Source organism: Sparus aurata, chromosome 12, assembly GCF_900880675.1.
Source record: "Sparus aurata chromosome 12, fSpaAur1.1, whole genome shotgun sequence".
NCBI lineage: Eukaryota > Metazoa > Chordata > Actinopteri > Spariformes > Sparidae > Sparus > Sparus aurata.
Genome location: NC_044198.1, coordinates 23,675,293 through 23,819,471, shown reverse-complemented (window position 1 = coordinate 23,819,471; position 144,179 = coordinate 23,675,293). Strand labels below are relative to the sequence as shown.

The window sequence follows — 144,179 nt, the reverse complement described above, 5'->3', positions numbered from 1 at the left end:
TTATTTAGAAAAGATGACCTATTCCTCGTGTCCTGGCCTTCAGCAGAGAGCCGTCTCGGGCCCACCTGGCTGACACGCATCACTTCTTCCTTCATATTACCGCCTTGTTCTCAGAACCTGACGCCGCCGCCACACCTTTCATGTCTCTCCGAGTGTTTTCTGTCTAAAAAAATTCAGGTTAAAATGCATCTTTTGCATTTTTCCTTTCATTTTTTTTTCTGGCCACCCACTTTCTCCCCCCTCTTTTTCTTGCCATTCAATACCTTTTTCCATCTCTCTGCAGTTTTCATTCCCCTCCTCCCCATCCGCTTCATTCTCCCTCCTCCTCCTCCTCCACCTCCACCCTCCCTTCCTCCTTCCCTGCATGTGTAAACGGCGGGTGGAGGGGGTTCGGGATGGTGGGAAAGCTTTTGCTTGTAGGAAGTTTTTTTCCCCCTCTGTGTTAACGTGTTCACCGGCTGGACAGCACATTCTTTCCACCTCTGTCGGCCTCGCGGGTCAAGCAGAACCATACCTCCTCTCCCCCCCTTCCTTCTCGCTCCCTCTCTCCTGGTTCATACACTGATCTGAGCTGCTGGAGTCGGGTGGTGGCGGCGGCGGCGGCGGGGGGGAAGCTGGGTAGACATTTTCAGTTGAATCACACTTTCCAGCGGTTTCCCCCTGCCTGTGTTTTTCAGGTGCTCTCTCTCTCCTTTCTGCGAAAGAGTTATAAGGAGGAAAAGGTTTTAAATATAAACATATGTGGCACACCAGTAACGTGAGTGTTTCCATTCCAGACACTTGATTTATGTCTGCCAGCTAAAACACAAGACACAGGATGGAGCAGGAGGGAGGGGGTGGAAGAGATAGATGTGGTCAGAGTGGAAAGAGTGAGGACAGGACGGAGGGAAAGGATGGCGAACATTGGATTTCGATAAATGCAGGCCCTCTCTGAAACATGTCTGCTTCTGTTTTTTTTTTTTTTTTTCTCCTGTCACACGTGTACAAACAGCGACACATGCCGCCAAAACGAGCATACAAATCCTTTTTCCGCAGCTGAGACAAGATCTGGAGAGTGTTGACCGTCTCTGTTGTTAACATCTGTGGAGTCTGCGCCGCCGGTTTGTTTACTTTTTGAGAAGTGGGATATCTCCTCCATCGTTCCCCCTCAGCACACACACAACCCGATAGAAACGGCAGAATTAAAGCCACCGTGAGACGGCGAATTGAGACATAATGTCCAGTATGTGCTACAGGGATGACTCATAGGGCGCTTGGGGAGACATTTCCCTCAATGTGGGTTTATCATCCCCAGTAATCACCAATAGCTATGGACCCGAGCACAGACACTGACTAATCCTGATGAGAGGCAATCCAACAGCTGCCATGTAGAACCAATCAGAAGAAATCCAGAGCCTAAAAACTGCGAGTGGAGAAAAAGCACAGCCTCTTGTTCTGCGGTCTCTTATTAGATTTGCGTGAATGGTTCGGATCAGAGCTTTTTGGACGGGGCGAGCCGGTCATGAATCTCTGATGTGGCAAAACTTTATTGTCCCCAGGGAGGCTTGTGAAGAGCAAACAAACTCAATCCCCCAATAAATGTTAGCTAAGGACGTTCTCTTCAAGTTCAATTTGACTTTTCATTTGTTTTAGTGCTTTTCTCATGCTCTGTTTAGGTTTCGGAATTAAAACCACTGGGTTAGGGTTTGGAAAACATTATGTTTTGGTTTTAAAATGCCTGTCTTGGTCACCACAAACACGACTGCAAATTAGCCCGGCATCACCACAAAGGTATCAGGTTTTTGTCACCACAAACAACTAGAAATGTGTGTGAGGTATCGTTAAAAACAATTGGTTCTACTGCCACAAACACACCTACAGATCTCGTTAAATCCCCCCAGATTTGTCTTCACAAACACGGCTGCAAATGGCCCCAAATCAAAGAAAAGAATCTGGTTTCTGTCTCCACAAAGAAGGCTGGATATTGCCTCATGGTCTCGAAAACAGTTGGTTCTATCGCCACAAACACACCTGGAAAGTGCCTGCAGATCTCGTTAAATCCCCCCAGATTTGTCTTCACAAGTGCAGCTGCAGATGGCCAAAATCAAAAAGAGAGAAATCTGGTTTCTGTCTCCACAAAGAAGGCTGGATATTGCCTCATGGTCTCAATGAAAACAGCTGGTGTTGTTGCCACAATCGCGGCTGAAGATGGCCCGAAATCGCAAAGAAAAAATTCTGGTTTCTGTCTCCACAAAGACGGCTGGATATTGACCCAACTCCTCATTAAATACATCTAGTTTTGTCGCCATATTCACAGCTGCAGCGAGCCCGACACCGCGCCAAAACTATCAGGTTTGTATCTCCACAATCACGACTGCAAATTGCCCTGAGATGTCTTTTCTTTCTTGCCACAAACACGACTGCAGTTAGCATGACATTACGGCAAAATCATTAGGCGATTGTCTCCACAAACACGGCTGGAAACTATCCCAAAGTCTCTAGTTTGACATTTACAAATGCAGAAACGCTGGGTCGTATTGCTGTCACCGTATTGGACGCCTTATAGCCTCTGACGTTGCTTCCTCCCTACATGAAAGTCAGGCAATAAATATGTACTCTGAACACGATATGACACGTTTCTGTATGGTACGTAGACTTGCCTAAATTTGAACGAGACTGTGGTTTTTGCAGAAACACTACCTGCTAACATTTTATCCTCGGGACTGGGCTGAGCAAACACACCCCAGTTGAGAACAACATGATCTGAGTGATCACAATAGGTTTTCCAGACTTTAAGGAGCCGTGAGGAAGAGCTGCAGGGCATGGATCACCAGAGGAGGAGGAGGGGTGGAGAAGATGGTCCTTATTGAGATGTAGCGTCGGTCAGATCGCCCTGACTGATATCTGAGGTTACTCAAACCTCTCTTTACACACAAACCTGAGAGAGGGGAGAAAAGGGTGTGCTCATTTGTTTTCGCCCGAGCTCCTGGAAGGCGAGGGGTCAGCAGGGAGAGGGGGGTGAATGACAAGCATTTACCAACAATCAGCAGGTAATGAGAAAGCACCCGGTTCCTCTCTCTGCCTTTCATCTCCGTCACAAGAAAGTGAGCATGCTTCATCTCTCCTGCTTTTTAAGCCCTTTATAATCCACGCTCAGACATAACACACTTCATCATGCGCTGTAATAACACACGCGAGTTGAGTGACACGCATCTAGCTGTTTGAAAGCTTGCGCGGGGTGAGCTGTGATTGTAGGACGACGAGGGAAAACTAAAACAGTAGTTCTCCTTTAAGAGTAGGTATACCGTGCTTTTTGTTTATTTTCAAAAGAAATCGAATCCAACAGAAAAGCCTCGACCAAAAGTGGCGCTTCAAGAGGCTCAAAACACGGGTTCGGATGTCTGCGAGCTGAGCCGAGAGGTCCCACGGATTTGCGGGGGGAGTAGGTATAGAAAAGAAAAACAAAAGTGGTTCAAACACAGGAGATGGGTAATTTTATAAAACTTTGGCTGCCTACGGGATTGTGTTCCCTCCACGTATGGTGACCGTTAATTGCTGCCATCTGTATTTCTATGGCGAAGAGGGCACTAAACAGAGGTGAAGGAAAAACGAAAAATGCAACCAAAAAGGTTCTGCACGGCTCGGAGTCCGTTTACTGCGCACAATCTTTTAACGGCCTTTTAATCGAGAATCTTAACCTCATCAGAGCAACGGCGTTCATATTTCTCGCACTCTGCTTGACGTAAGCACAACACCATCTGTTATCACCACTAAAAATCTACGGCTGACATAAACGGAGGAGTAAACGCTTTAATGATGGAATAATTCACATACCGCCTGCCAATTCCAACAAGATGATCTGTTGGGAAATCCCCTTACGTCTTCCTCTCTGGCGTCCTCATAAAGAGATACTGATTGAGGCGATAAGCTTGATTCTGAGATCCTGCGCAATCAAGCTTCCAATGTTTCCCCTTAAGTCCTGGAAAGAGATGCTATTAAACTGATGATGGTCTTATTGAACTGGGTACAGGTCTCGCCAAAGCATGACACTACATGTTTGTTGTAAAGGAATAGTTTCTTGTTCTGCATTCCAGTTGTTTTTCACTTTTGATCCAGCTTGATCTGAGTACAAATCTTTGAATTCCACTAAAATGTGAAGCACCTCTTTGTTAGACTCCCGTCTGTGTGGATGAATGAAGCATTTCACAGAATATTCACCTGAGAAAACTCCAGGTCCTCCATGGTGTTGTGCACCGTACGCCTAAGTTAACAATCAACCTACGTTCGACCTACGCTCCAGCCCTCACCTGTGGTCATTAGCTTTGGGTGTTGACCAAAAGAATGACATCGCTGATACAAGTGGCTAAAAAAAGGCTTAATTTTACACAAGGGCATTGGACACTTGACCAAAACAGGCGTCCACCTCCTACAGCCATGCAAACACTCAGTGGCTGCACCTGAATGGACAAACACCACTTTTGGGCCGCTGCTCCTGGATTCCAAACTGGACCAACCTGGAGGCTTGTTTGGAAACTTTGGTTTTGGTGAAAAATAAGCCATGCAGTTGTAGAATCTTTCTTCATTTCAACTTGAAAATGTTTCAATGCATGGCTTTCAAAATGGACAATAAATGGGGAGTTTGGAACGAAGGATCCTGTGGACACAGACCGTAAGATATCAACAGACCTGCATTCAAACCCTCACCTACAGTTTTGAGATTTGGGTCTTGACCAAAAGAATGAGATCGCCGATACAAGTGGGCCTTACTGCCAGATAACATCATAACGACACAATGCACATTTGCATATGCCTTAAAACGTAATGTTTCTTTATGTTGCTACTTCACGTTTGTTTGGGTTGTTTTCTATTTCTCTTTCGTCACAAAGCTGTGCTTATGGTCTGCTTAGACTTAGACAACTTTATTCATCCTTTTGGGAGGTTCCCTCAAGAAAATTGATGAGGTTTAGGCACGAAAACCAATTGGTCATTGTTGGGAACACATCACGGTTTGGCTTAAAATAGCCTACCTGTTTAGGCTGCCACAGAAACTTCTGGAAAACAAGCCAGCTAGGAAGTCAGAACCAAACCGGGTCGTAAACGTGAGATTACAGAGAAGTCTTTAGAGATGGAGCGAGGAGTAAAGCCACTGCTCCTTTCTCGACGAAACGAGCCAATTAAAGGTCCAAACATCTGATTAGGATGCCTCCCGGGTGTTGTCTTCGTCCATCTGTTAAACTAACGTCATTCAGTGTTGTCATTCAGATGGACAGAAGGTCTCCTATAAAAAATGGTCCTAACGGATTAATTTAGAGATGACGGGACATTAACGAAAGACTGACAACACCTGAGCAATATCTGGCGCCTGGTGAGCGTGAGGGAGCAGAGACACACACAGAGAACAGTGTTGATTTAAAAATGTTATGACAGCAAAGAATTAGGCTGTTTTCTGTCTTTTCACAGACTGCATCCCTGATGGGTATTTAAAAACATATTTTTCCATTGAAGCCTTAATAAATGACGGCTTGTCTCCAATTCTCACATCAATTTCTTGGACGAAAACTGAAACAATGAGGAGGGAGTGGCGAACCGATAATTGCTGCAGCTTGGACTGGTCAGCCTGCAAGAGGAAAAAATACTTTTTCAAAGTTGATTTCACAGTGTTTTCCAGTTTGTTATGCTGATTTTCTGTCCTTTGTGGATTCAGGGTGATGATTGAGGCAAAACATGATCTTTTTAGTGACTTTAAACATAAAGCAGCCTCTATGTTATGCTAATGCTATGCAGATGCTAATTCAAGTCCGACCTAATAAGACTGCCGTGACTCTGTGGCTTATATGTTGAATTTGAATTTAGTCTAGGTAGAAAGTTCCATGTCTGAAAGGGGCTTATCTACCTGCGACTACTGTAACTTCACTTCTACGCCGATGACACCCACATCTACATACACATTAACACTACTTGAGGTGTGTTTCTTTTAAGCCAAAAGTTAGAAGAATGTTTTATAATTTGTGACAGGATCTAGAGAGATTCATTTCAGTTGGAGAAGAACTACCCACACTTGTTCATAATTTCTATCCTCGCACTCGATTCTTCTCAGTGGAACCGACAACACTTTTCTATCCCTATAGATCCCTGACGTGATGCTTGTCAGGAAACCATTTGGCACTGTAGGAATTTTAGACCCTTTTGGTTTTACTGGTTAAAAAGGTCAGGCCGGAGTCCCTGTGGTCAATGACTGTTGATGCTGACTCAGTCTGTAGGAGGATATCTTACTTAATCAGTGGCAGCAAGTAAGAGCAAGGGAGTTGTTTCCTGAGAAAAGCCGTGTGAAAATGAATTAGATGGTTAGAGCGTTTAATAATTTATGTGGAAAAAGCAGAGTCAGTCAACAAGCTGGCCTTTTAACTTGTTCTGTTTTTTTTTTTCTCTTCAACCGACTTAAATGAACTTTTTGTCCATCAGTGATCCAGAGATGCTCGTCCTTTAAGAGATTCTTTAAAAGCCAACCTCACGTCATTTCTAGCCAATCTTGAAATGTAATGGAAGATATTGGCCTATCACAGATATATATCTGTATCGGTGGTTATGTTGTGAATAACGGCCTTTATGAAACTGTTTTTAAAGAACACAATGGCAGAAAACGATGCTTGGGGTGATTTTACAAGTATTCAATTTCGAGTGAAGTTTACTGTTTCATTTTATAGTTCATCATTGCAAAAAATGGGTGTATAGCTGCCATTATATTAACATTGGAACTTTTTACCCCCTAATATTCATATCAGCCCCAAAAATGCATATCGGTCAGGCTCAAAACGTACGTAATGTGACATGGGTTGCAGAATAATCAGTATCGTACATGTTGCAGTCTGACCGATGCAGTTTTTGGGGCCGATACAAATCTGGCTTTCATGTCAAGAGGTGGACCAAATGATGGTGGACTTGCAGCCATGCACGCAGGCTGCAGAGCCAAGATGGCGTCTCAACGTTTGTTTCGATGAGGGACCAAAATGTCTGACAGCACTGGACATTTTTAAGAAGACCTCAGAACAACAAGGTATTGTAACCAATGGGTTGTTGTATTGAAACCTAAGAAGACAACATCACCACACTGTCACAACACAACAGTGACATCTGAACTTAAAGTAAAGGTACATTTTCAACATATCAATGGTTTTGCAGACACATGTGTTGCCAACATTTATTCCGGTGACTGGGTTGAGAAATCCTCCTCTGTGATTCAGAGGTTCTGTTATTGATCCAAGCAGCAGAGATGGACCCGGGTTGCGTCACCTCTTGAGTCTTAGCAGACCCCCCAACCCCCCCTCTTCTTTCCGAGTGCTTCATCTGAGCATTACTCAACCTTCAACACCAGACAGTCTCTGCTCATTTTCTCCTGCCATCAACAAGAAAATGCCGATTTTACAACTCACAATCCCCCCCTCATATGAATGGAGGAGTGGAAAACAGCAGGAAATGGCAGAAAGTGTGGATTGTGTTGTTTGATTGAAAACAGCTTGTTGGTCTTCATTACTGTGATGTTTTGAGAAGAGATGAAGGCATGGCTGACTTAAGACTGCAGCTGGGACTTATTTTGCTCCACGGGCCCTTTGCTGATATTCTCAGAGATGATTTATAAACTAACAGCTGTGTGTATAACTCGCTCGCCATTGGACGGGTTTCTTTTTGGATGGATGGAGCGCTGTCATGTTCAAGACATTATTTGTTTAATCACTTAGAAAAAGGGGACACTCAAATGCTAGAAACTCTAACTCAACTCATATATTAGACAGTGGAGCTTTCAATAGCAGTCAGAAGTAGAAGTGTTACCTCGAGCCAAGCAACTCGAAGAACTTTGCCCGGGTCTATAGCATGACACGACTGCAGAGGCCAAACTCTGACACAAGTGTTTCAGAGCCTACGAGACGGACTGAACGGCAATAAATCAACAGGAGCAAACTCCAGCAACATGGAAAAAACAAGTCAGTGTTCAAATCTCAAACAGGAGATATTTAAGAAGGGGGGGGGGGGAAAAAAAGCAGGATTCGACATGTCGTCCTGCCAGATCAAACATCTTTGGGCACTAAAAGTACAAAGTTGAGTCAAACTCGAAAAGGTATTATTAGATGACATTTGCTGATTTCAGGAAAAGTGGTTTGAAAGCCAGGTTATTTACTTTTACTCATCAATTCTGGCAACTTGTGGCAACTCATGCTAGTAATGGTTTCCTTGGGGAATCCTTCAACATAGGAAAGGAATTTATCACCCGGTGAGTCAGAACCTTTTTCCACTTTTCCAGACTGAAGGAAGGATAACCCCACCGGGGGTGGAGGGAGGCCTTGTTCTGACTGTTAGCTGGGGGGTGGGAGTTGGCAAACAACCCCACCTCCAGACTACTTCAGCCTTTTTTCCTCCACTCTCCACCACCTCGGGGAGAGAGTCATAACCAAGTGGGGCAGATGCTGGTCACGGAAAAAACGTGAGCATTGTAGACGAGTTTGTCATGATGGTCAGTAGAGAAGTGATCTCATGGTACCCAGAACACGACAGGAAGGAGGAGGAGAAAGAGAAGAGGAGGAGGAGGAGGAAGAGGAGGAGGAGGAGGAGAGACAGACTGGTTATGTGGCATGGCAGTGGATCTGGTGGTAATGCATCCCAACTCAGCAGAGTTCAGGATCAGGGGTTCTGGAGGAGCCGCGCTGGGCTGCGGTCCGCTGTGCTCCACGGGCCCGGCTGGAGACATCACAGGCTCCTGTGGTTGGATTAGTGGGTCACGCTGCACTCAGCTGCAGAGACAAAACGCCTCCATCATCTCCTGAACTTACAGTACACGTGGGCTCTGGAGACTACTGTATATCCAACACACTCCCCCCCCCACCCTCACCCTCAATCTCACTCCCTCCCTCCCTCCCTCCCTCATTTTCTGACCTTCCATTTCATGTTCTCTTGCGTCATGTGTTTGGACTTCATCTTACTGTAAACTCCCCTCCTTCCATGTCGGAGGGGAAATAAAACCAGACTACGGCGGGGGGAAGAGGAATAAGAAATAACGGACGCGAGAGCATTCGGGTTTTTGAGTCGGTCTGGGTGTTGTAAATTAGAGGTTTCGGCCTCGGGTTTTGTTTGCCAGAGCATGTTGCAGCGTCGGAAAACAAACATCTGGCAAACAGCTTTCTCCACATCCTCTTTCGACAAGCTCTCCTCTTCCTCTCTTCTTTCTCACATCTCTGCATTTCTGTACGCACATGAAGTGGAAGTGGAGCTATTGTGTCGTCTTTTATCTGCCTTCATCCTACAGATTTAAATTTGAATGATCCAATAAATGTACGCGCCTGAATCCGGAAGTCCGATTAAGAGTGTCCTCCTCTTCTTTCATGAGGGCAATAAAAGGGTCCAGTTCTCATGATTTGACAGGCAGTCACTTACATGATTTTCAGATCTCACACTGGAACGCACAGTTGGTGAAGTGTCGCCCCCCGGTGGTGAGAACGAGAACAACGCCGCGACGGTGCCAAGTTCTCCTTTCGCTCCTTTTGCCTTATCGGAGAATTTCCAGGAGACGTAAAAAGCAAAAAAAAAAAAAAAAACCTACCTAAGAATGAGAGTGTGGTGTCACTCCGACATGAGCATGAATCTTTAAAACACTTGAATTAAAACTCCGAAGTATTTCCCCGAGGAAGAACATCATATGCTTTTTTTTCCTCCCCCCCCCAAACAAAATCATAATCAGAGTTTTTCTGATTCATTATCTCCCTCGTGGAAATCGATGTGTACACAAACGGCTCGTCCGTCTTATCTTTGTCGTACGTTCTCCAGATAAACTCTCCTTTTTTTTCCTCTTCTTTCTTTCTTTTCCCCCCTTTTTTTTCTCCTCCATTCTGCTGATGTGTCACCAGCCCCCCTATTCTCCTGCAGCTCCCCCCTTCCCACACACACACACACACACACACACACGCTCTAACGGTTCCAGATGTGTGTGGGGATGATGTCATGGCAGCAGACCGGAGGCACTGGACTCGGATCCATTCTCTCTCTCTCTCTCTTTCTCTCTCCAGAAAACATTCATCGCAGACGAGGGGGAGCGCGAGGGCGGAAGAGCGAAGCGTTGATAAGTTCCCAGACAGCATTGTGACTTTACAGCGTCCTTAAAGCTCTCAGCTATCTGCCTCTGATTAGTCAAAGCGCGGGGTCGGTTTTTCTGACTCACGGCCTCCCACCGCGCCGTCATCCACCATCTGACCCCACAGCAGCTGGAGAAGTGTGTCTACATCTTTTTTTTTTTTTTTTTTTTTTTGGTTTTGCTCACATCACACCCACCTGGACTACCGAGGGGTACCTGAACATCCTGAAACATGTGCGCATCCTGAGCAGATGTGTTTAAAAAAAAATGGGGGGTTAACGACGGATGACACACAGAAGGAGGAGGGGCCGCTGAGTGTTGTGGTGGTTGCTACGACGACTGCAGTGTAAATAAAGTGCAACAAAAAAAAAAGGGATGGCCATGTAAACGTCGATCCTCAGCGAGAGGCCCGTCTGGGATCTCCAGGGGGGGGGGGCGGTGAGAACGGGGATGACTGTCCCCCCGCCCGGTTACACTCCACAGCTGTGGACGGGGATCTGGGCCTCAGACGCCAGCTGTGGGAGGAAGGACCTCACCTTCCACCCTGTCAGAGACAAAAAAGTCAAGTCTTAAACAGGGCATCAAAGCAAAAACACTCAAGTTATCCTCTGTTGATCCCCACGAGGAAGAATTTCCCTCTCTGCGTTTGACCCGTCCTAACTATGAGGAGCAGCTCCACGAGGGCCCAAATCAATCTCCAAGCTGGTGACTCACTCGATTGGCACAAACAGGAAAATGAATTGAACATGCAGATCTTTGTGCAGGGGGGGTAAATGAGGAAAACATGCACCGACAGAGGGGTTGACTCAGGACTCCCACGAGGTAGCACTTGTTGTTTTAGCACTTTCTTGTAAGAATATAAAACAGGTCACGCGATGAAACCAACTCTCAGTGCTGCTGGATTAAGCATCTTGTTCAGGGAGGCGACGATCGGCTTGCATATTTATAACGTGCCGCCAAATCAATACTCCCTTTATTTCCTGCCACATTTTTTAAACCTAGGACTCTTGATTGGGAGATTCAAAGGCAACGAGGGCACAAAAATGTGCATGTTTGTTCTAAACGTGGGGCGGAAAAGTTAATATTCGAGCGGGCGTCTAAATTCATTGCGTGTCAATTTAAATGTGTTCAACCTGGACTGAAGTGTTCAACCCACGCTAACATGACACGTTGAGATGAAGGAGACGCTCACAGCTGCAGAGCATTAACAACAAACTGTGTTTGGTGCGACAGCTCTGGGAACACCTCCGAAAACCCCAAAAAATAACTATTAATCCCGTGGAAGAACATGTTGCTTTGTCTTTGTGAAGTTTAATTATCCGTAGCTGTTCGATGAGCACATATTTTTTCCACTTCCTGTTGAGTAAGCAGTTTGATTTTCTCCCGTATTCCAACTGCAGACACTTTTTTACACTGTGACAATGAGCGTATAATCGATAAAAGCCGCTCATGGTCTGAAACTGGGACAGACGTGTTGACCGGACCGCCACAGGTGCAACTAATAACATGAACAAAGGCTGTAAGTCTATTAGTGATGTCATTAGTTCCGCTCATTTCCTCCACATGGCCTCCACGCCGACTCCTCCGTCTCAATAACGGCGTCGAAGTCCTCGTCTCTGAGATTTTTCCGAGGGACGTGTTATCCCGTATCACTTCCCGGCCTTCGGTGTTGACGACGCGACGCAGCGCTGGCACATGACTCCCCCCTCCCCGCATTAGCCCGATGTGTTTAAAACAGCTGAGTGGATCAATTTAGCAGCTAATCGCACGACTTTAATCAGATTACTTCACTTAAGTCATGAAGCTTAGGTTCCCCCCCTCGGCCCACCCACACGTCTGAACCTCTCCTCGCTTTTTTTTTTTTCTCTCTTCTATTCCGAGGACACAAAACCTCGAAGCGAGCGATCCGACGAGCTCGCAGACGATTGCTTTTGATTCTCCGTTGTGATTTTAAAAAAGTAAGACCCCATCTTGGCTTTCTTCCCGTCTAAATCCAAATCCCCGCTCTTGTTTTTTTCCTCCGCTGGGTGGTTTCACTACAAAGGCGGTGTGACAGAATCTCCCAGCTGAGGCTAATCTCTCCTGATCCGCGTGGCACCTTTTTTTTTTTTTTTTTAGGTGCTCTTATTCTCATAATCAAATGGTGTTTTTGGTATTCAATTGATTTTAAGATGTCATCTCTGGATCCCCTCCCCCCCCTCTGACACGACGGCTTCTCCAGCGTCCAAAGAGGATCTCACACCTGGACTCCGAGGCCAGGATCCGTCTCAGAGTCTGGCTGGGAAAATCACAACTGCACCAGCGACTACATCACCACCATCACCATCACTAGCAGCAGCAGCGGGGCGCTTTCACCTTGCTTTTTCTTTTAAGCTTTCATACGAGCGATGGATTGAGAGGCAGTTTGAAATCCGTCCAAACGCTCTCAAGTAGCCGGTCGTGCTCCATTTAACAACACTCGGCTGTATTTTTAGAAGGAAGAAGGATTTGTACAAAAAAAAGAAAAAGAAGAAGAAATCAGAAGCCGGGCCATTTTCAGTCTGCCAGTTCCACGACACGTGCCAATATCAATAGTTCACATATTAACTTTTTCCAATGGAGCCCCCGACCTGCTGGAAGATTACTCACGTTTCACTCCTTTTCGATTACAATGTTGGTGAATTTCAGCTTGAATAAAGTTCACCGCACGTCGTAATTACAGAGTCACAATGGCAGCATTCATGGATGTAACACTCCCGAGCTGGGAATAGTTGTTTCTAACCAGTTCACGTCTTCCGCTGCGCTTTCAGATGATTTAAAAAAAATCATTTTACAGACCCAGAAGCAGTCTGTCAAATCAGATCCTCTGGCGACCAGCTTCAGTTGCTGTTTACATCCACGGCCGAGTCCCATTTCATTAGTTTTACCTCTCCCCCGTCACGGTAATGTACGTACTTTACGCTCACAGCAGAGTTACGAGTTCCCCTACGAAACGAGACAAACCCTCAACACCCCCCGTATGTCATCAGTTGTCATCGATGGTGTTTACGTTACGACCAGACAATTCCAATATGGCGTCAGCGGCTGTGTCGATTTCTCTTGTGTTACGGCTTTGGAGGACAGTTAAGGTGGAACGCTCCTAAAGCTTAGTTCCATATAAATGCGCAGATAATTCGTTGCTCTGTTGTTAGCGAAATACAGTTTTGACCTTGAAGTTGAAGAAGGAGCCTCATATAAGAAACAATACTAAAATCAAAAGCCGGGAAAGTCACGTGAGATATCGCGTGGATCGTTGTTGCCGGAAGACAGTAGTTCCACCTTAACTGTCCTCCAGGTTACGTCACATTCTGAGATCGACACTTCTCCACTGGCAGGACGGCGGCGAGCGGAACAAGCTACTGCTAACGTGAGATGTTCAAAAACCTTCTTTTTAGTAAACTCTGTGTACACAAACAATGTTCTCAATGCTCGTGTTCATGTGTAAAGACCCTGGTGATGCTACGAGCAAAGTTTCATGTTGTGTCGAGACTTCTTAGTGTTTTAAAAATAGAGATTTTGGTGCTAGCGCTAAAAGTGCCCGTAGCACTCCCATTGAAGATGAGTTTAACCAGAAAACAAAAATACAGTAAATCTTAAAAGTGCCTCTTTCATCCTAATTATGCTTTTACACGAAGGTTTGACTCATATACATTCACACAAAAAGCCGAGGTTGCATCTTGGTGAGAGTTTCACTTTAATATGAAGAAAAGGATCAAAATACTGTGGTAAGAACAATATATTATTTAAATAAACAAGCTGCACAGTTTTAGTTTGTCCCCATACTGTTTAAATAAAACAAAGAACACATCGACTGAGCTCCTGAGCTGAGAATAAATGTAATTTCTGGCTGAGTTAAAGACGCCTTGTGGAATTTTGTCCCGTTCTCACACACGAATGCTCGTTCAGACGGCTAACGTGACACAAATTCCTGCCAATGGTTTTTACGCTGTGCCGCTCATTGATAGTTAGCGGCGGTAGCATGCAAAGAAATACAGCATTGTGCCAGTGACAGGAAAGGAAAGGAAGAGGAAGAAGAAGAAGAAGAAGGGCCGCTAGCTAATAAACGTGGATGTAAACAACAACTCATTCAAAATATGTCCACAAAAAGGGCTCTGCAGATGTTTTACGAGGAAAGAAATGCATTCAGCGTGTCGTACAGACCTCAGGAATACAAACAATGTGTTTTGTTGGAGAGCAGTGGATGTAAATATAACTTAATGTGTTGTAGAAGCGTTCACAGGGCGCCTTTAAAGCTGCCATGGACGCAGTAAAAGAGATGTTTCTGTTTTCCCCGGGTCAGCACCGCTGTGTCCGACCACAGTGAATGAGAAAGAAGTTCCGAACTTCCACGAATTAAAGACGTCGTTACCATCATCATTTCTCATATTTGAAGTTTTATAAAGCCACAAAACAACAACACAAGAATCGCTGGGAAACGGAGGAAAAGGGGACGACGCAAGGAAATCATACCCTGGAAACTGAAAGACAAGGTGGATGTTTGTTGCTCATCCGCGGATGAAACGCTTCTCGAGGCTCAGACAGGAAAGAGACGCGTTCATGTTTTTCCTGCTCTGCTGAGTAATTTCACAACGCTGCTAAATCCTGACTAGATCTGACATTTCTGACACAGAGGAGGGCTAAGCCAGAGACGCTGCGCTGCTGGGAGATTCTGGAAGAAACGAGGAAAAAAAAAAAACATGAATCAGTTTTTCTGGGTCACTAAAGGAAGAGGAAGCATGTAATCCAGATGGAAAAAATGTGCTTGTTTTGGATTTTGCCTTCATGTTGTTGTCAAAGAAGAGAAGCCGAATTAAACCTGCAAAAGTCCAGAACACGAGAAGTCGAGTGTCGTCTGCATACGAGTATAAGAGAACACCTTCTTTCTGAATGATTCATGAGATGAACATTTCGGGGTTGAATATTTCAACCAACGCGGGACACAAGTCACATAAATATTTCCACAGGATACTTCTGTAACCGTTCTGTGACACTGCTGATGGATCTTGTCCATGTAGGAAATGATGCATAATTAATCACGCCGGTGCTTTTTTTTCTGTTGACAAGTCAAAACGTCTGCGGAGGCGACTGTCGACTGAACGATGAGCTCACCTTAAAGACGATGTGTTCATCTTGCTATACAATTGTATGATGCGATATATTTGACCCTTTTTGCTGCCGTATAAAGAGCAGCGGGGATGACACATTTTTGTCGGCTAACCCGGAAGTTAGCATCGCTCTGGTTCTATAAACAAAATGTTTGCCACAGACTCTAATTTCTGTAATTATCCCAAAAAACAGGTTTACGATACTTAAATGTTTAAGCAAGATAATCTTTAGTTCAAAATTAGCATGCTAACTAGCTAGGCCCCCAAACGCGCGCTTGGGGAGCTAGCTAGTTAGCATGCTAACTACCAAATAGGTGCTTTCTGAGATGACTAAGGGTTGCTGGGTTGCTAATCAGGCGGGATTAGCATGCTGACTAGCTAGCCCCCCAAACGCGGGAGAGCCACATTTGGGGGGCTAGCTAGTTAGCATGCTAATCCCACCTGAAAACCTCCTCATTCCGGTGGTCCAGAGCCCCTTTTGTTAAACACCAACACTCCCCTGGTGTTCCAAACTTCCACGCGTGAGCTTGAGTTAGCTAATAGCACCGCTACCTGCACTGCTAACTGAGCTAACTAGCTTAAAGCAGCTACAGTTAGCAGCAGTGAGCGGTTACTCTGGTGATATGCAGCCTCCCATTTTCTATAAGTTTAAAATCAACAGGTGGCCGGTATGAGTGATATTTAAAGTATTTTACTGTATAAAGTGTTTTTTATCTTAAAAAGTTCTTGGAAAAGGTCAACAAGGATAACGTTTGGACAGATTTTAAATCATACATCCAACCTTTTCTCCTCTTTGACTCTCAAAGGATGGCGAGTAATAAAAATGAAGTAATCCCTCATTTAAATGCATGTACCGATTCGCTTTCAGCCAGATTTTCATTAGCGGCACCGAGGGAATCTGCTCCGTGATTGGTAATCAGCTCAGAAATGAGACGAACCCCGCGGTAAAGAGTCGTCTCATGAATTAACTGGAGAAGAAATGAGATCTGCTGTCCTACAGGCACCCTGGGATTTCATTTGGTGACAGGGCCTCTTAATTAAAGCGTGTTTTTGGGTCATGCAGGGCGGAGGCCATCTCTCAGCAGCAGACAGAGACTCCCTCAGAAGCCGGACTGGCATCCAACTTTAAGTGCATGATTCATAACAGCAACCCTGAGTCATCTCAGAAAGCACCTATTTGGTCACGTTGACTTCGCCGGTGTTTCGTTACAACAGTGTAATTTCCCACAGGACTCCTGAATATAGGACACTGTCCACCCTAACGACTCGTCAAGCACTTTCTTGGGAAGAAAACGGAATATAATTGGAACGGTGTCGAGCAGAACAACATCAGAAAGAAGTTAAGAGAATGTTTTAAATTAGATGTCATTCAGTTTTCGGTTTACTACAGATGGACGCAATAGAATGAACACTTGTAGAAGCTAAAAACAACCCAGTGAAACTTTAGTTTAAGGTTTATTTTTAGCATTTCATGTAAGAGAAAAACTTTAAGACAATCCTCAGTCTGACTCACCTTAAACACGACCCACGTTAAGATTATTCCCGTAGACAATATCTTCGCAAACAACCTACAACACCAAAAATGCAAAGTATCCGGATATGAACAAGCTAGCAGCTACTTTCTTTTTACTTATCGCGTTTTCAGCTAGCCCAGCTGGCTAACAACATTTTAAAAAAGGCGCCGTCAAGTTTATGAGCGATGAGGTCACTGACAAGACGGCGTACGTCATCGCGCTAAGTTTTAATGTAATGGATTGGATTTGTATGGCGCTTTTCAAGACACCCAAAGCGCCTGACAGGGTTCCAGTTTTGGAAGATCCTCCGAGCACTGAGCGCTTGAACATTAGCTAATGGCGCTAACGGTTATCTAAGACAGAGAGCGGATTATCAAAATGTTGAAACACACTTTTAAACAACAAGGAAAGGTAAATACGATTATCAATGTGTGTGATCGCTAAGGTTAGAGGTGTGCGGAGCTGCATATCCGTGTGTTTGGTTTCAAAGGGTCGGGGGACGATTCATCCATAATCGCCCCCCGGGGTTCGTTGCAGGCTCCACGTGAGTGCGGTCGGACCGCCTCGGGCTGCGAGATGAGCTCCCTCTGGTCTCTTCGGTCTGCTCGGATTGAGTCAGAGGTGGTCAAACGGTCTGGACGTTTGCCACAGCTGCAGTCACACCGGGGCAGAAAAGAGACCTCATGAAATCGTCCAAAGATTACAAAGAACGGCTGGGAGCAACAGACGTCCCTTTGTGCTGCGGTGAAGGCATTCCTCACACTCACGCGCTGTGGTATTTACTGTGAATACGCTCTAACGTGTGTTTTCCAAACGTCATTTTCCATAGCGGTGTGTGTGTGTGTGTGTGGGTATATGTGTGTGTGTGTGATTTACCGTGGGATCTAAAAGAGGACGATGACAGCGAGGGAACAGCGTGCGAACTGTCCTCCTGGTAAAAATGTCACACTGCAATCCGACTCGTGTGGCTCGGAGCCACTGTTGAGACCAAATTACAACTCAAGGTGGAGAGGTCAGCGCAGGAATTTCATTGTCGGAACGGCCTTTTACGAGTGGTGGGGGTTCTTTAAAGGTGACAGCTAGATTATTGTCGCCTTTGTTTTCTCACAGGAGCTCTCAAGCACACTTTTTTTTTTTTCCAAAACCGCACAAAGTGAGAAATATTCTGAAACCCATCAGGGCCAGAAATGTGTTCTGCTTTCGATTGAAAACATACTTTCTGTCGCTTACAAAGAACAGGCCTCTGCTGATCGAGTGCATTCGGATCATTCTGCAGAAATACTTTTTTTTAAATTCGAAAACACAAACGCAGCCGTGCTGAGTTTGCCACTCCGGTACAGGGAGCTCAAGTTTTTTCCCCACTTAGTGGCAGCATATTTTCCACTATTGCGCCAAAGAGTAAATGGGATCCATCACCCAGTTTTTTGCTGATGCCTGAAAAGAACTCACAAAAAAAAGCGAGAGTGAGAGTGAGAGTGTGTCTACAGAGCGGATTGTGAGGTGTTTTACGGTCTCTGACCCGCGGTTGCACAGCGTCGTCTCTAATTAGCAGCAGCTAATTAAAGAGCGTAGTCGGGCGGCGGGCAGCAGCGGCAGGTCGCTGTGGGGAGAGCGAGAAGTATGTGGCGACACCCCTCCAGGCTCAGCGTAAACATATAGAGCACATTTGCGGTGCCGTCACCTCCCACAACGCCATGACCGACTGCTGAACCGAATACAAATCAAGAGCGCGTTCAAACAAACGTGCAGCTTATTTTCTCTTCATGGAACGAAATTGATCCTCTAAGCGTTTTTATATTGTTGGCAGTATTGAGGACTCATTGCCAGATGGAAGTCAACTGTGCTGTTGTGAGTTGGGAGCATAATGTGCAGAATAATATAGAAAACTGAAGTCCAGCTATTATCTCAGCTCAGCTCAGGGCCGCTGACGGCATATCTACTCCAGATGGAGGAGCCAGCGTCCCTCTGACCTCTTTTTCTTCATTTTTCTTGTTTTTCAGAGACCGTCTTTGTTTCAAAAAGCCTGTGCTGTCCATTTTAAGGAGTCGTCATCGCGGATGCCATCGTGTTTGTCTCGAACATGAAAGTCATCATGCGCTCTACCTCCGCGCCGATGAACGGTCGAGTTGAGTTTCGTTGTCCGCAAAAGAGCTTCACAGCGAAAACAGCGTCGCAGGATTCTCCTGAACGACTGAAGTAACTTAGAAAAATACAAATAAAATGGCTACAATGATTGATTGAAAACATTCAAAAATTAAATAAAAATGTCAACTTATTGTGCAAGAAACAGCAGATTTCAGGGTGTTGAAGGTATTGTCTCGGAGTTAGCATGCTAACTAGCTCCTGTGCTAGCAGACCCTTCCCTGATCTGTGAGCTCCCAGGAACTGAGCTGAGCTAACTGGCTAATGGCGGCCACAGTTAGTGGCGAGCGTGAGCAGATAATGCCTGAATTTTACATTTAGGGTGAACACTTCCTTTAAATCACGGCCTGTTAATGTTAAACGCCGCCTGTGACAACTTAAAATGCATCCAGGTAGTTCGAGGAGGCAAAGCGTCGGTGTCCCACTTCCAACACAGTTTGGCTCTGAACATGAAGTTGAGGATGTTCCAGTGACGGAGGCGACGCTCCAGCAGCTGTTCAGGGCCGAGAGATGTTTACCTGTTCCAGGTTTCTGATTTTACAAAGACTGTGACTAACAACCGTCCTCGGGCTGCGCACCTGTACTGTATCTAAGCTGTAACAGTAGACGGAACAGAAGAGGAGGTCCACGAGGCCCTCATGGTGTTTTGGCTGACGCTGAATATAAAGGACACGAACAGTATGGAATCATGCATCAAGATGTATTTTAAAAGAGATGCAGCAAGAGCAAATCTTTACCTCAGTACAAGAACAGAAACAATAAACTGGTTGTGTACGCTGTTTTACCATCACACACACACACACACACACACACACACACACGTACAGGGCACGAGGTGACGGCCTTGATGCGTTTCACAGGCGGACGCCGGCCCCCACCGGCCCCCTTAATGACGGGGCCGACCGGGCTGATCTCCAGAGGTGTGCTTTCCCCATCAAGGCCGCCTGCTCTCACACCAGGCCAGACAGGAACACAGCAGTAATGGAACAGACTGAACCAGCAGGTAGAACACACCGTGCTGACCGGCCAGAAAAGCTTTTACAACCTGAAGACAGAGGAGGAAGAGGAGGAGGAGGAGGAGGGGGGGGGGAACGCCGAGTCTCCAAGTTTTTTTTTATTTTTGATTTGATCGACGAGATTCCGCCTGAAGAAAAGTCAAAGATCAACAACGTCGCTCTGAGAGTCCATCCAAAATATATGTTCCTATCTCGATCGCATTGAGCGACGGCTGTCCATCTCAACACACTCCGCTGTGTTGTATGTAGAAAAATGAAGGTGTTGTCTCATGGTGGAGTAAAGTGTCCTCCACCCTCTGCAGGTTGTTCACGCTCCAACTCAAACCGTCGTCAGCAGTGTGACGTCTCGGCTCTAAATACTCGAGGCCGTTACCTGTGGTCTGGTTTGTACCTGCCTCCAGTAACAAATCATCTTTAATTAAAGCTGCACATCTGGAGCGTGCCTCTGCAGATCCAGTGCTTTAAAAGTTCCTCAACAAAGGTGTGAATGATTCATCGGCCGCTGAACGAGTCTGCAGAGATTGTTCTCTCCACTTATTTGGGGCTAAAGACGGATGGAGGATCCGTCTGAGGCGGCTTCCATCAATCCTCAGAATGAAGTTGGAAGCACTTTCCTCTGTGATAAAAGGCTCTGCTGCTGTGAGATCTGAAGCAGATATCAGAGTGCGACAGTAGCTCCCAGGTACAGCAGACGTGCCCTTGAGCAAGGCACTGACTAACTTCCAACCCTCTGATTACAGGGCAGCCCCCCTCGACTGACACCTCCTGTTTCTGCATATGTGTGTTAAAATTAACAACAGAGTGAAACACTTGTTTTTTTTTTTCAAGCAAAAGGATCTTTGTCCTTCTTTGTCCTCGTTGTTGTAGTCGTTTTCTCCTTCCTCCTCCTCCTCCTCGTCATCATCTTCCTCTTCCTCCTTGTGTTCTTCTTCTTCCTCGTCTTCTTCATCTTCTTCCTCTACTTCTTCTTCTTCGCCGACCTCCTCCTCGTCTTCTTCTTCTTCTTCCATGTCTTCTTCTTCTTCCTCCACCTCCTCGTCATCATCATCATCTTCTTCTTCCTCCTCCTCCTCCTCCTCCTCGTCTTCTTCTTCATCTTCTTCTTCCTCCTCCTCCTCCTCCTCCTCCTCGTCTTCTTCTTCATCTTCTTCTTCCTCCTCCTCCTCCTCCTCCTCGTCTTCTTCTTCATCTTCTTCTTCCTCCTCCTCCTCGTCGTCTTCTTCTTCATCTTCTTCTGCCTCTTATTTGTCGTCATCATCTTCCTCTTCCTCCTTGTGTTCTTCTTCCTCGTCTTCTTCATCTTCTTCCTCTACTTCTTCTTCTTCGCCCACCTCCTCCTCGTCTTCTTCTTCTTCTTCCATGTCTTCTTCTTCTTCCTCCACCTCCTCGTCATCATCATCATCTTCTTCTTCCTCCTCCTCCTCCTCCTCCTCCTCCTCCTCGTCTTCTTCTTCATCTTCTTCTGCCTCTTATTTGTCGTCATCATCTTCCTCTTCCTCCTTGTGTTCTTCTTCTTCCTCGTCTTCTTCATCTTCTTCCTCTACTTCTTCTTCTTCGCCCACCTCCTCCTCGTCTTCTTCTTCTTCTTCCTCCACCTCCGCGTCATCATCATCATCATAATTATCATCTTCTTCTTCCTCCTCCTCCTCATCATAGTCTTCTTTTTCTTCTTCTTCTTTGTTGTCATCGTCTTCTTCCTCCTCCTCGCCATTGTTGTCTTCTTCTTCTTCCTCCTCCTTCTTCCTCATCTTCTTCTTCCTCCACCTCCTCGTCATCATCTTCTTCCTCCTTCTTCTTCTTCCTCCTCCATCTCCTGCTCCTTGTCGTCGTCTTCTTCTTCTTCCATGTCTTCTTCTTCCTCCTCCATCTCCTGCTCCTCGTCTTCTTCTTCTTCTTCTTCCTCCTTCTTCCTCATCTTTTTCTTCTTCTTCTTCTTCCTCCACCTCCTCGTCATCATCTTCTTCCTCCTTCTTCTTCTTCTTCCTCCTCCATCTCCTGCTCCTCGTCTTCTTCTTCTTCTCCTCCTGCTCCTCTCCTTCTTCTTCTTCCTCCTCCATCTCCTGCTCCTCGTCTTCTTCTTCTTCTTCTTCCTCCTCCTGCTGCTCTCCTTCTTCTTCGTCTCATTTGGGTATTCAGGAGGACATTTCAACCATTTGAATCGTTGTCCAGCTTTCAAATACGGTTCAATTTTGTTATCAACCTGGCTGCAACAATATTAAGTTATACAACTGAGCGCTGACCGTCATGATGTTTTAAACCCATTCACATGGATCAACATTCAGTATCACAGCTCTCATGTGGGTTCGATGAGGCCTCATGTTGACCTGCTATCTCCCCCGAAACAGCTCCTGTCCTCCCTCTGAGACACACACAGAGGATCAGTGTACGGTGCGTTTCAATAGTTTTAAATATTAATTCCCCCGTCGCTATTTTTAACACCGGGCCAGATGAAAATACTCCATCCGCGGCTCTCTTCCTAAAATAATGTAAATTGATGAGTGAGACTCTCTTTGCCAAATAATCCAATTAGACGTGCAAAGTGAAAATATCTCCGAGTCGTGTCGGAGAGGAGATCTCACAGGATTCGCCCAGGACATTAATTTGTTTTAGCCATTTTTGAGCGGCGTATCGGCTGGTCCCAGGGAGCAAAAAGCCAATTAGACTGTTTGAAAGCTGCATCTGCCGCACAGCAGGCCGCCCACATGTTTCTGTGGGGCGACTGGGCGCGATCACAGCTGCAGCTCAGCGGGGCCGCCATCGATTTTAGGCCAATCCAGATCTGTCTGTGGGCCGGATCGATACGCGCGAGTCAAACGCAATCCACCGACGGCAGCAGAGCAGTTAGTGAGAGTAATGACAGTGTGTGAGAGAGAGCTGTCTCGGAGGAGACCGTTATTGAGTCTAAGAGACTAAAATAAAGGAGGATGGATCCAAACACAGAGCTCAGAGGCTTTTTCTGAGGTGCAGTTTGCATAATTCAACAGTCACCTCTGTGGTTTTTCTGTTTCTCCCCTGAAGAAGTGCCGCATTGTCAGTGAAAAACAGTGCAATAAAAAAAGAGAAAGAAAGGAAGGAAGGGAGGAAGGGAGGAGAAGCTCCTGGATGATTCTGTTGAGGTACCGGAGGTGGAGCGATTGGTGGAACATGAGCACCATCTGATGGACCACAGAGGGACTGCAAGCTGATGAGCAGCTTCACTCAAACAGCTGATCTTGTCAAAGTGAGGCCTTCAAAATAAAGTCCCCCAGGCTGCCTTTCATGACTGTTTAAACAATAAAATGTCATGCTGCCAAAGCCTTGTAGAGGAATATATTCCCACTACAGCTGATTGATACACTAGACAAGATCATTTGTGACTGTGACAGTGACTTCAGGTGTTTTAACTGGGTGAAACTACATATAACTAGACATTTTCTATATGTTTAGTACTTAGAAAAACTGTTTATTTAGGTCTCCCTTTAATTTACATACACAATTATTGAGTAAACGTATAAATTTGATGTGTTTTTGTACACAAGTGTGTATACAAGCTGTTTGTGCATCAGTTATTTTGACTTTACATTAATGCAAATATCAAAGTTTCATCAAATCTGTGAAATGTGTTCAATCTGTGAAAAACTTGTGTTTTTAACAGGTAGGCCTGTGTATTGATACTGCTAGAGGTGAAATAATTAGCCAATTAATCAATGAGTTGTTAAAACAAACAACATAGGTAAAAATGTCAATATTTGCTGTTTGTTATTTCAAATTGAGAATGAGTTTTGTACAAAAAAAAAAACATTTGAAGACGCCACTTTGGGCTCTCAGGACTTAGACTGACACTGAAAACTAGAATGAGCACGCAGTAGAGTGCATACCTCCGCCAAGGCCCAACAGTCCCGCCTCTGCACTCACTCACAAGATGGCAGCCACATAAATACGCAATTTTTCATCAAGATCCATAAATAATTCTGAGAAATTAAGGAAATGTCCACAAATCTTGCAATTTTAAAGTTCTTTTTCTTCTTTAAACTTTTTGTATAACAATACCAACATCACCTCCTTGGCAGAGCAAAGACTAAATAACTTATTATCATTATTATTATTATTATTATTATTTGTGTTGTTAGGATCAAGAATTATGTCACTTCCTGGTTCCAGCCCTCTTACGTTTGAAGTTCTGCTTCTTCTTTGCGTTATTCTATTTAAGATGAATATCTTTAAGTTTTGGACAAAAGAAAAAGGAGTTACATGTACAGAACACTCCGTAAACACTTTCCTGAAACAGAACCGACAGATTAATGGATAATAAATTAATTTCGCTGTGAGATATACGGTTTGCAAGAGAGACAGAAAGTCTGGCGATTTGTGTCGAGCGTAATCTTCATTTAATTAAGCCGCTTATCTTTATCATCAGACTCCATCGGCCCACACACACACACACACACACACACACACACACACATCTACAGCGTGTTGCGATTAACCACAGAATTAATAATTAAAATGGATTATCATGCTTTCACGTTGCTGCTGGTTGCTTATTAGACACTGTGGGGATTGTGGCTCTTGATTTTTTGCATCTCAAAATCCCAGAGAGGAGGAAAAACAAAGACACAGTGACACATCAACTTTCCAGGCATATTTAATTGGCACAGTAAACACAATACAAAGTATTCAGTGCTCCAAAACCACAAGCAACGGGCTACCAAACGGAACACAAACGAAAAAGTGCAAAACACACCATTTGGTAGACCTCACAAAGGAAAAAGAAGTCTTACTTTGCAAAGCAGATAAAGTAATGGTAAGACTCTCAATAGTTAAAATAGATGTTTTTCCTTTTTAAACTTTTATTTATATATTCATATATATTCTCTCTAATTCCAACGTGCCATTTCCACTGTACAGGCGGGTTATTCTGGGGCTTCGACTAAAAAGGGTTGTGTTTTTTTTTTTTTGAGTGGTCTTGTTGCGGAGAGCTGGCAGGCGGAAGGCTGCAGTAAAGCCCTCGAAGCGGTGGATTTATCTTGTCGTGAAACAGTTGAACAAACAAAAAAGTGGCTTGTTGTCTGAGCTCCTGACGTACGGAGCGACGGGTGGCGACGAGCAAACATGATTTCACTTTCTTTTTTTCAAGGTTTTTGATTTGATCATTCCTTCCATCAGGAGTCCGAATGGGCGAAGACGAGTCAATTTGTATTCATAATCATCAGAAATCATTAATTATATTATATTTTTTACCTCATGGGGCTTTTTTTTTTTTTACAAATCTGTGCTGCATCACTCAGAACATGATGCAGTCAGATGAATATTTTAAAAATGGCTTCACCCCCCCCCAAAAAAACAATGTTATCTTCACTCATATTTGCAGTTAAGGGATTTTTTTTTTTTTTTTTCAGAATAACCTACAACAAAGATTTCCAGCTTTAAAAAAACAAAAACAGAAAAGAAAAGAAAGAAAAAGAATCTCAACATCATCAAATATAAAACAAAAAAAAATGTTAAAATCACGTACGTTATGTGCCGTTGAGCAGGAGTGAAGGGGAAATCAGTGGACATAATTCCTCTTGTCTGACAGTCTCTTGATTATAAAAAAAACTCTCCAATTTTGCCCCCCAAACTTCTTTTTTTCTTTTTGCGATCATCACATCTTAATCACTTAATCCTCTCGCCGTCATCTTTGCCTCTTTAAAAAAACAAAACAGTTAAGGCCCGCGACAGGTGATTCTGGGTCACATTTCAGTCACAAACTCACAGGAAAATGTGGCATCACAGTATATTTTCATATACAGAAGAACAGTTAAAGTGGACCATCCTAAAAAAAAAAAAAAAAGAAGAAAAAAAAAGGTGTAACTCTTCGTAGGTTTATTTGTTTTTCTCGGGTGAACTGTTGCTCGGACCGGTGATTCGACTGCAAACTAACAACAACTTTTTTTTGCGTTAGACACTCTGATCAAAAACATACAATACTAACATTTTTTACATACTGTACTGTGTCCTTACAGTAAAAACAAAAGCACGAGACATCCATGACCTACCTATGCATAAGATCATTTCAGAAAACGAGTCCCTATCGTCCTTTTTACTGACAGTTTAGAGATTAAACTGGGGAACACTGGGAGGAGGAGGAGGAGGAGGAGATCACTCACTCGCTGTTAAAACTCATGCTTTCTGAACCGACAGAAGAAAAGAGATATTATAAAATAAAATAAGATTAAAAAATAGAACCACAGGCACTGAACCCAAACAGTAGCATTCAGGTTAATTCAAACAGTACGACCAGGCAATGAGGGTTAACTGAACAGAGAAGGCTGGAGGCAAAGAGGAGAGAGGAGGGTAAGCTGACCGAACACCACCACCACCACCACCAACACCGCCGCCGCCGCCGCCACCTCCTTTGGATGGCGGCGGCAGGGGGGGGACGAGGCGTGGAGGAAGACAGGGCAAGCATGCAGCAACACCACAACGCTGAGAGGCCCCCGCCCCGAGCAAAAAAAAAAAAAAAAAAAGAGCGCGAAGGGGGGGGAAGTGCTCAAAGCAGCCGAGGGAGAGCCTGAGCCGCCTGAGGAGGGAGGGGCCGTGGGGTGGAGGTGATGGAGGAGGGGAGGTGGTGGTGGTGGTGGTGGGCGGGGTCGGGACAGGTGGAGGGGGGTGTGGTCAGAGAGAGGAACAGACAACCAGTGACAAGACAAGAAGTTGTAGGATGAGTGAAGGTGCAGCGAGCACCCATCATCCACCTCTTCTCCCCTCCAAGCTGGTCCTGGATGTGAGGAGGGGGGGGGGTGACATCACAACACACCTTCAAAATAAGACGCACCTACGAGCATTCAGATCACACACACACACACACATACACACACACGCACTCAAAACACCGACAATAAGTATTTTAATCACATGGGAATTTTCCATAAATTTTATTACCGCAGTTAAATGTCAAGAGTCTCATTTAATGCAAAGTTGAGTCGATGTGTAAAAATGTATTAACTGGATTTATTACAAGAGACTGAATACGTCTTACGTGAGATGCATCATTTTTTCTATAATACTTGAATAATAAAACACTTATAAGTCAAAGCCAGTCAGGTCTGGAGGAGAGATTCAGGTAGAGTTGGACCCACCGGAGGAATAAACACCCAAAGATCACATCAGAGAGATCAGAGATTGAAGATTTTTTACTTTTGGGAAAACAGATTTATCCTCACTCCTATTTATCAGCCTGACTGCAACAGGTTGGAAGCGAGGGAACCAGATTCTCTGTTTAGCGTTGAATTTAGTGGGAGTTAAAAAAACGACTATCTGATGTTACTTAGGCACAAATGCTCTGGAGTGGAAGTAATAATAAAAGCAACAAAATAAACTGTAACTACTCAAATTAGCGTTTAAGAATAATACTTTATACTTTTACTGAAGTATCACTTTAATACCAGCAGCTTTCCTTGTGAGAGAGATTTTCAGTTCTCTTTCCCACAACGCAAAAGTTCAAGGACGAGGTGACGAGTGAACAACTCAACAAAATATACGACAAAGGATTTTAAACATTTCAAAACAAATGATATTCTTACTTTTGTGCGTAATAATTGAATAAAACACAACGTTTATGTGTAAGTCTGCGATTTAATCACACCGACTCAACATGATGGAAAACTTCTGCATTAAATGTGAAACTTTACATTCAACTTCTGTATAAAATAAAATGGTAAATATACATGTTGACAATTTAAAATACTTTTTAGGCATGTTTTTTTTTTTTTTTGAGTGCACACAGCAGAAACCAGAAGCACCTGACATACAGAAAAATGATTAGCACCTTCACTTCTTCCACCTGCAGTTGGATGAAAACATGGAGTTTTAGTAGGAGGGGTGAGCGTGAGGTTTTTAAAGTCCCGCGTGTCGGATGAGTCCTGGATGATTCTCTTTTATAGCTGGATGTCGGCGGCCTTTTTGTCCGTAGGCTCCGGGCTGGTCTCCGTCCTGTTTCTGACCACACCCTCTGTCGTTTGTGTGTGTGTGTGTGCAAGATGGGGGGCAAAGAAAGGGGAAGGGGGTGGGGCGTTCAGAGCGAGGAAGCCAACAGCCACGTTCATGACCGCGCGCGTTGCAAGCGGAGTTAGTCACATTAAGAAAAGCAAAGCTAAAAAACAACAGAGAAGCAAATTGTATACTGTGGTTGTGACTGCTGTATGGGTGTTAAGAATGGAAAAAGGTTATGAGCGCTAAAATTTAGATGGATTTCACTTATCGCTTGCTTGACACCGTCTGCAGAGGAAGCGCAACACCGCTTTGTACGTTGTTTTTTTCTATCTTTTTCTTGCAATGGTTTTGGAAAAATTGAAATAATCGGCCGTCTTTCTCTCTCTCTTTTCTTTTAGATTCTGGTCGTCTTTCGCTTTCTCTCTCTGACTCTGCGAGCGCGGTGGTGGTTTTCATCCCCGAGGCTGCTTGCCCTGCCATTCCTCAGCCAGCCTCGCACTTTTAGGAATCTGCAATTCAAAAAAAAAAGGGGGAAATACAAACAAACAAAAAAAGAAAAAAGTGACAAAAAGAAAAGTTAGATAGCTTTTAAAGGAAGAAAAGACAGAAAACCCAAATATTCAGATATGGAGAGGAGGAAGAGAGAAGTCACAGCATATATCAAACCACTAGAGGTGTCACGATTTTTGATTTATATTGAAAATTGATTGGAATTCAATTTCACTAGACAGAGGATCAACTGATCGGCAGGTGCAGTAAGTGTTGAATCTTTTGGGTTAATTTTCCTTTGTCAGAGATCCTTTATTTAATTATTTGGGTAGAGGGATTACTCTGGACAGACTTGAGAAAACCAACATTCGTAAAGAACTGAATTTCTATCTTTTCTAATCTCCAAAGTTTGGGTGATACTTGACACCAAGAACGATGACAACAACAACAACTCTGAAGAAAGAATCCACACCACAACTATAACGACAGCGACAGTTGGGAACTTCCATATTCAATTAGCTTGATTTTGTGCTCATTATATTAGTTTCCCCTTGTAGCCGACCTCTTTTATGTGAGCAATCGATGGCATTTAGGAAACACTTAAGATGGTCTACTCAAATAACTCAGCCTTGGATGTTTATCCAACTAATTAAAGGTTTATATAACTTATATTAGGCTGCCAATTACACATATAAAAAACATTATTAGACATAATGCCAAACAGTCTGTTTGTTTTGATGTCCTTGAAAACGATCACCAGGATAAGTGATGTTGACGCAGCCAAAAATATGAATAACATTTGCCTTCAAAAGACGAAAACACTCCTAACAGAATGTTGGATTCTCTCTTTGTCTCCTCGTCTTTGGGAGAATTTCGTGAAACCAAATCCCTCTGGAGGTTTTTTCTTTTTTCCGTTTCACTTTGCAGAGCACGGCAGTAGCAGGTCATCAATATCCACGCCAACACAGCTGGAGCACGTAGCGTGTGCTTGGCGCCACCGTTTACAGATCATTATCGTTCATCAGTGTGGACGCTCACGTTGTTATTGTTGAAGTGATTGTTCTGGGCGTGGAGTGACTCAGTCCGTTGCTGAGAAAATAATACTGAAAATGGAATCCAATCATGACCTTAAAATCAAAATCTGATTGGTGCATTTGGAGAATCGTGACACCCCTAGAAACTGACAGACAACAACTGTGGCGTCGGCATGAATGTAATCTGCACTGTACGTGTGACAGACCTTCAGAAACCCAAAGATGTCTCTGTCAAACTAAGAACCTTTCAGTTTATTCCACTTTTCATCTGGCTTGAATGCACGTCAAAATGCAGCCACTTCACTTCGTCACAACATGCTGAAATCACGTCATGATCAAGACTTGAAATCCCGCAAACGCTGCCTCATGCACCACATTTCAACTCGCTCCTCAACAACAATCACAGGAGGCATGAAATGTGTATTTATAGAGACATCCTGCACATAAGAACCTCATGCCGTGCCAGTAACGAGCCATCGAAGCTGATTAAAAAGTGTGAAAGGAAGTTAAACAAAGGCTTATATAATGAGTTATGAAAGAGATGATTTCTGACTCGATGCCAATCTCGTAAAAAGTAGCACAGAATGTCTTATTGTAGCGGTGAAATGGCACAGAGGTCAAACACAGACCATGCTCTTCCAGTGAACAAAAAAAAAAAAAAAAAGCAACATTAGCAAGAAACCACACAGCTTTCAAAGTCACGTCCAGCTCCGTATCTCAGCCCAGTCTCACCATATCGCTTAGAACAGCTAATTCTCAGTCCTTTATTCCTTTTACCACTGGCCTGGAAAAAAGGACCAGAACCGCCCAACACTATCATTATCAAAAAGTTGATCATAAAAGAAAAGAAAACACATCTTAAGGGGGCTATTAGTTACTAATCTGATTAACAATTTTTATAAAATTACCCCAAACCAGGGCAGAGTAATAACTTCTTCGTGTTGTAACAGCACTATGATTAATCTACAGCATGCAACATTTTTAGAGGGGCAATTTTTATTTCCTTGTTTTTCAGGTTTAGCCTACAAAAATATCTTTTTCATATGTATTCATATTTTACAGCAGGTTTTAAATTACATTTGCATGATTGCACATGGAGCATGCTTTTTTTTTTTTTCTTTTGTTGGGGAACAACAAGTGACCAAAACACAATAAGTTGTCACTGTTGTTGGAGTTCATCGTCACTTTGGGTGGTGCGTATACATTCACTCGGCTGATTTATCACCATACTGACTCAAATATCGATTAAAAAGCGCGTTAATTTGAGTGGAATACAGCAATCTGACATTTTAAAATCATTAAAAAGAAATACTTAAAAAAGAATCGAGTACTGCGTGTATGAAATGTCCTGTACATGTGATCACTGTCAGTGGGGAGGATTTGTCCCGGCATGCTAAGCTTTGACTGAGGGTGTTTTAATTTGTACTTCCACTAGGTGGCACTGCAGTGAATGGGAGGTGAGGAACTACACGTCCGCGCAGCTCAGCTTGCATTCAGTGTCATTTCCTAAAACATTTTGCTCAGAGCTCAACAACAGTGTTCAGTGACTCACACTATCGGACACAAACCGTCACAAATGTCATGAGGCACGATGGACAAATCTGAGACAGGAAGTGTGTTGCAGTTTGTTTGTAGGGTGGATTTTTTTCTCTTATCTGAGCCTCCAGTAACAATCTTGTCTCCATAACTTGCCCCACTCTGACAGCAGTGAATGGGAACTTGTACACTCACAGCACGAGAAACACACTTGCTGAGTTAAATGTATGTCATAGCACCTTTGGCATTTGTTTCCAAAAAGACCTCGACGTAGGACGTGGGGACGTATCCCTCCTCGTCCTCGTTCCTGCGCACTCGCGTCCAGCCGTCTCCTTTGTCCTCCTCTATGACGTACAGCAGCTCGCCCTCTGCCACGGCGATGGTGCCCTCGTTATGACCTGCGAGGACAGGGAAAGAGAGGATGAAGCCTGGGGAAACTACCTTGAACTGATGTTATGAAGGTGAAGGCTGATTTGTATATCAAATTTCCTGAAAGTAAAGAGGAAGCAAACAAATAATACCACAGTAGTTTGGATATCAAATTTATCAACCCGCAAAATATGACTGTAGTCAGCTCTGACTGAAGGAAGTCGTAACTGTTTTTAAATATCCTATGACATGCTCACAATCAGTCTCAGTAGTTCATGACACATTTAATCTGTGGAACAACAAAATATTTGTTTACTTGAAGCCTAAAGGTATATTGCCCGCTCATGGAGCAATCAATAGATCGGTGGAATTTCTCAGTGGTTGAAGGTAATGTCCGTTAATGTTGCTCTTGAAAGCTAAGTTGTTTCACTAAAAATAAACTGGATAAGTTTTGGAAAATTTTGCATATTTTTTACAATCATTTGAAACAGAATGAAATCCAAATTGATGCTTGGATATTAAACTGAATTAAGTGCAAATGGCTGTTTTTTGTGTGTCTTTTCTTCTTTTCATTTTTCATTTATTTATATATTTGCTTTTTTTTTTTACTCCATTATGTTTGCCAATGTATTTGCCTTATCTTGAAATACAATGAATAGATGTTTTTATTTTTTTTAATCTGTGAAACAACAGAACAACTGCAGCTAAGCTAATTAATGTCCCTTTTTAAAAACAGAATTGGGTTAGGTTATCAAAGTATCAAGGAAAAAAAAACAGTTGAACAATTTTTTACAACATTTATTTCCTTGTTTTTCTCTTATTTATGCTTCACTGCTTCTTGTGAAATATTGGATGTTTTAACTATTCAGCCTCTTAAAATCCTTTGAATAGGCTGAGTTCAATACTCAATGCCTTTACCTCACACTGTCAAAGGTGTGCCATGTATTCAATCTCTGTCCAGCAACCAGTACAACTAAACGTTCATATGGCAAAACTGAAAACTTTAGTAGTGTCTTCACATGCAGCACTGATTAGTGTTGGATGTCATGACTGAATTCCAGGACTGATTGATCATCTACTCTCCTCCTCCACACATTTCCTGATCAAGGTGACAACACCCTCCTCCTTATTCAGAGTAATCAGGTTCCTACACCCTGCATCCACAGTCAGATCCCTGACAACTTACAGGCATGTGTTCTTTGATATATTCAAAATGTCTGTGCAGGGTTTGATTCTTGCTGTTTACAACACTGGATTTACCTTCAAATGGGTACAAGGCTTTGCAGGTGCCGATGGTGGGCAGGACCTCCTCGTCGTCGAACTCGTCGTCGAACTCCGGCGTGGTGGATGTGGGGTGGGCGGGAGCCTGGGCGGGGGCAGGGGCGATGTTGGCTTTGACCTGAGTCTCTGAATTCTGCTCCTCTGTGTAGCTGCCATCCGGGCTGCTCAAGGGCCAACACACACACAGTAAATATACTGTGAAAACATACATAGTTTTCTTCCGAATGAACGACGTGTGTAGCGGCTCTGTGGTCTAACGTTTGCTCGTTTGTCAGAGTATACCATACCTCTCTCTGTCCTGCGCGCAGTTGTTGCCCACTGTCGTGCTGTTCTGGGTCTCATAGAGTCCACTTCTCCGGTGTGTATCGCTCTTGGATGGCATCCTCTCCTCCACCTCCGCTAACCAGCCCTAAAACACACACATTTATTATGTATGTGTGTGCTGCAGCTCGTCTTTTTTTCTTTTTTACTGTGCGACGACTTGAAATGTATTTTAAGCGTTGAGGAATCAGATGACCTTCACAGGAAAAACTCTTCAGCCTTACACTCCTATTTATTTACGGGGTTAAACCGGGACATTGTTCTGGGACTCCTCACTCCCTGCACAGAGTGCGAATATGCCGCCAGCCGCTGCAGCTGCATCACGTCTTCTCCTAATATGGCCGAGCGGCAGGCCTCTTTGGAAACTACCCCAGCTGGAGACGTGTGTTTGAACTCCTCATTATTTACTGTCTTATATAAACCAAACAGCTTCGCCAACACTAACATTCACACAGACATGAGAGCTCAGACTGGCACCGCAACCAACCTCGAATTTCTGAACTTCAAACTGGAGCTTCTCGATGTTCTGGCCTATTTCTGATAGCCGGGGGTCGACGCTGTTCGGGTCGCCCATCTGAGGGTTCTTCACGTACACGTCTTTCATCTTAGTTAGAGCGTCCCTGTGAGAAAACAGAGCTGAAGTCAGTACAAGTCTTTTGAGTGCATATAAGGGGAAAATTCAGTCATCATCTTCACACGCCCATGTCGATGGAAAGCGCACAAAACATTTCTGGAGCTTCACAGAAAAAACAGGGTTGCAGCATTTTCCTTAACAACTGAAGTAGCTGGGGATGCGTGTTAAAACAGTAAAAAATAACCACAAAAACACAAAATAGCTCCACACAGAAGAATCCTGAAGCCCCGACAACCCAAACTGATTTGAAAAAGACGTTATTAACACCCTTATTTGAGCCAAAACCCTCACTGTAGCGTAATCCAACTCTTCAGAAACCCAAATTGATATCATAATAATATCATAATAAAGTCGTGTAAATTCATTGATTGAACATGTATTCAGTTTCACTGTCGACCAGAGTGATGTTGTGTGAGATCTGTGAAGTGTGGTCGTGTATGCACATATCTTATCACATATAACAGACTAGTATATCATTCTGAACACTTTTATCTCAGCAGCTACGGTGAAGATTTCGGGTTTAAAAAGAGTGTGAATGAATTAAAATCAATTAGCGATCTCGTGGCTCCCACAGACTTTGAATATGCCGGATGTTGTTTTGTTTTTTACGTTTGAAAACAGGCCTCCGGCCACTTCAGTTGTTGTTTTGCTTTTAAGGCTCCTGGAACATTTTGTGGACTACGACAACTATAACCGACTTTCTAACGAGTAAAATGAACCTCAAAAAGATACCTCTGGTCCATTTCTTTCTGAATGTCCTTGTTCAGCTCGTCCAGCTTGCCCTGCAGCTTCTTCCTCCTTTGTTCCGGCGGCAGGTGGCTGAAGTCTTCTGGTCCGGAGCCCTGAGATAGCACAAAGGGGAGAAGAGAGGTAGACAAAAGAAAAAAACGAAAATGAGAACGAGACTCGGAGAAGCCACAAGAAGAAGGGAAGCAACCTCAGTAATTAATTTGTTGTGTTGCTGTTTTAAGAGGGATGTTTTTCTAGGTAGGTGCAGTATCTCCCTGTGACTGAATGGATAACGGCTCCCACAGATGGAGCTCTTGTTTTGCTCTAATTCACCTGAAGGAGGAGATACTGCAGCTGCTCTCTAGCATACACTCAGTAAGAGCTGGGTTGCTTGTCTGCGCGTACACTTGAGGCCTTTTCACCTATTCAGTCTCTGCGGCTAATCTAGTGGTCTCTGTGAAGCCATCGGAAATGTAATAACATACTTGTTACATCCTATTTTTGCTCATATAGTGTTTCAGTGTGAGCTCTCTAATGGGTCTGAAGCAGTCTGACAGTTCTCTAACTGGACTGTGTGTTCTTTGAATTGAGGTTTTTGTGGCCTGCCAAGGGTCGTATTTCCTGATGAGGAAGTTTCCAGTCCGTAGCACTGAGCTGATGAGTCATGCTTCTCGGCAATCTCTCAAACTTTCTGAAGACGTAATGTATCAGCATTCTGAGGCTCGCTACCTGGTCTGCATGGAAGCCCAAAGAGTTCAAAATGACATGCATAATTATACATCTGCATGCCCTTGTGTCACTCCAAGTCCATCATTTTAATATTAAAAGAAAATAACATTTTTGTTTTTACTCAGTGTGCTTTTGCTATTTGGTTAAATTGTTTTATTCTATATTTCTTTAATTTATTTTGTGCACCAACAATGAACGTTTATATCGTATCATTTTCTATTTAATTTCACTTTCAGCCCTTTCAGACAATCACAGGCCCCGACATTCCCTGCAGACTCAACAACTGCTCCTGAATTTAGCCGATTTGCTTCTGTTACCTGGAGAATCAGCAATGACCAAGTTATTCTGAATAACTAACCTCGCTGTTTGATTTCAATGCTGCACATGCTATGAAGCTAACTAGCTGGCTTGCTTTGTGCGTTTAGATTATTTCTCAGCATCTAGATGAAGAACCAGGGTGTGAATGGCGAACCGAGCTATGTGGTTAATTCAGAGAAACAAACGTGTGATTCTAAAAATGTCTTTTCAGAGAAAGACACACAACTTCGTGCAGAGTAAAGAGCTGCAGTCTTTTTCTGTGGTCATCCCAGTCAACAACCTTCAGGCTAGCTGGTGGTCGATGAGGCTGCTAGAGGTTGAAGGGGGTGGAGGCATGTGATTGGCTGAAAGGTGAGGATGCAGGGATTGGTGACAACTGTCATTAAAAGTGTTATTGTATAATAAGACAAAGTCTGTGAGGTTGTACTGAAGCAACAAGGTGTCCTCATGCTAATGTAGAGCAGGTGTGATGTTTACCTTGTTCATCATCTTAGTTTAGCATGTTAGCAGCATGCTAACATTAGCTGATACAACCTACAGCTAAGTCTGATAAGAATGTCTTTAGTTTTATAAAATTTGACCTCAGGGTGGCTGATAAAATAATTTGCGAAGAAGTATTTATTAAATACATACATACATATAACTCATCAGTTCAATAATAAACTCTTTGGGCTCCATAGTGTCTGTCCTTGCCTTTTTAATGAACACAAAAGTTAATATGATTGTCTTATTTCACTGTTTAATTAGTCTTGTCAATTAGGACATAAGCCCTGCGTTGACTGAGTAGGTGAAGGCCTGATTGGATCTCATTGAGATGGGTCACAGCGGCACCATGGGATATGACTGCAGGAGCTACTGTAGGTCAGGATTCACTGCACATGGGCCAGGCCAAACACAGCAACTAGGTTACCATGGCAACCTTACCCTGTTCCCCTGTATCGGCACGCAACACTTACCGGGCATGCAACAAGCAAAAGGCGTATCAATCATCATGCATCATGCTTCATTCTCATTGATTAAGTTACAGTATATAGGTCATGTATTAGTGTTGACGTTCTCTATGTACCCCAAGACAAAAATCACAATTATAATACTATTACACACTAAAACTATGGGTTGCCATTAGGTCATTTGTTGTTTGTACTGTGGTACAATTAGAATAGATATGGATTTACAAATTCGTTGATATTTATATTAGCATTTACATAATAATTATAAAACCTAATAGAGGAGGGAAATACAAAAATCATGCAAAATTCTCATTTAAATGACAATATTCTGGGAAATATGCTTATTTGCTATCTTGCAGAGAACACATCTATGTGCTGAATATGAAGCTACCTGACAGACTGTTGTTAGCTTAGCATAAGACTGGAAGTAGGGGGAAACAGCTAGCCTGGCTCTGCCTGAAGGTAAATCAGAAGCCGCAACTTTCTACTCACTCTTTAAACATTTAGAAATATCACTGACACTTATCAATCATCATTTAGCATTGTTGCTAGCAGGTGTATAGTCTCAAAGCAGTCTTCTTGACATTTTTAAATGCTGATGCATTGCAATGTTGGATTGTTAGCAGAGGTACATGCCTTTAATGCTACATTTCTTTTATAATAGGTCTGTAACTAACAATAATTAGTTGCTTGCTCCATAAAATGTCAGAAAATTGTGAAAAATGTTGATCAGTATTCTACAAAAGCCCAAGATGATGTCATCTAATGTCTTGTATTGTTCACAACCTAAAAGTTGCTGACTTTAATGCTAAGCTAAGCCTCTCCTGGCTGTAGCTTCATATTTAGCACAAAGATTTGTAAGTGGTATCTACCTTCTCATTAAGTCTCCACAAGAAAATAAAGAAGTTTATATCCCAAAATATCACACTCATACTGGGTCGTATTCTGAGTAAATTATAATTCTATTGTTGATATTCATACACGACAGCATTCCATAAAAATAATCAAATCGGCATGCAGTGTGAGGACATGAGTGAGGAACTGCTACATAAGATCAGATTAGTATTTGTTACAAGGACGTAAAATTTGTTTCGAGACAAGGAGGACTACGAGACAAGACTACGAGACGACATACAAAACATAGAGTAAATCTGATCACCTCAATGAGATTCCGGACGTGGGAATTGAGTGTGATCTGCACCATAGAGACCACAGACACAGTTTGGGAGAGACATGACGTGAACACAACCACAACACAAACAACAAAATGACATGTAAATGAGACAACGACATGAGTCTGAGGTCCATCGTTGTGTCACAGCAAATTAAATTAGGAAAAAAAAATCAAATTACAAACTTAAACCCAAGAGCACAACAAAAACAAAAACGGCGTACAGATCGTTATTAACAATGTGTTACTGGGAGGACGTGACATGCGTGCTATGGTCATGCCGCTATGGTCGTGCGGTTATACGGTCATGCTTACCAGCTTGAGAGAAAGCTTCATGGGGGGGAGAGGAGAGAGAAATGGCGAGGAGCGGGAGAGAGAAAGAGACAACAGACAAAAGTCAACATCTGGAGAATATTGCGGCCATTCGTTTCATTTTTCCTTCAAACAGAAAAGGTTGACATGTGTTTTATGATGACGCTTTGCTTTGCCAAACTTCACCATTTAAGGAAAAGAGGGTAAAAACGTCTGAAGGATTTTGGATTTATATGCTGGTCGTGCCATAAAAAAGCTTTCAGCGACAGTTTCAGCTATAAACCCCTTCCGCTCTTTTCTCGCGTGGTGAAGTTTAACATCTCTAACATGATGGATTAATGAAAAAGGAGAAAACAAGTTGGCGTAGAAGGCCAACCTACTGCACAAGCATGGAGTAAAGAATGAGGAAAACATTGAAGGGGAGACAGATGAAAATAAATGTAAAGAGAGAAGTAGAGGGAGAGTGGGCCGCGACAGGGACGGATGTACCCTTTACTTCATGGTCCCTCTCTGCTGCCATTACAATGACACGCAAGTGACAGCAGAGGGCGCCCAAAGCATGTATCACATCAGCAGATCCATACGTTGACATGGAGGCAGATACTGTACACAAGACAAGCTGGAGACACGCGGTGAAAACCAAAACAAAACTCACTTGTTGCACAGAAAATTCAATACAAATTCATCTGAAAGTGGCTAAAGGAAAGTCCAAAACAAATAAGGGCAATCATGAGCTAAAAGGCAAGCGGAGTCAAAATATCAAAAGAAAATGATGCTCAAAAAGCTTATTTGGAAAAAATTAGATGATTGACTTTAGAGAGGACATGGGTATATCTTTAAAAACAAAGAACAGTAGAGAGCAGGTCAACGACCATTGGCTGGCTGGTAGAGCTGGAGCAGATGACTTGTAATCCTGTTAAAGGCTCAGAGGCCGGTGCACTGAGGAGCTCGACTCACTTTAGTCCACTAATCGAGTCATCCACCTGGAATGGCCCGTCAAAGTCCTCGCTATGATGCCTTGTGATCCTCCCTCTCACAAGTGCATAATTCTTACATCTTCTACGTGTGAAGCTTCACGAACAGAGCTCAAAAACACTCATTTAATTTACACTTTTACACTGATGCCACGTGAGAGCCGCACTTGATCTAATGTACCCAATTCAGATTTTATAAAGTTTTTGCTGATCACATCTATTATCTAATGAACAGTAACACTTCGGCACATGTTGTAGCTGTTATAATTTAGGTCCTGGGTTGAAAAGTTTGCCATTACTTCACTCGAGAATCAGCAGCAGCCATTTTCAGCAGGTGCTAGTGGAGAGAAAACGTGGTGGGGACATGTCATCAGTGTCTTAGTGTCCCCAGTGTAAGTGACACCCGGTCAACAGATCTACCTGAACCCTTTCCAACCACCCAGACAGACACAGATATACAGGTATATTACAGCCCTTGACGACAGATAACACTGCTGCAGTATGGCACACTAGCACAAAGAAAGCCCTGGAGGGGTGAATTCTGGGTACTGTAGTCTGAACCCACGCCCAAAGTGTGACAACACCTCATCCAATACTCCATCCAGTTGAGGGTGAGATTTAATTAGCGAGGAGGGTGGGGGTGATTGCTGGGATGAGAAGCATCCTCACGCTCATGATCCCCCACAGCCTCAGGTGCTTGTGACACTTTGTGAATTGACCCCCATTAGATGCTCGGTGGGGAAGCCCTGAATCAGCCGCGAGCAACAACAAAACTTCAAGCCGATAACATGTGATGTGGGATGAAGTCGTCATCCTCTCCGATCATTCGCTCCCGATTCTACACGCGTCAGAGCCATGTGATCAATACCGAGACAGGCACAGACACTAGCCTCCTCTGTGAGGACATTTAGCCTCGTTCGCTGTGACGAACCATTTTCTGTGAATGTGTCACATGGCTGATAATCATTAATGAGGCTACTGTATGTGCTGTACATGGCTTTTACCAATCACACATTCAATATTCATCCGCACCTCGTACCTGCTCACACACACACACACACCGCTGGTACTCACGCCCGTCACACACACACTTACAACATATTGCCTTGCTTCGAAAGCATATGTGGGTCGGCCCAGAGTCCTCTTCATAAGCTCTTTGTGACAACTGAGCGAGCGCGGGGATTGCTGCTGTGGTGGTTGTCAGAGAAAACACAGAAAACAGCACGGACGTCTTTAAGCTCTTATACTGTATACGGCCTTAATTTAACTCCCAAAACACAGACGCTTCCTCTATTTCAGCCCACAAAGAACACATACGCACATACACAGCCTCTGTGGATGGATCAGACAGCTAATGTGCAGCACACAAAGACTCTCCTGCAGGGACAGACATCCCGCCACTGTGCATAGAGACACAACACCCCACCTCCACAGTCACAACTAATCCCTAATGTGATTTTATGTTCTGCTTGCAGGAGGTGGGAGCGGATTAAAACAGTATTTTCTCGATTTAAAGGATAGGTTCACCCAAAAATTTAAGTTTCGGCATTACCAACTCACCTGCATGCCGATGGAAAGTCGGGTAAAGTTTTCATAGTCCACAAAACGTTTCCAACATCACACAGACAGAGTTACGGCGTTCTCCTAAACTACTGAAGTAGGATGGGAATCAAAGAAGAATCCTGAAGCCCAGAGTTCTTTACACTCCTCTAAAAGCTGAAATCTTGACAGTGGCTGCTAAGCTAAAGTGTTAGCTCACAACCTGTCAGCACAAACTGGGAGAAAAAAATATCAAATCAATTTGGAATCGCAAAATTTACAGATTCTTCTTGGGACCTGTTTGGAGCAATTTACTGTGTTTTGCTTGAAAGCTTTAGAAATGTTTTGTTGGCTACAAAACTTAACCTGACTTTCCATCAGCATGAGGTTGAGTAGACAATGACTGAATTTCCATTTTTGGATCACCCAGGTATTACTTACATACTTTAAGTAGGCTTTGCAACTTTTTATCCGATACATGTTAAATTTTGCTAACAGGGTTTCTGCAGGATTAACTGAAGTTGTATGACTTCTTAATACCAGGTAGAATTTAACTGAATACCTGTTTCATGATGAGTTAGATCTGTTGTGTAACTTTGTCCTTCATGAAAGTTTGAAATTTAGTTGACTTTAGTTCTTTCACTCGCCTCATCGTCAATATCTTTCATTTTAACCTGTTTTAATCATGCATTCTTCCTTAAATGCTTCCTCCAAGCATCTTTAATAATTTTAGCTGTATCTCCTTTATTGTATGCCTGCACCTTAGCAGCATGTCAATGAGTGTTGTACCTCGCTGTGTTCTCTGAGGATTTAAATAAATACATGGATGTATACCAGCCAAAATACAAAAGTATAATGGAGTGCACACACCTTTCACCTGTGCATTGACAGGTTTCTTGAAAAGTTTGACGATTCGGTCACAGTGTCCTTTCTCAGGACAAAATTAAGACGTTCTCAATAGAGAAAAATGCACTTCCAAAATGTACTACTGTTGGAAGCTCAGGGAAAGGTTTGAACAACCTACTACGTGAACGATCTGTTTTCGCACAATCTCACTTTTAATTCAATGTGTGCAGCATCTCCTGCAATCGGACACAAACACATTTAATAATGATGGATTTTGTCAATTAAAACCAAGACTCTTCAAGGGAATTAAAAGCTTTCCGTGCCCTGCAGATAACCCGTGAAAAATAAGCCTTTCTGCTCAAAACGATACTGTAGCTCTGGGGATAAAGTGTTGCTAGTTAGCTCTGTTTGAGCAGATGGATGGAGGCCTGTTTGTGCAAGAGCTGAGGAATTGGCCTGACCTTCTACCAGCAGCTGTTTACAGGCATTTGCCCAAACTGTCTGTGTGTCAGTGAGGCAGCGGGTGCTGGTGTCCCTAAAAGACTTGATGTTATTTTACTGGATTAACCATGCACCTTCTGTTTCCTCTGAGTCACCTATCATATATGTGAGACTTACTCCAAAAAGAAGGAAATATAATGAAAAACAACATCTATATACAAGAAAAACATAAACAGGTTACTGCCATGACAAATGAGGTGAAATATACTTAAATGTATTGTCATGAGATATGAGAATGAGTACAGTTTATGGTTTCTACTCTGACAAAGTTTCTAACTTCTCATACATCCAAAAAAACATCATTCTTGTTCTGCAAAATGTTACGGTAAGGTCAAACTTCAATCTTTTTAATCTGTGTAGACTCAAAGACAATGCAACTGATTTAACTCTTTATGTTATTTTTTTATCACTCTTCTCAAACGCTGTTTCAGCACTTCCGCTTTCAGAAACGTGCACTTCCTGCTAGATCTGTGTGGCGCTAGAGAAGACACGCACTTCCCCTTTTTTTCAGCCGACCTTCAGTCATTTCCTCTACGATACGCTCGCACACTGCGCTGCTACACCGCATTGTTATTTCTTCTTTTCAGACGTCATGTTAGCACCAATTCATTTTAATGTTTTTACTTTGAGAAACCGCTGCCCTTTCAAAATATGAGTATAAACAAAAGCTATATTTGCTGGGTCCGGAAGGAAAACGTGAGTTACCGCCCAGTCCTGAGGTCAGGGAGAGCTGGAGGCTGCGAGTGCATTACAGGAAGGCGTGCTATGACCTGCACCGGTCCAGCAACTCCATTACAACACACACACTGGATGCTAGAAAGGGAACTGGTGATGACACCCATCAGCATCCTGAGCTGGTGCTGATAAAACCACCCTCCAGGAAGCCTTTGAAAACATGGAGCGACTCAGTCAGCCTGCTGCCACATCCACGACCCATTACTTTGCTCATATTGTGAGGTTTAACCCTCCTCTTGTGCAAAAAGAAACAAAACAAAAACAATCTGCCTCCAGCAGAGGCTGCAGTGAAGTGCGCAGGGAGCGACTGCAGTCTCCATGCTGCTGCCAAGAGTGCTGTTCCTAATTTCTGTCAAAGTGGGGGAAGGTGGATGAGAGGGGACTGTGGTTGTTGTGAGCACAGAGTTAATATGGAGGATGAAAGTATGAGATGGAGAGACTGCTTGTGAGTCAGACAAGTATCATGGATTCATAGTTATGCGCTACATAAGCATGCTAGAGAAGCAAAAAGGCTGAACACTGTATGAGTGAAGGTTAGAAGCACGTTGTACTGCTGGAGGTGAAAATTTAGCAAATTTTAAATGGAGTTCTGAACAGGAAAATGTCCAAATTAATCAACTGAGTTGTTTTCTAACTGAGGTCACATTGCCTACATGTAAATACATTCAGTTACTGGTAACAGAGGTGTTATTAAATCACCTGCTATATTAGGATACCATGTAGGCATTGTGACCTTTGAGGCCTCTGTATCACTTCGCCCATACAGTGTTGCAGGTACACAGCTCAGACACAGGTGTCGAGACAAACACACACGTGCACAAAGCTTGCCGGGCAACCACACACTTACCCCTCGCCTCAGGCTCCGGAGGCAGTGCATTTTGGGTTTGGAGGTCATGAAGTCGTTGAGGCGGTGGGAGAGGGGCTCCTTGTGCTGCTTGGGAGACTGGGGGTCGTTGGGAACAGCAGAGGGTGAGGGCGGGGATGAGGCTGGGGGGGCAGGTGGGGGCTGGTGGGGGGACGTTAACAGGGACATAAGCTACCAGTAAGAGAAGGGAGCCGTGACGGAGAGGAGGAGGAGGAGGAGGAGGAGGAGGAGGAAGAGGAAAAACATGGAAGTAGAAGTAGAAGAAGGGGGCAAGAAGAATCCAACGAAAAAAGACAAAAGGAGGAAAAGGAGGAGGGAACACAAAACGAAATAAATAAGCCTCCTACAAATATTAAAAAATAAACACACAACAGAAAAACCAAACAGAACATAAAAGACAACCGAAGGAATGTCAAACCTAGTGTATCAGTTGTTATGTTGTAAATAAATAAAATACAAAACATATAAAACATGAGAAAAAACAGTTAAAAAGAAGAAAAAACCAGAGTGAGAAGAAAGCGTGTTATAAGCAAGCGGCTGCGACAAGGCGAACAGCGGAGAGTTTCAGTCAAAGCGCATGCAGGCGACCATTTTGGAAATCCTTTCTCTCTCTTGTCTTTCCCGGCCATGCCAGCTCGGACGAGAAATTCACCACATCCCCAAGGATAGCAGCAGCTGAATTTGAGGTCATCATCAGAGAAATCTAATTGCTTACCGCTGTCCTAAAACTTCTGACTGCATTATTCATCTACCAGTAGTGGAGGAGTTAGAGAGTGAAGCTGGAGTGATGATTCTTAGACATCAGACTGATGCGCATGCATGGCCAAGTGATTCAGAAACCCCTTTTTTTCAAGCGCAAACAGACAGAAATTCCTTAAAAACACCCTGGAACTGTGAGGCAATGATAGTGCTTTGTACTGAATTATAATGCTTTACTTTGGTATGTGTTTCTTTAATGCTCGCATGCTTGTGTGTGAGTGTGCATGTACAGTAGAAATACCTTTCTGTACGGCTGTCTGTGCTCCCAAACACTCACTATAGAAAATAAGCCCGATTACATCAAGCAAATATGATAGAAACATACTGTTCTACAGGCCTCAGCTTTGGGAGTTTGCACACTTCTCTCTCTCTCTCTCACACACACACCCTATTACTCAGTCATGCTCTCATCTAATGCAATATCAAAAGTGCCACCACAGGACAGTCAGAGATCCGTTTTGCCGTTCAGAAGCAGGAAACCCAAGGAGGCTACTCGAGGCTGATCGCCAGTGAATGGAAAACACGGTGAGGGGAGACTGTTATTTCAGATCGAGTTAATATCTGCCAGTTGAGTCCGTCCACAAGATGAAGGTAGAAATGCATTAGTGTGTGTTATGGAAGGAAGGCTCCCATAATCGGTGAGGGTGATCGCCGGGGGGAGGGGGGGGAACGGGTGGCGCATAATAATAACAACAAAAATGGCAAATAGTAACATGAACTAGCAACAAATTCCTTTAGCTTAAAAGAACAGAAAGTCAAAGAATCTACACGAAAATGAAACTAAATTAAACATATAGCCAGTGCTACAAATGAAACAGATACTACAAATGTGACATTGAACACATATGTGTCTGATAGCCACTGTATCACGCAGACAGAGCCGCCATAACAACAGATACCCCTCCAGCCCTCCAACCCACCCAACTAAAATCTCCCCGCAGTGAAAGGTGACCTCCACAAAAAGCAATTAACGCTTGCGTGTGACTGTAGCTCCGTGAGAGCATTCATGTGTTACCTTGTTCTTGTTCTTAATGAAAGGCCACAGTTTGCCCTTGGTCTTGGTAGTAGGCTTCTCTTTGCCCTCTCTGGTGTTGGACAAGCTGGTTTCAGATGCCGTCCTCTTCATGGCCTGGCCGTAGTCCTCAAACTCAACGTCTCCCGGTGGCTCGAACCCGGACTTATAGGACTCCACAACCTGCTGCGAGTCCTAGTGGGTGGGGGACAACATGTTGCAGCAATAAGTGACAGCCTTACCCTTAATACATCTTTTTTATTATTGTTCTTTGGCCATTTTATTAGAGAGGACAGCCTAGAGGGACGAAAAGAAATGGGATGTGAGAGCCAGGGGACGATATGCAACAAATAGCCACTGTTCAAATTCAAACAGCAGGCTGTTGCAACGAGGACACATCTTCTGTACATGAGAGCTATACAAGCTATCTGGGGGAAATACATACAATAGCAAAATATCATCTGTTTTTTCTAATATCATACAGCCCCGATTTAAAAAGTACAGTCTTGAGAAATGAGTAGAATGATTGTTTTTTCTAGCTAAGTTTTCTAATAAGTATAAAGGTTTATTCTCACTCTAATTTTTGTGGATGCTTAATGAGACACATAACTTTCATATCATACATTTTTACTTTTTCAAGCCACATTTCCAGACTTTACACTTTACTGGGAGAATCATAGAAAAGAAGATAGTGACTAAAAGGAAATGTTGTTGTCTGTTTCTTTAGATTGTCCAGCTAATCAGCAGGTCTGGAGATAAGATGCAACACAATAGAGGCCTGGTGACTCTCCTGTTTACAATCATTTTTTCCCTGATAACACCTCATGAAAAGAAAGAGGGAGAGCGACTGACGTTGTTCAGTTTGTGGGCCACAAAAGAAAAAGAGCAAAAGACCCAAATCTGTCAGGCAGGAGTTATGACAAAAACAATGAGGTCAGGGACACCGCCAGTCTCATCAGACACAGGAAGGAGCACATTAATCAAGTCAAGTGTGCATCAGGCTATCTGAACTGATAAGAGCAGAAGGGGTCTGGTTTGAGTTAAGATCAGGGGTCACAAATCTGCTGCTGTGCACTGTATATGCGAGGAAGACTATGAGAGGAAGAGGGAGGAAAGTGGCATGTGATCTGTTGTTTACTGAAGCAGCCAGTCACAGGCTGGAGGTTGGAGTCATCTCCCTGGAGCTGAGCCATACACACGGCTAGACATTCTCACACACACACACACACACACACATGCGATCCCTGGGGAAAGACTTGTTTTTTTGTCGTACGAGCAAACAGCCAACATGTGACATCTCCATATATCCCACTACTCATTTTCTCTTGAACGTAGGCGAAGGCTGCCTTCTATTTCAACATCCAAATAATAAATAAATATGAGCCATGGGACAGATTCTACGCCAGCGCCTGCAGCTTCATGGAAGCGTGTCAACTGAAAATAGAGAGGTTCTTTTCAACAGAAGTTCTAGACTATAGGAAGCACAGTGATTGAACTTCCTCCTATTTCCAGAACAGGTAGAGACGGTATAGAAACCGTTGAGCATTTTGGGGAATTTACCTTATTCACCTTCCCGTGTTACCACTCTTATATCTGTCCATGAAATATAAAGTTACAGCCATCAGTCATTAGCTTAAAGGTGCAATATGTAAGAACTGGCCACCTGTTGCTTTCAAACTCGTGTGCTAATAACTGTAGCCATGGTTAGCTAGTTAGCTAAACCCCTGCAAAAGAAAAGTTAACGGCTGTTGACGTTTTTACGTTCGTATCTATAGCGACCAGGTTAGTTTTAGGGGAACTCAGGGTAATTTTCAGCATGCACGTTGCTAGGTTGGAGGTTGATGTTGTTGTTGTTGTTGTTTCCTGTGGAGACGGGGATTTTGCTAACACTCAGATAACAACAGAGGAGGACAATGCCGCCTGAAAAGCTCTGCCAATTGCGGGCTTTATACCAACAGTCTACATCTGGTGAGTCAGACTATACAGTGAGTAATACATCAAGTCCTTTCATCCTCAGTTGCAACGGTTCCCCTCAGACTTTCAGCATCATAAGGCTGAAAATCAGGCTGTTGCAGCTCTTAGCTCATTTCTGGAACTGGAGGGGAAATCTTTCATGTGTTCATATGGAACTTATTTGTCACTGATTGCTGAGGGGTGACTATGTCCTGTATTTTTTAGGCGACACAAAGTCCTAGTCGCTTTACTACAAAGGGGAGGCCGACACATAAATTGAACTATTGTTGGTTTAGCTATTATTCTCCTCCCACAGCATTTTGTTGTTCACAGGTGGCCTGTTTTTATTTTCAAAAAGCCCCTCAAAGACTTCCAACCCAATGGCACACTTGTTGCTCAGATGAAAGCCTAATTGGTCGTCCGTGGGTTGTGACTGACACCCTGGCTGAGTGAGTAATATGTCCCATATGGTGTGTGTGTGTGTGTGTGTGTGTGTTTGTGTGTCCATATATATCTCAGTCTGCATACTCACAGTCTTGGGCTCGATGGACTCAGCGGCTTTCGTCATGCCGTCTAAACATTTCCCCACGATGGGCAGCACTTGGCGGTCCACGTCTGCGAACGTCTTCATGCACACACCTAGCCTCTCGATTCTTTTCTCCTCCATGTCTTGAAGTTTCTGCGAAAAAAGCAGGCATGTTCTCATTTTAATATGAGTTTTACTAGCTTATACTAAAGAATAAAAGTTGAGTTTTGTTTGATAAAGAGCATCAAAGACTTGTCGTAGCATCTGGGAAATCTCTTATGCAGTTTAAACTGTTTTAAATGTTTGACCTGAAAACTTTTATTTGTATTTCACACTGTAACACACCAAAGCGCTTATACAAAATAACCTCACTCCTCATAATGACGGCTCAGCGTTTCTCACATGTTTAGGATTTATTTTTAGCGGTGGACCCCGAGGGGAGTGGGGGTGGTGGGCTGCAAATTAACTCACTAATGATTGCACATGAATGCACCATTCTGGCATACTTTTCAATCAGTCTGCACTCTTAGCTGCACAGAGCTTTTAAAGGCAGAAAGGATAAACAAAAAACATAAAAATATATATATTTCTTAGTGGAGGAAAACTGGGTGTTGACCTAAATACATTGTAGAGTTGTTCTGATACCATCTTTTCCTTCCTGATACCAATTCTGATGCCTGGAGTAAAACAAATACATACATCATTATTATTTTTCAACAGCTGTATACTACTTACCCTGTATGAGGGATTGATATGATTGCTATAATTGCTACAAATTACAAATGTTAGTTCGCTCGTGCCGTATAAAAATCCTGTGTATAGACTTAGTTGCCGGATTCTGGATCCAGCATTTCATGTAGTACTTGAGGCATTCGCAATACGGGTATCAGTATCAGAGCACCCAAATTTGATGTATGGGAAACACTGGTTAATAATCGGTTTGTGTCACAACAATTATCTGCAACAACAACACAATCGAAATGCGCCATATGTTGTAATATTTACCTGGAATATGTTGGGGATAACTGTAAAGTAATGTTCATTCTGCTCCTGGTTGAACTTCTGCAGGTAGGAGGAGTAATCGCCCTTACTGTCAGCAGCCATCTGGTGCCTCATCTGAGCTTGCTGTCGTGCCTGAAGGGGAAAAAAAACATAAAGCAAATGGGCATATCAGAGACACACTCTCCTCACTAAACCTCAGTGTCTCCTGATTAACAGACATATGGGTTAAACACACACACACACACACACACACACACACACACACACACACACACACACACACACACACACACAGCCAGAGCATCAAAATCTACATGAGTTGACACATTTGTGCATACGAGTGTTCATGCATGCACACACATAAACATAAAGGTTGTGGGCGCGTGGCCACAGGTGCAAATCTAAGTCAGCCGGCAGCAACAGCCATTGGCATCTGACCGCAGAGTATGTGGGCCAGGACAAACACATATCAAGAGAAACAACAGCCTGCACTGATGGAAGGATTTGGATTTTGATTGCCCGCCCAGTCTGGACTATCTCTACAGTTGATAATGTTGATTATTTTAAGCTAGTTCAGTCTGAGGGGGTTAAGGCAGGCAGTCAGAAACGCAGCAGGAGCAGCCTATTACGGATCCAAGGCAAGCAGATGGAGATGAGATTATCTCAGCTAGACAGCATGTGGGGTGTGTGTGTATGTGTGTCTGTATAGCTAAGTACTCATATCTGCTTCCTCTGAAGCCTGTCCACATGTAAAAACTGTTTTAATTGGGTCATTTTTAACAAAGGGTCACCTTTCGAACTCCTGATTACATTTAATCAACTGGATGCAGATGCACAGGAAAAAAACTGAGCAGTAGAGGGAACATAACCCTGATGTTTCATAGTCCTGAGGGAAACATTTAAAGGGCCTCGTCCAGTTCTCACCCACACACCACTCTGAGTCTCTCATACTCACATATGGGTAAGCAATAGATGACATAGTAGAAGAAGAGGAGGACATCGGAGCGGAGACGCTCGTCAGACACAAAGGTACATTATTTCCAGCACAGGAGGAGTGACAGCTAATACTTTGGTGGAAAATGATCGTCACAGCCTTTTAAAAAAAATAAGGAATGTGAAATCCAGACAAAAGCTAAAAAGCACATGTGAAAGACCAGCTGTTTGGGATCTACGTGACGGCCTGTGAGCATGCATTTGTGGGTATGTGCTGCTGTGCTGGTGTAGCCGGTGCATGCACGGTGTTGGGTAATGATGATGGCACACATCATCTCCATGGTAACTTGGCAGATAACGAAACCTTGTAACAAGCTGCTCGGCCTGCAGCCACATCCAGCACATCCTGTTGTCAGTTTCTGGAAATTACCTGTGTTTTTTCTGTTAGTCATACCAATGTGTGACAACACATAAATCTGCATCTATTAGGGATCGACCACTATGTTTTTTTCCCCCCAGTAATGGAATGTAAATACTTTACACACAAGTACTGCACAATTTTGAGGTGTTTAACTTGATGACTTCCACTCTACTGTTTTCACAGGCAAATATTGATAATCTAAGTTAATATTTGCTTTGTAGTTTGCATGTTACATCAGAGTCTAAGTTGAACATTTCGAAAGTGATTTACTTTATTGGCAAAAAAAAAAAAGAAAATCTGATGATCAATAAATGAATCTACCTCATAGTAATTAGTATATACATACATGTAAATATATGTAAAATGTACTTTTACATGGACTTTTGATACTTAAATACATTTATTGCCAAACTTTTACTTTTGTAGTGCATTTAATATAAGATAGTTATATCTTCAGACTTTTACTGAAGTACTATTCATATGAGTGACTCACTTTTACTAAAGTAATATTTAAGCACAATATATTTACTTTTCTCCAAGTATGAACTATTAAAATGTGTACTTGTACTTGAGAACAAGTAATTCCACTACATTTTGGAGGCAACTATTGTACTTTTTACTCCACCACATTTATTCAGTTACTTTAGTTACTGGTTACTTTGCAGGTTCAGACTATGATCTGTTGTTAGGCTACTGCTCAGCACGTGTTACCAATGAGATAATGTTGTGGGCGGGATAATTAGTAAGGACAGACAGTGGGGAAGCAGCTGCATCAGAGCCAAAGTAGTGTCTTCTATCTATCTATCTATCTATCTATCTATCTATCTGTCTATCTGTCTATCTATCTATCTATCTATCTATCTATCTGTCTATCTGTCTATCTGTCTGTCTGTCTGTCTGTCTGTCTGTCTGTCTATATGTCTATATGTCTGTAGGACTGTGGAACAAAGAAGAAACTTGGAATGAAAGTTGGAATGTAAGCTGTCGTGTTACACAACATTTTCAGCATTTCCCTCATTTACATTTCGTTACATCACACATATAAACCTCAGGCTGAGGAAGTGTTCGGCTGCAGACAGCGAGACAAGAAGCCACTGTACGGGGGAGCAGATCACAGTCAGACAGGACAGGGCGTGTTAACAGGGACCCGGTCGAGGAACGTGTGTTAGACTGCACAGGAGAGCGTGTTTGTGTGTTTATCGAGACACGAGTCGAGACAGTGTGTGTTCCCACAGACGTAACGGACTCTCTGCTCGCCGGACCTACCTTGTGGGAACTTCGCTTCAAGGCATTGCATAAAAATAAATATACAAACACACACACACACAAAAAGAGGATTGTTAGCCGTTTCCAGCTAAACAAGAAGTTGCCATAGATGCAGTTCCTGGACCACCAGGCGTGTCGTCATTTAAAAAAGGGAAGTTGGTATCACAGTAAACAAACACAACCACCACTGAATTAAGGGCATTGTGAACCGCTGTAGAGGCGGAACAGAAGTGAGAGTGTGCATGTTATTTTCTAATGCTTTCTGACATCTTTACAAATCTGGGAGTGAGTGTGAGGGCCAGGGGTCCCTCAAAGAACTGTAACAGGCTTTGTGGATATCTGGGCTGTGAATCCCAAACCCCAAATTGAGGGATTTGTTTTCCAGAGGAGGAGAGGGAACACTTAGAGGTTTGCTCCAGCTGCAGAGAAAACCGCAATACCTCAGCCTGAACAAACAGCAGCTTTTCTGCATTACAGAGGGACATCTCATCACAGACAAAACCTCCTGGAGCTTGACAAAGTATCATAAATTATGGCCGATTCTTTTTTATCATTACTGACAGGCAACTTCACTGAGAAAGTTAATATATCATTTGTCACTTATCGAATCCTACAGCGGCCTTTAGCTGCTTAATACTAACACACAGACATATAAACTCCCTATTACTTTGTCCTTTACCATACATAAGTTCTGTCCAACCCAGACCTACTTATACGCAAAGGCTTTAACCAAACAAAGCTGTGTTTGTGACAAGTCGTTGCTTCCGGTGATGAAGCACAGTTGCCTCTGCAAAGACAAAAACATGTTGAGACACGTGTTCTTTTCTGGGGCTTCAATTCATGACCACATTTATTTCCTTACAAACCAAGCACTAAGAAAATGACCCTTTACCTCTTTTTCACTTTCAAAATGATGCAGCCACTGTGTGCCTTTACACTCGACATGCTACTGAGCTAAATAAGTCTTAACACCAAGCTTGTGGAAGAGTGATGTGGCATCGCAGCTCGAGCATCTAAAACCACAGACAGAATCAAGAAACTGACAGACGATATAAACACAGACACTCCCTTCTTTTGTCATACTTCCGCACAATTTATCAAGAATCTAGTTACAAAATCACAGCTGACAGACTTGACGCCACAGATAAAACATGGCAAAAACGTACTCCTGTTAGTAATGCACATGGAAAAGAATAGAAAAAAAAAAAAAACGGGTGGGACGAAAATCCTGTCATCTTCCTCAGTCACTGATCTTCAGGGAATCCAATCCTTTCTATTATAACTTATTCATTTCTGAATAATGGAAACGCGAATAGGTGAAAAAGAGAACTCTTCAGAAAACCCACACAGAAAGAAATAGCGAATGATAAAGTGATTATTTTTGGCGGTGATCTATACATCGGCAAGCAGGGTGAGAAACAAAAAGCCCACATATTCATAATGAATATAAATGTAGCAATGTTTGCCACAGCTTCTTATTGTATGGTCTGCTTAAAGTCCAAAAAGAGAGTGATTTATGAGTTTTAAAGCTGTGTAAAGTGTTTCTTAAATTAAAAAACAGTACAAATTTGTTTCAGCCCATAAACTACAATTCTAATGCTGCGTACCATTGTACCAACACGTAACAAAGGCGTTTGGATTTACTTCCTAATTTCATTGCAGCCACTGGCTTCCTCAAATTTCACTATAGCTTTGAAGTCAACCTGCAGTATTTTTCCTGTGATGATGTATTTAATACATCACTCTCAGGACAAAGTTAGACATTAAGATTAACCCTAAAGGAAAAATACAGTATTGTTAACCTGAGTCTAACTTCAGATTGCATACTGGAGGAAGCAGCATGAGTCTCAAAATAAACTTTGGTTTTACATAAATCATTTCAAACGTTTACATCAGAATACTCTGAGTCTGCTCTTTCCAAATCTCTACAACAATGATGGCAGTGCAAAGTTATTACTACCAATAGTGACAGTGGACACAGTGGTGAGAATAAGGTTGAAAAATATCACCTTTACTCTTCGAAGAACAGAGACAGAAAAAATAAATCAAATAAACATTGCCACAAGCATAATATAGCAGTTACATCTGGCATTTTCTTGCTTACTAGTCTGTATTTCATACAATGTCAGAGAATCTTTAAAGCTGCAACAGGGACCGATCTGAATTTGTTTTCCACTGGCATGAATGATCCATGGAATAACTGTCGGCAGAATGTAAATAAACACATAATGCAGGAAAAACCATCTGCATTTTTAAAAGATCTAACATACTAAGGAGCTGTTTACATTATCACAGATATACTAACTGAATGAGAGCAAGGAAATACAGCAGTGAATAATGTGTATGAGTCTTTCATGCTTGAATAAATGAAATAACTGTAATCAGACACAACACCACTCTTGTTCGGAGACTAGCTTCTTGAGCTGCTGTACCGGGTCTTTCCAGTTGAGTTTGGTGTTAGCCTAAGCCTATTGTAGCTCTTTGGCTGTATTTCCAGAGTGCAGAAAGGCTCTTTATTCCAGCCTATATTTGCATAATAATCGGGTCTGAACTGTGTCAACTCTGAGCCTGAGCTCTGCTCCAACAGCTGATGAAGCAGCAGGAGCACGCGCCGCTGACCCATGATGCCTTGCGGGCGTGGGAGCCGTGTGGGTTAAAGGCTGAGATTTTGAGGGTCTCTTCTAATTGGTTATGACAACAGGAAATGACATCATCTACAGGCCCAAGGGGGCTCTGGTCTGCAAGGCCTGAGAATCGCATGAACACTGCGTGTGATTCATTGGAGATGACGTATAATCACAGAAACACCAAACTGTATATTTAAAAAAGCCAACTGATGTGTATAATCCAGAACACACATAAACACACACACACAAGCACCACCATGAACACATAGTCCTGTCTGTTGCAAAGCCCATTCAGCACAGCAGAGCGTTTGGTGGCTGCTCTACAGTGATAATGAGGACTCAGTGCTGCTATCAGCTTTGTTTTCAGCAGATCACTGTGCTGCTGATACAATGCCAGCTTTTACACGCAGCCACTGGCAACAAACACATGGTCACTCAATCTTTGCTGGGCTCGGTGGCATGAGGAGTCAGGGCAAAGAGGGGGGGAACAAAATGTAAAAGAAAATGGCAAGGGAAAGAGGAGGGTGCATGGTGGGATGGTGAGGAAGTCCAGGCAGTAGTGTTAAGCATGGAGGGTATAGGACAAGCTCGTGTGATTGGTGGCTTCTGCACGGTGCTGAGATGACACATACCTTTTCCACGTCAGCCTTAGTCACGTTAATGTCAGCATCCATCTTCTCAAAGTATTGCTGCGCTCTGTCTGCCTCTTTACAGTCCCTCTCGAACTTTCTTTTACACTTAAAAAAAGAGAATCAAACCTGATCAGTCAATGAATCTGTCATTTTCAGACATGAGACAATATACAACTTGACCTTTAAATAAGCAAAGTAATGAACGTCATAACATGTACATATGCGTCATATGGATTTCAGAGACAGCATTGTGTGCGACAGAGGTCAGTCTGTCACTGACACAGCAGTGAGGCCTGTAGCTTGCAGATTAAACAAATGTTCATAGTGGTCATTTGTGTACAGAAAAACAAGCATTCATCCAACCCTCTTTCGACCCCTCTAGCTGAACAATCAGTGTTTGTTAGGCCAGCGTGCACTCTGAACTATGTCTATCTGCCCCACACACAATGGGATCATTGAACGCAGAGAAGTTTGAGGAGGACAAGGCAGTTATGCTTCTCTCTCACACTCTTTCTCTCCCCCGTCAAAGGGGCCAGGCGGAGATAAGAAGTGGTGTTCTGTGCAATCTCTCCTTTAGCTCCTTCATGAAAACACAACCACTCCTGGATCTCTAAAGTAATCTTAGTCTGGTCTACGTGTTTCATAGACGGTTAAAAGACTCCACAGCTGAAGTGCAAGTGAAACTTAGTTTTGTATTTCTGTTTCTACTTCTACTTATCAGATCCTTCAAATTTTTTGCATTCTTAGCCTTCCACTCAAGGCGAGGATAACGTAAATCATGCAAAAGATTTACTCATTATTTATCTTTCATAACTCCATCCAGACGTAAAAGGCTGTCCTCTATATTCTTCCTGTACTTAAAACACTGCCCTGTTTTCAGTTCGAGCAAAATAAATAGTACATTGTTTGTTTCTGGTAAGGATTGAACAGGAGGTCCCTCAGGGCTCTGTGACCGGCCCACTGTTGATGTTTTCCTCTCCAGTTAGAGGCGCATTGTTTGCCATCTCCTGTATGTGCTCTCACTGATGATATATTCTATAGTCACATGGCCCTTTCTTAAGTGTTGCAGCATGTGCTTTCATATAACGGGGTATTGATGCAGATGACTGATTGTAAAGCCTTGAGCACTTAAGGTCAAAAGACAATCACTGCACAGATTAACATGGATGTTTTTTCCTTTATTCTGCAACGGTAGACTTGGATGTGTGATTTAAGGTACACCAGCAGCAACTTGAAGACTACAGCTAAAATGTAGTTACTGTATTTTTGTGTGTACTGCATTTTATGTAATGACAAAGGTAAGGTTCGGATAAAATTATGAAAAAAAACAACAAAATACTGATATAAAAAAGCAATCAAGCAACGTTAGCAAGCTTCTCATCTTTAGCCGGCACTGACTGTTGCTGACTTGACAATGACTTGTATCCGTTCTCACATTGTTTGTGTGTTAAAAGAACATAGCTCTATAACGACACTGCAAGCGAATTGTGGTTTTACAGCTGCAAAGGATGAAAACAAGTGGCAATTGATTGAACTTTGCTCATCAAAGTCTATCAAAGAGAGTCGCATTCAAACTTTTATGTAAATCAAATCAAAATTTCAGTTAATATACTTTATAGTTATGCATTTGGATCTCCAGTAATAGCTTGTTGGCATATGATGTCCTGCCATTATGTTGAAATGGTGCAAACTGCACAGACTCTACAAATGCCTATGGATTGCGTCATTGACGATTGCCCAAACCCTTGCTGTTGGGAGGAACAGAGTCAGATAATGCTTGTTTGTGCTGTGCATACTTCATCACTGGTAAAAGTGTGGCTACTAGCAAATTATTTCCTCACTTTGTAACATAAAAGTTAATGTTTTTCTCTTTCCTTTGCTGGAGTTTGTACCACTGTCATTATGCATCAACACATAGCAACAACGACAAACTTTCCTCTATCTCGTCCATTCTGCTTTTCACTTCCTCTATCTAAATTTCATCATCGGAATCAGAGAAAGAAGCTCACTAAAGATGGTTTCTGGCTTCTAGGTTAGGATTAGGACCAACAAAAACTGATTAAAGATCTAAATAGAGACTTTGAGTTGCAAAAAAATACAATGATAAACCTAACTGAATTTAATAAGGGACTCGAAAGGATTCAAGTCATGAGATCATTGGTTATGACATGAGGTATTGTGTTCTAGTTTTGTCTCACTTGAGCCAAAACTGTGACCAATGGCAACTGGCACTGCACATTGATGGGGTCACTTACTGATTCCAGCTGTTTCCACGAGCTCTCGATGTGCTGCTGTGCCTTTCTGCCATCATGGAAGTGCTGTCAGAGAAGCAGGGGAAGGAAAAAAAAAACATTAGAAATATCACCAGACTATTCACAAGCTTAGGGGATTTAAAAGTAGGTGAACCTGACCTTGACACTGTCAGGATAATAAATTAGAAGCAGCTGGAATGAGGGTCTCAACCATACCATTAAATACTATGAATATTACTCACACTGTGACAGTATTAATGTGAACTGAGAAAGTAGGGCATGTTCAAATAGACACTATACTGCAGCTACATTAAACATTATGAGCACAGGCTTAGCTCTCAGAGCTTTATACATGCTGGAGCAAATGGCTGTAAGTCTATTTGATTAAAGATCAACCAGATCACAGCCCACTAGTTCAACACAGGTGCACCAACATTGTGTTTAACAGCTCCAAAGAAAAAGTGTTACAATTTCAACATTCATTCGACACCAATACTAAAAAGCATCTGAAGGAAGGCTTTATACTAAGTAGAGATTCCAGGGAAATAAAAAAAGGTCAAACATGCTGCAGATCAAGTAACAATGACAACCAAGGGACTAATAACTGTGTGGTAAAGCCGAACAGACGCTGCTTTTATTAAGCAACAAAGTCACATGTCATGGTGCCAACGGCAAGGTTTGTGTTGGAAAAAAAACTTCTAAGAGAGTGAGAGTGAGTGGAATCTGCACAGCTCTCTCACAAGGGAACTCAAAACAGAAGAGACTCGATACAAGAAAATGTATTTAGTCTAAAAGACAATGAACCAGTTGTCAGTGGGAAGACACCCAATCTTATCTATTTAAAGCAAATCTCAATGTCTCAATTCTTGTCACCTAAATTGAACTTTGTTTTAGTGCTACTTAGCATCTATTGGCATGTAAGCACACAGCTAAAATAAGATGGATGAAAAGCATGGTAAACAATATGTTTGACATCAACATGATAACATTGTAATTGTAAGCATTTAGCTAATTTGTTGAATAAATAACACATGTTGTGACTGTTGTAACCATTGTACTGACAGTGTGATTTGATACTGCCCCTGAGCAAACAGGATATACAGTACCAGTAACACGGCAGTTACAACTCTTAGATGAGAAAGTAGAATGAGAAACAGCAAAAGAAGAATGGATAAAGTCAGAACAAGGGTTGGACATGAAGTGAGAAGCTGACAGGAACAAACCAGGAGATAAAACAAACACGGAGGAGCCAGATATTGTAATCTATGGGGAGACAGGCAGGTCACAATGGATTTTGGCACCGTCAAGTGTGGCACATCAGACAAGGCTAGGTGGCAGCTGCTGGGTCTGAACTCACGCAGCACATACGCTGTGTGTTTTTGTAAAGGCCTGGCTTGGCCTATCTCGCTCAGGGGGACTACAGCACTTGGCCCTAAGGCATAGCTCTCTGTATGGATCACAGCCAACTTCCCTGGAAACATAGAGCACCACTTTTAAACCTTTGTTGTTTGGAAATTAGACTGTGATTACTCATAAAGCATATAAATACTTCCTTTGTTACCTGCCGTCACGTTAATCTGCTAAAGAACCCAAAAAGAATTAAATGAAAATGACTCCAAGACTTGACTGTCAATTAGGTATCCCCTGGCTACAGAGACTGCGGAAGCGAGGGTCAGTAGCTGAGCTGAATATCGATGCTGCCATTCAATAACGGACACAGGCCGTTATAAAGAACAGAAAGCTTTTGCTTGCACTTCTCTTGTGTTTCAGCTCGCTGGAAAGGCACAGGGAAGTCCTCAGTATTCTCTGTGCTAACTCCAACGCAGGCAAGAGATGTGAAATTAAGGGGCCTGGAAGGTTAATCTCACCTGCATAAAGCTGAACATGGGAGAGGTTAGTGAGAATGTGCTCTGGTTTACCTCAAGCACTCACACTTCTCATTTCCCAAGGTTTCGAGGGAAGCTGAGTAGAATGAGGAAGTGCTCCAGTGTTTCAGGGGAAGTATTCAAGCTCGAAAAGAGAATGGGACAATGTGGAAGAAGTCCTGACGAACCAACAGACTTTATAATCAAGAATTAGCTTTTTCCAACTGCTATGAAGACCCTGACCTTCAAATTCCTGTTTGACAACAGCAATGAAAATTATTTCAGCTAAATAATGATAAGACAGAGCAAGGATGCCATAAAGCCTTCTCTCAACATGCAGCACCAGACTGTGACATCATTGTTACTGTGGAGAATGCGTTCAACCAAATATTTGTCTCCATAACAACATATCTGAAAAATATCCAGCATCTCATGCGTTCTGCATCAACAGATCTTCTATCACCACGCAGATAAACAAACCGCGCTGACACGTTCTCCCAAACAGCGCCGCCATTTTCAACAAGATCCTGCTGGAGGATGTTTAAGCTCACTCAATTTCAAACACGATAAAAAAGAAGTGCATCATCGTTTCCAGCCATCTGTGATGCAGGTATAGATGCTGCAGCCATGGAGCCAGATGTTCTGCAGGGTTTCGATACAAAGGCTGCAGAGATACACTCAGGCTGACGAAGAGCAGACAGACACACCCTCTCTTTTCTTTCCCCCCCACACGTCCCTCTCGGTAACAGCATGAGACTGCTGGCACTGTCAGGGACATCTGGGGTTGCCTCAACAGGTTGGTGACCTGAAGCTGCCACTCACAGTTACCCAGACATTTGCAGGACTAAGTGACACATAGAAAAAAAGCTGGGCTTAGCACACTGAGAAACCGTCCAAGCTTTAACTACATCAATATAATAACTGTAATAAAAGTGGGATTGGAAAATATGATCGTTATCCATCCAAGCACATTAGCTCAGATGCAGCAAATTTAATATTTACTTAATAACACAAAGTAGGACAGCTCTCGGTGCTATGACTTAATTCCTCATGCTAGTCCCTGCTCTTATGCAGCTCCTGGTACAACACAGACCACCAGACCCCCTCAAGGAACTGTACGACTTTAAACAGAACCTCATGTTTAGACAGGTTTCAATTAGGGCTGGGCAATATAGGGGCTATATATTGTTGGCGTGATATGAGACTATATATCGTCTTAGATTCTGAATATGTTATATCATAATATTACATAAGTGTTGTCTTTTTCTGGTTGGTTTTAAAGGCTGCATTACAGTCAAGTGATGTAATTTTCTGAACTTACCAGACTGTCGTAATCATTAGAACCACATTACTGATGATTATTTATATAAAAAAAACCTCATTAAGTTAATTAGGGCTGTTACGATACAAATATTTAAAAACAAAAGGAAAAAAGCTATCTGTTAAATCAATCTTAAGTTTGTTTATTGTGTGCTTTGGCTGCTTCTTTGTCAAATGAATAACATTTGTTAAAAGAATGTAGGGAGGTGGAGAGAGCGTCTTTGCCACCATAACAGTTTTTTTGTCTCAACATGATTTTGCACAGCAGTAGAAAATCAATGGGTAGCAGCCACACACCAACTAGCTAACAGCTACAGCTAACAGCTAACAGTTAGCTGCTACCGCAGCTTTTTCTTATTCTGTTTTCATTTTAACACGACTCATGTTAATGTTTTGCGAAACAGTCACAATAGTCATCTCTACATTATCATCGCAATAATCAAAATGGTCAAAAGTATCATGACATCTGATTTTGTTGCCCAGTCACAGCCTTTATGAAGTGTTTTTGAGGAGATTTTATTTTAAGGCCCCATTGCCCAGCCCTAATTTGATCAATTTTCTGCACTGACACACACAAACAATAAAGCATCCCCTGTTGTTTATAATGGTGTCTCAAGCTTGAACTACAGTGGCTATCTGTCTACTGTCTATGTTGTCTGCCTAAGGGCTGGGCAATACAGTCTAAGGTATTTTAAACTTCATGCTTCATTGCCTGGAATTTCAACTGTCTGTAGTTAACAAGAACAGTCTCAGTGAGATTGGTAATATGTCTAGCAAGACTGCAACAACAATACCGTATGACGCTGCTTTGTGAGACGTGAGTGGCAGGAAAAGGACCGGCGATCCTCAGTGATGTATCACACGCTAGCTTTGGTGAATATGAATTGTAACCATGGTACCACCTGTGCCCAGAGATCCTTTCAGTAGATTACCCTCCAGTACAGCTCTAGCAAACAAATCTTTTGGATCTAATGTGTGTGACGCTTGTTTTACAGTTTCCACAGACAAGAACTTCTGAAAGGATAACGAAGAAAACTAACTGAATAATGTCCAAAATCTACGATAATATATTGTCTCATGTCACGATAACCATTTAATATCAGTATATTACCAAGTCTTAAGCTGCCTCTCTATTTTCCAGTGCAAGTGTCCAACATGCTCTGATGGGGCTAAGTGTGACAAACACCCTGTGCGACTCAAGCTCTTCCCTTCATGTATACCTTCATACATTATACATTCAGAAACTGTGTAATACATTTAAAGTAAAGCAAACACTCGGGTTGGAAATCACCCAACACCTTCTGCTGTCTGACAGATAAGAGAGGAACGAAAACTTGCTCCAGCACTGCATTTGAGTTTACGTGTGTGAAGAGGTGCACATGTTGATCTGTGAGCGCACACGAGCTGATCCGTTAGTCATTCATTGAAGTGACTCGGTTCGCAGGAATGTGCACCTGCAGCCCTGTACAGATGTCAACACACATATAATCACATATACTAGGAACAGCCACAAGTCATACAAGATCTAGAGATGATTAAGACTCATGAAGGCTCCGCTGAGACTCCTCTGCTCATGTTTAAACCATTAGGCGGCAGTTCAAACGGGGTGATATTGCATTCTGGAGCGAGATGTGGTGACGGTGGGAAGATCAATTCTCCCTCCCTGCTTTGTCTTTCCACTCAACACAAGAAGGCATGCGAGGCCACTCTGGAGAGACACATTGTTCTGATAGTGTTACACCGGGGCCGCTCTGCCTCTGAGAGATAAATGAGGGCACTATCCGCTGCCAAACCCACCTAAAGATGTTTTACAGTGCATTATGGTTTTCAGCTGACTTTTGCACTAAATGCACTGCTTATTTTCCGGGCACTGCAAGCTGAAAGAGATGTATTCTTTTTATTATAGCTGGTTGAACATGTCACATCGCAGCAGGATAAAACAGATATAACTTCTCCCAACACCAAAAGATGTAATTATGTGCTTGGCTGTGGCTGCAAGTGGATTCAAAAGAGCACGCACTGAACTAACCCTCACGTGGACTCCTTCAGCAACACAAGTTGATGTATGCAGTAAATATAGTATAGTGACATGAAAGTGTTGGGAGTGAATGAGCAGCTTCTGGACATCTGAGTGTGTAAGGGTCTTATTAGAGAGGATACCTAAGCCCTGTGATCAGCACTATGCTGACCGAACACCTTATTATGATTCCTCAGCATTATCTCAGTCCAGTGAGACTTAGGCTCTTCATCCCATATTAACCCTGCCTGCTCTTCATCATTGCCTATTATACTAGAATGCTTTAAACAAGCAGAAGTAATCTATTGAGGTCATGACATATTTTGATAAGAGATGCACCGATCGACCGTCCAGGGCATTTTTTTTTTAGCACGACAGGTGCGAACCGGCAGTTCAGTGTCGGATATATCTGAATCTGTGCCAGTCATGTTTATACGCATGCTGACCACCACTCACCGAGAATTTACTGTGTAGTTATTTGAAAGATAGAAAATCGGAATCGGTCAAAATCTGAAACAGCAGGTCAGACTTTTTAAAAAATCGGAATCAGCTCACTTACAATTGGTGTATCTCAATTTTTTTTTTCTACATCTAATGATTTAATTATGTATGCATAAAACATTGCATCAAGTGGTATGATGTCTGTAAAAAAGTATATGTGCTCTAAAAAAATCCCTTCGGACAACATTCTTGGCCTCACCTCTGATGCCACCCCAAGCTGAGCTCAGTAAGAGGTTCACTCAGGGAAACAGCAAAAGGGAGGCGGAGGAGAGTTACAAAACAACCCCACGTGAGAAACTAATGAACTTTTTTTTTTTCTCCCTCTGATTTGTAGTTTTGATTCTACCTGTCCAAAAAGCTCCCTATAAACCCAGGAGGGGACGGCCCTGACCCTCCTCTAATCCCACTGTCTGGGTCTGCCCGTGCAGCTTTGTCTGACGTAGACACAAATCAAAAAAGCTGCAGCAAGAAAGAGCACTGAGTGGTGCTTAAAAATTCATGGGAATGGAAGCAGAGGAAAGAATGACGGGAAGCTGGGGGAAGTCATGAGACACCTTTGAGAATATTACACTCTTTCTACAGGCTTCTATGAAACTGTGAAAAGTTCTTTGAGAAACAGAGGCCAATTTTATCCAGTCTTTCTTTTCTTTTCAACACTTGAACATCTCAAAGAGTGGCATTCTCCATCATTCATGAGAGTGTTGAGGACATGACTGTGCCTTATAGATAAATAAATAAACTCAATGGCGTACATTTACCCTATAAGGACACTGAATGCGACTTAGAAACTATCTGTCCAATGTCTTTAAAAGAAACGATTCTCTGTTCTGTAAAGACACTGTAAATTATACGGTCATGCAACGAAGGGAAACCCCCTGCACTGGCTTACTGAAGCAACACTGTTGTTTAGTCAAGGGAGGAAGACACATGACAAACTATTCATAATATCTGCTACAAAAAAACATGATGAGAAACTGTGGGTGCAAAGCCTGTGAAAGAGACACTATGGGGAGATAATGAGAAAGACAGCAAGAGAGTAAACTGGAGGAAAAGCAGCGAAATGAAGAGGAAGAGGGATGTCAGAGTGACATCCTGCAGCCTCTGGATCTGTCCACGGACCCTCTATCTGGACACTAGAGACCCAGATGCTATGACAAGCTAAAAGAGCAAAACAGGCCTAGGGGGGATAGATAATTCCCCTTCAGACGGTTGGAAATCCCCTTACTCACTCTGGGTTTTTTGCACACAAAAAACACGAGCTGAAAATCAAAACTGATCACTAAAATGTGACCCGGGGTTTCCTGCATCTAGCAGCCGGTGCAGCAACACGGATTGTCACCAACTGTGCACATGAAAATATACTAAAAGAGGTCACCGTGCCTTTGAGCAGCCCTCTGGTTTTTGGTTTTCCACTCCAGTTCCCTCAGCTGGACTTCCCGTGACACCATGACAGACTTTTTCAGAACATACTTCTTTTTTTTTACAACTGGGTAGTTTTCTCCCTGCTCTATGGATTAAATGGGCATCATACCCTTATCTATGAATCATGCTCTGCAGGTTCACCCGCTCTTCCAAATCACTTATAACTGCAGGGAAGAAAGTGACTTCAATGTTTAAGAATAGTGTGTGGTGCACCAATCTATTGTAAGTTGGTTTAAAAGAGAGAAATAGGCCTGTAATGATAGAGAGTACGACTTTCTTCCATAAAAAGGACTCATTCAGTCACGTTTTGCACTTCTGGCGAGCCTTTGGGTGTATCTATATTTACTCTGCGATGACCTCAGCTCTTGCAGAATAGAGGATGCAGAGGAAACTGGCTGCCTAATTTATTGTCAGCCAGTGTTTCTGTTTCCTTTTCAGAATCTAAGTCCTGCTGTCTAAAGTATATGTTTGATTTTAAAGGACAGAAATGGGGAGAATCAGAAGATGTTGTGGACAAGATGCAGATGAAGACCTAGAAAAACAAAGAGTGGATGTGTAAAAAAGAGCACAAATGACTCACCGATTTTCTTTCCGACTTGAGATCCTGCAGGTAGCGTGAAAGCTCGGTGATGATCTGAGATGTCAGGTTCTCTGCTATGACCTCGTGTTGACCCGCGTAGTCGTTTAACTCATTAAGTGTCGTCAGGAAGGCTCGACAGAAGGTGTACCTGAGGCGACACAGGAAGTGATGTCACAGGAAAGATGGTTTAGTGGTCAAAGTAGTCATTTGGTTACAAAATAGCAGTAATAGTTAAGATTTGGTTTGGAACAGATACGTGGTTTAAAAAGAAACATATTAAAGGAACAGTTCGACTTAAATATGAGGCTAAAGCTAGCATCTGCTTAGCTGAGCTTAGCTTAGCATAAAGACTGGAACCAGGTAGCCTGGCCCTGTCTAACCAATTCAAAGTCATTCAAATATATGTTTTCTTCGCTGCAAAATTTAAAACTTGTGTCTGCATTTTCCAAAAATATTTCATAAAAATATTCCTTTAATTTATTTGTGTATAAGATCCATTAACTTACTTGCTCTCCTCCTCCTCCCGCGAGTTCTTCTTGGGTTGATACTTCTTTGATAGATTCCTGTGAGGAGAAAGAGTTGAGCCTGGTCAGACATTTCTTACGGTATTTTCTTTAAAAGCACAGTCTGCAGACGGGTAGTGCACCATTCCCATTATGTTTCCCTGATGCTGCCCTTATGGACCTGCCAAAGGATCATCCAGTACACCATTCAATCCAGCAGAGTGCTTTCTTCTCCTACGTCCCCTTTCCTCTCTTCAGGTCATAAATCATCGCCTCCAGGAGTATGCATGCAGAACCAGTCACCAGAAACAAGCATGCTTTTATAATGCAGCCTTTGCCCTTGTTTTGACTCTGGCTGCATGTTCGTGGCACAAGATGAATGCAGTGTGAAGAGGAGAGGCAAAAATGTCATGTGTAGGGATGAAAGCTGCCACTCGCTGTTGGTGAATGGGTATTATTATCCTCATGACAGTCATTCAATGTCCTTCTCTCAACCTAGCTACTGTCGTGTTGCTTGACAGACTACGATACATCATGTCACGTTTGTTTCACCGTGACACCGACACACTCCCGGCCCAATTGTGCTGATGCGCTCTTTGATGGCTTCTCTGTCAACAGGAAATAATAACATGCACTATGTTTGATGGATTTGGGTGCACATTGTTTACTTATGCCTTCAGGATCCTTTGACTAATTAAAGAGCTCTGTTGTTATGATAAAAAAGAAACGAGTGGTACAAGAAGACAAAAAAGGCGGAAACAAACAACACAAGCCATTTATATTTTCACTAGGGCTGCACGACATGGTCAAAAAGTCAAATTGCCATAATTTTTGGCAGATATGGTGGCCGCGATATTATTCCTGATTAGTGGTATGATTCATTTTCACTGAAAAGCCATGATGATGTCAAATGTGTTGGGACATGTTATCTTACATCTGGAGAACATCTTTGAAATGCCAAAAAACACAATTTCCAAGAGACCAAAGAGACGTCTTCAAATTGCTTTCTCTTGTCCAACCAACAGTCAAAAATCCAAAGACTCTTCATTTACTATCACAAATTACAAAAGCTGCAAATCCTCACATTTAAAAAGCTGCAACCAGCAAATATTTGACGTTATTGCTTGAAAGGTGACTGACAAGACTTAAGAGAACCTATTAGGCTTTTTCTTGTCCTTCAATGTTTATATCATGTTCCTCTACTATATGCTCCTGAAACGCTGTGTCAGTAGTCCCTCCTTTAATTCTATGACTTCTTGACATCACACTATGTCACCCGTCACACGTAGCCAAGCAGCTAATTTGGCATGTAAGACCGGCTTTAGCACAACTGCTCTGTTTTTGTTAGTTGCGAGCAGTTGCCCAAAATAAAATTATGAACCTGAAAATAAGCATAATATGTCTCCTAACTAATTGCAGCTCTAGTTGTTTGTCCACAACCCAAAGGTATTTAGATTACTTTCAAAGAGTTGAAGAGAAACCAGAAAATATTCACAATGAATGGTTGCAGTTTTAATTCTGTCTAATGTTGTAAATTGCTTTGAAAGAGCTGTTAACAGTCGATCGTTGTCACTTCTCTTGTTGTGAGATTACAACACTGTAATCTCACAACAAATCTAAATGCCTCCACTTGTACATGCTGTAAAAGGGTCCTGCAAAATTCCTGCTGGAATAAATAATGCACATGTAAAAAAAAAATTAACTACATGTAATGTGTGTCAGTGCTCACCCTGCCAACATCCCCCACACTCCTCTTCCCTTGTGGTGTTTGCACTGTTGCTAGGCAGATCTATCTGTCTATCTCTCCCCCTGTCATTCTCACCTCATCTCTAAGTATAGCTGCCTCTTCCCGCTAACTCTCTCATTCACCCACAGCCAGATGTCATGTGTCAGATTGTATCTGTCCGCTCACCCTCGACAACATGTTTGACAAATTTGGCTAAATTAGGGTAGCAGCGAGAGCTTAATTAGGAGGATAAAACAAAGCAATTTTGGCTGTATGTTTGTCCATGTGTGTCTGGGTGCTAGATGATCCCACATGAGTGCATGACTGCTGCACACTGCTTTATACTGTAACCACATGAAGACAGACCCTATTTCACCCTCACCCCGTCTCTCTTTTGTTAGCAGGACTTTATTCCTACTGTGTTATGGATTATGCCAGGCTGGAATTTGGGGGAGGAGGAGGAGGAGGCATTAATGCATTGCCCTGCGATGACTAGACTGAAGCATTGTGCATGTTTACACCAATGCAGTGGAAGAGGATTATTCATGGATTAGTCCAGTGCGGTTGGTATGGTGACAGAAATGGTGCAAAGTATTGTAGTAGCCATAGATGACATTGAATTGGTGAGAAATGTAGGCTATTTGATTTAGTTTAATAGACTTACTGGATCTGCAACTGTGTCAGAACTCTTTAACCTCGCTTAGACACTTACACAGCTGGTGATCGATAATTTTACTACAACTCGGACTGACCCAGTTTTGCAATTTGGGTGGATGATTTGATGTTTTTAGATCGGCATTGATCTTGAAAGCATCCACAATCTACTTTTTTGTGAGGGAATAGTAAAGGCTGAGGTATTTAATGTCCCCTTACTTCTGTTTCCAAACTTTACCTTACCTCATAGACCAATCAATCCAGGCTAAGTGAACAAACCAATAAGGTGATGTAGCCGACTACATCAGGCTAGGCTAATAGGATGCATTACTTCACAAATTGTAAGTAACGCAACATGAGATAGAGTTAGCTGCATGCCAACTGCTGCAAACTATAGCTGCTGTTAGCTAGTTAGCTCAGTTAGCTGTGCAGTTAGTGGTACAGACTGGAGACTGGGTACCAGGGTAGAACTGGTGTTAACAGCACTTGCACAGAAACCAGACTGGGACAGGCCAATGCTAGCTGGTTAGCTTGGTCACTTCAGTAGATAGCACAGAGCTCAAGCTGACAAAATTAATATAACAATTTGGTCTATAAAATGTCAAATAATAGTAAAAAGTTTGGATGTCCTCTCAGAGCCGAATACGATTCAATCAAGATCCTGAAACACGAAGATACTGAATTTACTTTCACATGAAACAAAGAAAAGCAGCAAATCCTCACAATTGAGAAGTTGGAGGAAGGAAATGTTTAGCATGTTTCCAAAAGAAATGGCTTTAACCTTTACTCGGAAATAGTTGATTATACTTCTGTCCACTAACTAATCGATTAATCGGCTACTTATTTCATGACTCTAAATGTCTTAGTGAGCCATACCGGTAAGCAAAACCAGAGCTGCGAAATCTGCAGTTATATGGAATGTGTATAACTGCACCTTACTTGTTAACACATGTCAGAATGTCTACAGTGAAAAGGCCTCTTACCTCTGTTATGAGACATAAGAACAGAAGGAAAAAAACAACACGGAAATACAGGAACTAGATCACAGGGGTCAATGCAATTACTTTATTGGATCTCACAGCGCTGCATTTTTTTAGGTTTGCGCGTGTCTGTGAGATTAAATCTAATTTCTTGAGCTAAGTTGATTACGAAGGATAATTAGTCCTGAGATATGTTTAAGTAGCACCACAAGAAGCACAGTGTGTGGGGAACACAGGAAAACCCTATGACTCAGGCTATCCTGACTGCATCCTAATTTCCTCTTTTTAGTCTTTTTCTGACAAGTGTGTCAATGTGAATGTACGTGTGTGTGTGTGTGTGTGTGTTCAACTAGATTACAGGTCCAGTTTGACAGCAGGACCTCTGTTTAAGCACACTGACTGAAACGACCGCACCATCTGTGGAGCTGGAAGTTCTGTGAAAGCCAACCTACTGCTGCAAGATGAGTCGACCCCCCCCCCCCCCCCCCCCCCCCCCCCGCACGTTCTTTTGTCAAACATATTGCGGACAGATGCTAACTAATTGAGTTATTATTATTAGATACACTGTATGTGTCAAATCTGTGGGTGCATATGTTTTTCGGGGGCCACAATATTTGCTAAAAGCACTGCTGTAATTTGGCTTTAAAGAAATGTATTTTGGACAAAACTAAGACTCATACAGTAGTTGTACACATGAATAAAAGCTCAATTAAGATGATTAAAGTCGTATGAATGCACAATTACATGATTTTAATACGTCTGACATTGTTTCTCTTAATTAAGATGTTTCAGGAAATGTATAGAAGGCAGACCAAATTAAGAGACAGAGAAACAGTTGATATGTAAAAAAAGTACTTTTTAACAATGTTTTGACTCATCGATTAATAGCGAAAATAGGACTCCTATTACATATGCACCTGAATTTATGTGCAAAAACTTCATGGGTGCAGGGATATGCTGTAAGGTTAATGCTCGCATGTAAACACAGACCACTAGTCCTATTATCTCAAGCTGACTTAAGTCTAAAAAAGACGAGCGGTATGGTCTGTAGAGGATCTGTTACCGGGGGTTGCAATCTGAATACTGGATTGGTATTGGCTAGTCAATATGAAATAGGGGGTTGGGGTCAATACTTAAAGCATTAGCCATATTGCAAGGCCTCTTTAAAGATGAGGATTGGGGATTTGTGGGGGTATCTCCTACTGTGTTGGGATGAAGAGGGGCCTTAAGAGATGCATCCTCGCCACGCAAGGCTGCTCATGCTCCCATCACTGCCTTTGAAAATCAGTGACTGCACCAAAACAGAGTTTGTGTGGAGCGAATCGGAGGGGGGCGAGGCCTACACTTGTGGTTGGAGGAAAAAAAGAAAAAAAAAATCTGGGTCAGACGTGGGGTTGATAATGCTGATACCTACGAGTCTCTATGGAAACACAAGCTCCACCCCATCCCCCCACAACCTGACTTCCTCTTGCCTGAAGCAGAAGCTAGCAACAACAACGGACAGCGTTTATGCACGAGGGAGAGAGAGGGAGGCAGACAGAGAGACTCTTTTCAGATAAAAAAAAAAGAGAGAGAGAAAGATGGAGATATGCACTTCAGGTCTGTTTATTAAGCTCTACACTTGCATTAAGCCATTATGCCCTGCCTGAAGCAGACCATTCCTATGAAAATACAATGATAATTAATGTAACACTAATGTACGAGACCCCTTATGGGAATGCTCGTTTCAGTTTCTCCTTCCACAGGGAGGCCAGAGGTCACGGTCAGCTACACAACGCGCTTATAAGGATCCAGTCTCTTGTTTCAAGGACACTTCAGTAGGTCAAATCTTGCCGTTGAAGGGAAAGGGAGGTTTCTTTATCGAAGCCACCTGGATGGAAATTGTCACCCCGGTTACAGCCCAGCAACCCCAAATACGGATCAACCGTCCGCTTGAGTACTCACCTAATTTGTTTTGCATAGTTGGTTTCAATCTCTGACCTCTCCTTGACAAATTTGGTGTATTTCTCCAGATACTCGATCCCCCACTGTGTATGCTTCTCCAAGTTGTCAAACTGATCCTGCAGGAAAGAAGAGAGTGTATAGATTAGTGTTGCAAAAATATCGATTCTCCATACAAACCCATTCAAAATGTTGGACACAGTTTCAGTACTCATTTTCTATAGTATTGACACACCATTGAAAGCTGCACTCTCTCATCATCTCTTCTCTACGACAGACGAGTTGACACACAAACACATCAGGGTTACCGCCAGTGTAATGCAAGACCAGTCTTAACATCGTGGATTCTTTTTTTTTTTATGTAATTTTAGGGTGCAATATGTTACTATTTTAGTTGAAAACACCAAATTTATATGAATCCTGCACCATGGTCCATAGTTCCCATGGAAGAGAAATATGCACCAATGCTTCCCTGGTTCTCCAAGCTCACTGTGCCAACCACTGGCTAACTGAGCTAACTGAGCTAACAGCAGCAACAGTAAGCAGCAGGTAATGTTTAGTCTGGTGATATGCTGACCACTTTATAGTTTTGAGTATGATTTCTCCAACTCTTACAAATTTAAACTAAATTGTGTTATGCAAATAGTAAACTCCCTTCAGGAGAAACAGAGTTTGGAGGATGAGTGCGTAGCGTTAGCGAGTGTGCAGTCCAGAGAGAGAAAGAAAGAGCGTTTAGAATGAGGTTTACAGTAACATTAATGCTGTGAAGGTAGAAGCGCAGGGTGTGTACAGTTTAGGGTCTTTGTGGTGAGTAAGTAAGTGGTAAATAAAAGCTACAGCTCCTCAAGCCAACCTACTGATTAAATTGAAGGGGGTCGGCGAAGGGTAATCGCTTTATTAAGGAAGAAAAAATAAATGTTTCAAAAAAGTATGATATTGAAAGTCGTTTTGCCTTGTCAATTGTTCGATATGACGTGACACCACTTGTACTGATTAAATCATTCAAAGGCAAGGGAGATCAATCAATCATAAAGAAAACAGGAGGGGAAGTCAAATGGTTATTAAAGATTAAATCAACCTGATGAGTACATTATATTTAACTTATTGTAGGACCTGTAACCTGAAATCCTTAATTAAAATGTAATGCCAGTTTTAATCAAATGTTTATCTCTATACCATCAAGTATTCATCTCAGTGTCTGTAAACAGATTCTTACAAATCATCAAAATTGTCTTCTTTAAATTCACCTCATTATGCCTCATCTGCTGCAGGAATATAGTACATCTGCCTCCCTTCAATCAAAGCAGTCATGCATATATGTGTCAGTCAATGGAGTTATTTTCAGCCCCTGATCACACAAAAATCATCCAACCCACTCCCACCACCTCAATTAATCTTCAAAGGTGGCACCGCCGGCCTACAACTGATACTGTCCCCTTCGAGATGCAATCATTGTAAGCTAATTTCATCTTAAAGTGAGGTCTAACACAGAGGGTGAGTGCAGCTCATAGTAAAAACAGCCTGCACTACTGATAACCAAACACAGCTGTTGCAGCTGAACTCATTATTCATGATTCGTTCCTGACTTGTGAGGAAAAAATGAGCCTCTTGTTGGCTGAGGTCACGTCTTCAAATTCAGGGCAAGAGCAAACACACACACATACACCCGCCCCAGCTGATAATTACTGACGGTCACATGGCTACTTCCGGACAACAGTGTGGGTGTCATATTAAAGATAGACCAAACCTTGGTGTGGCTCCAACAGTCCCCCATCCTCTCCTCTACCATGTCTGTAGTCTTCCTGAGTCCAGCTAATAGTTCCTCTAATAGTTCCTCTAAGCATGTCAAGTACCAGCTTGAGGAAGCTCGTCTGATCCTCCGAGAAAAAACATGCGATGTACTCAATGAGTGCTCAAAGCATCTCTGCACAAATATCATTTATACATCACAGGAAGCGGTTGTGGTAATGAAAAGTTCGAGACTAAGAGCCTACACAGTCTTGCACCGCTTTGAGGCATTTGAAAGTACAGCCGACAGAGAACCAGACAATACACTGTTGAAGCTCTATTACTGAAGTCGGATCATGTCGTATGAAGAGTGATAAAATCTCTTGAACACCTTTGAAGCAGCATTCGCAAATTAAACGACTCCCAATTGAAGCACTCAAGGACAACAATAGGGAGTACTTTGAGTGCGAGGTACTTTCCAGTCTACATTGTTTGTCAGTTTCAATGGGCAATCGCTCATCAACGAGCCAATCAACAGAAGAATGACAAGATGAAATCCCCCCAAAAGTTGCATTTTCTACTGAAATACAGAGGAGATTCCTCAGCCTCATCACTTTCCTTTGTTTTTCTCCCTCAGTTTCTCTGCCCTCACCACTGTTATCTCCACTGTTTTTCTTGTTTCTAAAAGACATATCCCTTTTCATTTAATACCTTAAGAGCACTCTCAGAGCTAAGTGGGAATTAAAGCAATCAAATACTTTATGATCCCTAGAAAGCACCGACCATTCTTGGAAGAAAACGGACAAGCACACGTCACCACAGCCACACCACACATGAACCTTCCTCCAACGCACATAACTCAGATTACCCTTTTTTGCAGGGGCACCATCTTATCCAGTTTGTCTCCACGTGGAATTTGTACCCTTTTGAAATATCCAAATCCAGAAAATGTCCATCAAAGTCCAAAGCAGCACCACAAAAGGCTGAGGTTAGGTTAGAGAAGGTCACCAGACCATTTTTCGCAGGTATCCGAAGCGGAGCAAGAGTGGGCCTGGGTTGGGAACAATGTCCGCTGACCCCACTCCCACTGTAACAAAGAAAAATGCAGAGTTGCAGCAAGTAATTCCCAGATTGTCTGGAAGAAGGATCCGAAAGAATAGAAGGGGAGGAACCGATGCGGCACCGGCTCGCTCACACACAAACACACTGTGAATCTGAGGCCACGGCTGCCCACAGCATTCAGGCTTAATGCTCCATCAGGCGTAAGGTGGAATAAGTGGGATGAGAGAGGAGGATAGTGAGAGAGAGAGCGGAAAAACAGAGAGGAGAGGAGGGGAGGGGGGGTTGAACGGAGTAGAAATGACAGAAGAGGCGGGATTACATGGGAGGGGATTAGATTTAGGGGGGGACTATCCTGCACGGCTGGGACCTCATGAACTCTTGGAACTCTGCGTTTTACCGTATCTTAAAAATCAAACAGAATATATGATCTGTTATATGATGATTCACTCTGAGCTAATGAATCTTGGCTTTGAAGAGGCAGTGGCTCAAGCTAAATGGAAAAGTCATCAACTAAGCAGCTTCAATGGAAAAAGCAGATTAATAAATTATGAATCGCAGAGAGGCCAGTATCGAAGACAACAACACATTATGTGAAAGTGTGTCAGACGAGAGCACACAGTCTTGTAGCCTCCACGCTCCATTTCATAAACCCTGCGAAACATCCTGTGCATTTCATACAATTTGTCAATGATGTGGCACAAGCTAGGTCTAAATAATTCATTGAATTATCATCGAAATCGCAATATGGCCAAGTGCGATATCAAAATAAAGGTAAAAAGAGAACTGTGTGCTGCAGAGATGATCTTACCTATGAATCTTGTCCTCAAGATGTTAAGGAAACAAGTTTGGTACAGACCCCAACAAATGTCACATCATCATGATTTTAATTGACATTTTTCAGTCAAAAAGGGAAACTGTGACGCAAAAAGGATCATTCTCACTAATCGTGAATCATATCGCAATTGTTGTTTCTGTCGAAATAATCTCAATATGAAAGTAGAGCAGACCAACACGTTGGTGAGAGAGAATAAGTCAATCGACAGTCAAGTGAAAAGCAACAATTGTGATTACTATTAAATCATTTGAGAATTTTTAAGTCATGTTTTAACCATTGCCAGATAATCTGAATATCTTTTGGTTGTGGACTGTTGGCCAGATTAAACAAACCATTTGAATCTGTGAGCACCCACTGACATTTTTCTAACATCTAACAGACCAAATGAATAAGGTTTAACAGACAAAACAATCAGCAGATTAATCAATACACACTCAAAATGTGTAGATACTCAAACTTAAAGTTGGTTTGTCATCCACCAATATACACTGAAGAAAAAATAGAAGAAGAACTGTGGCATGTGGTTGTCACGCTCATGACGTCAAAATGCTGCAGCTAGTTAGAGCCACGAGGCGTAGAGAGCCGAACATGTCTATGTGAGCAGACATCTCAGTCTTTCTCACCCTCAGGTGTGCAGAAACTACAGGTTTGCCACGAGAAGTCCAATTGTCCGATGTAGAGATCCATGTAAAGACAAAATGACTTCCCTGTTCAAACTGCAAAACAGCGGTATGAATAGTAGATGTGACCCTTTTGATTCATTTACCTGACTCTGCCAAATTTAACAATTTTCCTGTTACTTAAACTGACATTTGCACATGCAAATCATAAAGTGTCACGGTTGGCTGGACAATAACTACATTCATATTCAACCCTGCAGAGGAATTTTAGTAAAGCCTCCTCTCATGGCCCCCGAACTAAAGACTAATAACTCCTGCTCCGACTCTTCCGTTCTGTCATCTGCGGCCTCTGACACCTGACCTTGTTGCTGCAGGAGGGGAAAAGTGGGGGATCCCTTCAGGAGACGGACCCGCCCCGCTCTGCTTGTTATTTCAGGACACAGTCCCGCTCGCTGTGATGCATGTACTATTGTGGTAGTACAAGAAAGAAAACAAATAAGAGCTGCGTAGCTAAATATTTTATTATTGTCCAGGAAATGGGAAACAGGTTCAAACAGAGAACAAAGGAGACCCTCAACGGTTACTAAATATATGTAGGTTGTACATGTGCTGTAAGAAAACAAACACATACTTGTTTAAGGCTCAGCCTCCTGACCTCCGACCCCTTTCCAACTGGTGATGGAGATTATGGCGCAGTTTAATGTATTAGACTGCCAGTTAATCTGAACTAATGCACATTATTTAGCTACCATTACAGATCAGATCGCGTGACCTCACCCACACTGAGGGCACACTGACCTGCATCCCCCACAACATTGAGGTTTTTCTCTTTCCTCTTCTCTACAGCCTGCAATACAAATACCACCTGATTTATTGCACTGAAACATTTTACTGTGAAGCTCATCCGCAGTATGTGAAAACAATTAAATATTCATAACTTCACTGCCTTTCTGTTCATAGCTTATCAAGTGTGAAATACATCTTAAGGCTGTTAGGTCTTTGTATTCTTTATGGTGATTTTTGCCACCAAATGCAATGACTAACTAAAAGATAAAGATAAAGTCTAATGTAGCCTCCTGTTCTACTCCTTTCAACCACCGAGGGCAGTATGGAGTGATAACACAACAATTAATGGTAGCAGGTGAATATCAGAAGGGGTTTTAGTGATAATACCTTTATTACCTCTGCCAATAGGGTCATATTTTCACCTGTGTCTGGTGAAAAAACTACTGAACACATTTCACTAAACTTGGATGTAGGATTGGTCTCAGCCCAGGACAGACACAGTATTAGGCTAGTTGTTAAGTACTATTTTAAGATCTATATTCTCTGATTCCAGCTTCTTAAATTAGATTTTTTTCTTGTTTCTTTACTCCTCTATGAGGGTAAACTCAATATCTTCCAGTTGCTAACAAAGGACTCTCAGGATGTCCCCTTGGAATTGTGCTGATGCCGATGCTTTCCTTATTACACGTCCATTACATTTTGCATTCAACATTTACTTCATAATGATATGTTGAAGCAGAAAACGTAGCTCTCACCTCAAACTCTGTTTACAGGTTGTGGAATAAATGGGGCATGTGGAGGAACTGTTCCGTGACTAGTCCTAAGTACAGATGGGTTTCACGTAATAATGCACCTGTCACCCCAGAAGCGAGTTGGGTCATGATGCCGGAATGCCGATGATACTAAATAAGACTCATTTGAGATGGTCAAGATGAAGGGAACATAATGACATCATGGATGGAGAACTTTAAAAACAGACTGATCCGGAGTGAGGTAACCAGATACAAAGGAAGTGAGCAGCAAAGAGTGTAGAAACACTTCACAACAATGTTGGTGATAACAGGACTGCACTCTGAACAAAGGCTCCTGGGAACACTTCTTGTTTTATTACAGCCTTGCCACCTCTACAGAGGTCGCTTTCCTGCTCCGTTGATCACAGCAAAAAAATCAATACGCCATTAGAAACAAAAGAGATGAAGAAAGGGGAAGCTGTTTCATTTGTCGACTCAGGGAATTTAACAGGAAATTGCTGACTAATAGGTTAAAAAGATGTAAATGCAGATGTGACTCAGCCATCGGCAAAAAAAGACAAAACGCTTCTATATGCTTAGTGTTTGAAATACAAACATCCAATATGTCCCCTAAAAGATGACTGCAATTGAGCTGAAACAACATTAACACAACATATTTACAACAGCTAGTGCAATAAAGTCTAAATAAACAGAGCTCTCATTATTTTAATTGGCAGCGCAATAGTGCAATAGTGTGCAGATTTCAAAATGGATGTTAAGGAGGATTTCACCAATGAGTGCACTGTGTTCCTGATTAGTTTCTGCATCGCCTGAAATGAGGTGACCCCGAACGTATGATTGATGGAAATCGCATTTGTGGCTTTACTTTGATAATCAGGTTAATCTAACTGCTAACCTCCAAACATCTAAAATCAAAATCCGGTCAGGGCAAAGTTTTATGCATCAACCGAACAACGAAACCGATGCAGTCGTATGACTCAAGTCCTGCCTAAGTAAAAAAAAAAAAAAGTATTTTAAGTTTCCAAATGTTGCTTGTGCATGGAGCTTTCAAGTTGTGTCACTGGTTTCTATATGAAGTCTAGTCCTCTGACAGGAAACCTGTTGAGCCAAAGAAAAGCAGATGTCACAGCAGAGTAGGGGGGTGGCTGAGGGGACAGATGTTCTGCTGGAAGGAGGACAATGGGACAAGAGGCGTATAGATGCTTTTGTCTTTTTTTTGGTAATGGTTGAGCAAGGACAGTAGGTTGAGTTTGATGTGTTGTGTTTGGGTTTTGGAGGAAACAAGAGGAGGCTTCGACATTTATTACAATTTTCTGACATTTTATAGACCACACAAATGAACCGTTAATCAATAAAATAATAAACAGATTAATGACAATAAATAAACTGTCACGGTCCTGTTATTTCTACTTCATTTACATTTCATCTGTCTTTCATCTGCTGTGGTGTCGCCTGCACTGTTTCCCTCCTGTGCTCTTGCACTCGTCCCCAGCCTGCTTTCCCTCCACACCTGTCTTATCTTCCTCATTAGCCCAGGCCTGCTCCCAGTTCCACCTCCACCTCATCCGCTCGTTAGTTTAATTTGTATTTAATTCCAGTCCTTAGTTTAGTCATTGTCGTGTCATCTGTTGTGTTTTCCCATTCCTGATGTGCCCTTGTGTTTGCCTGTTCCTTGTGTATCCGTGATCCTGAATAAAACATAATTCACTGCACTTCCTGTTTGCCATCTCCTGCATTTGGGTCTACCTTCTCTGCTCGGCGCGATATAAGCATTAGTTGCAGCCCTAAATGACAGGTGTTATACAAATATGATTAGAGGGATTGTTCCAATGCTGATACCAATATCGGAAATGCCTCTTATACTGCCAAAAATGCTGGATTTGTTATGATTAGTAAAAAGAGATGTGCCTCTTGTCTATGAGGACCATTACGGTAAACATGAAGGAGTTATTTCAGGAGCCTCATTAGCTGACAAACCCTGCGCTGCAGTGAGAATGAGAATGGAAGAAACTGCATTCATCCAGAAGTGTTCATTAGTCTGTGAGCGTCCTGCCAATTCAAATAATAAACAAACAGCCCGATTGTTCTTGCAAAAGTAGCCCTACCCCACCGAATAAAGCAGGCAGAAAATGTCTGAAGCTCTGGAGTTGATCTTCTGGTGAAGCTTTATACACTGCTTCTTACCAACCACAGGAGAGAAGACCCACAAAATCTACTGTCGTCAATGCAGCGCTTCACTGTGTCTGGCGACAGTGGGCGTCCAGCAGCAAGGACAAATATTTGGGGGGAGATGCCAAACCCTCTCTCCAACACACACCGGGCTTTGTACGGGGAAGCGGGGCGGAACAATGCCTCCATAGCCCGGTGTAACCCTAGTGTCGGAGAGGAGTCGCAGGCAGACTGGACAGTGGACTCACACATACAAACACGCTCGTGCACACACACAAACAAAGAGTGACGATCATGTGCTTGACCGCCGAATGAATAGTTTCCCTTGGCTCTCTCTCTTTGGGTTATTAAAGGTTGAGAAGGGTTTGTCAGCCTCCAGCCCACCCACCCTAAATGAGGATTTAACACATGAATAGAGACAAATAATCTCTTCATGTGAGAGGCTCTGATGATTTCCACGAGTGTCAAAATAGGCTCTTGTCTCAGGCTAATTAAGAACTGGTACAGGCAAATTAGGCTAATAAGGTAACTGCAGAGACGCTTTCACTGACATTATTTACCTCCACCTGCCTGGCACGGTGTAGGATGATACCTCTATGCAAAATATTACCCCAACAGAACTAAACATGCCCACAGGAAATGTACAGACTCACACGCACAAACTTTTTACAGAATATGAGCAGCTGTTTGGCACAGTGAGTGACCTTATGTGTGAGAGCTCTTGTTTGCATGCCATGTAGGTATTTATAGAAACAAACGCCTCTGCTGGTCTGAAATTTAAGAATGTGTGTTGGCGTTTGCACACGTGTATCATGCCTCTGCGCTCATAAAACATGTCTTCCCTGTGGCTGCCTGCATGCAGCACCAGTATCATATATGAGTGGTCTGTTGACTGGATAAGAAATACCCAACCTTATTGCAGCAGTTAGGCAACAGGAAATTGCTGTCACTTGTGAGTCATATTGACTGGAAGGGTGGACCAAGCTGGCATCTAACGAGTTTTAATTTTACAATTTTCCTGTCATGTTCAATGCCAGTCAATTACTGGTTTCAGCCATCTTTCAAGCAAATGTGTTAAACAGTTGCTTGTTTCTAGCTTCTAAAATGTGAGGATTCGCTGCACTTCTTTGTCATTCATGAAAGCAAATGAGAAACTGTGTGGAGCATCTAGCTCAAATTTTTCAAATCAATCTTAAAACTTTCAAATAAAAACTAAAATAGCATTAAAACATGCTCAAATCACTTGCCTGAAATATATTTTATGTTGTATCACAGATCATATACACATCAAAGAATCTAAGTACACATCCAATTTAACTTTCTTCGTTTTGTTTTTTTTTTTTTCGTTTTTGTGGGGAATACAATGTACAAGCCATGCCTTCACCCATGTGACAGGCTCAAGCAATTCAAAATAAATCAGGAAACCATTATAGGAGATCTTTTCGAGTAATTTATGTGCGGATATTCAAAATTGTCACAATAAAGAAATTGCATGACAATCGACCGATCAACTCGTCCCACCCCCAGTTTGAATGTGAAAAATAATCCTCCAAGAATAATTTCTGCTCACTTACAGCACTTGTCATCCTCATCTGCAGAAGCACCTGCAGATACTCTTCATAAGGACTCAGCTGGTCCTCTTCCTTTTGCTCTTCTTTTTCCGATTTCACAGAACGAACACTGTCCAGGAAAACAAAAAACTCACTCCTTCGACGCAACATGGTCACTGTCTTTGTGCGGCAACAAAGGAGAAAAATGGAGCTCCAGACGAAGTTAATCCATCTCAGAGGAGTAAAGCACGACAAAAGTGGTGGTCAAGCAGAGCCGTTTCAACAGATTTAACATCCAGCATATGGTAATGCCAAGATTGATCCAAACGCATCATATATCCTGATAATCCAGGAACATATTCAGCAATCGAAGCACACCAGATGCAGGCAGAACTAAAAGTATACTGAGAGTGAACAACAGAAATGTTGTTCCCAGCACAGAACTTGATTAAATGACGCTGTAATTAATCTGATTACTACACCTCCCGTCTAATTACCTTACCCACCCAATAGGACGCAGCTGTTATGTGGATTAATCTGCTAGGCCGGCAAAGACACTTCAGCTATTGTTCTTGTTGAGCTGTTTTTGTTCTTTTTGGCGGATAAAGCTCTTAAACTCTTATATAACACATTCCCTGGAATTAGGGGCAACTTTGAATTGAAGATTATGGCTAATATGAGAGAACCGCCATGACACTTCATATACTGAACTGCTACAACATAACTGTTGCTGACGGCTGATATATGATCTGATATTCTAAAATAAACATTAAAAGTATTCAACCAGAAATTTGCACCACAACACATGAACTTGCACCACATGACTACACTGACGTGCCAATAGCTCTCGCTGGCCAGCTGCGAGGTTAGCAGCTAGTTAGCTATGTTCAACGTGCTCTTTCAAGTTTTTTATTCAAATAAATACATGAACAACTTTCTAATGCCACATTCAAGATCCCACACATCAGTCTGAAATGGCTACTCTGACTTGAAGTTTCTGCTCTTTGCTGAGGTTAAGTGCTTTGTGGTCGTTGTGAACAATTCTGTTGCTGTCGGAGCTGCTCTGGTCTTTGTGCTTTTGAACGACAGGTTCAAGGACCGTGTACTGTGAGAGCAGTACATCGATATCATCGCTAACCTTATCCAACAAAGGCTACCTCATGTCTCATTCACGTGTCAAAAAAACATCTAACATTATCCTAATCAATGTAAACAGCAAACAGGGCTACTCTTAATACCCATGTTAATACTGTGAAATTTTGGCCTCATTTTCTCTGCTATTTCTGTACACGTATGCAGAGGAGAGGTGAACTGAGGGTAACATCACTCAAGTTGACATAAACTTGTTACCGTGCAATGCAATAAAAGCTTTCCAACATAAGTTAATTATTTATGTCATACACATAGACCATCGTTTTATTGCCTAATGGGCCTGATATAATATGTCATAATGAGTTTTCAAAACTCCCAAATAGCAATATCAGTATCAGCCGCAAAAATCCATTATCAATCTTGCTTCGCCATGGTCTTGCTGCCCGGTAGGTAAACTGTAACACATGGCATCAAACGTGTTAAGCGGCAGAAATGGTGGGTTACCACTTCAGTGTTGTAAATGACACCCCTGCTCAGCTGTCCACTAATAGTATAGATGCTTTACATGGCTCAGGTGAATCTCTTGCCCAGGCGCTCAAGCTATGTGCTGCCATGACACGTCTCATGTAGACTCTTTTTCCGCTGGAGACAACCGTGATTTGAACATAATAACTACACAGTCTCTCACAGAGGGTCCAATGATTACTAGACTTCCCTGCCAATAGGTGTCAGTCTTTGAATTTAATCATACTGTCGCTGCTGTGGAACTTAGCAATTGAGGGAAAAAACTAACCTACAAAAAAACAGCAATAGCTTATAATTAAGTCTGCTGGCAAACATGATGGTAGTAAATGAAAGACTAGATTAAACATATTTGTGTTTTATGTGTTTTACACTTATACCCGACTGTCTGACAGCTTACAGTCTCAGTTCATAAATAGATCTGTGTGACACGCTGCCTAAGTGTCATGTAAGGCTTCTCTTCTTGCGCATGCTCCTCACTCACTACAGCAACAAGTTAATAACTTCTAGCTTCAAATAACAAGAGTCAAATCTCTCCCTTGAGGATCAAATCCTACTGAAGTAAGACTGTGTGCCAGCCCCTTTTTCCTTTGGGTCTTAGATCACTTGTTTTCCTCTCCAGGTAAACTTGCTTGCTTGTTACCTAAGTAACAACTTATTCAACTTGCAGAATGGACTTATAAGACATGATAAACGTCAGCCAGGCAAGTATGGATAGTGCAGCCAATTAGCAGGGATGCTAATCTAAACCAGTGCTGCTGAATGTTGGGCAAATGTATGTGAACTCCCTCACTCACATTTGCAGAAGAATTACTGTTAATTACATGATTTTGTTGAAAACACTTTAGCAACATTTTACCACAAATGAATGCCAGAGAGGCTGTGGCGATGGAAGATATTATGTCGGATCTCGTAGTACATCTCCTCCTCTTACACCACACACAGTGTTTGAGTCCCTCAGCTACTTTTGCTCTACTGGATGAAAAGCCAACATTGTAACCTGCTAACAGCCCAAAAGGACTCTAAGGCAATAGCTTTAATCTCTCTTGTAAATACTAGAGGGTTTTATGCTGATGCTAGAATATTCTACAATCCTTTGTGAGAGGGGAAGGCCTCATAGGACCTGGACTACAGAAGTACTTTCAATTCATCATCAAAATGAGATGAAATCTCTAGGTGGTCCTGTTTTTTTGGCTGGCATCACTAACAGTTTTCAGACAAGTTCTCTGAATTCTGTGGCAACACTTTCACTCCACCCTGACATGTCTCATCTCAGGATATGATTAAAGATGGCACAACTTCTACTCATCTGGGAAAGACTCAGATCTCTAACACCTACTCTAGGAGACATGGAAATGTATTAGGTTTGCGAGGAAGACAGTCTTTGTTATTGAATGAAGCCAGACCACACCACAGGAAGTGATAGATATAATTTCAAAGGCCATTTATTGCCAAAACCATTTTACTAATACAATCAAAGATCTCCACCCTGTCTGTCTGGCATTATGCGCATGAGTTAATGTCCAAACGCCCCACATTGCCCCATTATCAACTGGAATGGCACTCAGTAGTGTGCATACCTCCACCAAACAGTCCTCCTTAACTTCAATAAAGCAAACCCAATATCAAATTAACATATTTAAATCCACATCATCCATCCAAGTTTCATGGAAATACATTCAGTAGTTTTTGTGTATTGATGCTGATAAACAAATTAACCAATCAACCAACAAACAGACCTCTTTTACGGTGGTAGTAACTCCTTAATAAAGCAAGATATTCCAACTAACAGAAGTTTTAATACAGCATCCCGTAGATTCAAGAGCCGTAACAGACCACAATGATGTACTATCTTGCCAGGAGCCCTTCTCAAGCCCACACAGCCTCTCAATAATCAGAAAAATGTGAGGTTAATTCTTCCACAGTAAAATGGAAAATCTAAGCTGAGAAGCACTGAACAACCGTTAAAAAAACAGCTTTATTCTGAAGTAACAAACGTGATTGCACCCATTAACATCTGCCCAACAAAGGCAATTACAGGACAGGGGAAAGCCAGTGAGTCAGTATGATGAAAGTGGAGAGAAGAAAAGAAAAACAGAGCAAATTAGGAAATGTAAAGCAAGGCATGAGTGGGCTGGAGTAAAAGCTGGATCTCCAGCAGTTAGAATTATTTCAAGCAGTGGGAGACAAATGTGTGGTAACTGTATGGTTGCACGAGCCAGTTTTCATTATGGCTTTGTATCATTTAACATCAAGCAGCCATAAAAATAACTCCTAAAAAAGGTGCACATGGTAGCGACCATGTTCGCTGACCACATCTGGTATCATTTAACAATGAAGAAGCAAAAGAACAGACCGCTATCTGTCAGAGAACCACTGTTCCTTGGCCTCAGAGACGTCCCCCTTACTACATGATCACAAAAAAGGACAGATGGAGAACTGAGATAACAGAGACAATAAAATTTACAGTAGCATCTTCAGCACACACGCAGTTGATGTGTGTGTGCAAGTTAGCCGTAGCAAACATCTGTGCTGTCACATCCAGGTGCTCTTCAGTGATAAAGAACATAGCCTGCAGAAATACTCGAGAGGTGAAATCTGCATGAATGAAACTAAATGATCATATATTTTATCTTTAACAAGCAGAATGTTTCTTGTTTATGAGTAGTTTTCTACAGAAAGATACGGGTTTATTTCAAAGGAAAAAATATTTCTTATTGTCTTTTGTTGTAAGTGTGATATGTGGCTGCTACTAACTCATTAATGGTTTAGTCTAGGAAATGTCAAAAATGTGTGTGAATTGCCCAAAAAAATATCTTCAAATTTTTTGTCTAACCAGCAACCTAAAACCCTCAATCACTATGATGAATGACAAAGACAGGCAGCAAATCCTAACATTTAAGAAGTTGGAATCAGAAAATGTTTGACATATAAGTTTCAAACGTGACATAAACGCTTATCAGAATTGACAAAAAAATTACATGAATAAATGTCAAAACTGTTTGTATTATTTCATTGTATCAATTTCCCTTTCTATGTGCATGCTATCACTGATGTTGCTACCTGCTTATAAGCAAGATGTGTTTGTCTCACGATGAGGTACACTTATGCCTGAAAGCATAGGTAGTTCGATGGAGACGTTGCAGGGAAAAAGAGGTTGTTGCCCTTTCTGCACCATAATTCACCTTGAATAGTCGTAAAACAGCTAACAGTGCGGACAATCTACCTCGCTAGTGTTTCTCTGTCGAGGGAAACTCAATGCTGCCAGAGCCGCAGAACAAACAACGCTTACAATATGTAGTACAATATAGTCGTAATTAGGAGGACATGGGACATAGGTATGGGGGTCAGGTGACAATATGTCAGAGCTCATGTGATTGAGACCCGACGGGGGTATAATTTCCACTGTCACAGCAGTGATTAAAGGCCGACTTTACAAATAACAGAAGAGGCGATGACTCAAGATTAGAGGGTGCAACAGTCTGTGGTGGGAAGCATTGAGTCACCTTTTCATGGACAAGATGACAAAAAAGCTTCGTCCTTTCAGCTATTCAGCTCTGAAGAAGTGGAAAAAACACTTGTGGTCAGAACACACCCAATACAGAATATCTAAATGAATTGTTTACTGAGTATGAAACATAAAATTGGGAAGAATCATTTCAAAACCCAAAGGTATTCAGTATACTATCATGATAAAATAGTATCTGTATGTATTGTCTGTAAGTATAGGTTCCGTTTGAATACCCTCTCACCTACCCCCCTCGTCCTCCTTTATTTCTGCCTCTCACTCCCCAGGGGGCAGTCTGGGGCCTACAGATCCAATGTGGATCCATTCATCACTATTTTACTGTCAGGCAGGTCCAATGAATGAGGTGTAGAGAAAATGGGCTTTGGGTGATATCACTGAGTCAGCAGGTGGGTGGCAATGAGTGGAAGACTTAATGGGGGGTTGCAGGGGTGTCAGTCTGGTAAGGGTTTCAGTCGCTGACCCCCCCTGACAGAAGGAAACAGACTGGCTCAAGTTTCAATCCTGGAAGTGGCCCTGAATGTCAAGTGAGCAGCAGGGGATGAGGCTGCTGGGCCCTGGGGGAGTCTGAGCTGAGATGAGATACAACAGCAGAGAACACTGAGGAAATCTCAGTCTAACACCAGGCTGTTACATGCAATACCAGGAGATCAGACCTGATATGTAACTGCTGTACATGCATGACTGAAATCTACACAAACAAGAACCACGAGGGTTTGATTGAACTTTTCTGTCTGTGCCCCTCGGGCAAAGTCTAGAGCACCTCTTAATGACACGAAAGAAACAAGTTCCTCTACAGACAATACCGCTTTCCCTTCTCAATTACAAGAAGGGCGATGGCCAATAGATAAGTGCTACTGTGCTACAATTACAAATACAACACAAACTCGAGCAAGCGTCTCTCAAGCTGTCCCCTATGGCAAAACAAGTACAGATAGCCAGGTCTCGACTGACACTGAACAAAGTAACAAACCATTTGGACAATTTCACCAACCAGTGAGGAACCACACATGGGCAAACTTGCCAACTATTCTAAGGACCACTGCATAGTTCAACTCACCTTAAGCTGCTGCTCTTTGAGTAGAGTTTCTACCTTGTCCATATCGCCTCATCAATAAGTTGTGCGCAAGAAAAAGATGCTTTTATATTCCACCACCTACAGAGATCCACGTAAACTCCTACGTTCAACTAGGTGTAAAATAGCTTGCATCCGTTTCCAAAAATTGACCACACGAGAAGTGAAACATCCAAGGTGTGTCATACTGAGAAAGAGTCGGGTCAACTTGTTTTTAGCTGTGACCAGCAACTCTGGCAGGATCTCCTGACAATCTGATTTACATGTTACTACTTCCTGACTCCTTGTGGTGTAGTAAACTTAATTCACAGATTGAAAAGATTTTAGTAAGGCAGAGTTTAAAAATAGACAAGAACAAGTTACAGTCTCTATATTTGCTAAAGAAGAACAAAGCTAAGACTCTATGCATTGTTTTAAATCATGAATATTATGCATGCGTTATGAATGCATGCATACCTTGCCTAATATAACAATGGTAAATACTGCATCTTTCAAGGAAGGATACAAGTTTGCCTCATTAAAATCTATATATGTGGAAATTGGGTGTTTACATCACAAGTAGTCATGAAATGACAGACTGTCAATTTTATATTTTGTCCCATCCCAAGCATATCTGAAGTCACAGCTATTGCAAATTCATGCTTCTTCAATGTAAAGCTACAATGCACATCTAACATACAGTCTGTGAAAGTTGTGTATGTAGTGTACCACCAATCTGTTTCGATCTGACAAGGTACCTCTAAGCCTGGTAAGTGTCACTTTTGCTGCTTAGAGTACCAGCTTGTAACACCTGAGCCCCAAGAGGAAATACATAAGAGATGTTGTGGTCTCCAGCTTACATGATTACAACCACTATTTAGGGTGTAATGCCTCTATAGTTAGTTGTAAAATATCGCTCATGATTTTCTTTTTTTTTCTGACCCCTGTTACACCGAGAAACAGTCCCATGTTTCACCACAATCTACTTCCTTCTTCCTTGGTAGCGTTTGTACATCATGCCTCTCTTGGAAGGGTTTGGGGTCCTTATTATGCATGCTTGTTAAAGCATACTGACTAATTTACTTAATTTTCTGCTTGCACAAAAAGTAGAAAACTTGCATTTCCATCCTTCGAGTACGCTAGAACAAAATACAGAGTGGTTTTATAGACGAACCATTTCCAGGTTAATGGAGGATGTTTTTGTAACATTTTTGTAGGTAATGCCACAAGGGCAGGCCAGTGGTGGACATAATTTTCATGGCAGCAAACATTCCTACTAGAGCCTGTCTTTATGTGGAAGGTGAAGACTATAATCAGTGCTATGATGTTGCACCAAAGGCATTCAACATTTTGAAGTCTACCAACTGCCTGTGGTGCTTTACTCATGGTGACTCACAAACCCTAAACAACAGCCATCGCAGCCACAACCCACCCAACATTCACAATTTCAACTCAAGTAAACTACTTTGATGAATGTAATTGCATTCAGAACACTTGCACAACCTCGGCAGAGTAGTGTACGTGACAGGTTGAGAAACCTAGCTCGACTGTGACTTCACTTCCTGAAATATCATTTACTTTCCTGTTCGCAACGAGGAACAACAGGATGTGCATGATAAAATGTGCGGCTCGTGTGGTGTCTCATCCTTCATCTGTCATGTTGCACCATCCAATTTTTTAAGCTAACCTCAAAGAAAGGGATCATAAATGCAGGAAAAGCTTGACTTTTTTTTTTTTTAATTTGGGATTTCTCAAAGCTCATTACGAGAGCTGCAATGATAAGTCTATTCAATGAGTTCATCTATAGAAAAATTAAACTCTCAATCAGTTCAGACGTTTACCAAGCAAAGAATTACTAACATCCTGCCGTTGCTCTACACGAAAGCGTGGGTGCTGCCGCAGTAACAGCCCTGGTGTCACTCTATGTCTCAGTATCTGGTCTGGTTTGGCACGACAAAAAATAAGCCGTGTGCATTCTCCAGTGGCAACAGCCACCTGTAGAGTACTGCTGTGCTGTCTGCTGCCCTGTTGCAGTGACTAAGATTAAAGGAACAAGTGTCTGGATTCCATTCAGCCAGCATCTGGTTGTAATACGTTATTCTCTGCAAAAGCTCAGTCTCTGTTTAAAAAACTTTTCGAATGTTTTCCAGACTCAAAGTACACATGAAAGCCTGTGGAATACCTTGAGGCTTTGTTCGCTTCGCATGACTACCTGGGTAGGAGTGCTTCTCGGTCAAGCATTGCAGTAGTAAAGCAAAAATACACTGACATCACCGGGAAAATGCAAAGAATGTGGGGTACTGCTGGTTTTCTTGGTGAACTTTGGACCAGGTAAATTACTGGAGAATTCATGAGTGCCTCCCTCCACCTCCTTTTTTTCTTGGAAAGGAAAACACATCCATGATTTAACTATCTCCAGACCCCTTTTGCTGCTTAGTAGAAAAGGAAAAAAGAGCCAATTCATAATATTGACTTTTCTATAACTGCAGCTTTACTAGGGAAAGAAAGTGCCCCATGCTGCAAGAACTGTGATCAGGTGTTGTGAAGTATTGATGGCCTACAGGTCAAAATTGAGTTGCTGTCGTTGTACACCACAAAGGTTGCAACGTCAGTTTAAGTCAATAAAATGTGACCCTTCCTGCAGGTTCAAATGGAAGCGGCTCCATGTAGTAACTTGCAAGCACACACTTGTGCATGTTTGCACTGAGACTTAAGTGCACATGTACTGAAAACATACCATGAGAATCCTGTAACAACAAGCCAGCACCTCTGCCATGTAATATGTCAGCACGCTGACAGCAGAATGACTGCTTTTCCAGTGGATCATTTCCACAACAAACTAACAACACGAGCCACTGAAACAAAATCCAGACAACAGGAATTCCTCTCACCACAACTGCTTATTATCAGGTTGTACAAATAGTTTGACACAGTCCTGTAATCGGCTTTATACCAATGGTGTAGTTTACAACACATCGCCAAGTGTGAGAGTAGCTCAGTGTCTGAATATGGGAAAATACCACTGATAAAGCGGCTGGCCTGATAAGGGATACTGGCAGGATCGTCACTCCTTAAAAGTGAATTTAAGTAGGATGAAAAGTGACATCACTGCACAGGAATTTATTGTAGTAAGGTCACTGGGCCTCGACTGTGTCCTCAGTTGTTGCTCAGATGGGAGTGATGAGCCAAAGCATTGATGTTGATAACATTAACCTTATAAACTTTATATCTTCTTAATAAAATTAACAAGATATAAGTTCATCTGATGTCCCCGTGTGACTTTGTGACTATTGTGACTAAAACTGTGGAAGCTCCAGTGAAATGCAGTTTGTTTTCAAATCTAAACTCGACTTAAATGTCAGATACTTCCATCTGTAAATGCAAATCGCATATTCATAAACAAAATAAACAAATATCGTACTTTTTACGTCACCACATTTGTATGACAGCTTTAGTTACTAAAGAAAAAAAGTCAAGGAGGCGGGACATGTTGTCCAAAATGACATCAGAGTGAGGAAGCACTGAACTTCAAGGGTAATTTAAGAATGGTGCATGTTTTAATGCAATATAGTCATTCACTTTAAAATACTTGAGTGTTTTCACAGCTCACGCCTTTTCTTAGTCTGACTTCTACTACTTCTTCCTGATCTGTACATCTCACTGGTTCCAAATATATGTTATCAGTGTCCTTGAATACAAATAATCAGAGTCAGCCCTGAAATACCACAAGAAGCGTTTTTACTTTTGATACCTTGTAGAGCCCAAACCAATACTAATCTTGGGGTTAACACATTTATTAAGAGGTATAAAATTACAATATCAATATATCAGCTGATAGACGCACATTTTTTGAAACGATCCCTTAAAATGACAAAAAGTAGGTATATTTTACAGTTTGACAATAAAGCTATGATCTACAATGACACCAATGTAGTAAACTTAATGGGAATTTAACAATCACAACTTAACTTTTTCTGCATTATAATCCCTTTAAACATACATTTCTATATCCACGCATATCAGGTAACATAAACGATTAAATCGATATACCTGTGATTGGAGAATATCGGCCATTAACATCGGCTAACCGATATATTGGTCAGGCTCTATCTTAAATAGCATTCAGCTGATAATACCTTTACTTCACTTTAACTTGAAAATACTCGAGTATTTTTCCAGTGTGGTGGTACATGTGATTAATCTGACTTCTGCTACTTCTGCATTTCATTGACTGTGATTAAAATTGAACATCATCCATGATTTTTGCCTCATGGTGATTGAGTGAAAACAATAATTAGCAAGCTGTTAAGTGTGGTTAACCAGCCACTGCTCATCTGTGCACACCAGCGCTTCACAGTCTCCTCTCTGTGCAGATAAATAAAAGAGAACTCAACTACTTCCTCCACTGGACGTGCTTGTTTCACATGTATAAGAAGCCACGACGTTTAACATGACATACATAACATACATGCTCGACAAACAGATGTGGGGTATTTGTGAGGGGGTGTGTGCGAAACGTGGTTAGAACGCTCGAATGTCAGACGTTAATGGACGGTTAGCTAGCTAACAACCGTCACGTACAGAATTCCGGGGCAAACGTATATCACAGTTTACATGACGGGTGAACAACACTGGGAACGTACACACACTGGAAGAAGGAGAGAGAGAGGGGAGAGGAGGAATAATGCAGCAGTGGCGGTTAATAGCACCACAAATTAGTTGGCTAACGTCGCAAGGAGGCTGAACAGCCGCAGAGCAGAGCGGAGCAGCGGGGCACGAAACGACGTTGTTTTAGCGGCAAAACACGGAGCCGGAGCCGCCGCGTCTCATCCGAGCTAATTTCATCCGAGGACCGTTATTTCCACACGGGGCGACACAAGTGCACCGACTACTCACCCATAGCTCTGACCCCCAGCTCATGGTTCCAGTACGATGTCCTCGGAATAATCCACAACTGATGTGTTTTTCAGCTCACACACACAGCGGCAGGAGACGTGATTGTGTTTGTTTGGGTTTTTTTTTTTCTCTCTCTCCCCCCCTCCTCCTCCAGCCTCTCTTCTCTCTTTGCAGTCCGCCTGTATTAAAAAAAAGAGAAACAGGGATCCTCCTATCTGAGCTTAGCTAACACTCGTGTTTTCTCAGCGCCTCATCCTGTCTGTCTCATACAAGATGGCCAGGAGCTGCAGCAGTGTAATCTTCAAACGGGGGGAGTCTCGCGGGCGGCGGGCACGCGCGTTCGACCCGATGACAGCTGCTCGCGAGCGCGCGCACTCACGCCATAAGAGGAGAAGAAGAAGAAGAAGAAGAAGGAAAAAAGAGAAGCGTGGTGGGGGGTGATTCTCTGCAGGGGGTGTCCAATAAAGCCTTTACAAATACTCATTCCCTCACTGCTGGTGGTGTTGCATTTGAGCTGAAATGCAGAGGGAACATGGTGGAGGTGGTGGTGGTGGTGGAGGGGGGGGGGGGGGAGGGGGTTCAGAAAGGTCACCACCCATGGCAGATGTTTCATTCAATACCCCCAGAGGCTTTAATGCTAACTTCTGGGCAGCCAACCCTACTTTCTCCTGCCATTCTTTCTCTCCCCTCCCTCTCCCTGATAACATGCAGGCTTTTGACAACACCCCAGATTTACTTGAAAGGATAAGTTCACCCAAACACAAAAAAAATGGAAATTCAGTTATTATCTACAACGTTTTGTTATCCACAAATCACTTAGAGGAGCCTTAAAGCTAAACTGTGTTGCAGCAACAGCTGAAGTTAGACAGGAACAACAAAAATAATCATAAAATGTCTCCATGCAACTTGTCCAGCGAAATCTACGGAAGCCCTGAGATCCAAAACTGATTTAAAAAAGACAGGGTCAAGCTCCTGCACCTACTTCAAATTGCGTGCTATTGCTTATAGCTCACAAGCTACAGTGAAAGTTTCTGCGTCAATTTGGAGTGACGGGGCTTCCGTAGACTCGGATTACGCAGGGCGAGCTGTTTGGAGACATTTCCTGATTTGTTTTTTAGTTGTTTTTTTTTTTTTTATTTAAAACAAGTCCCCATCTACTTCAGTTGGTTAGGAGAATGCTGCCATGCTGCGATAAAGTGAAGCTCAAGAGAACTTCTCCAAATTTCTCATCTGCATATGGATGAGCAGCCTAGATAATGACCAAACTTTCATTTTAGGGTGGACTGTTCCTTTAACAGTTTCACACTTCAACCTTGCACATGTCCAGGTGCAAAAAACTACTGTCGGCATCATAGACTGTCGATTTAGTCAACCAAAAATGGATATTTAGTATATACTTTGTAACAGTTGTCTTAGTTTGTTCATGTTGATGGTCTCCTTTTTTAAAAAAACAAAAGAAAACAAAACAGATTTTAATCTCAATAAGACCTTTACATGGTTAAATACGGAACATTTTCATTTGAAATGAGAGAGTCAATAGTCAAGTCACATGTATTTATAGAGCATGTGTAAACAACTGTTGAGAAAAGTAATTAAAACAAGAATAAATAGGTAAATATATGGAGTAGACGAAATTAAAGCAATCAAATATATGAATTCATTATACAGGGAAATGAAAAACAATTGATATGAAGATGACATTTAAAAAAATAAACATCAATACACTGTATTTATACTGGCCGACATCTTACCCAGACATACAAAATCACCATATGAACAGTTATCAATATCATGGTTATCATTGTGATTCTCTGCGTGAATTATTACATAAGCATTACATCTATGATAATAATAGCTTCCTGTTTCACTTAAAATGAGAAGGCGATTCACTGTATTTGTACAACAGCACCACCATCTAGTGGTGGGAAATGTTTACAAAGAGATGCAGGGAGGTAAAAGCTGTTCAGTGATGACTTACCAAAATCACTGTTGAGTGTTCTCACAACAAACATGTGTGCTTGTCTGAGACCAGTGTGATAGATAATATAAGTTATGTGGTTATTCTCTTCATGCGTGTCAAAGGTCCTGTGATTTTGGACATCTTACTGAGACAAATCTTCAATTAAACCTGGTTCTTCTTGTACTGTGAGAAATCAAATCACCTACTGTAAAAAGGGTCCATAGTCAACTATTGCATTAAAGATTACTCAGATTTTCAGATTCAGATTCAGATTCAGATTCAGATTCATGATTTATTGTCCCTGAGGGGAAATTCATTTTCACAGTTCTGTTCCAAAGACACCAGCACACGTGCAACACCATAAAAATACATACATACATATACAGATAAACAAAAAAAAGACCACGACATCTACCGCCTGCTGTTTAGAGCTGTAATGGCAGAGGGGATGAAGCTTTTGCAGAAGCGGGTTGTTCTGCAGGACAGTTGTCTGAACCTTCGACCAGAGGGGAGGAGGGTAAAGTATGGATGTAATGGTGGTGGGGGTCATGGGCTATGTGCAGCGATTTGTGGATGGTGGCAGTGTTAATGAGGGCTGGCAAACTTGGAGTTGGAAGGCCAATTATTTTTGAGCAAGTGTGAGTGACTCTGAGAAATTTGTTTTTGGTATTGAGGGGCAGCATGGTGAAATAGCAGATTGCTGATTAAATTGGTAGGTAGGATTTAAAAATATAAGTGATTTTGAATAATAGGAGGTGTCAAGTAGCTGCAGCCAAGTTTATGAATGGGAGACATCTAGATGTACCTTTTTTATTTAATGTCTTGGAAGAATTTCTGCAGCACCCCCAAAGCCTCAAAATAGAACAAACCTCTGCTATTCTTGTCGAATATAACAGGAATCTAGTTCAAAGTATGCTGTTTTGTCATAATTATTAGGTAGAAACCAAACATTACAAGCTGTGCGTGCAGTTTCTCCACAAGTTGTGCTTGCAGTGTTGTACTGGACTCAAACATATCACAGAGGATCAATGTTTTACTTTTAAATCTAATGTACAGTGAATCACATTTACTGAATGTTTTCCATTTATGGATTGTATACACTGTGGTTGTATTTGCATTCAAATGAAGATTTTATTTTGCTGTCTTTAGTTAACTATTGTGTAGTAACATTACTGAAATAAAACCTTAAAGTAAGTAAGTGATCAATGTGGGTGTCACAGCAGTTTCTATTTGTGTTTTTCAGTTAAGATAATAGGGAAACATTTGGATTATGTCATTAAAGGGTAACTCCAGCAATTTTATATATTAAAGTGTGTTAACAGGTCTTGGAGAGTACTACAGCATTTGTGAAAAAAGGAGTATACAGTCTTTTTTAGCTGCGAAAGGAACTTACGTGTAATCTTAAAAAAATGCCTCCAGTTATGTCACTCAGTGGCTAAATTGCATTGTGGGTAATGCAGTCCACTGGGCTAGTGTTGCACTCCTACAACACTGTTGGATTCATTATGGACAGTTAAAAAACATTTGATCAAAACCTACAGCAGAAACATAGATATCACCTTCTTTATTCCACACGTTCCTCTTCCATGCCTACATCACCCAGAATGCATCTCTGACTTCATAGGAGGCAACTATACAACTCTGATGTGTGTGTTCAGGTTTTGAAAAGGAGTCCACTGATTATGGAAAGTTGAAAATATTACAGATATTGCCTTTTTTATTCCAAGCATTCTTCTTCCTTTTAGAAAACTGGAGCCTATATTACCCACAATGCAACTTAGCCACCAAACATTACTGGAGGCCATTGATCAGATTTCATGCAGCTTCCTCTGGAGCCACAAAAGGTTTTGTACTACTTTTTTCACACATGCAGTAGGACTCCACATGACCTGTAAACATACTAAAAGTGTAAAATTGCTGGAGTTACCCTTTAAAGAAAAGGTACAGGAGAAAATACATCGCATTATTTATTTTTTTAAAAAATTTTAAAAAGGTGTTTTCTCCAGCAGGGGGTGCACAAGGACCTTCACTGACAACAGTTTGTACACAAGATCATAAACTACCGACGTCCAAGTTTTTTGAGATTAAAGCACAAACAATTAATTATCAGGGCAGACTTATGATCATAATATTAATACATTCAATCATTTCTTTAATATAAAAAAAAAAATGTTCACTCTCATTGTTGGAGGAGCTCCTTCCTGAATCTGAGATCTTCCTGGCTCAACTCTAAAAGGGGAGTGAGCGCAGCCACATGAGATACTGGAGGTCATATCAACAGCGCTCACCAGATGAGATCATGAAACTTCTCCTCTGATCTAACACACCACCAGATGGTGGACAGTTTAAAGCTCCACCTCTTTACTCATCCGAGTGCACGTATCTGATAAAACAACTCCAAATTCAACATCACCTTTCGCCCCCGGGCCCTCTGATTCAATGTACAGTCGTGAACCCTCTTGTGAGTTCAGAGACGATGTTTGGCTCGAACAATTCATGGCTCGCCGCGCAGATGTCCAATCACAACAAACCATGATCAGAACCGAAGCTCTGTTTTTCTTAGTCACTCTTTTGAAGGTTTTCTGTGTGTGTTTGCAGCGTGGGCAGCGAGGTTTACTTCCTCTTGTGAGGTTATTACACACTCCAGATGGAGGAGTTCGGCTCCAGAGTCAACAGCTAACCTGGATGTGACCCCGACCTAGCAATCTCTCGACACCGGTTCCGTTCCGCAGTTTCTCAGTAAGCTCCTCACTCTCACTTCTCCCCTCTCACCTTGACGCTTCATTGGGCTTTGGAGGTTTCAGGTGAGATGCCGAGCTGTTCCTGTTTCAGTTAGCTAAACTGAGGTGGTTTATTTTTACACAGACCTGCGAATAAAACTTCGGTTTACACCTGTCTGGTGTAGATGTGCAGCTGAGATGAACGAGATTTTAAGCACATTCACACTTGATTAAAGATATAATATGTAACTTTTCTGCATTGAAAAACAACATGACCTTTGTTATTGTTTGTTGAGTTGAGTACTTACGTTGAATGTGAGCGAACATGACTAAATGTAACGCGAATAAAACGTACCCCATTCTGCCGGAGTCACATCGGGTAGATTATCGGCGATAGTGGCTGTTAAACGACAAAGACGGCGACTCCCATGATCCCACGCTACATCACGACATCATCATCAACCCTGGGGACAAAAAGCGATTTGTTCATTTTTAACAGGAAATTGAAAGCAAGGTGTATAACATCCTAATTTCTAATGCGCATTATGATTCAGTGCCGTATAAGATATCTTAATTCCTCAGTTTAGATTTGAGTGGCAGGTCAACAAGGGTACATTCAGCGGCTGCGTTCAAATCTGATTGATGGCCCGTTGCTGCTTGCGGTCCCCCCTCAGTCTCATCCTGCTTCCTGTCACTTGTCAATAGTTCTATAAAATAAAGCCATAAAAAAAAATCTGAAACAAAAAAGAAGAGGAGAAAAAAAGGGGGGAAAAAACAATGGGTCTCATTTTGGTCATTTCACTAACAAGGGGGAACGTCTCCTCCCTCATCCCCCCCTCTGATCACCTCCTCTCTGGAAACGACATCACCCACTGTTCTTTTAAAGCTATCTGATGATTGCTCATTAGGGGCGAGGAGGACACGATTGCGGATCGTATATTTGTGTGTATCGCTTTAATTTCTTCGGGAAACTTTCCCTGAACAGGGGTTTTTGCGGCTCGCGCTAATAAGCAGAACTGAAACCGTGTGACAGCACGACTGCATTCACGATGGGATAATACAAAAAGGGAAGTCTTGAATCAGATTTTCCTCGAATCTGCTGTTGCATTAGCCACAATGTGCGTGGAGGAGCTGAATTTCTGTTGCCACGTTATTAGGTTTGTTAAATCCTCTAAAATGCACTGAAAACAGTCCAAATGGGTGCGTTGTTCCTTACAATTTACAATCGCGTCCCAGCTGAAGACACAATAGTAAAACAAAACACAACCACATGTACCGTAACTGCTGAAAACACACCCACATCTCAAACAAAAAAAGACCTGTGTAAATAATAGAGCTCCGGCATCAGTGTACTGTATCGGTCGGATAAGTGAATTACATCTTGTCACGACACTTCAGTTGCTCAGTAAACATTACATCTCTCCAAATAAAACAAGTGCTGACTGTGTATCTGTGTAATTAGGCACAGTCGCTTGTGTCAGACTGGACTTTATATCAACAAAACCATATGTGAATCCGTGTAGTGATCTTTGCCCGACCACAGAGGTTTTAGATTAGCGTGATAATAAGTTTCAGCTATGAAAACGTGTCGTATCAGTGAACTCAGCGGAGCAAAAGTGGGAATATTTTAAGGGTGTGTGCATTCAGCTCGAAAAAAGGCGCTGTGATGTTCTCCAGTCTCAACAAACACAGATCTCACAACGGCCTCCCGTTCGCTCCCACCTGCATGACATCTCCCGACTTCCTGCATTATTCGCCCCCTCTATCGGTTCCCCCGTTCTGCAGAGCCCGTAAACATCTGTCTTGTATTTGTTTTATGCAAAGGGTAAACACTTTAGCCTGCTAAAGATTTAGGAAATTGCTAGGTCAGACAACATGCCACCCACAACGGTGAAGTGGCTGTTTTGGAAAAAGGGCAGGAAACACAGGACGGTGGGCGACTAGTCATCTGCAGCATGTGTTCCAGGAGGAGCCAAAGGGGCCTAAAACTGAGGTGAACGGAACTTAATTGGAAAACACACACTACGGGGGATGCGAATACAAGCCCTTTACTATAAATGTGTGCAGATATCTGTAGACTTGTTACCAGTGCACGTCACAGCCCAGTAAGTACTCAACCTGTGGGCTGTGCTCCATATTTCAAGCACCCATGACTCCACTTTGTTGACTTAAACACCATCACGTCATTCTAGTCGAAAGGCAAACTTTCCCAACTTGATGTTAACCCCTTCCTGATTATAGGAGGACAGTTTGTGCCGCTGAGGGTTTTTTTTTTGTTGGTCTGACTTCTTTCGCTGCCGGTGTGACTTGAAGCTCATCTCAGAGCTGTAGACATAATTCGACTCCTGGAGGAAGGTTAAAGCAAGTCTGGAATGTGAAACCAGTTAAATCATCTGAGTTTTACAAATCCACTACTGCAACCTTGAACTTGAACAAAAACTGGATGGAATAAAAATGTGTATCCTGCAGTAGAGAGTAGATCTTACAGTCAAATGCCCTCATGTCACCGCAGAATAGATAATAAAAGTTAACAGTGTTGAATTAAATCCACCAGGATAAAATATATATCAACATGCAGATTATGGACGTACAATAACAACACTAGTTGATCATCCTTCACAGGACATGATATGACAGTTTTATCAATTTTAAAAGTGCATTAGCAACATATTTTATATAGTGTTCTGCAGCTGGCTAATTCTTACATATTGCACCTTTTAAAGGGTGATTTCCCAAATTGTACACATTAAAGTGTGTTTACAGATCTCACACACGCGGTAAAAAGTAATGTGAAGCCTTTTGCTGCTCCAGAGGAAGCTGCATGAAATCTGATAAATTACCGCCAGTGATGTCACTCAGTGGCTACATTGCGTTGTGGGTAATGTAGGCCCCAGGTTTTGAAAAGCAGTCCACCGGTCTACTGTTGGATTATAGAAAGTTTTTAAAACAAATGATAAAAACTGAGGCAACAGAAGCAGAGATTTTGTATTTCTTATTTTCTTCCTTTCAAAACCTGTTGCCTACATTACCCACAATGCAACTTCAAGCAGTATGTTCAAAGTTTTCCATTTGATATCCATACAAAGCATTGTTCTGTACTCCAGTCCATATAGACAGACCAACAAAGGAGCTTTAAGTGATTATAAATTGGTAAAATAATCAAATGATCTAGAGTAATCTCTTCACTGTCACAACTTCACACTTACTGAATATCTTCCTTTGTTTAAAGGTGTGCTATGTAGTTTTTTGGAAGAACTTTTAATTGATTGATTTACATGATTAAATGATTTCTTTATCCATAAACAAACTAAATTAACAGTTTCATAACTGAATAGACTAAATAAACAAATTGACCTTAAAGCACAACACAATTTCACACTGTTTGACTTTGTTTATATGTGGCGGACCCTGCCACCTGTATAGCACCAAACAGTGTTCTGGGGACCTTATTTATTTAGTTATGGACAAAATAAATATTTCTGAGTTCAAATTGTAAATATAAGAATTAGGAGTTTGAACATTTCTTCCCTAAAACACCATAGCGCCTCTTTTTCTCCCCTTTTTTTTCTTAAATACAAATTAGGCTAATTTCTGCTCCTGAATGAGAAGAACGACGCCAAGCTCAGAGTCTGCCAATGATTAGGATCACTGCACATATTAAATCAGGATTAATGACTGATTGATCCTAATCTTCCCCAGATCATGTCAAGTCGAGCTCTCCGACATGGCTGCAGCTTCACAGTGGAGGCGACCGGGCGGTGTCAGATTATGGCGAAGGATTGGATTATCACTGCTAATCCAATTACAAATGTTGCTCTGTAATCGGCTGTCAAAAGGAGAGAGTGATGCCCTGTTACAGCAAAACTGACATTTTAGATGTTCGGGGTCCTGCACAACTTAAGAGCAAGAGAGAGAATTTCAGAATAAAAGCCTTTTTTTTTTTTGAATATAAAAATAATACTTTTATGATTTTTTTTTTGTCTGACATAAAGATGCACTGACAGAACTGATGGTGACCTCACATATCCAGGTTCAGCAACCGGAAATAGAGAAAAAAACACAACCGATGACGACTTGACTCCACCTCATGATGCCATTTAGCAACAGATGAGCAGCGACGCTTCATGTTCATTTGGGGCAGCCAGAGACGAGCAGGTACCATCGCCAGGGTGCCCCTAAAGGACTACTTCCGACTGGGTAATGTTTGTCAGGGTCGCGGTGCTTCCCGTCTCTCTCGCACCGTAAACTGGGCACCGTTTTTTCCCCCTCATCTCCCCCCCTTTCCTCCCCTCAACCACCGAACCGCGTGTGTTATTGCTGGCGGTGAGTTTTCTTTGCTATGGATGTGCTATGGATGGTACCGCTGCTGCTGTTCCCACTCCTGATGTGGACCAGCAGCACGTTTGTTTTTTATTTCAAAAAGTGCTTTTACGTCGGCTGGATGATGTGCCTGGCCCTCATCGCGATCCCCCTGTGCATACTGAAAAGCGGCGGCCGAGACGTTGAAAACATGAGGTGAGTTTTCTGTTTGCATAATAAATGTCGCTCGTCTGACAGCTAGCCAGCGTTAGCATGCTAGCTCGGCTGGCTAGCAGCCGTTAGTTGATATTAAACATTCCGATTACGCTTTGCTAGCAACGCCACCGGTTCCACCCCCGAGCTTTGGAGTTTGTGTTCACGTTAACAACTCTGTGTCTTCCAGAGAGTCTACCAAATTTGTCTGACATTTTTAAAAGAGAAGCCAAGCGACAAATTAATAAATACATATGGATTTTTAATCACACATGCTAACGTTAGCCCCCCTTTGACACATTGGTTGTAGGGACGTGTTAGCTGAAAACAAGAATGCTAACATTTAACGGTTCGCTCTTGTTTAGCTCTCAGCGAACCAAGTCAGGACGTGTTATGACTGTTCCAGCTGTGTGTTAAACAATACCAGCCTCTGATAACGGTAATTTTATTTATTATATTCAGTGCAGGAATGTGCTAACTTCCCTTTCCCTCCAGGCAAATGCCAGACGTTAGCTAAGTTGCATTAAGGGGGGAGCACATAAGTATCATCACACAAGGCTATCCTTGTTTTGCTAGCTTGCTGTGGAGCCAGAGCTGCTTTTTTTTGGGGGGGGGGGATAGTACATATAGGCGTGCTAAATCAGTTTTGATGCTACGAGGGAAGCTGTATCCAGTGAGCTGTCAGTGTGGGGCAGTTTGAGGTACACATGTGCGCTGTCAGTGTGCAACAGCCCTGCAATAAATCCTATCTTTATGAAGTGTTTTATCTTCAGTTTCGTTGAAAGTGTCTGATTCGAGGCCATAGGTGTATGAATGTTATGCTCAAGGGTGATGACCGAATATTACAACTATTACTTAACGTTTAAAGGTGCACTATGTAGTTTAGGGCAAGACATTTTAATCAGAAGAGAAAGATCTTCATTGACTCACCTTTTTATGCCTAATCAAACTAAATATTCAAACAATTTCATACTGTTTGATTTTGTTTGAAGCTAGGGAAGGTGGCAGGGTCCGCCACATGTAAACAACGTTCCGGTGACCTTAGGGAACAGCGTGTTTATCCAGTTATGGAAGGAATAGATATTTCAGATTTTCTATTACAACCTCATTAATATTGTAATTATCATAATATTGAGTCCCGTTAATGCAGCACCGCTAACAGCAGCTACGACTCTATAGGAATGACCCCTTGACCGTACCGCTGGAGGAAATATATGTCATTTCATACTGGACACACATGCTGACCAGGTGAACTGATACCTGTCAGGGGGGAGAAATGTTGTTCGCCTTTCAGTGTCAGTGTCCGCTTTGTAGCAAGGGGGGGGGATTTTTTTGTTGTAGTGGTTAAACCTTATCTAGCGAGGATGGATTGCTTGACACAAATGACTGCATTCCAGTAATTACCTTGAAGAGAAGGATGCCAGATGGCAGGTTTCCCCCTGATTAGAGTCGGGTTGCTGAATAGTTATGAGGCCCAACCTCAATGCAACCTCGCATGGCCTTGATCTGACAGCGGGCTCCGGTCAGTTACAACGGCAGATTCTCACTGCCTGGCTGCTCTCGGAATAACTGTTTCGAAGTCACGTTAGCTGTGGCGGTGGTGTCGTGTTGCGCCAGTGTACCATTCTGTCAGCTCAAAGGTTATCTGGACCTGTTGACTGTGACAAAGGGACTCAATCGGGGGTCAGACCTTTTGCACTGGCAGTGAATGGAGTTTTTTGGGATGCACATTTTACACACGAGCCAGCTCTGGCAGAAAGAGCTCAGTGATTCATCAAGGACAGAGCAGTCTGTCACAGACATTTGCTGTCTGACGGGCACACAAAGGCCTGAATTCTAGGCTTGACTGCCTGCTTCACAGCTGACTTAGAGGACTTGAATGTAACAGTGAACTATGGTGGGCACGAACAGGCCTCCACAGTCAAACTCATCCACATAACTCAAGTTACTGTTAATGTTCCTCTTGCATTTCCTGAAACACTCTTGTTGGGTTTCGGTTTATTTTAAGCGTTTGTGTCTACGGACTGGTGATGTTCTTAACGACTAATATCTCTGACGTTTAAACTTGGACTAGTTGAGTCTGAAAGTAAGAAAAGAGTCAAAATTGAGCACAGTTTAATCCATAACATCTGTTTAGGAGCCAATTGAAACCATTAAAGGAGTCAGATGACATAAACTAATGTTAGCTACTGTTGCCCTCTGCAGAGAGAGGCACCTAAATGATGCATAAACTCACATCCTCTGACCTGAGTCATACACAAAGAAATCCACATTCCAGCAGCATTATACTACCTAAACAAATCTTCCACATGCTTCTATTGACGACCGAAAGAGACGGGAAAGGTCTCATTTTACATGTCATGTGACAATCTACTCACATATGTCCAATCAAAAGCAATTCATGCATTTAGATCAAAGTTTTTACAGAGCCCCTTTTAAATAATGTAATCATAAGTCATTAGGTTGATCCATATTTTCACTTTAACCAAATACTGAGATTATTGATAAATAATCATCAGTAATGTGAATATAATTACTTTTTTTGGTAGAGGCAAGTATTGAACACGTAGAAAAGTCTGTCAGGTAGAAGAAAATGGCATCACTTTACTGTGATGCAACCTTTAAAACCAGAAGAAAACACATTTACGCAATTATTATGTAACAACATCTAAATTCCAAGCTAACATATCTTGTCTCATGTCACGATAATTGTATAATCTCAGTTTATTTGCCAGCCCGACAAAGTTTCATCGACTAATCGCCCGCATGCCTGCTAGAGACGGACAGTCCTCCCTGTCACTTCTGTGAATGGCTACTTTTGGCTCCAGCTCAAGCTTTAATTATCAGGAAAGATATCATGACAACAGATAAAGGACAGAGGCTTAGTTTCCTCCCTCACAATTGCTTGAGCTCAGGTTGCGTACTGTGTAACAGCTTTTAACAGCGGTGGGAGACCACCAGCGAAGCTGTCTTGTTTGACTAAGCTGCAGTAATGTTGTCACTCAGACCACTCAGGGACTGACCTTTTTAAAGCCTATGTAGTTTAAACTATTCATGTTCTTGTCCCTGCTTTTTCTGAATGAATGAATCCTCTGCCATGCCACTGACCATGTCCCTGTCTTGAACATCCCTTTGACCTTTATCACCTGAATTAGCTCCAGCACTGATATCTTTGTTTGTTGGTAAAATAAGGATAAGAGGTCAGGCTCACCTGAGCAGCCAGGTTACATTGAATCTAGGCTGGTAACAGATCAGCCAAAATGTCATAATCCCCTCTAGACACAGTAGGAACTTATTCAAAGATTGAAAATGAAATGAACCAAAGCAAAATCTTCGAGAATTGGCCATAAAAATAATCCAACCAAGGCCAATGCATTCCACTTGAACAATCATACAATCGCTGCTACACTGGCTGAGCCATTGCATAACCAGTTGTGTTATCACTGTACTGCTGTTTTGAAAGATAACCCAAAGAGTGTATTCCAGTGTAAAGGTTAAAGTTATTTTACTATGGTGAACCAGTCAGGCGTGTATTGTACTCTATGTGCAAGGCAAGCTAATCTTCAAGCTGAGCCGTCAGCGAGAGATGATTGCATTAGGGTCACAAGATAATGAACTCAAGCGATGAGTTCAAGAGCTTTCTCGTGTCTTTGATTATTATGACACCGTGAACTTTAACCCTTTTGATATAGTAATTAAAATCACATTGATTTGATTACCACATAGTACGACATATGCTGGTTCGTCATGACCGACCAAGCCTCTCTTACAAATACTGAGAACACTCAAGCATGGCAAGAGTCAGAAGGGCGATATGAAGGGTGACTATTTGATATGCCACTACTAGAAATTATATTTCCTGAAGATTTAACTGAGTCCTGGTGATATATCAGCTGACCAATATTGACTTACAACAGATATAGTGATGTATAGTGTATGCTGCCCAATATTGCCTGCATAAAACTCCTTTTCTGAGATGTGAATGCAAACAAAAAGGAGCTTGTTATCATTTATAATTGTTCAATTCCCAGTAGTTCAACACATTTTATTGTTAAACTCTGAAATATCCGACTTCACAAGTGTGTGATAACCACATTAAAAGGGATCATCGCAAAAGAAATGTGTGCATATCTGCAGATATAAATGTTTTACTTCCTAATATCTGCGTCAGCCCCAAAAATCAAGTTCTTGGCAGTCAATATTTTCAACAACCTGCTTCTCATTTTTGTTGTTATTACCAATATAATCAGTTATGACAACATATTACTTCCCAGCTTTATTGCTCTGATATGGATTTGTTGGGAGGGTGGTCAACACATCTTCAGTGATGTGCTCCATTGGACATTACAAACAAACAGAACAATCAGATTCACACATTTTAGACTCGTAAAGCTATTGAAAGTATGTTCTCATTTGCAATGGTGTTGAGACGTAGAGCAAAACAACAGAAACAACAACGTATGAGAGCCAAAAGTTAGAATACAGAATCAACACGATTTAGAGTAGATACCTACAGGAAAATAAAAACAATCAACTGTAAAGTAGACTTAAACAAAAGTAAATACGAGAGTAATAGACAGATGAAATTACAGTATAGTTAAACACATTTACAATCAAATATAACAGGATTTGAAATGTGGCTTTGAGCTGCCTTAGTGGTGGCAAAGAGTCCAAGTTTAGGACCTTCTGCAGGTTAATCCATGTATAAAACGCACTGTAAGAGAATTACATTTTACCTAATTCAGTTCTGATCGGAATGTGGAGCAACAACCTTTTCTGTCTGCAACTACTGTGATTATGTACCATGAGTTCAGAGTCTAAAGGGATTTGATATATCCTGATCAAGTCTGTTGAAATCAACCACAGCGTCCCCAAGGCATGGCGCTTTGTGGAAAATTTCAGATCAAAACAAAACTGAGTTAAAGTGATGCATGAGGGATTTGTTCATTTGTGACGGATCAGACTCGTACGATCAAACAGTGGCAGGAAAACCATGCTCCCTCATTCACAGCAGTTCAGCTGCCTGTCCAAACAAGTGTGTGTCCAAAAAAATACAACTCTTTTTTTGGTTTTTCCAATCCACGAGTGAATGGGTGTAAAAAAAAAAAAATCAGCTCTGCCATCAGGGAGACATTAAGGCTATTATAATGTACTAAGTGGCTTTGCTGTGCACAGTCCCATAATAACAGTGAGCGTAACCACAGAGAATTGTAACAGCAGGAGCCTTGATCATTTAATTTCCTTCTTTCTGGAACAGGATATTGAAAAATTATGATTGGAAATGTTTGGTTTTTGTATCATTCACTGTTGCACACTGTCAACAAAAAGGAAATATTTGAATGGAACTTTTTCTAGGTGTATATATAACTTTAGATAACCGCAAGGTTGCAGTGACTTAGTGCTTCCCACACTTGATTTATTTGTGGTGCACTCTTACAAGTTAATCTGTCTGTGTTTTTAACTCAATGCTGTCAATCCTGGAGACCAACTGTTTAAGTTGGCTATTAGCAAGTTTGTCAGGAGCCAAGCTAGTAAGGCCAACTGCAGTCAAGGGAGCAGTCATTTCCAAAGTCTGGTCAAGCGAGCCAGGAAGCTTTGATTTTGATGCACGTGTGTTTGCGCAGTAATGGCACCACTGCTCGCTGTTAACATCAAAATATTTGCTGTGTAGCAACTTATATACAGACTTATTAGATAATAAATCATACGGGGAAACACTGAGATAACAAAGCTTCAAAGCAAAGTCCAAAAGGATAAACTCTAAATTACAAGGCGAATGGAAGAAGGCACATTAGAAGTAAAGGAGGAAGAAGTTGGGGAGGGGATGTGAATCACTGATGAGAAAGGGACATGAGGTGTGTTTAGAGCGATGAGTTCTCTGGCGCTGACAGAAGATGGGGAGTGACTCTGTTGTTTTCCTTGAGAGGGAAGGTCATTGGAGTCAGAGATGTTACAGTAGCCAGTTTCGGTGTGTTGCACAGGAAAAGTTTTTTTGCATATTCAAATTCTTGCTTCCAAAAGACGCGTGCAGATCTTCCTTGATGCAATTCCCTTTTCTCACAGTTCAAATAGTCCTTTATTTTTCATCTATATTTACTGATAAAACACTGTGGGCAGCAGAAGTTTAACAGCAGTTTTGTGCAAATTAAATTTTGTTGCTGCCGTACTTCTGTCTTTGGCTCCGAGAGAGAAAAGAGGTTAGCTCTGATCGAATGATGATTAGATAACAGCTAGGAATGGAGAGATAAGTAGCTGATTGTAGAGCGGAGTTGGCCTGCACATGAAATATCAAGGCTCTCTCTCCAAGCCTCTCGCATGAACACCAGATTTTAGATGCATTTGAAATTGGCAGTCGTGTGTGTCTGAGGTGAGAAATGGTATTGATTGCGGACCAGGGAGGCTTCTGAAAGTGTTACAGTGCTATGTCAGAAAGGATCTCATTCGATGGAAGTAAAAGCATGTGAAACCTGCATTATCAGATTGTGACATGTTTCTCGCTGCAGAGCTGGTTGTTTAGAAACACGCTGAAACTCTTCCAAGTGTGACAAAATGTTACCTTGAAAATGTCTTCACAGAGTTCAGAGCTGTTATCGTCTTTGTCTCCACAAAGGTTGAGGTTAAGTCCCGGAAGATGAACCCCGAACAGAGAGGGTATAAAGAGGAAATATCAGTGTGGAAATGTGTTTTTATGTTGATCATATTTAGAAATATTTAACATGAACCTGAACACAGTCCCTGAGGCTTAATTACGTAACTATAAGAATGATAATATAAATACATAAGAGAATAAATGCCGAAGTGCAATTGGCACAGAAAGTTAGAAACTATCCAGTGAAGAGTTGAACATCGAGCAACAAGCTGAAGAGATATTATTTTCTCTCAGGCGGTGATGGAGACCTAGCGAGAGCTAGAAAATCAATATGTGCCTGGAAATGCAACAAGTTAATGCTAATAGAATCGTAGAGAAAGACGGATGCACTCCAAAGGTTAGAGAGTTAAAAAGCCTTTAATTAATCATTGCTGTTGAATCACAGTAAAAACACACCGGCGCATTTCAGCCATTAAGGCCCTCATCAGGGCAGTATGGATAAGGCAAATGAATGCTAATGTTGCTTTATGGCCGCTGAATGCAAACGTAGGCGATTGTTTGCTAACAGTTGGCCATGATAATAGAGGAAGAGGAGTGTGTTTTGTGTGCCCCCTAGAGGCCAGAAACTAGTAGTGCAGCTTTAATATATTCCCCATGTAAAGTTCTGTTTGTACAAGCAAAAATACCAAATATTCACTTGTTCCATCCTAACAGGAGAATGTGATGCTTGGAGTTTCACTATTATTATGAATTATAAGATGCGTTTCCATATTTTGAAAAAAAAACAATGAATCGTGACAGTAATCAACTGGTAGATTAAACATTGCCGAGGGTTAGAATTTGATAAAGAATATATTTATTTCACCAAATGTTCAGCAAATCGTAAAATTCAGTTGAAAGTGCCCTGAGCGAGAAAACATGTCCTGCCTCACAGCTCCACTTCTGTTGGACGTCACTCTGCTTTAAAGAGTATAGAAAGTTCCAGTATTGATTTGATTTCATAAATACCCACATTGATGGCATGAAATTGTATTTGGATGCCATAACATTGATTTTGTGTTTTTTGCCAGCAGACAGGCAGATGGTAGGACAGTCTTTCTCAAAGCTTGTTGGAGCCTTGTACTTATTACAGGCAATGATTTAACCCACCAAGGAACAGACGACACTAATAGAGCTATTTATAAACCTTATAATCATGTATGTTGAGGATAGCTGTCTCTACATGTCCTGATTCAGGTCACATTTAACTATCAGAGCTGCCGTTCTTTCAGTACCTACCATACATACCACCTCCCACCTCACCATGTAGAGTTCTGGTTAATGATATGCAGCCTACATGCTCAGCTCACATGACTGTGTGACTGGTAACCTATGCTTACTCAGTAAATAACCTTTTTTTTTCCTCCCCCCTGTCAGGATTATCCGCGTCCTGGTTCGTCACGTGAAGTACTTCCTGGGTCTTCGGTTTGATGTGAGCGGCTGGGAGCATCTGCAGACAGAGGGACCCTACGTCATCATCTCCAACCACCAGAGCTCCCTGGACGTGTTGGGTAGATACTAAATACATATATTGTTTGAAATAGATTTCACTCCCAAAACAACAGATGCAACTTTTCTCTCAAACGTCAAACATTAGAAGCTGCAGAAGTTAGGAAATGCCACATATCTACTTCTCGATACTGTCTACCGTCTGTATTTTGTGTGTTCATACTTGTACTGATGCAAGATGGTTGTGCAATTGGCAGCTTTTCCTGAGAACTGAGTTTTTCTAGTTTGTGTTTATCCCCCGTCTTCTGCGACTCAAGTCAGCGTTGTACTTTGAGCACATCACCCTGAGCAATTTGACACCCGATTTGACCCACACAGGGAGTCTTTTTTTGGACATTTTAGTTGAAGGAGCTGCAGTCCTCTGCGGTTGGATGCAGGAGTCACAGATAAAAGAAGTATGCTGTTGAGCTGGTTCAAGCTCCGACAGTGGGGGCCTTCTGAATATGCTCCTGAGTATACATGTGGCGTCGTCCACACCCCCTGTCCGACAAAATGGAAGAAGCTTCGGAGCTATCGGAGAAAACAAGGGGAGGTAGAATCTCCCTTGATGTGATTGGACGCGTCGGTGTGAGATTGTTGACTTTTATTCTCACCAGTGTTGACATCCAACTTCAAGCTTGTGTGAGCGAGACGTTACTACACTTGGCCGACCAGATAATCAGTACAGCCTACAGTCTGTTATCATGATCTTGAGTATTTTAAAAGAAAAGATCTCAACCATGAACTGCTGAAACACTGTACCTGCTTTGAGAGCGCTGACTGTTGACCTGGATGAGCTCGCTGACACAGCTGACACAGGAAACCGTCCCTTCACACTGTAATTGACAACTGGTTCATGACCTGAATTTATTTTACTGTAGGGTTAATAGGCCCCTGCACACACACACACACACACACACACACACACACACACACACACACACACACACACACACACCCCTACCCCTGACCTGCTCCAACCTCAGATGTCCTACTGAAGTCGACTAATGCAGAGAAACACAGTTTACGTGTACTTGTGGTTCTCTGGTCTTTTATTAACTAGAAATGGTTTACATCTGTTCTACAGACGTGTGTTCATTTCCTTCTTTCTTTTAAAATCCAAATGTCTTCCAAACTGCAGACCATGACAGCGTTGTCGGACATGTTGTTGCTCTTGTTTGTGCCTCACAAGCACGGATCCAATAGAAACGGAAGCAGTGCGCTGACGTAAGTCTCGTAGAAGAAATGCGAAAGTCTCGCTCTGAACTCCAACCTTTACCAAGACTTATTGAATGTAAAATTGCGATCGATTCTGCGTACGTTTATTTCGATTCATATGGGTTATGTAGACCACAATCAAGACATAATTTATACTCACTGCTGTCAAGCAAGTGTGTCAGTACTGGGACATTTTGGCTGCACTTTCTTTGCCATTCTTGTGCAACCAGCTTGCTTAGCTTTAGCAATATTTGCACCAGGCCGAGCTGAGCGCACACAGGTAGGCAGGTACGAAGGGTCCAAATGAGGCAATTGGACGGGCTTCTTAGAGGCTACAGGCACCAGATTTCTCCCAGAGTCCTCCTAAAACTAGGACAATCGTAAGATTATAGCAGCTTTGTGGTGGCGAGGATTGTTTGACTAACGGGAGAATGAATCTCCACGCAGTCACAGATATTCATTTTTATCCTATTTGGTTTTGATTTGGCATCGACAAACCTCACTGGCCTCGCAGGAGCCACTCTGATTCAAAAGCTGTTTTATAAATGGACTGGATGCCATTTTAAAGTCGATGTAGACGGAGTTGAGAGCTCGTGTGTTGTTTGCATATGATTCAGCTCGTGTGGGTGAGTCTTTGAGCATCGTCTGATTTTATCCCGCTCCTAAATTTGAGTGTTGAGGACTCTTATTTAACAGAGGTATGTTGTCTCTCCATCAGTACCAGGCAGAGAAGTGTTTTTCAGTGCTGCTGAGTGATGAGGGCAGGCTCCAGGCCAGGGTAGTGACAGCAGGGGGAGAGCAAGGCACCTAATTAGTGCTCCGAAAACTCAGCATGAGTCCGATATAGCGTCCAAGTTGCCATGCCAACTGCTACACCCAGCCATTAATAGCTGCTCATCCCGGAGCTGATGTGATACGATAAGGAACCAGGATGCCTCACCTCCAGTGCTCAGTTTCAAACGCCGTCTTTCTCAAGTAACTTTGCTTTTGTCCGCTTTGTTTTATCTCCATGTTAGGAACACGTCTACTTTTTGTGTGTAAACCTTTTATGTCTCACACTTCCTTGACTTCCTTTCTGTAATATTTTGTGTGTTTGACGTCTTGAACTCCTTTATCTTCTGCACCGGCTGCCTTTGCACGTAGGTTAATCAAATGTGTCTGACTCATAATGTAAGCGCTATTCATGGAGATAACGGCAATCGATAAAGTGGAATATCTTCTCCAGCATCAGTATTACATCAGCAGACTTTATACATTTGACCTCATACCTTCTATACCCAGTGAGTCTGACGGTTGCAATGAATCATAAAATGTATTGATAAAATGTCAAACGGCCTTTCTGTCTTGCATATCTTCGTCACTTTTGCTTAAAAAAAAATCACATTTGAGGGATCATTGCAAAGAAATAAGATCTAATATATCGATCTGTATCTTTTACTCCCTAATATCATCATCGGGCCCAAAGGTTAGTCAACACCTTCTATAGAAATGTTGTGTTTAGTATTTAGTAATATAGTTTATGGCTGATACAATTATTAGTAATGAAGGAGTACATTTTGAGATACTTAACTTCAGTATGTCCATTTTACCACTTAATGCTCGCACACCTACATTTATTTGATGACTCTGTTTAGTAGATACTTTTGCAGATTACTGGTGGTAACCAATCAGATTGCGTAGCTGGCGGGACATCGAGTGACTACAGACAGAGAAAGAAAAGTAGTAGTTAGTTTATCGGACACAAAAACACCTCGATAATCTGTCAGTCCTTAATACGGCTCACTCTTTCAATCACTGTTTCTAGGTTTGTAATTGTTACTAAGGAATTTTTTGATTAAAGTGAGAAATTTGGGATAATCTTTCATTAAATAGAGCTTTGATGTCTTTCCTTTGCTTCTACGTTTTAATTAGTCCGCTTTAAGCTTTTTTTATTAATCAAGCCTTATTTCTTGCGGTCGTGCTCACATACCGCACAGACTCGGGCTTGACTGCCAGACATGACTTCACACGGAGTCGAGGAATTAGAAAACATGTTAATTCTGAAGTGTTTGACATTAATAGTTCTCAGTTATGACACTGAGATAAATATAGCGTCGTATACTAATGTGTGAGCTTCTTATCCTCTGTTCCTCAGGCCTGATGGAGATCTTACCGGACCGCTGCACCATGATCGCCAAGAAGGAGTTGATCTACGCCGGCACGGTGGGTCTCATCTGCTGGCTGGGTGGCATCGTCTTTATCAACCGCAAGAAGACGAGCGACGCCAAGAGTGTCATGACCGACGCGGCCAAAACCATGTTGGACGACCAGGTAATGTGGCTCGTGCACTCAGCATGGCTTATAGTGTTTGTTTGGTTTTGTACTTCATACTGTTTGTTTTTTAAGGGGGGATTATATGTCAGAGCAAGCTGACACTTTGTTTTGGCACTTCATCTGTCAAAATGCATCAGTTTCTGACGCATTTAGGACGACATGGGTTGATTAAATCTTCCAACTCTTGTCCTTTGACCTCCACAGATTCGTCTGTGGGTGTTCCCAGAGGGAACGAGAAACCAGAGAGGCGACCTGCTGCCCTTCAAAAAAGGAGCTTTCCACCTGGCAGTGCAGGCACAAGTGAGTCCTCTTTCACTTATATAGCAAATGTAACCCATCGCCTCTTTTTCCTATCTGTACAGGTGAGTTTAGTGAACATTTCCTGTACTGTAGTGTACACCCTCATGTTGTTTGTTCACTTATCAACACTGGCAAAAAAGGGCTGAGATGCTACTGGAGACTTCTGAAAGAGAGAGGGGGCAATGTTGCCAGAAATGTGCTGATTCTAGACACATGGGGGAGCTAAGCAACCTTACAAGGCGCAAGGTAACATCATGATCCAACCGTATCCAATATACAGATGATGACATGCACAGACGGCACTGAATGAGCCACAGCTTCTACTAAGGAATGCTTAGAAGTGGTCAGAATAGTAATGGTGATATTTCTGTTCTGGTCTCGCTCTGAAACGCTCCTCGGTTGTTGCTCAGCGTGATGCAACCTCTCCCCCAATCTCCTCGCTGCTCCCGACACAGAATGACTCCGGCGTAATCTTCACCTCAGCTGTGTGCGTTTACGAGCTTTTTTATCTCTGCGTGCGTGCAGGTGGGAGGTCTCTGTTCCCCGAGCCTGATGTTTCGCAGCACACACTCAGGGGTCAGACAGGTGGAATGAATTAAAAAAACATTATTGTTGAATGAGATCTGGCAAGAAACAACGTGGCAACGTGGTTCACCTCAGGCTGCCAGAGATTCGTATCAGTTTGGGTCAGATATGCAACGAGGCACAGGGGCTACAAAAATATATCCCTGCTGCTCCTTATTAACAAAACACATTCATACTGTACTTTCTATAGGGGCTGTATTAGCTCTGCGCTTCAGAGGCTGCTTATATGACATACAGACGGAGTTGTTGTGCGTGTTTTGGCGTGACGTGGCAGAGTAACTTCATTTGAGGTCTGGATAATACAATCTGTGTTTTTGTTGTCCCCGTTGGCCCTGGAGCTTTGCACTCGAGACTGTGCCGCCGCGATCGTAGACTATTTCTATCGCTCCGTGTTTGCTTCTGCCGAGCTCCAGCGCAGCCTTTCCATTTCGTGCCCAGCCAGCCAGATTGAGTAGAAACAGGACAGCCCCCAGGGGGAGCCACGTTTGGCTCAGCCAGTCCCGATGAAGGACCACTCGGGAGGGCCTCGAGAGAGCGACTCGGCCTCTATTAGCGGCAGCGGAAGAGATGGAGATAGCTAGTGTCGTGCTGATTGTGTGTGCGAGAGGGAGAAAATGTGATGTTGGTTCAGTCGAGCGTTTCTGTCGGTTTGTTTCATATCCTTCGGTTCTCTAAGGAGAGAGTTTAAAGGTCAGCTTGCTTTTTGTTTGTGTGCTGAACATGGAAAGGTTGACAATTAGGGATGGGTATTGTTAGGATGTCTGTGGTAACTACTCTTATTGATACTCTCCTGATCTGTTCTTTTTTACCTCTCAATAATTGTTTTTTAAGCTAGAACCCAACAGCCCCCTTTAATTCAATCAAGCCTAATCCAGCATATATGAAAAAATACTTTTAGTACCCATCACTACTGGTGAATATGTTTTGGATGGTGTGTTTGATCTCTTTCCTCTCGTTGTTTTTCAGGTACCCATCATACCTGTCGTCTTCTCCTCCTACAGCAACTTCTACCTACGGAAAGAAAAGCAGTTCAAATCAGGTAAATGGTCCTCGATTTTTCCTCATTTTTGTAATTCACAAACAGTCCTATTTTCATCCTTCTGTCTGCAAAAGGCTGCTCGCCGTTCTGTAAACTTCTCACTGTGAAGTTCTCTTCTGCCTTCGCAGGGACCATCAGATTGAAGATCCTCCCAAAGATCGAGACAAAGGGGATGACGACAGACGATGTAACATCCCTCTCTGACAAATCCTTCAACCTGATGCGCTCTGCCTTCTTGAACGTCTCTGACTCCGTCACCCAGAGCAACGGGCCGCTGAGGCACTGAACTGATTTTACCACACTCCCACCTCTTTTTTCTCCTATGTCCCTGTCTGAGACCCGTTCCTCCCCCAGACCTCCCCGCTCTCCCCTGGCCAGGAAACAACACGACACAGGTCTCTTGTCATGAAATCTCTTCTTGTCTAGTTGACGCCTGGTCCAGTCCGCCTCTGGCCCGACCATACAGCACAGTCAGTCCCGACCCTCACTGTGTCTGCAGCAGCACCGGCAGCAGCAGCAGCGCTGCTCTGCACGCCGTGAGCGGAGTGACGGACGGCAAGCCGAACAGTATGGATGTGTGTTGTTCTTCATGCATGCCTTTTTTGGATGGCTCTGTCCACCTGCATCGTTGCTTTGTTCTCTGGCTTCGGAGGCCTGGCTTTTTTATCGACTTACTTTATCACGGTTCTGTACTTTCAATTTTGGCCTTTTTTTGCTCCTTTTTTCTCCGTCTGCCTTCTGTTTCACGCATCAATCTCTTCGTTTATGCGCTCCTCTCATGTTGCCTTCGTTTTAAACACACACATGCACACACGCATTCAGAGTTCCCCCCCCATCATCTTCCTTTCCTTTCCGTGCTCTCTCCCCCTTTTCTGCATTCCAGTCTCTTGCCTAAAGACAAACGGAGCGGGGTCTCCACGAGCGGTGGAGTGTGCGGAGGTGAGAGGTCGACGCAGGTCGGCCGGGGACTTCTTTGATTCTGTCGCTACGAATTCAACTCTATATCCATGTCGGCTCTTCAACTCAATGACTAATCGCTCCATGACATGCTTCATGATGTCAGAAAGCAAGGAATTCAAGGTTACAAGATAGAGTGTGTAACAATAGCACCCATCTGTACTGATTTAATGGACTTAAGCGGACGGATCAGTTTTCAATGTTGTGCATTGTTGGTGTATCATTGTGCATTCTTTCGGTACGTCTCTCCAAAAAAGATTAGAAATAGCCTGCGTGCAGCATCAAGCAGCAAGTGTCTTCTCGCTTTACTCTGTATTTTTGTTTTCTATTTATTTCTACATCTGATAATCTTGAGTTTTTTTCTTCTTTTTTTTTGTTTTTCTTTTTTCAAAGAGATCATGTTTCTTTGCTCCTCGGACAGGAAACTCACAAGTGAACCTATTTAAAGACGTGTCAAAAGGGTGATTTCATATTGTGCAATGTCAAACTGTTTTATTACTGCTCCAAAGTGCAAGCTACCTGCTGTGCCATGACCGAGTGTTTTTTGGGAAGTTTCCAACGCGAGCCTGTTGTTATGTCACTACGACCCGTGAATCAGTCCTCCACAGACCGATTTCACTTTCCCTTCACCAACAGAGCTGCGATAGCCATTGCTGTCATTATTTATTAATCGGCGATTCTTTTAGTCTATCAAAATATCAAAAGAAATCTGAGAAATGCTCATCACAGTTTCCCAGAAGCCAAAGTCAAATTGCTTCTTTTGTCCAAAAAGAATCCAAAAAACCCAAAGAACTCTTCATTTAATGACATCAAAGACAAAGAAAAGCGGCGAATCTTCACATTTAACCAGCAAATGTTTTTAAATTGCTGCTTGAAAAAATGACTTGAAGGAAACTTTTGTCATTATCTACTCACGCTCATGCTGATGGAAAGTCAGGTCAAGTTTTTAGTCCACAAAACACTTCTGGAGCTTCAAAGCAAAATATCTTTGCAGAGCTCTCCTGAACGACTGAAGTAGATGGGGACTTCTTTAAAACAGGGAAAACACAAAAACAAACCATAAACTGGCTCCATATGACTTGTTTGGTTTAGTCCAAGTCTCCAGAAGCCATGAGTGGAAAAGACGTGATTTACACCTTTGATGTGCAGTCGGCCTCCTGCAGCGCTAACAGTTTTAGCCTAGCATCGACAGTAGGGATCTCTGCTTGAAAAATAAAAAGGGTGTAAAAATGAATCTGGGATTTCTCTGTTTCCAGAGACTTGGATTACATCTGTGTACAGAACGGTTTTACATTTTGTTTTCTTTTTGTTTTTTTCTTTCTTTTGGTTGTGTTTTTATTAGTGGTGTCACGATTCCCATTTTGAATCTCATCTGATCGCCTCTTTTGAGAAGACTTTTAAATCAAAAGTCAAACCGAAGTGCAGATTTGGAGAATCGTGACACTCGTGGTTTCTATGTTTCACTTCGGTTGTGAAGTGTTTTGTGAACTACGAGACTCCGGATGGGAGTGAGTAGATAACGACTGAATTTTCATGTTTGGGTGAACTTTCCCTTTAAATGATTGATTACCAAAATGGTTAACGGTTAACTTTCTTTCAGCTGACTGACCGATTACTTGTTATTCAGTTTGTCTTTGCAGCTGTATCTAATAATAGAAGGTGATGTTGCTGTACGGACGACTGAGAGAAGAACTGTGACTGATTTTTATTTGTCCGGATGAAGTTGAAGAGTCTCAAATCGATTCTCAAAAGTCTACATCTCACTTTTTTTTTTTAATCAATATGACGGTTAATATCTTTGTTTTAGTTGAGATGTTCTGATTATTGCTTAAACCTCACAGGAGAATATTAGATTATTTAAAAAGTTGTGGACATTTTGGCCTTAAGTTTGATCGATTGCTGTTTTGTAACACGTGCGGGCGACGACTTCAAACCAGGTAGAACTGACCGAGCTGTTGTTGTTGTTGTTTGTTCTTTTTTTGTTTACATCCACGTCTTAAATTTAACGTTGCTCACTGCCTTCACACTGTTCGCAAAATCACTTTTCTTCTTCTTCTCTTCTGCCCATCAAACACCATCTCAGAATGTATTCCAGCATTCAGGATATCGCATTTTAATTTATTTTATTACGTTGTTGTATTAAAAGCGGGATGTTGTCTTGGCATCAAATCTAAGAAATGTATTTATTTGACCATTAAATGTTGAAATTTGGACAAAACCCTCTGAGGAGATCATCTAGTTGATGGATTTAATTAATACTTCGGTTCTCAGCCTGTACGCAGCTGTTCATAGTTGAGTGCGACAATAGTTTTAGTCACACCTGTTGGGCACGCGATGGTCGAGGTTTCATTTATATTTGAGGCCAGTATGGAATATACGCCCCTAGCTAATTCTAATTAATCAAATTCTGTATTTTTGGAATATATTTATTGACTTTTTTTCTTATTTCTAAGAGCCGATTTTACCTATTGAATGTTATAAAGTAGTCTACCAAATTGATTTCTTCCAAAAAATATATGAACTATACCATAAACATTTTTGCTAACGGAGTGTTTTATCCATTTTATTTCCTGTTATTTTGTAATAATACAAACGTGTGATTTGTAAGCTTTGTGTCATGAGCTTTGAACTGGCGGCTCACAGGCTCTGCGTCAACCCTGATGGTTGACTTCTTCTTTTTTTTTTTTTGTCTTCGGGACGAGGGAGGAGGAGGCAGTTGTTTACGAACTCATGTAATGTAAGATATTGTAAAAGATTCAAAAGTATTCTGAACCTTAATAAAGCACTTTTCATGCTGAGTTTGGGTGGAAAAAATAAAATAAAAGAAAGGACTTCCAAGTTTTCTCTGATTTTCACCAAAGCTATTAAAAGTGTAATTGTCAGTAGCTGCAGACGGATATACGAGAAACTGTGTGTGAGTGTGTGTGTGTGTGTGTGTGTGTGTGTGTGTGAGAACATACACACACACATGCTATAGATGCTCTTCGTAGCACCTGGTTAATATCGATGGTGTAGTGTTGATTTCGACCGATTCTGGGTGAACGTGAATGCCTTGCAAAAAGAATAAATAAACATTCATTCTTTTTTTTTTTTTTTTCTTTTCTTACGTTGCACTGAAATGCCTCATCTGTGATATTTACATTGCAGCAACTCTGTATTACATTTTTATAATATACATTTACGTCACTGCGTTTCAGGGAGTAATGTACGTCTTTTTTGACTCCGCCACATGCATTTCTGACTGCTCATTTGTATATAAATATTTTGCATCATGCAGATTTTACCAAGTGTTACGTCTATGTCTATTATTTGAGTCCTAAAAGTCGTCTTTTTGTTTTTATTTTTTTTTGAAGCAGATGAAAACAGATCTTCTCTTATTCTGTCTTCTTTTAAGAATCTTTAAAGTCATTTCTAAAACGTCACTGAAACAAGTAGAGCTCTGTCAGAAACTAGACTAGAATTTTAAGAAATGGACACAAATAGTTTGGATCGTCTCCACCTTTGATCGGCCGACATTACAATCCTGCTTACAGCTTTTTAAAGGTTTAGCACGTAGGATTCTAGTGGCACCTAGCAGAGAGAGCGTTGCAGACCGCATGCTAAAAACACAGATAAATGAATAAACGTGAATAATCCCTCTCTGGAGACGGTGTTTGGTTTGTATCTTGTGGATGACTGTAGCAACGTGGCTAACTGCTCCCTCTGTAGGTAAAAAGATGCTCATCCTCACGTAACAAATGATTCTTAGTTTCAGGTGATAATATTTCATTTATGCCCCTAAATCTTCAAACACTAGATCTTTAAAAAAAACAACTAAACAATACATGTTCTACTAAAACACTCTGAAAAGGAATTTCCTTTGAAATGATTACTTGTAATTGGGTCAAAGTCTGCAAACAAGTGGCAAGTAATTTTTCTTGGAAAAGCAAGAGACAGTTAAGTCACTTTTTCCCCTCCAAGATACCGTAGCCTTACCTGCAATATTCTGTCTTCATAAAGAGTACATAATAAGGACGATAATGTGTTGAATTTATAGTCCGAGTATTGATATTGAGTGAAATAAATGTGATCAAGCAAAAAAAAAAATGCCGCATTTATTTCTTAATTTCTTCTCAAGCTGAAAACATTCCCTCCTGACACTGAAATACCGACAGCCACAATAAAAAACGCTGTAAGTCTTTAACTTCTAACGCCAAGTCGTATCTCAAGTCGTTTATTTTCTTTCAGGTCGAGCTGCAAGTTGTCGAAACAGAGACTCGAGTCATCCCGAGTCCAAGTCCAGTGACTCAGCCACACATCAGTATTCAGCAATGTTTTCATACAAGAGAGCACACAAGGCGTTTTGTATTTTTTTGGATTAGGAGCTTTTTATTACAAAATGTTACAAAACTATGTAAAAATGTCTATTGGAGCACTGAGACGTAACTAAACGTAATCATAATTTAAATAGATAAATACAGATGTCCACGTCGGCCGCGGGGAGGATGCTGAGACGAGAGGACACAGCTGCACTGATGTAAAACAAACACAGAAACAAGAAGTTGGCCAACGTGACCTTTGACCCTCGAGGGGGGGGGTTTGATTCGGATGGCACACTTATGATGTCATGCTCAAACTGACCCTGCTACAGGTAGAGTTACAAGAATCAACAATCTGACTGTAATCCAACAAGAAAAGTAAATAAAGCCGCTGGGAACAGTGATCGCGGATGATTTGTATCAGCCGTCACGTTTCTTTACAAACATCAGCCGTCTTGGTGCGTACAATCTCTGGCATGTTTGTGTAATTATTAACTGGAAGTGTAGAAGTTCTGCGGCTAATTCTCCTGACAAGAACCTGCAAGGGGGAGAAGAACAGAGAGAGTTACCATCACGTACTGTAATGTGATGTATTGACACCAGTTTTAAATGTCAGACGACAATTTGATTTCATGAAACCTGCTGCGATTTTAACCGAGAGGAATGTGTGAACAAAATGAAGTTGGTTTTATATTTTCATAGCTGGAGCTTCATGATCTGAAGTCCCAGAATGTAATAATCTGTCATAATGTAATAAACTCAATGTGATCAAAGCTCCCAACACAATAAAAATCTCCAACGTGGAGTTTCTCAAAGTCAGAGCAGGATTTCACCTGTGTTTCATTTATTAACCGCTTCTAAGAAGATTTCAAAATATCACAATTGAGTTTAAAATATAAGCATTTTTTATATATTAAAGGGTAATTACACCAATTGTACACATTAAAGTGTGTTTACAGGTGTTGGGGTACATACTGCATATGTAAAAAAGTAGTAGTGAGCTTTTTCTGGCTCCAAAGGAAGCTTTGCATTGCATTTTGGGTAGTGAAGTACACTGGTTTAGCTCCTTTAACACTGTTGGACTCATTATGGACATTTTAAAAATGTGATCAAAGCAAAACCAGTAATATCACCATTTTTTTTTATTCCACACATTCTTCTTCCTTGCCTACATTACCCAGAATGCAACTGAGCCACTGAGTGACATCATGGGAGGCAACTTTGCAACTTTAATGTGTAAAATTGGTGGAGTTACTCTTTATTTGCGCTTAAATTTTAACCTAAGGAAAACATTTTTATGACATAACACAGCTAAGACTCTACAGCTACCTAACCCCAGTGTTGTTTGAGCTAAATGCTAACACCAGTGTGCTAACAAGTCCACAATGCCGATGCTAACACTCTGACGTTGAGCCAAGTGATGATAACAACCTTCAAAGTGAAATGTTAGCATGCTCACGTGCTTCATGTGTTGGATGGAGAGAGTTGTTCATAAGACTTGCTAAGCGTCAACATGTTAGCACTGTCGTTGTGGACTCGTTAGCATGCTGATGTTAGCATTTAGCTCAAACAACACTGGGTTTAGGCACGGCCTCACAGAGCTGCTAGCATGGCTGTCGTCATCAATGTCTTCAGGGTTCATTTCACTTTATTGTTTTTATTGAACTTCACATGTCAAAGCCAAAACGTGTATTACGTTACGGACAGAAGATTTTATTATGCGATTGGATTTTTATTAATAAATTTTATTTTTTATTACATTACGAACACATTTGGGCTTCAACATTGATTTATTTTGGAGAGATCTTAAAGCTGTTCCTGTCTTTGTGTCCCGGGACACAAAGTTCCAGCAGCGCTCGACTAAAAATGGGATTTTCCCTCTAAGTGCTTTGTTTTCTGCTCTGGAACAATCGCGGGTCGGCCCTGTGGTCACTCACATGTGCCGAGCCGCTCCTCCAGGAAGCCGATCTGCTCGCTGAGGGAGTCGATGCGGTCCAGTTGCTGGAAGGAGTGGGACAGCAAGGTGGTTTTCTCAGACAAACCCTCGTCCAGCGACAGCGGGAAGAAGCTGCTGAATGGGGCCAACGCCAACTGCAACTTCTGCACAGAGGGAGGCCGAGGACAGGGAGGGGAAAAGAGGGAAAATTGGACTATTACTCACCTCGTAAACAAAAATCAATGCAGCCAGACTACACTGCTAACAGCTCATCTACATTTACCCTCTCTGCTCGCTTTAATAAACACAGGTTCGCATCTCATAAAAGCTGTACAATTTTAAAAACCCATCTTGAGGGTCTGGCATTTCAAAGAATCTGAAAAAGCAACTTGGATTTTTATTTCATACCACAGTACGAGGACCAGCGGGGCTCCTGGTGAGCCAGGCTGGGAGGTATCGGGGTGGGGGTGGGTGGGGGGGGGGGCTTTTATTCATGTTTGAAACATGTGTGTACCTTTTCCAGGAGCTCGACCCTGTTCCTCAGGCTCTGCACCTCCTCCGTCACGTTCTCAGCCGGGTTGAGCCTTCCACCTGCAGGGAACCAGACAAATACAGAAATATACATCAGAGGTGAGGGTTAGGGTTAGGGTGAGAATTCGTGGAGGGGCAGGGGAGAGGAAGGGGGTTAGGGCTCTGATCAAAGGCGGGAACGATGCTCAATCCTCTTTCTCAGATTCGAAGTTTATGTGTGTGAAGATTCCTCCGAGCGGCCTCGAATGATTCACGGCCGCAGCGGCGTCTGTAAAACTACCAGCCAGGAAGAGAGGAGCGGGGAATTTAGGGCACAGGGGGGAATCGTGGATGTGGGAACGGGCGGCTGAGAGAGAGGTCACCAGAAATAGACGAGCGCTCCTCATCCCTCCTGTGAAAAAGCATCGTTTTTTTTTTTTTTGCTTGGGAAGCGTCCGCCCGGCTTCACCAGCGGGGGGAATATCCCCGGAGGAAGGCCGGGGATGCAAAAATGGGGGACCCCCTGCTTTCTTACTGTGCTCCAGCAGACGGGCCGAAAGCGGCTCAATCTCTCCCAGATGTGGTCCATTACCGAGACAGGAATGAGTTGAGAAAGAGGGTGAGGAGGAGGAGGAGGAGGAGGAGGAGGGGAGGGACTGGCTATGACCCCCAGCAGACAGGGTTGATGGAGCTGGAATGAGAACACAAGTGTTGGCCAAGACGTGGAGGGGGAAAAAAAAAAAAGGAGTTGGAGATGGAGATCCAGAAACGCAGTCCAACACTCCTCCAGAGCAGCTTGGCAGAGCCCGAGCGGGGGTCTACTTTCTCTCTGAGTCGTGTTTAGATTTGTGATCTCCATCAACACCGGCTCCGACGTGCGCGCAGATAACGGAATGCAAGTTGAAGCGAAACAGTCTTTGCTGGCCTTGCAATTTTTCTCGCGTCTCGGCGAAACTACTCCTCAAAATGAAAATAAAAAAAAACCTGTGTCGCTTTCACCGCGCAGAAAAAGATCCATCATACTTTTGGCCACTTCGTCCTCCCTTTTTTCTTCTTCTTCGTGCGTTTTTCCGTCTTTCTGCTGACTATGCAGCACTTGCGAGGAGTCTCACGCGGAGTCGCGGGGGGTGAACGTCTCATTTTTAGATGTGATTTCTTTGGGGTCTCTCTCCTTTCTGCGACGCAAACTTAGACAACTTTATTCATCCTTTTGGGAGGTTCCCTCAAGGAAATTGAAACACTGATAAATGGGAGCGAGTTTGGAGCTGAGCCCCGGGAAAGTTTGGCAACCGCACATTTACGTAGAGATATTTCATATAGAGACAGCCAGACATGAGACTGTATCCCCTCCAGATTTACAGTTCGGGACAAAATCCCCCAAAGTGGAAAGATTCGGGAGAAATCAGTGAGGTCCTCTTTAAGGTTGCACATTGCATTAATTCCCCAAAAAGCTATAAGCGAAAGAGAGAAAGAGAAAAAAAAAGGACTAGAACTGAGGTCAACTACCGTGCTTGTAGATATTTAGGAGGGGTTGTATTGTGTTGTTGCTAAGATACAGGAAGCACACACAAAACCAAAGTGGACTTCTTTCATGGCGAGAGACAACATTGCAACATTTTTAAGGGGACTAATGGAGTGTGCGGGATAAAAATATGTCTGTATTAGCACCGGGGGGGGGGGGGCTCTATTGGATTCAGATGTTCGCCATACTCACAGGACTCGACCGAGTCATTATCAAAAGACCCAATCGGTCCCAGTCTCACCGCATGAGGCCCGGGGCCGCAAGACATCTGTCTGGAGTCGGCACCAGTCGCAGTGCATTATTACTCACGGTACGAGTTGAGAGTGGCATAGCGCGTACCAAAAGTAATAATGGACCGCGAAGCTGGCTATGTTCTTTATTTCTCTTCTGCGCTCCAGACACTTTGCTGCTGCAAGACACAAAGTTACACCATGTGAGGGCACACACACACACACACACACACACACACTCACACTCATTTACCCGCATCCGTGTGGCCACCCACTGTTGCCTGGGTGGGAGAGGGAGGAGTTTCAGCAGCAGGAGGAGGAGGAGGAGGAGGAGGGAGGCTTTGACAGGAATGGCCGTCTCCGGTGAGCCTGAAGCCGTCTCTGCACGCACATCGATAGCTTCCAGCTGTGTTGACGCACTCCTGAGCGCACGGCCGTCGCTCGCTGCACTCGTCCACATCTGACAGACGAAGAAGGACGAAGCTGTTGGTTTGAACGCTCGGCAGAGGCTCGTGAGGTCGTGCAGGTGAAGCGTGTGCGTTTGCGCGCTCACCTGTTTGGCATCGGTGCCCCGTCCAGCCCAGAGGACAGGCGCACTGGTTGGGTCTTAAGCAGGTGCCTCCGTTCACACAGGGCTGTCCACACACGGCTGCAAGGCACAATTAAAGGAACAGTTTAGCATTTGGGGGAAAACTTATTATTGCTTCTCTTGACGAGAGTTAGAAAGGACCATCAATACCACTCTCATGTCTGGATGTTAAATGTGAAGCTATAAACCAGGAGACGGTTAGCTTAGCTTAGCTTAGCATAAAGGCTGAAGCAGAGGGAAACGGCTAGCTTAGTTCTGTCCAGAGGGAAAAAAAATATGAAAAAGAAGTTTTAAAGTAGTTGTTTGTGTGGCTGTGTGCTGGGCTACTGATTTTCCAGGAAGTCACTGTTCCCGGGCCAAGATATAGTCCAACTCGGAGGCTGTAGCCCACTTAAAACTGGTTAGCTTAGCCTAGCATGAAGGGTGGAAATGGGGAGAGAGCTTCATTATATAAAGGTAAATAAATGCGACCGTTCAGCATCTCGAAAATTAACGAGTTACTACGTTTCATTTGTTTAAGCAGTAACAATATGAATGGATTCACGGGACTATTTCGTGGCTTAATGGAAAATAAATCAGCACAAAACCAGCCATAAAACAACATACATTCCTTTTTTGTAATTTTGTCCCTTCTTTTATTTTTTAAAGCCCTTTCTTTAACCTAGAACCACAATCTGGCTAGCTGTTTCCCCTCGCTTCCAGTCTTTATGCTAAGCTAAGCTAACAGTCTCCTTGCTACGGTGTTGTCGATTTGTTTCATCTAACTCTCTGCGAGAGCATTAAAAGAAAACAAAGTGTTCCTCCGTCCCTGCACGTTACCTTGGTTGCAGTTGTGAGAGTGAAACCTCTGCCAGCCGGGGCAGCACTCCGGGTAGAAATGTGAAGGAGGTGCCGCCCTGCTCACCTGCCGGTACGCCACCGAGTACACAGTCCTGTGGAGGCAAAACACACACGCACACACACAGTTACAGTCGGGTTTTCCTGATTATTCACAATGCTGTCATCACCATCTTATGTGCGGTTGAGCCCATCCGGCCTTTTTCCCCGTGTTCTGTCAGACCAAGGGAGCGCTGATGAGAGGATGGGAAATCTGGGCGAATATTGAAACCACAGACCACTGACGTCCAAGAGTGTGTCAGAGATGAGGGAGGGAGGGAGGGAGAGAGGGGCAGGATAAGAGATGCAAAGATCCCACTGGAGCCTGAGCTGAGACTCTGGTATGTTTGCTTTGCATGCAGAGATACAAGGTGATAAACCGAAGCAAACGGCTGACAAACAAAGTGTAAAAGCGATAAGTAATTCAATCAGAATCCGGACGGGATCGGAGGCCCTGCAGTAACCCACGAAAACGGGCGCAAAACTCCCAAAGTGCAACTGAATTTTGGCAGCGAGGGAAGAGTTAAAAACAAAAGATTAAAATGGAGGGAATGTAACGGGGAAGGAGGGGGAAGGAGGGGGAGGAGGGGGGGAGACCCGAAAGCATCAGAGCCGGAGAGAGATGGAGAGTGTGTAAGTATGGAGGGAGACGCGGTCCAAAATAAACATGACCGCGGTCTCTGCGGGCGGGCAGTTCATTTCCCGTAGTTACACAAAGTGCTCGATATTTAGATTCCACCCAAATATGTGCCACCGTGACCCAGTTCTGTGTCAGACATGTATTTTTGTGTACGTGTGTGCATGCAGTGGAGAGAGAGAACGTCTGTTTTATCCACTCACAACTGCACACCGAACCATTTCCCTTCCTAAACATGTTAAGAATTATTCACCCCTTCATGAAATAAACATTCACTGGAGAGCTTCTTGACACCACGCTGACCCGAAGTCCTCGTTTTTTAGAGCCGGACCGCACAGTCCAGCAACCCGTCTGATTTTATTGTGATGTATCGAGGAGCACGGAGTTGTTGTGACTCACTTGTATGTGCTGCAGAGGCGATGTCCGTGACACAGGGTGATGTAGGGCTTGTGCACCGGCTGGACGTACGACTCTGTTGCCGTGACAACGTTGTGACGGTGGTCCCGACCGCACACCCTCCTCCTGCGAGAGACATGGAGACATGTGATTGGACGTTAAAGGACAAGTTCTCCTCCCCCCCCCCAAAAAAATCAAAACGTAGTCATTGTGCATTCACCCTCATGCTGGGGGAAAGTTGCGTAGCATGCTTTTATCTGAAAGTGAAATATGAAGATAGAACCAAGAGATAATTAGCTCGGCTTATCCTAAGATTTGGAACAGTGGGAGTCAGCTAACTTGGTTGTTGAGTAACAATACACTTCGTCAGACAAATACTATGAAATTACAGCTAGGAGACAGTTATCTTAGCCTAGCTTTAGACCTAAAAGTGGGGGAGGCAGCTAGCTTAGTCGCTAAGTGACAAAACACTAGAAGTTAAATTACAGCTAGAGGAGAGAGTTAGCTTAGCCTAGCTTTAGACCTAAAAGTGGGGGAGGCAGCTAGCTTAGTCGCTAAGTGACAAAACACTGGAAGTTAAATTACAGCTAGGGGAGAGTTTGCCTAGCCTAGCTTTAGTCTGGAAATAGGGGGATACAGCTAGCTTGGTTGTTGAAAGACAAAAAACTTGTGTCTGGAAGTTAAATTACAGCTAGGAGAGAGTTAGCTTAGCCTAGCCTTAGTCTGGAAATAGGGGAATACAGCTAGCTTGGTTGTTGAGAAATGAAACAGTCATACCTGAAAGCTAAATTATAGGTAGGAGAGAGTTATCTTAACACTTAACTTAACACTTGACTTAACACTGGGGGAGGCAGCTAGCTTAGTTGCTAAGAGATAACACACTTGTATATGGAAGTTAAATTACAGCTAGGAGAGAGTTAGCTTAGCCTAGCGTAAGACTGGAAAGAAAGGGAGACAGCTAGCGTGGTTGCTGAGAGATGACACACTCATATATGAAAGTAAAATGTGACGTTATAGCGAGGAGACTTAGCTTAGCCTAGCTTTACACTGGAAACAGGGTAGAGAGCTAGCTTGGTTGTTGGAAGACAATACACTGGTATTTGATACAACACCTTTATATTACAGCTAGGACAGAGTTAGCTTAGCCTTATCTTAAGACTGCAAACACGGGGACTAAGCTAGCTTGGTTGTTGAAAGATAGACTTGTATCTGAAAGTTAAATAAAAGCTAGGAGACGCTTAGCTTAGCTTAGCTTAGCTTAAGACGACAAAAAGACATCAAGCGCCTCTAAATTACACCAATTAGCATGCCAGAGAGTGTGAATACTGTCTTTTAAAATCTATTTGGGATCTCTGCGTTTCTGGAGACTTGCATTCAGGACGTTTTTATTTAACTTGCTTCAAAATAAGCGCACATCTACTTCTGCATTTTGCTGTGAATCTTCAGAAATGTCTTGGGCACGCCACCAAACTTCAACCAACTTGTGTGAACTTGTCCTTTAAAAGCTGGACTTTCGGCTTCAAAGAGCACCGGAAGCTGCGCTAATTTTAGATGATGAGATGTTTTAGTGCTTATAAGAGATATTTATAGGTCTTTAAGTGGCTCCAGTGGAGTTGAGAGAAAGCTTGAACAACTCCAGATTAAAGCCTCACGGTTTCTGTTTGTCACCATGAGTTGGCGTGCGGCCTAATTGCTCCTGACAGACCCGCGCAATCACTCCTGAATGTGTCAGAGTTAAGAGCCGATCTTTTGACCCGTGACTCCACTTTGACCTCGTCGTTTGGCTTTCGGTTTATTTTTGTCTTTTTTGTGCAAACTGACTGAAAGTGACAAGGTGAGGCTGCAGACTCGCAGGCCTGCACGATGCAAACGTTTAAAAGCGCCATTCTGCTGAAATTTTTGCACACATCCGAGAGTGGGCGAGGAAAGAGGTCAGGAAAAACAAACAGGTTCTGAACGACAGCCCGAGGAGGAAGATGTGTAGATGAACAGACGACAGGTCGTATAATAAACACAGGAAGAGCAGCGGAGGGAGCTGTTACCCGTGGTGAGTGCCCATCACGTGAAGGATGAAGAGGGAGGAGGAGAGAAGCAGCGCTTGGTACATCGTCTTCCTCTTTCCCACGTTCCCCTCGCTCGGTCTCTCACAGTCACTCCTCTGACTGTGCCAGTCGGAGAGGAAGAGGAGGGGAGGATGAAGGGAGGGGAGGAGGAGGAGGAGGAGGAGGGGGTCGTGGATCTGAGCCAAAGTCCTCCTCACGCTGAGTGTGTTTGTTCTCCTGCAGGAGGGTGGCTCCAGCTACCTGTAACAGAGATTAAAGCAGAGGTTCAGCGCTGTTGTTGCACCGCAGCTCCTTCAAATGTTTAGTTTTTACTAGTTTAGCACGAGCAAATGCTTCTAAACTGTTCATTTTTTCCCTTTCCGAGGTCAGAAAGGACAAGAAATCAGAAAACAGAGTGCAATAAAGGGCACAAGACGTCCTCTAAAGACATTCTACAGATGTGCTTTTAACTCGGTGATCTCAAGACTGTCCATTTGAATTTCACGTTTCCTCCGACGCAAAACAAAGCCTGTTGATTTCTACATGTCTAAACTAACCGAGCACATCTGCAGGCATCTGTGCATCACCTTGAACTCTCTCTGACCTCCACCTGCACCGACTCTGAGACTCGCAGAGACAAAAGTACGAGGGGCAGAAAAAAGACAAAAGCACTCTCCCTTCACAGCACTGCTCACTTATCCCCTCACACCATTCTGGATTATTACATACTGCACAGGATTAAAGAAAAAAAAAAAGGGCCTGAGCGGAGTGCATGACAGTGGGCTCGAACCTGCCAGACCAGATACTAAACCCCCTTTGAAGGACCCTCTTAACTGGAGGTGTTAAAGCAAGCCGGGTGCGATGGGAAGGTCGAGGGAGCACTGCAGCCTGCAGAGGAGAGAGAGACTCCTCGGCCAACAGCTCGCATGTTTCTCTGATCCCCGGCTGGCTCCACGCCCAGAGACAGGACACGCACATCTGTAAGCCCGTGTGTTTCATTCACAAATCACCGAGACTCGCAGCGCAGCAGGGGGCCACTTTAAACACAACGTGCATCATTAGATCGGCAGTGAGGAGGGTGCTGCAGGGCGAAAACAGCAAGTCCAAGAGAGTTCATATCAGATGGGTGCAGAGAAGTAGAGACCCGACAAATACGCCTGATTAAAAGCTTTTTTATCATGTTGCTATGAAAGTTTATTAAGTCTTCCTTGTGGGATGCAGGAAGTAAATCATCAACACAAGATAATAAAAGTCTCTCTGCAAAAAATCGATTTTTGGATAGTGTAATTATTAAAGCAAGACTTTCATTCCCTCACAAAAAAAATAAGGAATGAAGGATATTTTCGGGATTTTTTTTGTAATGATCCTCAATTGTGGCTATCAAACACAAGATATGTGACAGGAGCAGGATATTTTACAGTTAAACAATAAACTTTATCATCTGAAATGACACCAACTGTAAACCTCACTGGGAAATAATCAAAATAACTGACGTATTTCTGCATCATAATCAGCTTTGACATCTGGACGAATCAAACTATGGAGGACCGAAGCTGCAAAAATCAAATGAATAAATAAACGGAGCTATAAATATATGAATTTGGAATTAAATGTGCCGAAAATCAAATCAAAAGACGTTTGCAGTGTCGCGAAAAGTTTTAAACGTGAAATTTTACGGGAATAAATGCACTTCAGTATCAAAAACAAAAGTAAACGTATATTAAAAGTCTATTTAAATGTATGTAGGAGAAAAAGTAACTAATAACTAAAGTTATCAAGTAACTGTAGTGGAATATCTGCCTCCAAAATATAATGGAGTGGACATATAAAGTAATAAACTCAATGATATAAGATTGTTCTCGAGTAAAAGTACTTAGTTACAACCCATCGCTGCACGTGCCCTGACCTACTGACACATCAGGAGTCACTCGAGCATGCGCACTTCTGTCTCTCGCCATGAGAGGGCGCCGTTTCACAGCAGTGCGGTGGGCAGGAGAGCGACATCCTGCAGCAGCAGCAGCAGCTCCGCACCGCTCACGCACAACGCACGCAGTCACACGCTCCCGCATGAAGACAATAAAGTCAAAGTCAAAGTAAAAAAGCGCGTTTTAAGCTGACATGACGGAGGAAGCATGCATGGATATAAAAACATAAACCACAAACCGTGCAGCGAACAACCAGCTCTCTGAGAGTGATAGCCCCGCAAAACACACACTCACAGTTACACACACGCACAGTCACGCACGCACTGGCAGGAAGCAGAGAGACGCTCGAGGCTGGAAACAAAACTTTTTAGTCCCCGTTATATTCCGACTGTGGTGCGTTCAAAGTCCAAGTGATAAGACAACTCCAGGCAGCAGTCAGGTCTCTCCTCCAGACTGTCAGGCAGCGCATGGGGGGTGATGTAGGACCTCCTCCCCGCTCCTCCAGCTGGGTGTCCCGCAGCTCAACGCTGCCGTGCGCCTGGGTTTACCGCGTGTGTGACGTCATACGTTTCGTTTCTTTTTCTTTTTCTTTTTTTTTTTTCATTCATAACCTCCTGAGAGCTTCACGCGCTGACTGACGGGCACAGGGACCCAGCTGCCTGTGTGTTAAGGTGGCAGCTGGTGGGATTAAAGGGCACATTCACAGTTTTTTTTTTTGTCTGTCTTGAAAGAAATACTGTTATTTTAATATCCAGACCACCTCAGGAAGTATTATCTGACCCTTAACAGACTGAAAACAGAAGGGTACGGTTGAACAAACACTTTATTTTACTTTTGAAGGTTTGAATCTTCATATGAACTTGAAAAATGTATATGTTTTACAAAAATAATATCGCAGAATTCACGACTGTTGATAAACAAATGTTTTAGAATGACAATTGTCTAGTGTAGTTCCTGACTTGCTTCCAATGTAAGCGGCTGGGCAGAAAATCTCAAATTAAAATCCAAATGTGCTTTGTGGTAAAAAAAGACGTCAGCTTGGGAAGATTTCCTCTTGATTTAAAGGAAAGTTGAATCACATTTTTTGCACTGTGAGTTTATTTGGAGGTACGGGGTTTGGACATCAAGAGGAGTGATCACGTATCCTTTAATTCACAGTCGAAGGAAAACCGCAGCTATTTAGAGTTAAAAGGAAAACTTCCTGTTTGTGCAAAAGAAACAAATGTCTGTCAGATTGGAATTACACTTTATAGCAATTAAGAGTTTTAATTGTGCTTTTTATTTTATTAATTCTGCAAACACTAATGTGGTAATTACACTCCTTTCCTTAGAGAATTAACACAATAATGATATTGTGCTAAAAAGAAAACATATTAATTATTCCTGGACACGTTTTATGCGCTGTAGTCGACTAATGTGTTGACGTTTTTTCAGTTTGGTTTTTTTTCAGGGCTTTATCGCATAAAACAGCTTCAGAGCGACAGGAAGCAGGATGAAGGAGAGGACAGCCTCTGCACACGGAGCACATTTCTACTGAGAAGTAATCATACAACCGTTTGTTTGATTGTTTGATTGTCGGTTGGTTTGTCAGCACGATTACACGAAAACTACTGAACAGATTCCCACTAAACTCACAAGGAGGACGGCTCCCGGCCCAGAACAGACCTCGCTGACTTCTGGAGCGGATCTGGATAAATTGACGAATGCAGGAACTTTTTTTCTCACTATCTTAAACATTTCCTATAATTCCTCTGAGAACGATCCTGACGACTAGAATCAGGCGTATTAAGGTGGACGGTATCTATGTGTCGGCGGAGGTAGGCGCTCTACTGAGTGCCGTTGTCGCTGTGAAATGAACAAACACGATCCTTTTATTCTCAGACATACGTTTGCGCATAAAACCAACTCTGTATATTTACTGCAGACCTGTTCAACTGACGGCCCTTTAACAACCTAATTGCGGTCCTTTGGAGGTTAATGAGAACATTTATTAAAAGTACTATTGATTTCCTTTTAAAGTTTTAACCCAAGCTTTCCTGGCAGAGGGAATTTAGGCAAATCAAACTTCTTCTTCTTCTTCTTCTTCACTACTGAGTTGAGGTCGTGTGACTCGGGCTCGTCCTGCAGGATCCTCACGCTTCACATACATGACAACTGGATCAGATATTCTGTTTGTAAACTGTGATCGTGTCCGTCCTGCGAGACGGATCCTTCTCTGTAACTCTATCTGAGATTTCTTCCTTATTTTTTTTTCTCACCTGTTGAAAAGGGTTGGTTCACTTGAATCGAGAGTCTTAGGACGGAGGTGATCGCCCAAACTGAGGCAGCATATGTGATTTTAGGCAACATAGATAAAACTGATTTGATTTTAATAGGCATATTTTTCAGTATTTACGAGGCCTCAGGTGTTGTGTGCACCACATGTAACAACATCTGGCCTGTAGCTACATTACTGTCCATCTCTAGCATGTTTACATTTGCTTGAATATGTTGAGCTTGTTAGCTTTTGTCCACCTGTCTGCGTTTGTGCAGGTAGATTACCTGAAATAAAGTTCTGACCTCGGAAATGAAAATAAAAACAATTTCAAAATAAAATTCAAAAAACACATTTCTACATTTTTTCCAAGTGTGAACATGAGTATTTAAGAAAAATACAAAATAAAGGTGGAATAAACTTACCCTCGCAATATGAGGTCATCAGGTGCGTGTGCGCGCGCAGGCTGAGCGGCGGCCGTGGGCACGAGCCGCCGGTCTGGTGGTGCGTTAGAGGACTCGTCCATGTCGCCTCTGTCTTTTAAAACGTGCTGCTGCTGCGTTCAAATCAAACAGCTCAGAGTGCTGCTGGGTCGAGCTGCTCCCTGTGAGTCTGCCGGCGACAAATGAAATGTCTTCGGGCGTTTTTCAGTTGCTTTTTATGCAGGGCTTCCTGTGGAACGCAGGAATTGGACGGACAATCCCAAACCGGACTTCCTGTGAGTGTTTGCCGCTGATAAAACCCCTCTCCTGCACAAACACTCTCCATCCTGCTCAAACCGCTTCACGAATCTGATTTTGAGGCATTTTTCTGTCCCCATTGTGCAGCAGACATCTTGAAAGGGGGGGAGAGAGGTGAGCGAGAGAGAGAGAGGGGGGAGAGAAGAGATGCCTGCAGACATCTCACCTCACGGCCTCCTGCTGCCTTTACAGTCCAGAGGAAAATACAGGAATCATCAACTCTTTTTTTCATATATAAATATTTCAGATACCTCTGCCGGTGGCTCATGCAGCCTCATGTTTTCTGAGATACAATCTGTCAAATTGCAGCTTGTTGAGGCCAAACTGCTGCACGATAAGAAAGAAGTCTCCTCTCGTCCTGCAGCTCAGGCGACTGGTGAACAGACATCTCATGTGCAAGTGACTACGAGGAAACTTTAAAGTGTTCTTCATGATTCCTCCGATCATATATATCACATATAAAACCACATATAATGTACGAGATCTTTGCAACAGTATTCACTGCTATTAAGGGGCGGTGCACGTTAAAGGAGAAGTTCACCCAAGTTTCAGTCATTATCTAATGACACACATGCCGATGGGAAGTCAGGTGAAGTTTTCTTGTCCACCAAACATTTCTGGAGCTTCACAGCAAAACAGAGTTTGCCTAAACAACTGAAGTAGATGGGGACTTGAGTACTGAAGGGATCAGACGTTATAATATCAGCTTGTGTAAAATGTCTTTTTGTGTTTATTAAAGCAATGAAATGTCACTTCCTGGAGAAAGACAGTCGATTGTTGAGTCTCGACACTTTGGGTCGGCAGCTTGACGATCATGGACGAGACTCTTTCTCCAGGAAGTTACTTATTATTATTATTATTACTTGTATTTGATCAAAACACATGTTCACATACCAGTATTTTGTATTATATTTTGAGATGGTTGACAAGCAAGTAATTGTGGGCATTTCAAGGGTCTTACTGCCACCAGGAGGCCCAGACGGAGGAGAAAAGACCACGGTCTAATACTTTATTTCAATGTTTAGACACTTATTTATTCATTTTTAGACATAAGATATACTTTCTTTATAGGTACATGACTAAACACTTGCATATGAATACCAAAATGTAAATAAATAAGCTCAAATAAAACAAAATTAATGATAATCATGTGGCGTTTTAGTAATTCTGTTTACCAAATATCAAGTTATACGAACAGTCTGCCTCATGTGATCATTTAATCCCATCATGCTTGTAGAATCAATCGATTAATCATGAATCATTTCCCGCCCTGGATGTTGTTCTTGGAGACTGTTTGGTGATTTGGGATTTAGAAAAAAAAAAAAAAAAAGCCACATCGAAGCTTAAAAATTGTGTTTTTGTCGGAGCTGGTTCTGTGAAAACAATCCTCCATTCAGTATTGTTCTGCAGTGTCCAAACAGCGGAGCAGCTGCTAAATGAAGCGTGTGGCCGGCTTTTGTTTTCTCAACTGCTGTTTTCAACAATTGTTTCCAAATTCTCAAATTAACTTTAGCATTTTTTACACTCGTTCCTGAATTCCTTGGCGCCGTGAAGACTTTGAAGAATTTCCACATTTTTAGTGACGCAGCGCTCAAAGAACCAAACTTTTAGCCTTTTTTCACGGCCGGCGTGTTTGATCCAGTAAAACCTGCTACGGGACCTGATTTATCATGCTTCCCGGTCTTGTGAGAGTCCTGGGGAGTTTGCTCTGGTGGGGTCTCTGATGTTGGGGCCTCAAAAGCTTTCGGTAGTCGCCGCTGACATGATGCATTTAAGACAAGCCGCTCCTCCTCTGCCTTGAAGTCCAGCTCGAACTGACAACCAGGACCCATTTGTCATTCTAAGTATGTGCAGAACCAAACCGCGTACACACAGTAAAATGTGAGAAACTCTTAATCTTTACACTCTGGTGTGTTTCTCTGTCTGCTGAGGAGTATTTAGTGCTTAGCTCTTCTGTCGCTGTTCATTTGAGGGCCTACGCTGACCAAACGTATGATCCGACACTCCCTGCATACAAAGAACTATTTTCTCTGCGATAACAAAAGAGGCTACGTGCTGAGGCGCCATGGGAAAGCTTCGCTTCGGGGTCGCAGGTGACCACACACCAACACACACACCAACAAGGCTGATCACTCAGAGGGGGCACATCAGAATATAAGACGCAAAATCAGTGTGGATGTTGCTGCCTGTGTTTGTGTGGGAGCTCGTGTAAAAGGAGGCCGAAGAAGGGAGGGTATCTCTTTTTTTTTTAAGGAACTCTTTTCATTCTTTGAAATCAAGACTTGGCCGACACAAGCAACGTTTTTGCAGTCGGTGTTCCAGATTTGTCCGAGAGGAAGATGCGGGAGAGGGAGGAGGGAGGAAAGGAGAGGGAAAAAAAAAAAAAAAAAACTGAAGCAAAGCAGCACTTCCTCTTCGAGAGGAAACAGGAAAAGGCTGGGGGAGCGAGATTCTGGAGCCTGCTCTGATGGAACAATAAAAATCTCACTTTGGCAGGAAACGGATCTGCGTCAAAGAGGGCCTGACAGATTTTGCTAAAGGGCAGTAGCGGTGACCCTGGAGGGGGGCACGAACAAGAGGGCAGCTGTGCCCCAACAAACAACTCTGGAAAAGTGCAAATTCTGAGCACATTTCAGCACAGATTTCAGGTCGTTCTGTGTAGCTGGGCGCGCAGCAAAGCGCGCACATGGACCGCAAACCTTTACGAAAACCGCAGTTTCGCTTTAAGACGAGGAATAATACCTGCAGAAATAACGGGGGAAAGGTCCAGGAATGTGTGCATGCATGTGTGACTGCATCAGTGTGTCACAGAGAGAAATATTAAACGTCTTCATAGCCATCAGTCTGTAATCGGTAGATGAACGCCGTTATTCCGTTATTATTGGTTTGGTTTGATGAAGGTGAAGGGCGCTGTCGAAACACGACGGTCCGAAATCTGGGTTGAGATGTGCCTCGTGCCCCGAGCGAGAGGAAGGATCTGTATTCCCCCTCCCTCTATCATCTATAAGGATGGACTTGCATGCACTAAGTGTCATATTTACAGTATCGACAGAGGGTACAGAGGAAACTTACAACATCATTGCACGGTATAAACTGCAGCTACAGCTGTACTGTGCATATATATTTATGTTTCTGCCTTCATGCCGCCGACACTGTGTCCAGATGTCGATGTGATAAAACAGCGTACGCTAAAATCAACACCGTGAGCAGTGCTAATGCTAGCAAGCAAGGCTAACTAGTGGAAGGTACTCCAAGTGAAATACAAACTCAACAGCGTGATGATTAATCCCATCTGTTGAGTGTTTTGTTAAAAGCGCGTCATGAAAAAGAGGGATTAACGTATTTCATTAAAGTTTTCAGGGCGTCTTCAGGCAACGAAAGGCGTCTACGCTTACTCCACAAATATCTTAAAACGCAGAGATACGCCAAACAGCTCTGGTGTTGTTACAGTCTCTTGCAATCTTTTTCTACCGCAGAAATGATGACGATCGAAGTTTTCAATTCCACTTGAAAAGGCTTTCTTTTCTTTCTCCCTCTTCCAAGTATCCAATCCGAATGGTGTGCCAGTGTTTTAGAGTCAACGTGTTAGTCACCGAGCGCTAATGGGCCGACTGTAAGTGAGCAGAATGAGCAGTGTTCTGCAGAAAACTGCAGCTTTTAGAGATCCGATACTTTAATGTGGTTATAACGTGCATCACTGCCGAGAGAAGTCGGGTCAGACTTGATGTTGTGCGATGGTGTTTGCGCGGGTTCGAGGGCAACACTTCCCACATTTCCTCCTTTTTTTTTCTAAGGCGATCTGTTATTTGTTAGTCTTAATAAATGCTGAAATGCCAGTTGTGTCACATTTGATCAACTCTGCTGATTCACAAGTGACCTGGGAACCAGAAGGTGTACAGCATGCGTCTCGGCTCTGCAGGATTTCCATGCTGAGCGGCCAAACAGGACATCCTGATGTCCAAGGCCTGCCACCAGCACCATCGCTCCCCCGCCGCCCTCACAAATTAGACAAAGCAGAGGCGTGCGCTCATCCAGAGACTTTGCGCTGGTGGTCCTGGCACTTCCTGCGCGCGGCTTCAGCGGCCAGGAGGTAGTTTCAAAATGCATAATTCAAAACCGATGCAGCAGAGCTCTCTGTGACTGAACCAAACCGACTCATTTCTGACAGTGTACATATTTAGTATGCAAGTACAAGTTGTGGTCGTGTAGTGTATCCGTCCTGCTGCTTCCAGCTCCCCCCTTGTCGGTCCTGACATCAGCAGCGTGGAGAGATTAGGGAGTTTATACACATTCCACCAAACTCTCTGCGTCTCAGAAACACATGTGAGTCTGATTGGCTTATTTACCGTAGTAATCAAATTCTCTCGCTCTGAGGCGAACGTTTGGAACGGTGGCCGTGTCGACTGCGGTCCGCCGCCTCCCAAGACTCGCTCTTTGAGGCTGCGGGAGTGTTAAATGTGGACACTCACCACGCTGCCACTGTAATCCTGAAATATTCTCTCCGCCAGCTTGTTCCAGATTGATTTAATGATCTGCATCGCCCCGGACTCTGGAGGTGTTGTTGATATTTCTCGGTTCTAGAATTCGTCACAGCGCTGCCAACTTTTCTGATGGCTTGTCAGCGGCAGCGTTTGGCGTTCAGAGTGTTGCTTTTATGAGGGGGGTATCGTTCGATCTCCTCTGTGGATAATTATGCAACGTGCAGAAATAGACTGAATGGGGAAGCGATACTGGCACGGGAATGTTGTTCACTTCAAGAACAGTTAGAGAGACGCGAAACAAATGTTTGCATTCTTCTTATGAAAGGTCTGCGGATGGTTGAAGTTGATTGCTCGGGATTTGTTCAACCTGCTGCTCGTTCGAGGGGAAATGTCATTGGATGGCCAAAGTCATTAGAATGAGTCATCTTGGATCCATGAATGTTGAAACCACTTCATGTCCCGCTGTAGTAGTTAAGATACTCGAATAGATGAGAGTAAACTTCACCGGTTGAAGCGTCAGGAGATCACCAAACTCATTAAGATTCATCATCTGGGGAACACGAATGGCAAGAAAAGTCATGTCAATCCATTTAATGTATGTTGAGATATTGAACTTTTCTTTGTGTTGCAACTTTTTTGGGGGGTTAAATGTAAAATTTACAATGTGGCAGCACTGTTCTCAAAGGAAGGGAAGGCCTGAAATTTTAACCCAGCGCTGCAGTGTTTGATAACCTGAGAATGAGACTCATCAATCAACCGTCTTCCCCCAGAACCGCCTTCCCTACAAGTACGGTCTGGTTTGCTTCCACCACCTGGGTAAGGTTTCAAAAAAGATATTTTTGGGTTTCGTCTGTCACAAACTTGGCTGCAGATGTCCCGACTTCCCATCAAAGATATCAGATATTTGTTGCCAAAAACACGTCTGGGATTGTCCCGATCTTGCGGTGTCACGTTTACAAATTGTGAAACTCAAGCACCATCCCCTCCACCTTCGTCGTCAGAATCAGAATGCGCTGCAGCTTTCTGGTGGTTCCTTTAAGCTTATTTTAAATGTGCAGCACTTTCTTGAAACTGAATGAATAATTCTGTTTTCATTCTCACAGATTTTAGATCCCCACATGACCTTTTTAACCGCTGATTCATCCCCTCGGCCTCGACCCCCCTTGCTTCAAAACTGACCCGTTAAACCCGTCTGTCCTGGAAGCTCCTTGCTACTGGATATCTGCTTTAACTAAAAGGCTCCACATAAGCAATTCTTCATTCAATTTTATGGATTGTTGATGCGGCAGCTCTGGTGACAGCCACTACTATGTTATCTACTCCGCTGAGAAGTAGGGACACTACATCAAAAGGGCCCGAGTGACATCGGGGTGGAGCAGAGAGCAGGAAGGTTTCTGTTCAGCCGGGCGGCCATCTGCTCAGAGCCGTCCTCTGGGAGAGAGAGCCGGTCCATTAAGACCAAGACCACCCAACACATGACATGAGCAGCCTTCCTCCCAAGACGTTAAGACTCGACCTCGCAGTAACTTGCAGAAGAAGTTATACTTAGAATTTGTCTGCGGATTGTTTTATTAGTAATCAAGTCATTGTTCACTCTATAAAATGAACCAAAAGCAGCAAATCATATTTCCCAAAACTGGATTGTTGGCCACATTAGCTTCATAGAAGCCGAGCAACAGCTGACATATCTCAACATCTACTGAATGGATTCCCATTAAACTCTAGTTCCGACATTCATGGTCCACAGAGGATGAGTCCTACTGACCTCGGCGACCGCCCGACTTTTCCCCCGAGCGCTACTGTCAAGTCGACTTTTAATTAGTCCTGTGCACACACACACATTCGCCAGCTTCAACGCTTTCCTTACAGCAGGCAGCAGCTCTTTTCTCAGCTTCCTCTCAGATGTCGGTGTAGAGAATAAAGACGTTTAATGGAACATGCCGGCATATAAGTTAATGTTGAAGGGCTGTCAGAGGAGCAGCACGACTCCCCGTGCTGATGAGAGCTTTATGAGAATCCAGCTCTGTCTGTCAGGTTATAACGTGATTCTTATTGATGTGGCGAATTGATTTTCTTCTTTTTTTTTGTTCTCCCTCGGCGCTGTGCGGAGAGCGCAGTCTCCATAATGAAGTACAGTACTGTTTGGGTTGTTGTATTTTCGGGGAGCCATCAGTGGACCGCAGAGAGGGAATACCAACCCAATGCTGTTACTTTCTCCTAAAGTCTTAATGATGGGTTCATTAAAAAGGTATCTAGCTCAGTAACTAAGCGCAGATGGCTGAGAGGCAGTTATGGTATATCAGACGGAGACTCTGGAGGAGATTTATGTCAAACCGCAGCTGAACCCCGGGAACCTTGTGCGGCAGTCTCAACATTACAGCTATTTGATCTCCTGTCTGTCTCCGGTTCGCCACGAGATCCAAAAGCTTCGCTGTCCTTGACGTCCATTTAGTATAAACGTGATTATTCACTGTAGCTGCGGAGAGCAAATCAGGGCAAATCAGAGCTGACAGTTTGTTCAGCATTTCTGTTGAGCTGAGGGGGTAACACAAGGGGCATCAGATAGAGTATCTCCACAGATTGGAAACACTCAAAAAAATAAATACCGGCGTGTTTTCTTGCTTCTGTCAGTCAATCTAATGAGAGAGCATGAAAACAGAAATCGTGACCTCTCGACCTGCAGCGCGACCCGGCATGCTCGGCAGCAAAATGCTTAAATGAACAAGGCTGACAAATGGGCCTCTCTCTCTCTCTGTCTGATGGAGTTTTACAGCGACTGCTCGCTGCTGCACACACGTTTTATGAGGCAAGGCACTCTCATAACTATGTCAAAGACATTAGCAGCGAGGCCCTAATGTGCCCACAAAGTGCAACTGGCATTGTCCCGTCAACAACACCGTCTGCGGATCAGCAGCGCCGATGGCACCGAGGAGACGGGCACGCAGGAGGAGTCAGAGCGGCACGGCATTGAGAAGTCAACGGAGGCGAGGGAGGGTGATAAAAACCGAGCTCGCATGCAGGATAAACAAGCCATCAGCAAAACAATTGTAAGGCTGGATGTGGTTTTGCCTCGGTCGTAGAAAGATTTTAGTACAAACCTTTTAATGCGTCTGACAGACTAAAGCATGAATGTGTTTATTCCTTACTCATTCTACCGGTCAGAGAGGAATAGTTTGATTCTTTAAGAAATGTTACCATCGGTTTCTTGCAGAGGCGCTGGGAAGTCCTCACCTGAGAGTGCATAAAGTAATGTGTCCACTCAGACTTGTTGGCATTTGACATGTGACAGATGAATAATTAATACGTTTGATGCTGCGAGTTACATCCTGTTTATTGTGCTCTAATTAAAGGTATAATTTGTAGAATATGGTCAGCATTCAAAGGTAGCTCCACAAACATGTGGGGCAGCATATCACCAGAGTATAGTAGCTGTCCTTGACTGTAGCTAGCTAACGTTAATTATTTAGCTTGTGGCTTACGTAGCGGTGGAGCGAATTGACCTTGAGTGAGTCTGGACCAGGACCTCGGATCACGGACGAGGGCGCCCAGCTCAACAGCCTTCCAGCGATCTGTGACCTGACACAACTTCTGAGATCTATGGATGTCAGTTTGACATCAGGGAATAAAGTATGGAGGTGATTTACAGCGGCTCTGACCAGGAGTATGATGGGAGAGGCGTGCAGCCGGAGAGAAACAACAGACACGGCTGTCAGCTGCGGGTGAAAACAGCCCGTAGAGCTGGATTACTTTCACATCTCGCTCTGTGAATTGAGGATTTACTCCGACCAAACCAGAGGTGATTGTGGAAAGACAAACCGAGACTGTTTCGCTGCGTTTTATTTACTTTAAATATCCTATCATATCTCTTTCAATGAATAATCTACGTGAGGTGGTGTAAATTTACATCAGTGGTTTCCAAACGGTGGGTTTAAAAATGAGTGTATATTCAATAAGGTAGCAAACAAGAACGAACTAAGTAAAAAAAACAAACTTTTGACTTTGTTTTGTGATGATTTAATTAATCTTGTATACTGAATCTTGACCCGTGTGTTTGGGAAGAAGTTATACACTCTGAGCAGGGAAAAACACTGTTTTATTGAATTCCTCAACACTCACAGGCTAACACAACCTGTGGTGAGGGGTTTGTTAGCGCACATCACTTCGTATTACTCGGGGCAGGAGACTGGGAATTGGTGTGGACATTTCTGAGTGGTCGTCAGACTGGATTTGGAAAAAGTTTTTCTGCGTTCCACTTCAAATCCCTCTGCTGCTGACTGTAGTTTCCTAGAGAGTCATTAGTGGGACTGCAGTCTTTGCTGGAGAAAAGTGGTGGATTTCCGGATGTCTGCGAGCGGAGAACTGGGCATCGTTGAGATGTCCCCGGAGAGATATACCCACTTACTAATAAAAGCCTGTAGACAGACGGTTGGTGAGCGCGGTATGACTGACATCCTGTCCACACCGATGCAACACAATGGGAGTGCCAGGTGTTTGGAAAACCTACACGTCGGGACAACATGACGTTTACTTTAACGGGAACAGAGATGACAAGCGCGCGATTTGTACATGTTGCATATGAAGTGGGTTATTGCACGCCACGCTGCGAGCACACACACAAATACACATATACACAGACTTCCTTTTAAGGGTCAGTGTTTATGCGAGTGCGCTGGGACTGCAGGGCTTTGGTATGTTTCTGGACCTCGGCCCTGAGACACACAAGGACGGGCTTGCCACAGGATGTGAGGGAGGGTGTGGTGCTGGAGTTTTCCTCATTCTCCCACAGACGCCGGGACACGGGACAACACAACACACACATTCTTTAAGGAGGGTTATAGAAAATGTACCTACAATGCTACAGAGAGATGGTGAAAACACATGCGTCCTCACCTCCACAATTCATTCATTCACAAACACGACAACACGCCCAAACCCAGTGTTATTTCCCACCTCGGCGCTGCCCAAACGCAGGGGTTAATGAACTTGTTTTGAATTCCTTCACCTCTCGACAGGAACTGCATTCCGAGCCTTGAAAATAGCGGCTAAAACAAAGAGAGGAAGTGATGTGAGAGGACTTCCTATCGACTCCCCTCTGAATTTATCTCAATCCTGCAGACTCGCTCTAGCTCGCAGCCCCACCCTAAAGCAGATCTGCCGCTCCGACATCAGCTCAGTTAACCCTTCGCCATTTAAACGTCAAGCGAGCAAACGTCTTCCAGTCGTTTCCCCCCCCTTTCTCATTCCCTCGGCCTAAAACCAGCCTGGTTGTGATTATCCGCCCCTATACTTGAATCTCTCCTCGATCCCTTGGAGTAAATGTAGATGTATCGGTGGTGAGAAGTGGAGGATACATCTGTAACGTGTCCGGGTGTGTTTTGCGCTTGATTCAATGCAAACCTGCTGTGACCCCGCGACCTCTGATTCGTATGGCATCCTGCTGCAGGGACAGTTCAGTGGTGGGCGACGGCAGAGAGCAAAATGTCTGGAGGATGGTGTCTCACGTCCATAAAGTCTGTACTTTCCCCCCTCGACTGTTTACTTTGTCACGACCCATTTGAATGTGACAAATGTTCGCCATGCAAATGACTTTCTTTTAGCAGCATACGCAAACCCTGGCTGCTCCCGAAGCGGAAAATATCAGCGTTTCTTCCATTCCACCGACGGCACAGGTACAGCAGGAATGACATGATTGTTTTTGAACGTCGGTTATGTAAGCGCACGTCTCTGATCTGCCGTCTAAATGGATGGAAATCATTTAGCGAGGCTTTAATGTCGATAGAATGGTTCTGTAGGCAACATTAGAAGTGGGAATGAGGGGTGGGACGACAGGAAGCATCGTTTAGTTACTGGCTCAATCTCCAGAAGCAGATCTTCCGGTCGACGGGTGCTTCCCTGCGTTAACGCTACAACAATATGTGAGTCACAGCGCGGGCTGATAGATGAGGAGATGAACAGGCGGCAAGGGCGGACTGAGAGGGGGATAAAAGCCCTGCGAAACCGCGCTGTGCAGCAGCAGCAGCGGCAGAGATGGAATTAGAAAATGTGTGATGTAGAAGAGCAGGGTGGTCTGTTTGGGCTGTAACGTTGCCCGCTGATGTGTAGCTGTGAAAATGTGTTAAATAGATACCTTCTGTTGTGATTTCTGCGGGGGGGGGGGGAGAGAGACGCTCGCACACCGAAAATGGAGATGATATGTGCGACACTCTGTCTACAAATCACAGCAGGGGGTACGTGGACGTGCTGGTCGGCCCGGCCGCCAGTTTATTTTTGAGAATAACTCAATGAAAACAAATCCAGTTCTTCCCCGACCACACTGGGTCGGGGATTGGGTTGCGTTCAAGGACAAAAACAAGCCCGACGGCCGGGTTTCCTGCTCGACGGATGCAGATATTCTTGTTTCTGTCTCTCCACCTCTTAATCATCCTCGTGGGTCTCTGTCATTGGCACCATCTGCGACCATTTCCCAGCGTGTAATGTATACACTGAAACACACACATCTCCCCAGCAGCCTAACCCCTCAGTGAAAAAAACGGAATGAAGTGCTGACATCCCATACAGGGGAAACCCCCTTTCGGTTCAGTCATGTACGTACACGTGCACGCACATTAATATGAGTTCAGGTTTCCCCCCGCTCACAAACTGTATGAATGTGATGTTGCGCTCTGCGACCGGTGGTAAGATTTAAAGGCCGCTAATGTGTGGGACGATGACCTCCAGAGCGACTCCCCCCCCCCGTCCTGCTCCCGGCCAGAGGAGCGCGGTGAGGTTCCCCCGCTTTTAACAAGTCTCTGCAGGCCCATCCGTCTTCCCAGAGAGCCTGTCAGTCTGTGCTCAGGGATTTATCAGGTTGAAAAATGAAGCGGCTCTCACATGAAAAGGCGCCATCGGAGGCTACCGGGCACAAAGGAGGCCTTACATGATTGTGGATGTCGCCGTCACAGAGCTGCTGTTCAGCTGTCGACAGAAAAGAAAATAAAGAAATAATCTGCTTCTGTTGATTTCCATTTTTCAAGTGATTGCTTGTAAGGCTTTTCACACACAGCCAGTCACAAACAAACAAACAAACAAGGCAGCGGTAGACGAGCAGCTCCCATGTTCTGCAAGGTAAAATGAGGGTTTTTATTGAAGAAGTCTGGTGGAGTTGAAGATGGCTCAGACGGAGATAACAGCTTCAGTTCCCCGTCGGTAAATCTCACATTTACAGCCGTCTGTCTGTGCAGGGAGCAATCGAGGCCAGTCCTCAAAAGCATCTTTGACATATTGTCTTTATAATTAGCGTGTCCTCTGTCATTTCATACAAGTTCGTGACAAACATAAACAATCAACTGTCCAACATTCTCATGTGTCGTGATGTGACGTGAT

General features: G+C 42.8%; 3 protein-coding genes and 1 long non-coding RNA gene across 36 annotated transcripts; 2 read left to right on the top strand and 2 right to left on the bottom strand.

Moving 5' to 3' along the window:
• Window positions 1-24,497: 24,497 nt before the first annotated feature.
• fnbp1b (formin binding protein 1b) lies at window positions 24,498-91,015 on the bottom strand. 32 transcript variants are annotated; one of them, XM_030435193.1, is made up of 21 exons: window positions 90,662-91,015; window positions 70,073-70,188; window positions 64,772-64,828; window positions 64,266-64,413; window positions 56,564-56,626; window positions 54,309-54,413; window positions 51,050-51,064; window positions 48,433-48,561; window positions 47,434-47,580; window positions 44,952-45,143; window positions 43,160-43,348; window positions 39,787-39,879; window positions 37,721-37,735; window positions 37,394-37,429; window positions 34,241-34,350; window positions 33,362-33,494; window positions 32,841-32,962; window positions 32,533-32,726; window positions 31,143-31,301; window positions 30,100-30,151; window positions 24,498-28,353 (listed from the first exon to the last, which is right to left on the bottom strand). In XM_030435193.1, exons 1-20 carry the CDS (start codon window positions 90,683-90,685, stop codon window positions 30,141-30,143), a joined length of 2,058 nt encoding a protein of 685 aa, XP_030291053.1. In that variant the 5' UTR covers window positions 90,686-91,015; the 3' UTR covers window positions 24,498-28,353; window positions 30,100-30,140. The 32 variants fall into 32 exon arrangements, 7 of the variants coding, with proteins under 7 accessions (XP_030291053.1, XP_030291054.1, XP_030291055.1 ...); XR_003986148.1 differs by having other exon boundaries at window positions 30,100-31,301; XR_003986150.1 differs by having other exon boundaries at window positions 30,100-31,301; window positions 32,533-32,717.
• Window positions 91,016-99,420: 8,405 nt separating this feature from the next.
• On the top strand, window positions 99,421-117,669 carry agpat2 (1-acylglycerol-3-phosphate O-acyltransferase 2 (lysophosphatidic acid acyltransferase, beta)). The gene is made up of 6 exons (XM_030435486.1): window positions 99,421-99,856; window positions 107,859-107,992; window positions 111,322-111,497; window positions 111,705-111,800; window positions 113,352-113,424; window positions 113,553-117,669. Exons 1-6 carry the CDS (start codon window positions 99,681-99,683, stop codon window positions 113,708-113,710), a joined length of 813 nt encoding a protein of 270 aa, XP_030291346.1. The 5' UTR covers window positions 99,421-99,680; the 3' UTR covers window positions 113,711-117,669.
• A 1,052-nt stretch (window positions 117,670-118,721) lies between these two features.
• Window positions 118,722-132,219, bottom strand: egfl7 (EGF-like-domain, multiple 7). 2 transcript variants are annotated; one of them, XM_030435483.1, is made up of 9 exons: window positions 132,022-132,219; window positions 127,418-127,678; window positions 125,379-125,501; window positions 124,286-124,398; window positions 123,431-123,526; window positions 123,131-123,337; window positions 121,130-121,206; window positions 120,617-120,779; window positions 118,722-119,217 (listed from the first exon to the last, which is right to left on the bottom strand). In XM_030435483.1, exons 2-9 carry the CDS (start codon window positions 127,480-127,482, stop codon window positions 119,198-119,200), a joined length of 864 nt encoding a protein of 287 aa, XP_030291343.1. In that variant the 5' UTR covers window positions 127,483-127,678; window positions 132,022-132,219; the 3' UTR covers window positions 118,722-119,197. The 2 variants fall into 2 exon arrangements, with proteins under 2 accessions (XP_030291343.1, XP_030291344.1); XM_030435484.1 differs by lacking the exon at window positions 132,022-132,219 and adding an exon at window positions 129,581-130,223.
• LOC115592571 (uncharacterized) lies at window positions 132,065-133,479 on the top strand. The gene is made up of 2 exons (XR_003986186.1): window positions 132,065-132,314; window positions 132,424-133,479. It is a non-coding gene; the product is annotated as an uncharacterized LOC115592571 (long non-coding RNA).
• The last annotated feature ends 10,700 nt before the right edge of the window (window positions 133,480-144,179 follow it).

Bases quoted from the DNA above. Each gene is read 5' to 3' on its own strand.
- fnbp1b (XM_030435193.1), bottom strand. From the start codon at position 90,685: ATGAGCTGGGGGTCAGAGCTATGG. The intron at 45,144-47,433 runs GTGAGTATGCAG...CCCACCCACTAG, and splicing joins AGTCCATCGAGCCCAAGACT to GACTCGCAGCAGGTTGTGGA. The intron at 31,302-32,532 runs GTAAATCCAGTG...CTGTCCTCGCAG, and splicing joins AGCCTTGTACCCATTTGAAG to GTCATAACGAGGGCACCATC.
- agpat2 (XM_030435486.1), top strand. From the start codon at position 99,681: ATGGATGTGCTATGGATGGTACCGCTGCTGCTGTTCCCACTCCTGATG. The intron at 111,801-113,351 runs GTGAGTCCTCTT...GTTGTTTTTCAG, and splicing joins ACCTGGCAGTGCAGGCACAA to GTACCCATCATACCTGTCGT. The intron at 113,425-113,552 runs GTAAATGGTCCT...CTGCCTTCGCAG, and splicing joins AGAAAAGCAGTTCAAATCAG to GGACCATCAGATTGAAGATC.
- egfl7 (XM_030435483.1), bottom strand. From the start codon at position 127,482: ATGTACCAAGCGCTGCTTCTCTCCTCCTCCCTCTTCATCCTTCACGTG. The intron at 124,399-125,378 runs GTGAGTCACAAC...TTGCCTCCACAG, and splicing joins CGCCTCTGCAGCACATACAA to GACTGTGTACTCGGTGGCGT. The intron at 119,218-120,616 runs GTGAGTGACCAC...TCCCCCTTGCAG, and splicing joins GGAGGAGCGGCTCGGCACAT to GTTCTTGTCAGGAGAATTAG.